Genomic DNA, 104977 nt, shown 5'->3' on the forward strand with positions numbered 1-104977 from the left:
AAATTAAATTTCATATTTCAATATAATAAAATATGACAAATAATAACTTCTTGTTTTTATGACTAATATTTTAGAACTTTTAGACAAAGTTCATGTAAATAATTAGATGCTTTGTTAGTTAGTTTTCATACTCTTGCATTGGGTTCTCAACGTGTAAGAACTATCTATATTGTGCCTATTCGTCTTGAGAGTCACAAACATATCATAAATCATAGAAATGATGTGTTCTTCTATAGAAATGCTACGCACCTAAACCTGGTAAGATAAAAATGGTTTTATTTTGTTAAGATAATCAATTGTGTAGGTTGTGATAGCACTTGACGCAACCAATTTCATGCCGGAGAAACCACATTTATTAATGTTTTGGTACAATCACTTTTTATAACATTGGACAATCTAAAACTACCTTCTCTTTATAAAAAAGAATATCTTTCTTTACTACCAAGAAAGACCTTGGATGAGAGTTTATTAAAATGTAACACTCTCTTGAACCATACTTAACCTAGCCTTATATTTTACAAGTTCTTAAATTTTATTAAAAACACTAGTCAGAGTTTTGATAATATCTTAATCCACAAAGTCCTGATCAAATAAAATAAATTTGTTTGTTTTAATAATATAATTTGATCATCCTTTTCTTTGTGACGATTACTCACTATTGTATTTTCACTACACAATTATATTTGAATAATATTCAATTCACAAATTAATCTGAATATAACTTTGTCAAGGCTATACATATTAATCTGAATATTAGATTATTCATAAACCATTCTAGAATACCAGTAAGGTGTACTTTAAACGCCTACAAATATTTAAAAATGCAATTTTTTGAAGTTTAAATTTTCATATTATTTCAATGTTTTTTTTCATCCTTGTAAAAAAGTAACAGGATGTTTGTACAGAAGGATCTCCCTAACCAATGAACCGATTTGGTTCTCCTTAACAGGGAAGCTTTTCATAGGTCCTGGTAAGTTTTATACCTATTTTGGGGGAGGGTAACACCCCTCCCCCTAAAAAATCACATTAAAATTTTTTTATATTTTTTTCTTTTTAAATCTAAAATAAAAATGGGTTATCGAATTCAACTCCCCGCTCCTCAAATGCCCCTACCACCATTTTCCATTAAAAAATGTGATAAATTATTTTGTTTCTAGGGGTGATTTCTCTTTAAGGGATGTTGGTACTCTTCCCCAAAATAATTATGAACCTTCCCAGGACATATGAGAAGCAATCATAATGTACATAACGAATACCTTTTAATTCTAAAATTAAACAAAATGCTTATTCCATGTACAATACATTAAATTTATAATTATTTGATTGGATTCAATTCATTTCAATACAAAGATGACAACGTTTAAAATAATTTAGGACAGTTTGAATCATTTTCAAAAATTTGTCATTCATGATATTACACATTACAAATACAACTTATATGGCTCATCAAAACTGAAATTATTACAATGATATAAATTGATTTTCTAAATATTATAACTTATCCAAAATTTTGGTCGAATAAAATACCTTCTCGTATTCATTCGAATCTGGTGGATAGGAACCGGTTCCCATCCATACGAAAAAAAACTATGTCTAGCATCGTATTATATCCAGCTTTCCGCGGATATAGAATGTATAATTATAAGATTAAAACCAGTTTTTTTAGCCCCGAGGTGCCAAAGGCGAAATAGCTTTTATCCATAGTAAGATTTTAAAATTAGATTAGTCACCTGTTAAATTTTTTACAATCCGTCGCCGGCAGTGTTTAAAATATACACAATTTTAGTGACAGATAAAAGCGGCTGAAAGTATGCAGCCGTCAATATATTTTCTTCAGTCGCAGTCTCGGTAGGTCAAAAAGTCCCTCTAATAAATCAGACACGCCCCTCTAAAATTTTATATCAACAATGAGCAGTCAACTCGCCCTTTTTACAAATGCAAAGCAATGCTTTTCTTCTTTCTTTTGTTTATCTATATAAGCGAAAGGTCATCTTTAAACACTGTTAGAGTGAGTAAAGGTAACCCAAGCTAAGAACACGTCCGTTTAAGACGTGTCTCTCTAGTGGAAGCTTAACCTTGAAAGTTAATCTTAGGGCTATGCTTGAACTGGTCTACGCCGTACTCATATATCCGCAGCATATCTCAAAGGTTAAGAATCTCTGACCAATAGAATAATTTAGGTAAGAGGAGTCGGCAAAATGGGTCTGTAACCCTGGGAGAAAGAATGGCTCTGAGGGCTAAGGTAGACGGGTCCAGCTTAGAAGTACCTTTAGATTAAAAGGACTGATCGAGAAAGTATCTTTGTATGCAATACTTGTATATAAGTGATCAGCCAAAAACTGACACATTCTTCATTGTTTCATGCAAGTTATTTTTTCCCCTTACACTATATTTATCACTCTAGATGGGATGTTAGACACAATAATCCGTCTAACTTCAAACAGAATTTCTAGCAGGCGAATATATTTTATTATGTTTAGAAACATATGGTATAGCTCACTAATTTATGTGGATTGTTGATGAAATGAAAAAAAAAGATAATTGTATATTTTACCGAAATGTGTACAAGTTTTAACCAATAATATAGCCAGATTGTTTATTTACTGTGTTCTTAATTTACTGATTAAGTATCTACATCTATATATTTATGTCCAAATATATCTACATAAATATATTTAATTGACAGTATGAAGAGTAGAGTGATAATTAGTTTGAAAGTAACCTTACTTTACAAGATGGGCGTAGCAATGCATCCAACAGAGATGTATTCACAGAAAAGAGATTAAACAGAGTAGTAATGTTGTAGTTATTTTAAACATTGTATCTTTATCTATGGACTAAAAAATAAAATCTGCTGTAAACATCTTTACTCTATCAAAACTAAATAAAAATGAAAAGAGGCAGTCAAACTATCTGTGCAACAGAGAAAGAAAGTGAAAGGTATATTTGTTATATTAAAACTATTTATTTAAATATGTTTTACCCACAAAATGATAACATATTACGGTGTTAAGTAGCTAAACTTTTTGTAAAACTATGAAAGTGAAATTAAACAAAAATTAATTAAAATTTTTGTTACTCTAAGGTAAATTTCCTTTAGTTTGGATGCATTAATGATTAAGACTACATTCATCAAAGGTTACTTCAATCCAATATCAAACTATGAATAGGAGAGCAATTAGTGATCAATTAGAAATAAATTAATCAAATACAACTTTACTTTAGAATATAGAAGTTTACAAATTTCTGAAATATCTTAAATTGACAATGATGTTAACATCCATAAATTGAAGCTCTAGAATTAAAAGAATGAATAAATTAACAAAACATCTTGAAGAGTTTTGGAACTTATTAAGCAGAACACTTATTTGTACGTCGAAACAAAATCTTATATAAATGTGATAAAAAATTAATTAATTACTGCATGTTGGACATCTTTAAGGACTTGATTTTTGAGATTTGATATGAAATAAGGAGATTTCAAAACTGCTATTTATTCATTCAAAAATTAAAATGCATAGGAGAATGGTTTGGAGGTGTTCTGCATATTTTTTAAAAGCAAAGCTTTTCTATAATTATGGTCGGTCCGTCCGTACGTCTGTCTGTCCGTCACGGATAGCTTTTTTCGTTAATTTAGACATGTTAGAATTGTCCTATCAATTCCTTTAGTAGTTAGATACGATTTAGAAAGCATAGCAACTCTATAATCATTACCAAAATGTCCGTACGTCCATTTTAAACATGTTGATTTTTTTTACTTTTTTAAATAGCTTTTTTCGTTAATTTAGGCATGTTAGAATTGTCCTATCGATTTCAAATTTTGCATGGTAATTCCTGTAATAGTTAGGTACGAGTTAGAAAGCGTAGCAACTCTATAATCATTACCAGAATGTCCGTACGTCCATTTTAAACATGTTGATTTTTTTTACATTTTTAACAACAAATTTGTATGTGACCTAATTATCCGATTGGTCTGATTTTTGGTATACTGATTCCTGGGACAACAAAGTACAATATTATAAGCGAAGCAACTCTATAATCAAGTCCTAAAAATGTAAGTATGTCCATAATCATTATCCTGTATCAAGCAGTTTTTCAACAAATTTACTTACAATTTTGCTTTGACTCTTATACATTCGCATTCTGATTGTTCAGTTCTGACATTATAAAAGTGTTAATGTCCGTTTGTCCTACCGTTTCAGAGCTTCGCTTTTATGGATGTTGTCATCCTTATTAAATTGAAAATTGCTATTAAGATTGTTGTATCAAAAGTATGCTGTACTATCTTTGAACCGAGACTAACACTGGTGTTTCCTTCTTTTCACGTTTTTCAGCGATTTTAGAAAACCGACTTGCGCTGGTTGTAGGAACACTTTGAAAAAAAGATTTTTTGGATATAATATCTGTAGCCTTATTTGTATGTTTACTTTGAGATATGCAGAAGAGCTAAAAACCTACACACACACATTGCTGAGAAATCGTTAAAACCACCGTGCTACCGTTATCTGTTGATTTTTTTGGCGCTAGTTAGCCAGTAGAGATAGAGAGACAAAATGTTGTACATGTACTATTTCTAGGCCCAAAAAGTAGCTTTTTAGATTAGCAGAAGAATCAAATTCAAAAAAAGTTTATTTTAAGTATCACGACTACTGCACACTTTATAACCATTAAACAGTATTAAAAAGAGTTATGGATGGGAGTGTAATTATATTGCCTAACACAAGGATAGGTCATATACAAGATGAATTTATTTATTTCACAACTTAATTTCATTTTAAAATTGACTTGAAATAATTCTTGATAACGCTCATAGACATGTTTAGAGACATAGTTTCTTATTAAGATATTGAGAAAATTATATCCAACTGAAGGTCATCCCTTAATCTGAAATTCTGGTGCCAGATAAATGTCTAGGATGTTGTAAATCACCTCCTCTTTTTCTCTGGCACCATCTCAATTCCAATCTTTCCTTCTCTTTTACTTCTATCTACCTCTCTATCTTCTCATGACTCTTTCTCTCATTTTTATTCGCCTCAATTAGTTTTCTATTAGTCAAATATATTAATATTATTCTTGAGGCCTCACAATTAAATAAAAATATCTTTTGGGTACTATTAGTAAGGATTGATTTGACAATTATTTGGTAGGTGGTCGCCAAAGATAGTTTGAGTGGTTAACCCCTGGTATTATACAGAGACAACAGGTCAAGAATTAATATGTCTTTTATTTGGTACGTGGTTGCTAGGGATAGGCTGGGTGGTTAATCAATATTTCTATTTTGAGACAGCTCAAGAATTAATTTGACTAATATTTTGTTAAGTTATTTGTGACTTTAGACTTAATATTCTTTGTTTAAATCATACTTTCAATAAGTAATGTATAAATTATAAATTTTATTTTTATTTCCATATAATCATCTCTATATAAAATATCATAATGCACACAAAAAAAAAACCAATAAGGGGGGGGGGGGGTTAATGCAACCATCTCGTAATCAATGTATAAATGGCACTTAAAATTCGAATTTTGATCTGAAATTTTGCATTAGTGATCCTTGGTAGGTCTATTTTCCCTAAATCGAACAAAAAGTTGGAAAAGTAGCGGCTAACGGCTGGCGGCTCATCCGTTTAGCCATTTGTTGGGTATTTTCAAGCGAAATCCATCACGAAACCTCTCTCCACATAATGCTCTTTTCCGATCCAAAACGTTTTCAAACGGTTCTAGCCGGTAGTTGCTGGTACTAGAAATCTAAAAAATGTTTTTTTTGTATCATTTCACATGATTTAAAGCAAAAATATGTTTCAAAAAGTTGATTTCTACGTGATTTATGACAGATTTGCCCTAAAAATAGCCAAAAACCGGCTAAACGGCTGATCTGTTAGCCGTTACTTTTTCAACTTTTTTTTCGATTTAGGGAAAATAGACCTACCAAGGATTACTCATGCAAAATTTCAGATCAAAATTCGAATTTTAAGTGCCATTTATACATTATACATTGATTACGAGATGGTTGCATTAACCCCCCCCCCCTTTTTATACATCTTATTTTTCATATAATTGGAAATTTTAAAAATCATTCAATTTTGTAAATCGAATCTAAATTTAAAAGTTTTTAAAAATGAAATATCATTGGAAAATTATTCAGATAGTCAATTGAACGTCTTTTTCTTGGGTTAAAGTAGGACTTGAACTTGTTACTGTGACACAATTTGGAACATTGTTTCCTTCAGTAGAATGAAAATTGGCTGTGCTTTGTAGTTTTTCAGCTTTAGACAAATAATCAGAAGTATATTTATCAAGGTTTAGGTCTATTGGTCGATTTGGGACCGTTGAATGTAGAATTGTTGGTATGGATGAAGGAATAGATGAATGTAAAGGTACCGCTGCAGGTTTGTGTCCAGAAACCACCAGTTCATCCATACCTAAAAAATTAATCATTGCCACCAATAAAAAAGTTTGTAAAAACAGACCATGATATTGTATACTAAAAAGTATAAAAACATTACATTTTATTATAATGATTATTATTTATTATAACAAAAAAGAGTGATTCTTTTGAATCCAGAGAAATTAAATCCAGTTTACAATTCAATTCTTGGTTTAGACCTCGGCTAGCTAAAGATGTTAAAAATAGTATGTGTAAACAAGACATAATAGCTTAAACAAATATGTGGAAAAAATGCCTTGGCCATCAGGCCTTAGTGTACAAAAATTTGTTATCTTAAAACTTTGAGGCGAGGGTGTAAAATTAAATAATTACCTGAGAAGTCAATATTATCACAACGAAGTATTCCCTTCCTTCCAGGGACACAGGACTCTAGCTGGTTCAAATCCTTGTCCCTGTGGCTATTCTGATTTCAGTGATAAGAATCAATAATATAATTAACATGGGTTTTTACAATTAAACATAACATATAAACACAATGTCTATATAAACTTACAAGCAGCTGCGACCATAGCACATAGAAGCTCTGTATTGGAATGCGTGGGGAAAAATAGAAAAATAGCTTAAAACCATACCAAAAATGAAATTTACCATTAAATAGCCTAAAACCAACCCTAGACTTATGGGAAGCTTCCCTAAAATGTAGAACTCTACGGAAATCTTCGGCAAAAAATACATTGATATATATTATATGTATAATAGGATTGTAAAAATCTTAATCCTTATTCCTGAGTGGTATTGCAATAAAATTGTTGTGAAGTTGACCCACAGCTGTTGTTATATTGGTGTTGCGCACTTTGTTCAAGATTAATTGTATGTGGTAAATAGTTAGACATAGTGGAGGGTTGTATATCTGTATGGTAGTCTTGGCACCAGGTTATTGATGTGTTATCTGTCCGGTCTGAACCTTGGTAAATAAAGTTTTAAATATAATATTCTATGAACTATTAGCTTTTATGGAATCTAAGTGTCATGATAAGCTTCGAATAAATATTACGATAGTACGGTTGTTAAAGAAGTTTAAGCTTAGTTTTACTGCCTCCCTAAAAAAATGTCCTCCCCCCCCCCCCCAAAAAAAAAACATACAAAAATGTGGGATTTACCACCTATTGGTGCGAAGACACTCGTACATGAATACAAAGTTGGTAAACTAAGTTGATATTTAATGATTACTTAGTGCTACTCCTTTATCTGCTTTTTATTCACTTGAGTCATTTATATGCATATAAAAAGTTGTAGTAATTATTTTTACCTTCAAATTTTGCAATATTTGTATTTTTATTTTCATTAAAATTGCTGGAAATTTTTATAAAGTTTGAGCTTTCTATCAAAGGTTTATTTTCTTTGGGGTTTAACAATTCTTCTTCGTGAATTTGCGCGATTTGAATTTCGTCACTGGTGATATTGGTCATATTATTTTGGGTTTGAATATTATTTGATAATTTTACCGGTTGGCTGGTGATAATTGGCGATTGATCCTTGATTTAAAAAGACAATTTTATTTTTATAAATCTTAAAGTAAATATAAATAAAATTAATTTTGTGATAATTTGAATAACAGAAGAATAGTATACATAGCCTTTCGTGTACAGTACAAATTTCTAAATGTACCTGTAAAGTAAGGGAGGGGAGGGGGGCTAATAAAACACTTGATGGTAGACCTTAAAATTTGGGTTCTTAGGGTGCTATTAAATTGATTTATCATTTAAGGCAACATAATCTTTAAAAAATCTTTCAAATAAGAAAGGGTAAAACTAAAATAGGAAAAGACAGAAGGATGAACAGCCGTAAGTATAAGAGTAGATGCGCTATTTAATCATAAGTATGCAAACAATAAATCCACATGGTATGATTTATAATAAGTTTCTGGCTCCACAAATATTTCCATTCATTAACAATCATACAAATAATAAAAGGGATAAGAAATGGTTTGTTCAGAGACTTAGAGGAAATCAATTTCTTTAAATATATAGATTGAGTTAAAAAATTTTATTGTTTACTTTTAGGGAAGATTTTTTTGCTGTCCTTCTAAAGATTCTGATAGTGTCTACATGATCTCAAAAACGGTAAGAATCCCATTTTTAGCCTGAGAAAGCTTAGTATAATTAAATGTGAGAGTCTTATGAACATAATTAAGTCCGAGAAAGAATTATATATGATTTGTTTAAAAGAAATATTATGGTATTATCAATTGATAGACTATGTCGATAATTATATTGTTATCTTTTATTGATACCATTTAACTATCTCTTGATCCGAACCAGGGCACTCAGTAGCTATTTATCATATAAATGGTTGCTTGCTGTTCAAAAACCAACTTTCTTATGTTAAATGTTTTGCTAAGTTTAAGCTGTATCTAAATATAATAGATATAACTATTTTCTTTTTTTTTAGCATAGATACTCTAGATTTATTTTGTAATATTCAGTCATAACATCTTTTTTTCTGTTTTTCCTTTATCCTTGTATAAAAGTAATCGGGAATAGTCCCTTTCGATTAGTTTCTCCTTTATCATAGGTCAAGTAAAAGTTTATAGATATTTTGGGTGTAGGGTACCAGACATCCAACCTCTCAATTGTACTTAAATGGTAGCCGCATGAAATAACAGCAGTAGGAATCAATTAAACATGTCCCTTAGAATGCAATTAGAACCAACTTCCGATACTGTACCATTCCTTAAAATACTAATCGGATACTAAATGTTTTACGCTAAAATCATACAGTGAGGCGGGGCTAAACCGGTAATTTTTTCTGTTTTTTCCAAAAAAAAAAAAGGGGGTAAATATTAATATTTTCAAATGAAACCAAGACCATTAGAAAGCTTACGGAAAAGACTATCAGGTCATAAAAGGACGTTATCCTAGGACTTTTAGAAGTTTGTCATAATTGTACTTAAAGAAATTACCGACCTTTACCCCACGGTGGGGCTAATCCGGTAACGTCTTTTCAACCTAAAAAAAATCGATGAAAAACGGCCAAACGGCCAGTCAAACATAAATAATCATAATTAGTATAGTTATTGGGAATATCCACAAAAATTTTCATATAGATCGGACTATTCCTTCTATGTAAAAAATAAATTTTTTTAAAAGACGAGAAATTTCGATTTTTTTCCTTACAAGAAAAATAAAATCTTAAAAAAAACTTGTTCTATTCACTTTTTGGCCTAATTCTTAAAAAGACCATATTGAATTTTAAATTTTACCAAAGAAAACCTGAAAATTGATCTTAAAAATCGAATTTGAATTTTTTTGACGTCACCGAAAATAGCCCCGCGCGAACTTTGGTCATTTTTGAAAAAAATATTAACTCTACATTTAAGCTCTAAACAGATTTGGAAAGAGCGGGCAATTCTTAGTCCAAAAGGTTTTTACGGATCAGTTTTAGGTCTTACTAATTTTTGTGTAGGTCGATCTTTACACAGCACCTAGGTGAAAAAATGTTTGGAAAAATTTTTTTTTGTCCGACTTTGAGACCCAAAAAGTACTCTTAAAATTCATCTCGCAAAATTTCATACTTTTTTGTAGGCAATTTAATAAGAAACAAATTTGTTTTTATGTTTTTTTCTGTCATTTAAAAGATACATGGAGATAAAGGTCATTTTATGAAGGTGGGTAAAAAATTACCGGTTTAGCCCCCTACCGGTCTATGCCCCGCTTGACCCTATCATCCTTGCTTTACAAAAAAAAAGTTTCTTTTCTGAGAATTTTATGTAATTTATGTCTGTTTTAGTTTAATTCTTTTAGACAATGGTAATTCTACTTTAAAACTGTTTCCATAAATTTAGTTTTGCGCAGTTTCTAGTAAAGAATAAAAATAAAAGTTAGGAATTTAAACTTTTTAATTATAATTAGGATGAAAACATCCATTGTAACAAAGCACCAAAAATATAGTGCACAAACTGATAACGTGAGTAAAAGAACTTATATGTTTATTGGTAATAAACTACAGTATGACCCTCGAAAAAGTATTTTTTAGGGTATACAGCCCTTATTTCTTAATGTATCATAAAAATAGCATATGTCCTTGTTCTCTGTACATTTCCACACAAACATATATAAAAATTTTAATTTTACCTCCATTAAAACCGGAGATTCTTAGAGCTAAAGGTTTGAAAAAGTGACTGAAATTAATTTTTTTATATATGCTTGTGTGGAAATGTACAGAGAACACGGATATATACTATTTTTGATGATACATTAAGAAATAAGGGCTTTATACCCTAAAAGATACTTTTTCGAGGGTCATACTGTATAAAAATATAGAAAAAAGTCACATAACCTTTATAAACAGAAACAGTTATGTCTTTTGTAGCATGAATAATAGATTAACGGACAATGTATATCATAAACTCATGCTTATTTTAAAGGACGGATATTTCTAATCATAGAGTAACTTTGCAATATAAATAATTCTTAATACTATTTATTAACGATATTTAAGAATTGTAATGCGTAAATGTCTCTTTTAGCATTGAAATATGATAACCAGACATTTTTTATATATTTATAGAGTATCTGCGCTATAAAGATTGTCTTTATTTTCCTGGGTGGCATCAATATTTTCCTGCTTTACTTCATTATTCATTAATCTACCTGTGGACCTATTCAGTGGAAACTTGAGCCCCATTTCATGTCGAATATCATCAACACATTTATTCTCAACAAAAGCTGTAACTTTTCCTCTTCTCATGGAGGAAAAAAATCTTCTGTCTTTCTGATAATGATTTCTTAAGGATCTTTGGTGCTTTGTATCATTATAGAATTCATAATCTTTGGGTTTTTCTCTGAATGGTTTGTGTAGGGTTAGAGAAAGGTTTGTAGAAGGTAGCTGGTCGTTTGAGTTGGATGTAACTGTAAAGTTCTTACTGCTAATACCTTTTATAAATGATAATTATTAAAGAAATTTATTAATTTTTGTTTTGCTATGTATTTTTCTCTCTCTTTCTTTTATAAGATTAGTGTTTTATACATTATTTTTCTTATTTCGTGCATTCTTTTCAAATTTTCTCTCTCACTATTTCTTTTCCCTCTATATTCCCCTTTCTTGCCTATTTCATCCTCAAATTTCATTCTCTCTATCAGGCTTTATTTTCTATCTTAGATATTGTATTTTCTTTTAAATAATCAACATTGCCTTTAGAATTTTCTGTATTTTTCTGAAAAAGACGGCCATCTAATAATCTTTCTTGTTCTTCCTCAAATATGCCTGTTCTTCCTTCCTGCTGTAGTAGGTTTCCCAGGCCTCTATACCTGAAAAACAGTATTCACAGTATTAAGCTGAAGTATTTTTGAATTTGATGACCAGCATAGAACAAATATAGAAACATTAAATTTCATAAAATTTTGTTAAAATAGTGAAGAATATAGGTAGAAAAATCTTCTTTCTGCTGGAATAAATGTGCCATTTTAGTAAGATAAACTTTTTTAGTTTTAAACACAATTTATGTTTTTATTCTATCCGTAACGCTATGGGGGAAATGTGATTTTCTCGGCTGCTATATAAGATAGACTTCTTAGATTTTGTTAGTCTGTCGCCCATGGTTACAAAGACAAAGATAATTATTCTTTTTAAAAAGGTTTCGTGATTTTATACATAGTTTATCGCATATTCTCTCACTTTCTTTTACGGCTTCTTATGGTTGTTTTCATCCTTGTTTTATTTTCGAAGTCTATAAGGAATGACATACTACAAAGCCAAAACAATATATCGCTGTGTGTTTTACTAAAAGTTTACTCACCTAGAGGCTTGTCTTTGTTGCAGAGCCATATTATACTGATGAATAATTCCAGAATTATAATCATTTGCTGATACTGTCAACAATTTCTCTAACTTCTTCTCTTTTTCCTTGAAATTCAAATAAAATCAACGGAAGCTAAGCAGCTTTTAAAGAAGAAATGAAATTTTCTCAAGCAAAGCTTTTATCTGATTAAGCTCTGTGTGTATGTCCGTATCAGTTAGCTCTTATCGTATTTTTAGGCATGTTAAAATTATATTTACGATTTAAAACTTGACTTTATGCTTCTTACAACAGTTAGGTTATATTTAGAAATCGTGTCAACTATACATACTTATAATCGATACCAGAATGTCATTAAGTCTATTTAAAACATGTTAAAATAAGATTAGTACATATTCTTATGTGATCTAACTATCCCAATCATCTCATTTTCTTATGTATTATAGAAGAAAGATGGACTTCATTTTTCTTAAGATATACACAAACAAACAGTATACCACTTTTATACTAGGATCCAAAGAAAATAATAGTTAAGGGTGAATGGATTGTGGTTAATATACGTATCTAATATTATTGCCAAATCCACCAGAAAATTGCTTTTAAAAGTAAAGGTAAGAAAGGTTACACTTTTATTAAGTTTTTAAACTTGTTGTATCAGTCCGTACGTCCATAATAGATAGATATGAATCGTCTTATAGATTTCAAACTTATCTTATTAATTTCTGTAACAGTAAAGCATAATCTAGAAATTAAGCAACGCAACTTTAAAAACTACTAAAACATCTTTGTCCTTTGTTTATTTCGAGTATGTTTGAACCAATTGTAAATAATGTAATCCTTATCTCTTAACAGTCGGGCCGCTTGCCTCACAATTATATGTTGGGGGGGGGGGGGGGGGGGGACCTCCCATATTATCTCAGCTCCTATTAGAGCTAGAGAGCTTAAAATTTTTGTTCAAGTCATCTGTTTGATAACGAATTTTCAACAATAAGTAAGTCATTTTTCCATTCCTTCGGCCTTTTATTTTACAACCTTTGATTTTAGGTCCTTTTTTACTTAAAAATTTCAAACGGCTGTAATTTTCTTAATTTTGAAGCTAGAACAGTAATTTTTTCAGAAAATGTTTCTCTTTATGAAAATTTTATATTAGAAATCTCGAAACATAAAATTTGGCAGCCGTTACTGTCCTTGTAAGCTGCCAGTCGCCGCAGTCGGCGGTCAGCGTCAAAACAATCCTTATGAAATTTTATTATGTTATGTAGACATAATAAGAAAAGCTTAAAATTTGAAGTATCTAAGTCAAAAATTGCAGTTACAGGAGGCTTTCAAAGATTTCTGGAGACCTGGAGGATCATACCAGGAACCTAAAACTGCCTTGAACACCTATATTTTATATAAGGGTTTACTACTAGAGGATATTTTAGTATTTTGGAAAGTAATAACGCCTTGTTTAAGTAAAAAAATATATTTCCCACCCTCATCCCCCGACCGTTAAGAGTTATATAAGAGTAACAGGATATCTGTGTGTGTGTACCAAAGGATCTTGCTATCTGTTGAACCGATATAGTTCTCCTTTACATTGCATTCTTTCATAAGTTTTGGAAAGGTTTAAAACTATTTTGGAGGAGGGTTCCACCAACCTCCAGGAGAAATAACCCCAAGAAAAAAATACCCCTCCACTCCAATATTTTTTTTACTTTGTTCTACTAAAATTGAAAAAAGGGAGAGGAGGTTGAAAGAAACGATTAAAACAAAAAGGATAATGTTGTCTTATTATTCTTGATTCAAAATAACTTGAGACATTTATTATAATATTAGGATAATATTGTCAGACTTTCATAAACTTTCTAATATTATACTACGCATTTCAAATGCAAAATAGCTTGGTCTTAAGAAAACAGACAAAAAAACAATATAGGTACAATAGACATTTTAATAAATCTTTATTGTACAATGAGGAAAAAATATGTAATTTTTATTTATAAATCTATTTTAATTGTTTATACAAAATACATACATCCGTAAAAGTAATCTTATCAAAGTGTTCGTAAAAGCAAAGCTGAATTAGGTTTGGTCCGTCTGTAACAGATGGTTCTTATCGTCAAATTAGCCATTATAGAATGGTCCTATCGATTTAAATCTTGTCATGATAAAACTTGACCCATTTGGAGGCAATTGTAGCAGATTGTTCTTCCTATTTATTTGGGTTTGTTAGAATTGAATTTCAAACTTTACATGAAGATTATCAAAACAATTTCTTATGTTATGTGTTTGAACAAACTTTGTACGATGATTCCTGTAGAAGTTAGGTACGATTTAGAAAGCGTAGCAACACTATAATCATTACCAGAGTGTCCGTATGTCCATTTTAAACATGTAGATTTTTCTACTTTTTTAACAACAAATATTTATGTTATCTAATTATTCTTTTGATCTGATAATTGGTATATTGATTCCTAAGACAACAAAAACAACATTATAAGCGAAGCAACTCTATAATCAAGTCCTAAAAATGTAAGTATGTCCATAAACATTATCCTGTATCAAGCAGTTTTTCAACAAATTTACTTACAATTTTGCTTCGACTCTTATGCTTTTATATTCTGATTATTCAGTTTAGACACTATACAAGTGTCCGTTTGTCCTACCGTTTTAGTGCTTCGCTTTTATGGATGTTGTCATCCTTGTTTTTTATTGCGGTGCCTATGACGATTAGGATCCATATAATATTTAAAGAAGCATCTATATAACCAAGACAAAAACGTCAGTATGGAGTTAATCCACTACTTAAGTAAAACAGCGACATATTTCCAAACAAATTCTCAGATTTTAAAATGTTTTTCTGTATCTTTAATAGTAAATGAAAATTCACTCATTATTTGCAAATGTTCGTTTTTAAGTCTGATTATTTGCTGAGCTTTGTTTCTATAGATGCTGTCATACTTGTTATCCTACATCTCTTAGGTATAAATTAAAAAGTAGACATACAGATGAAATATTGAAGAAGACTTGATTCATATAATTACATGTAATATGTACACTATCCCTGTACCCCTGCAACAAACTGTAGAATATGTACACTATCCCTGTACCCCTGCAACAAACTGTAGAATATGTACACTATCCCTGTACCCCTGCAACAAACTGTATAATATGTACACTATCCCTGTACCCCTGCAACAAACTGTAGAATATGTACACTTTCCCTGTACCCCTGCAACAAACTGTAGAATATGTACACTATCCCTGTACCCCTGCAACAAACTGTAGAATATGTACACTATCCCTGTACCCTTGCAACAAACTGTAGAATATGTACACTATCCCTGTACCCCTGCAACAAACTGTAGAATATGTACACTATCCCTGTACCCCTGCAACAAACTGTAGAATATGTACACTATCCCTGTACCCCTGCAACAAACTGTAGAATATGTACACTATCCCTGTACCCCTGCAACAAACTGTAGAATATGTACACTATCCCTGTACCCCTGCAACAAACTGTAGAATATGTACACTATCCCTGTACCCTTGCAACAAACTGTAGAATATGTACACTATCCCTGTACCCCAGCAACAAACTGTAGAATATTGTGCACAACAAAAGAAAAGTGGCACTCCACCCCTAAATATGATTAAGACATTAAAAATGTCACCATGAATGACCAACTAGGTATTGAACTAGACATTTTTACAAATATTTTTCTGTAGTTCATTAGTGTGCTTCTAAGTTCATATAAATATCAGGAAAAAAAGATGATCTTAGTAAAACAAATTTCTTAATTTTTTTGGATATAAAAAAAACTCCCAAATAGGATTTTTTCTAATTCGCCCATCACTAATAAAAGCATAAATTTATAAAAATCAATATGATTAAAATTTTATTCAAAAGCTATAGATTGTAATATCTGTAAAAGACACCTCTATATAATTTAAAGATTCAGTTTAGGGTTTTGAAGTTAAATGTTAAAATGTGTCGAAATCACTAAGGACCGCTGTGGGTAAATTTTGCGTAACAATGGAATCTGTGAAAAACTATTTACTCAACTCAATTCTTCTTTGTCGAGTAACACAATTATTTCGAATCAGGAATAAATGGATGTGTGTTTACTTTAGAACAAGCTTCAAAGCATACCAATTCTCCTTTATGTAATTTAGTCATTCTATGACCATAAGTTTATTCTTATTTCTTTTATGGACATTTTTGAAAAACTTTCTGTTTCTGCCAATTACTCGTCTAATTGAACCAAATCTTAAAGAAGCTTCTATTTATTAATCTATTTTGTGGGAGGATAGCTCTACCACCCAAAAGAAATATAATTCAAATTAACCAAATTAGAGATATTTTTTTCGTGCCTTTTTTCTCATTCTTTTTTTTCTATCATTCATATTATAGAAATGATAAATTTCTGTAAGAGTTTAATAATAATGTAATAAAACAATCTCAAAAGAAGATAAATAGTTGTCTATTACTTTTGTTAATATTACTAGTTATTTTATCTTAAGAGGGAGGAATTTATCCCCCCCCCCCACCTTTAAACAATTTTTCTTCCTAAAACAAAAAAAATTCTTAGCGGCTTTTCTTTTTTTCTGTGGCGGCTAAACTAATTACTCGCAAAATGGCCAAAAACATTTGCCTAATCAATGCAAAGCTGATGATTGTAGATGCTAAAGCCATTTACGCGATTTAACTAGACACAAAACATCCAAAAACCTACTTTAAAATAAAAAAGTAAAAAAAGTTTGAAAGATTTTCTTATGATTTGAACCGGTAGAATTGATGAATTGAATCTGTCTGTGTTTGCTGTCTATTGCTGACACAGCAATCATAATTTCTTGCTTCACAAAACTCAGTGTATTTCTTGTAAAACTAGTAGACTATCCCCCTCTCCCTCCTACTCCTTTAATTTCAATAATTTTATATAGTTTAAAACGTAGGAGCTCTGGAAAAAGGTGCAATTTGATTTTCATGGAAACTAAACTTCATATTTGATATATATATTACTGCAATTGAATTTCAACATTTACATAGAACAGTAGAGTTATGTAATTTATTTAAAGATAGGTTATTATTACTATAAAGGCGAATGTTTAGATATTTTTGAATTTAAATGACTAATATTAACCCTTCACAGTCGGGCCCCTTGCCGCACCTTAATTGGTCGGGGGGTTCCTATTAGAGCTAGAGGGCTACATTTGTTGTGCAAGTCCCCTGTTTTATAATGAATTTCCGACCTTTTATAAAACTAAGTCAATTTTCGCTATCTTCACCCTTTTATTTAACAACCTTTGTTTTTAGGTCTTGTTTTACTTAAAAATTTCAAACGGCTGTAATTTTCTTATTTTTGAAGCTAGAAGAAAAATTTTTTTCTAGAAAATGTTTATCTTTATGTAAATTTTACATTAAAAATATCAAAATATAAATTTCAGCGGCCGCAGCTTACTTGGCAGCTGCCAGCCGCCTCAGTCGGCGGTCGGCGGGAAAACGGTGGCGGATCTTTATGAAATTTTAATACGTTATGTAGACATGTAAGACAAGCTTAAGTTTAATATTTGAAGTCTCTAAGTCAAAAAATTGCGGCCACAGGAGCCTTTTAAATATTTCTGGAGACCTGGAGGATCAGGACCTGCAGGATTATACCTGGAACCTGAAAGTGAATTGAACACCTGTATTTCATATAAGGATGTACTACTAGAGGATATTTTAGTATTTTGGTATGATAAAATGCTTTGTTTTAGTCAAAAAAATATTTTTGCTCTTTACCTGGATGACCCTGCCACGTTTGCTGGCATCCTGTGCCCGCCAGAATGAAGATATTCAAAAAATTTCAACTCTCAGTTATGTGTCATACCCAAACTTAAAAAGTCACGCAGTTTGGGCTCTTTATCTTTCATACACAGAAAATGAGATAGAAAAAACCGGATGAGGGGGGGGGGTCGTTCAACGCCCCCCCCCCCCCCGACCGTTAAGGGTTAATACACTAGAGTTGGCTCGATATAACTATCTCACTATTGGCTAGTTTTCTATGAGTACATATCTATTTATCTATTTCTCAATAAATCAATTTTCCTTCCCCGCCATTACTATCTAAAAGAAAGAAGTAGATATTTAATAATTTAAATAATTTTAAAAAGATTTTTTTCAATTATATTTTTTTTTCTTCACATTACCATCACCAAAGGGTTATTATGATTTAAATTTTAGTTTTGATATTTGAACACACAAAAGGAAGTGTCGCCACAATCAAATTCTTTTAAAACAGAGTTTTCTTAAATTAATATATTTAAATTTTAAATTTTCTTTTTTATGATTAGAAATTAAATACTTCAATATAATGTAAAAAGCAACATGAAATGAAAAAAATGAATTTATTTCTAATAAAGTAAAATAATGGGCCTCATAGTTCTGGCCAATGAGAGTTTATTATGGATTATTGGAGCACTATGAGTTTTAAACATTTATTCCTTGGAAAACTTGAGCTCATTTATAGACATTTATTTCCTATATAGATCTGACATGGATCTTGAAGCAATAAAGAAGGCTGTTTTGTAAATGTTAAAAATTGGAAGAATCTATTAAATAAAAGTTGTCGCAAATATACTTAGTAAATAATAAGCTTTCTTTCTTCCCTACTATCATATTGTTAAAGGAATGCGATTTAAAGTCTATTTGGGATACTTTATCTCAAAATTTTATTGTTTTGCGTTAAACTTTGCCATCATTTTTCTTTGGTATTAAAATGACGACATATTTCAGTACAATAATTCATCTTTTAAATGGCAAAAAGAAAGTGGAAGGGATATAAATTTCGAGATAATACCTGTATGCTAGCTGCCTCCAGAGCCTTTTCACGTTCAATACTTTTCAAATGATCCTCACAGGTAAAATCTCCAGGTTGCCAGAAATATATGGCAGCCTCCGGGCATCCTGCAGCGTATAAATTTGTACTGGCATCACTGTCTAGGTCATTACAAGCCAGGTTATGGCTGGTGTCGCTGTCCTTTATGTGTCCAGGTAAAAACAATTTAAAATGACTATTTAGTTTTTTGACGTTAAAGGTTTTTTTTTTTTTTGGGGGGGGGGGGGGTGTTGCAAAGTCTAAAAGGTCTAAAATTTGTTTAGTGGGATGATTACCAGCCTACCCTCCCCTTGGACGTCCCCGGGGGAATTGTAAAGTATTGATGGATCTGGGGATGAGTTCAACACCCTCTACTTCTTTCTTCCAAAGAAATTATATCTTTTAATAATATTCCTTTCCTAATTAAAACTTAAACATGGATTTACCAATTTTTTAAAGATTATTTTATCCCTGTCCCTGTTCGTTGCTGGCCTGTAGGTCAACATTCGGTCCAGAGGAATAATTTAAAACTATGGAGGCACTGTCTAACACACAACTGCTAGAATCTAGAAAGAACAAAATTACATAACAAGATAAGATAACTTTAAGTCATAAATTAATCCATCTCTTTTTTAACTTTTGCAATAAATAAAAATATTAAAAATGTCTTAAACTTTTAGTAAGGATTAATATAGGCCTTAAATTAAGGATTTTTATACTATTTTCAAAATTAATTGTGCATCAACCTGATCTTGTTTAAGATAATGTTAAATTAAGATGTTTAATAATAGGTATAGTTGTTTTAGATAAGGTGTTTAATAAGGCGAAGGGCTAATTTGTGCAAAAATATATACATAGTTAGATTAGGTAAGAATAATAAGATATACCTTCACTGGAACCAGACTTTACAAGGACTTTATTTGGAACCATCTTGTGTTTTTCAGAACAATTGTCACCAAAATCATCTATTATTTTACAATCAGCTGTTTGTCTGTTCTCCGTGGAACCGGTTTTTAAATCAGATGATTTCTCAAATTCTGGCGCGTTTAGTGAAAGACTTTTATTCTGAGCAAGCGTTCTCTGGTATTCCAATTTTGGAGATTTTCTAATACCGCTGTTTGGTGAAGTATTTAGTTGTGATGTTGGTCTCGGTATGTTGTGATAGCGGATAAAGTCTTGACGTTTTTCCTAAAATATTGAACATTCTTATAAAAAAAATCATATTCAGTTTAGCATAGCTGAGAAATGGATATTAAGTTTTAGTTTAGGCTAATAATGACTTGATTTGTTAATACTTATGATTTATATATGAAATAGAAGGGCTGTCTGTCTGTACCGATAGATTTCACAAACCACTGCACTAGTAAGTTTCTACTACTTAACAGTAGCCCATTATAGTCAGAGGAAGGTTGTTATTCAGGTATCTTAAGTTATAACACAATGAACTTTAGATTTATAACCAGAATTTACCATTCTGTAGATTAAAATTATTGGTTGAAAAGTTTAAACATTCAAAGTACTCAAAGTTTTTGAGCCAACAAATAACATAACTTGATTCGAAACTTTGGGTACCTAATTAGGGGAGTGTAGCTCAAGCATCCCAAAATAAATCCCCCTTCGAAAATCCTAAAATTTGTTTAGGGGCTCCAATAAATTGAAAATTACCTATATCAAGAAAGTCAAAACTGTCAACGAGATATAATAGACTTATACAATTTCATTAGTTTTAATCAGTCTTTGACGAGTTAGTCTTTTGTATTGCATGTAATAACCTAAGACATGAAAACTAAAAGTTTGAAAACCAAAAGTGTTTTGTTGTCTGCTTGTTCTTTGTTTCTTTTTAAGGAAAAGCAACAACTCTACAATTTTCTTTTTTGTCGGTATCATCGAATGGCACCATATTAACATAATATTTGAAGTTCATTATTTGATCATAAAGCCAGTGGTGGTAAGAGAATCAACCAACACGATAAAGCTGAGTTTGGCTCGTTACCTTATTTTAATCTATAATACAAAGTAGAATGATGTCTGTCCGTCCGTCTGTCCATCCGTCCGTCTGAAGCTTAAGATCTCGGTATCCACTGAACCGATCAGATTCTACTCTTCAGGGAAAATACCTACTGGTCCTGTGGTGGTTTTCGGCTATTTTCTTTGGGGGCGGGACACCCCCAACCCCCCAAAAAACAAAAAAATCCCTCCCCCTTTTTTTTTTTTGGTAGGAGATATCCTTGGTCCTTTTTTTGTAGAAGATTTTCTTGGTCCTTTTTATTTATTGTTTTTTTTACGAATTTCACCTTAACTTTTTTTATCATCTCGGGGCGAAGCCACTAGTAATACAAAATAGAAAAATGTTTGTCTGTCTGAAGCTTAAGATCTCAGTAACCACTGAACCGATTGGGCTCTACTTTTCAGGAATTTTCCCTGCTAGTCCTGTCATGGTTTTAAGCTATTTTTTGGGGTGGTGGGACACCACCATCTCCCCCCAAAAAGAAAAATCCCTCCCCCCCCCAAAAAAAAAATTTTATATTTCCTTTAAAGCCAAAACTTAAAGTTGACGACTAACTCACCCCCCCCCCTGAAATTTTTTTTATTTATTTTTTAAATCTAAAATACAAAAAAAATGGGTTTTGACAACAACCACTCCTCAAGTACCTCTAGGGGCGTAGCCGTTTATTATCCTTTAAAGCAAAAAATGATATTGATATTGAGAGTGATATTAATTGAAACGATTTATTTATCACTAGCGGATACGCCCCTAGATACACTTGAGGGAATGAAGGTGGAAAGGTAGGGGGTGGGAGAAGTCGACTCCAATCCCATTTTCGGTTCTAGATTTAAAAAGAAAAAGTAAAAGAAATTTTTGTATGTGCTATTTCTCTTGAAAGGGTGTTCTCCACTAATATGTAAAAGCGAACCTTGATGGTCCAACGGTTATCGAGATCCTTCGGTACAGACAGACATCCTGCAACTTTTATATAATGATTTCTTTGTATAGCTATGTGTAGTTTAAATAATGGATGTTGTTATACTTGTTTTTGGAAAGTTTTCCCTAAAAACAAGTTGTTTTAATTCAATTCATGATCATACAATTATACAATTACAAAAAAAAAATCATTACAGTTATAGCACACAAAATGTTTTACAAAATAATAAGCTGCCATTGTTTTAACAAAGTTTCCATTAAACTTCAGGTTTTAACAGGGCATTATTTTTCAAAGCTAATTTAATTTTCAGCAATCGGAGTGTATATCTATAATACAAAGTAGAACGATGTCTGTCTGTCCGTCTGTCCGTCTGTCTGTCCGTCTGAAGCTTAAGATCTCAGTAACCGCTGAACCGATTGGGCTCTACTTTTCAGGGATTATATTTACTGGTCCTGTGATGGTTTTAAGCTATTTTCTTGGGGGGTGGGACACCCCCAACCCCCCCAAAAATGAAAAACAACCCCCCACAGTGGGTTTTTTGGCTGTTTTGGGGATTTTTTAACTTTATGAGTCACAAATGCCAACAAAAGCTTATTTTATCTAAAATAAAGTTAAAACCTTTCATATACAGGTTATAGCTTATAAAATATAACATAATAAATACATATCATTGTGATTTTAGATAAGAAAAATGTCCCTAGAACTACTCTACTATTATGGTTAAATGTTCGAAATTTCTGATATTGTTCATATTATAAAGAATAATTTTTTAACATCGATTTAGACCTCAATTAAAACTTTTGGAGAGTTTTTAAGATGTATATGATTTATATACATAATATATTATTCTAAGTTATCAATAAATAGTATACAGGGCTCGGCAGCTGCGTATCAGCTGTGACTAGGCCATAAATTTAAACCCATTTTGATGCTTTAAAAGATTATAGGGATTGTCATACTTTGGTCAGGTTCAAATTTTCAGTTGATATTTAAAATTGTAAAAGGTTTCCCTGAGGTATACAGGCTGCCGAGCCCTGCAAACATACACCATGATAAAACGGAAAAAATGTGATGTTCTTCAAGATTTTATTAGCATTCTCAATTCGATAAACTGATTTGAAGTAATGATGTTTATAGTAAGAATATTCTTCTTTTCTTCTGGAGTCCATAGGCTTTTTATTCAAAGGGACAGCGAAGGGCTAGAAAAATAGCCTAAACCCATCCCAAGTCTTAAATTTGAGAATAAATTAGCATAAAACCAACAAAGGATTAATTTAGAGAACCCAATAGGTTTAGTATTCACTGAGATCTTAATCTTTAGACAAAAAAAATCTTACTACTTTATATTAAATTATTATTATTATTATTATTATATTAAAGGATATCTAAGAGTTTTTTTTTAATGTATCGTGGTATTACTTATACAAAAGTTTTTGACATTATCTTGTCCGTTTATCTGTCATTTTATTATCTCTCTTTGTTTGTTGAACATCTTCTCTATAGCTCAATTTGCCTGTTTGTTTATTCCAAGTTTTTTTTGTGCTTTATTACTTATGGATGTTTTCATCCTTATTATATTGTAAAATCTTTTTAAAAGCGAAACTTTTCTATAATTAGGGTCCGTCAGAACGTCTGTCCATCTGTTCGGAATGGATAACATTTTTTTGTTAATTTAGGCATGTTAGAATCGTCCTTTTAAAGTTATCAAACTTTGCATGGTGATTCCTGTATATAGTAGTTACGTACAATTTAGAATGCGTAGCAACTCTATAATCATAACCAGAATGTCCACTTTAAACATGGCAATTTTTAACTGTTTGTAACAACAAGTTTCTATATGATATAATTATCAGATTGATCTAATTTTTGGAATACTGATTTCTAGGACAACAAAGTACAATGCAATAATCAAGTCTTAAAAATGTAAGTATGTCCTTAAAAATTATCCTGTACCTAATTATTCAGTTTTTCAACAAATTTACTTACAATTCTGTTCAACTTTTATACATTTATGCTCTGATTATTTAGTTATGACAATCTATAAGTGTTAATGTTCGTTTGTCCAACCATTTCAGAGCTTCGCTTTAATGGATGTTGCCATCCTTATTATTTTCAAATTTTAATAGTTGGATGGAAAATTTAAGTAATACAGTAAATGAAAGTGAATTCAGGGACTACTATTAAGTTTAGAAACCAAGGGCATTGAAAGAATAGAAACAATATATGTAAGTTGAAGGACAGACAGAAAAAATAGTGGCTTAGAAATCAAATTTAATTCAAATGTTTCAGAAATACAGAAAGGAAGACGTACACACATTTATAAAAATTGAGCAGCTTTGTTCCTAAAACTATTTCATAAAAATCATTGTATATATGTTTTCAGTATATCCTATAATATAAAGTACTAAGCTTTTTTGTGTGTAGCGAAGGATCTCACTCACCAATGAACCGATATGGTTCTTCTTTAGAGGGAAGCTTCTTATAGGATGGTTTTAGGCTATTTCATTTTTATAAATAAGCCTGGGTATTGTTTTAAGCTATTTTTCTGCCCTTCTATATCTAGGGGCGCAGACGTTAGTTTTATATAGAGTAGATTACCATCAATGAGGTAAATCTTTACCTCCCTCCCCCCCCCCCCAAAAAAAAGCTGTCTATCTAAAATTACAGCGAAGCTTTTCTATAATTAGGGTCAGTCCGTACGTCCCTGCGTCCGTAACGTTAGCTTTTTTGTTAACTTAGGCATGTTAGAATTGTTCTATTGACTCCTTTATTAGTTCTGTACGATTTGGAAAGCGTATCAACCCTATAATCATTACCAGAATGTCCATACGTTTATGTTGATTTTTAACTTACATTATAAGTACACTGTTATAAGCGAAGCATCTCTATAATCAATTCCTAACAATGTCCGTATACCCTTAAACAGTATTTTATATTTAAGAACTTTTGCAACAAATTTAGGCAAAATTTTGACAAGACTTATTTATATATATTTTACTTATTCATGCTCTACAAGATTTAATGTTCGTCTGTCACCCCGTTTCAGAGCTTTGCTTTTATGAATGTTGTCATCCTTGTTCAACTTAAATCAACTGGTTGCCAGACCATTACCAATAGACTGAAAGACTTAGTAGATTAAAATCTGGATGCTTCTTAGTATGGTAATAAAGTCCTTTAAATAGCAGCCGAGAAATTCACATTTTCCCTAATACTGTTTCTAACAAACAGATGTACCGACAGACGGACGTATCATTTACAGAATAGCTTTGCTATTAAAAACGGAAAGGTAACCTTTAAAGATTAAATATGTGTGTTATTAAATTATATCAATTTTTAGTAGTTTGACTTCATAATGGTATTTAATTTATATTAATACAACTTCACAGTATCTATTTTCTAAGCTGGATTTCTCATTTGGGGCTACGAGTTGCCAAGAGTTATGAACTAATCTTGAATTATGAATACTTGAATTTAATCAGGGCCTAAATAACTTTTGGCAACTCGTAGCCCCAAGTGAGAAAAACCTATAAACGTAAAAAATACATGTTATTTTAAGATGCAATATTAGGTGTTGTTGGATTTTAAATTACAGATTTATGACAACTTTTCTTATTTTTCTTTGCATTTTAAAGTAGAAACATCTGTATATATCAATGAAATATTGCTACATATCATTTAATCGGATTTTTACACCAATTTACTCTAGGAAAAAGTAGGAAAAGCAATGTATGATGATTTTAATGAAAAAATTCACTTTTTAAAAATATTCCTTTGACCACGTTCAGCAAAACGGCTGTATTTTGCCTAATTTTGTAGTATATAAAAAAATCTGTTGCATGGCAACTTTTGAATGGTAATACTAGCCCCTGGGACATTTAACTCAAAATTGAGGAAATTTTAAAAATGACCAAAAATCCCACTGTGCCCCCCCCCCAAAAAAAAATTTTTCTTTTCAAAACTAAAATTTAAATAGTGTGGTCGACTACCCCCCCCCCAAAAAAAAAAAATTAAAAATTCCCCCCCCAAAAAAAAATTTTTTTTTAAACTTTTCTTTTAAATCTAAAATACGAAAAATTGGTTTGATTAAATCTCTTGGGGCAAAGCCCCTAGAGGCTAGGGGCGAAGCCGCTAGTTCTTTAAAAACCAATAAATAAGCAATAAACGTGTAACATTTTTATTATATTTTAGTCATATGTTAACGAACTGTTTAAGTAAGAAAAAAGAAAGAAGAGATAGATTATTTAAAACTGAGTTGTAATGATATGTATGAATAAATCTCAGTTCCTGAATTCAACTCACAAGAAAACAAAAGTGTGGCTTAGAAAAATCTAAAGAAAATTTTAAAAAAGTTAGAACAGCAACTCAACAAATATGCATACAATGTATAATACATAAGTCTGTTAACAATCTGTCAGGAAGTCGAAGATAATATTCAGTTCTCAATATAAATACTAAGAATATAGTTTTCAATATCAGGTCATATTTTAGCCACACTATAGTATATTTTGTAGCAAGGTTCAGGTCAGACCAATTTCATTAATTATTCAGAGAAAAGGGTAAACAGCCAATTACAGCAGGGGTCATGTTGTACATAATTCCCCTCGATTAAAATTAAAGAATTAAATTATAAGTTGACTAAGACTTTATGTTAAAATAATAATGTTAAGATGTAATTGAGAGAGAACAATTTATCATATACATTATATCAAAAAAATGTGTAAACAAAAGTTATCAGTTTACTATAATTTGGTTAGAAACGTGAAACAAACCTTAATATCTGTTAATTTCTTCAAATCCTACTTACACATATTCCTATTATTGGGTCCCTTACAAACAACCCAAAAACATTTAATCAGTTTCTAACATGGAGACTCTTTCTAAAGGTGATCTCATTGATCACATACAGCAGCTACAATGGTTCCTTAATGAGTACAAAACCCGTATTAAAAGGGCCGAACTTTTGCATAGTATCAGATATGATCTACCAAGAAATGAAATTATCAATCTTCATAGCCCAGTTTTAACACCCGAGTTAAAAGTTATTGCCACATCAATGTATATTCCTAACATAACTAGCATCGCTCACATTAATAGGAAAACTTGGGCTATCCAAAATTCAAACTCTCATAATATTGCCTGTAACCTAGGGGGATGGGGAGCAGTAGAATCTGTAATTCAGCTACCAGCTAAATCTAAGCGACTTGATGCTACAGTCATATTCAACAGTGTAGGTGCCAGAAAATCCGCACTCTACAATATCAACAAAAATATTGGCCCCAAAGCTTCCAAACCTCAATATTCTCTCAATAATTTTCCAAAGCTTAAATTTCAAGTGCGATGCTTAAATAACATCTTTAAGGAACTACTGGAAGAAAACATCATAACAAGCTACAACCTAAACAACTTTGCTGCTTGCAATCACAATGAGTTTGTTTTTCCTTTATACAGCTTTAGAGTAGAGGGTGAAACTAAAAACACCAAATTCCTTGAGTCCAGATGCATACACATGTACAAGGAAAATGGTTTTCTTGTACCTTTGGATGATGTCGATTTTAAGTCTAATGAATATCTCAAACTCAAATCCACCATTCAAGATCACGTATTTGAGCATATCAAAATGCAACGCTGAACCATCAAATCCCACACTTCTCGACCATCTAAAGAACATATGTCCAAATGCATCCTTTACAGCTTCTGCGAGTTTGCCAGGGACCCCACAGCCAACACCAACTCCCTTTCTAACTTCCCCCCTCTCGGAGCCAACAATATATTCAGCTTCTACCAATACACCAGTGCTATCAGCTGACGAAATTTGTTGGCCCAAAATTGGTCAAAACTTTGTCAATAATCCTTTAATTTCAGGTTCTAATGAACAGTTTGCAAACCAAACAAATATTTGTAATGAAAATATCACTATTGATCTAGAAAAATCTAACAGCAATCATAAAGTGAAAACATATATTGCATATCCAAGTGACAATGATAATCATTCTCCTATCGACCTTAACAGATTATTACCTTTAATGTCACCTATGGCAGGACCACAAATCATAATCCCATGCACGCCTAGTAAGTTGCCAAATAATAGTGAACCGCTTACAAACTTACTACCATTAAGAATTGAATTTTTCTGATTAAATATTTTCTTTTGAAATTTGTCCATTTTCTACTATTTTTTTCTACTGAACTAGTGTGTTTTTTTGACCTTGTTTCTATAGAATGAAAGGGGGAGAAAATACATTGCTGAATTGCCTTTTAAAAGGGGAACAGTCTAAAATCTAGCCTATACTATATTTCCAGCAAATCTTATATACAATTTACTCTCAATTAGTTCAGAAAAAATTTAGAGATGGACATTTTTCTCTACTATTTTCTTTTCAAAAATATATTAATATGTAACATATTAACTATCATATTGAAAATTATATGAACTCCATGATATTATGTTCTAACTTAGGGTTTTAAGTACATCAAAGGACAAACTCTTGCTAACCCCTAAGGCGAATACTTATGTAATAATTAGGGAAAGAAGCCACACAAAGCTTTGAAAAATACTTCCATATTTTTTACAATTTGTGATATTTTATTTTATTAAATCTAATGTCCTTTCAAGTAATATCTGTTAATGTGATGGGGCTCGGGGGCAAAACTAAATCAAAACTTAACAATAAAACAAAAAGGGTATCTCATAAAATCAAAGAAATAATTTCATCCTCTCGTTTTATACCTACCTTTTATGTCCTCTGTGAAACCAAAAGAAAATGCAACTTTGACAGTTTAAACTTACCAAATCATATAGAATATATAGGTGAGACCAGTTCTGGCACCAGACCAAGTGCTGGCCTCTACCTATTTTCTGACAATATTTTAACTATTGAAAATAAAAAAACTGATGTTTATGTAATCAGTTCTTGTCATGCAATGTATACTAAATTAAAAGTTTTAGACATTTTTTATGAATTTATTTGTGTATATCTGCCTAGCGATACTAATCACTGTTTACAAATTCTCAATGACATTGACAAATTTATTAGTAAAAAGAAACTATCAAAATTTACTCTAATTGGAGGTACAAATATTTCTTTTTCAAATCCTTCTCATAAAATTAAAGCAAATGCTTTTCTAAATATAACAGAAAAATGTAATTTATATGATTTAGCTGCTCATTTAAAGCAAGATATTATTTACTCTTGGCGTGGACGTGGTAATAGAATTAATAGTATGTCTCTAATTGATCACTGTTATACTAATGTACCTAATTTTATCAAAATTGATTACAAATTTAATTCCTTTTCAGATCACAAATCTCTATTCATTGGGACAAAAACCAAATTCAAATATTGTGCACCTTCCTGGAAAAAATTTTTATTTATTAATTCTGAATTTCAGAATCTTATGAAAAAAGAGTCTATTTCTTTCCTTTTTGACAATGCTGATTTGATTTCAAAAAGTAAAGGTGTTGAATTTTATTTAAATAACCCAAATTTAATCGAATTTGATCTATCATTTTTAAACACTGTATATGAAGAAACTTCTGTTCTGTTTGTTTTGTTGAAACATTTAAAATTACATCATGACAAATTTTATTCCAATTTTTGTCTTAAAAGTTATCTTAAAACCAAAAAATTTGATGAATCTATCTCCCAAATCTTAGAAAAATTAAAAGCTTCAACAATCAACAATACAGACAAAATCGATATTTTATATAAACAGCAAAAAGAATATTTTCTAAATCTCACACATTCTCGCTCTGAAACTATTTTTATGAGAAACTTGCTACTAGATGGAAAATCAAATCCTTATACTTTTAGCCATTGTCGACGTAAATTTAATCAAAAACATTGCATAATGATTAATGACTAATTAAACAATGACCCCCAAGAAATAGCTAATCATTTGAGTAAATTGCATGCAAAAACAGTTTCACCCAATTCTATACTTAACTATGATTTAGATAGTTACTTACAGAAATTTCACCTGTCAATTGATCAAATTTATCCTCAGATCTATAATCTAACTTCCCCTATTTGTACTGTCAATGAATATAAGGATGTTATCAAATCTATGAGTAATAATAGTTTTCCTGGGTTGTCCTCTGAACCAAAAATTTTATTTCAATACTTGTTTGATTTATTGCCTAATTTCATGACACGAGCTTTAAATCAACTTCATCTAGTTAAAAACATTGATAATTCTCCTTTTGCATGGATTAAGGATAGGAATATTGTTTTCATAGATAAAAAAGGAACTGATCCCTCACTAGGACAAAATAAACGACCTATTTCGTCTATGGAAACACTATATAAAATACAATCTAAATCTTTAAACAAAAAGGTGATTCCATATTTGAGCAAAATAATTTCAAATGATCAATTTGGCTTTACCTCTAAACGTCATATGCACTCTGCAAGTGTTTCTACTATTGCAACAATGAATTACATTCAATCCCATAATTTAGACAGCCAACTTATCAGCTTTGACATTCAGCGTGCATTTGATCGCATTATACCCGAAGTGTTACATAAAATAATTAAACATATATTTCCTAATGGAAATTTTGCTCAGACATGGATAAACCTTACTTCTAAAGGCCGTTTTAGAGCTAAAGTAGAAAATTGCTATTCTGAATTTATTAACATTATCCTTGGAACACCACAAGGAGGTCCAAGCGCTGCTACTCTATTTAATATTTTACATCATATATTTCCTTCTGTACTTGATTCTATAGTTTTTCATCATATCTCTTTGAAATAAGTAAAAAAATTTTTAAATCTTTAGCATTTGCTGACGATACTTGGAGGTTTTATTGTATTTGATTCTCGAGGGATATTGAAAAACTATATTGCATGCTAAATGAATTAGAAAATAGTACTGGTTTAAAAATAAACTTCTCTAAAACTAAAATTCTCGTCCATGGTACAATCCCACCAAATCTTAGCAAAATAGGAACTATTCAATCTAGCCTTAAACATTTGGGTATCCATTTATCATTTGATATGAAAAATGCTGCCCAAATCACTTATGATGAATTATTGAATAATTTGAACAAAAAAGCAAAGATTCTTCCCCTTAGAAATAGTTACAATATCTTCAAACGACGTAATCTTTGCATGTCTTTACTTAATTCAATGTGTTTCCATATTTTTCGTGTTTACTGTCCAAATATTGAACAAATAAAAAAACTATGGAATATCATTTCTAAATTCTTGTGGTCTAATAAATCTATGGATGGTATATCACATCGTTTCAAAGTCTCAGAAAAAAGAATTGAACTTGATTTTGTCAATGGAGGATTAAAATTTTTAAAACCAGAAAATCAAAGTTTATCTATTTTCATTCCCAGTTTACTTAACACTCTACATCATGCTTTTATTTATCCAAATTCAATTCTAGGAATTATTTTTCGTCACAAACATGTAGATTTAAATAACCTTTTAAGTAACTTTGGTTACTCTACTTTTCTTCAAAATAAGAACTCCATTAAATCGATATACCCTAACTGTAATGATAGATATTTTAATCAAATTATATCATTTTTAAAAGATTTGGAAACTAATAAAAACACTTGTTTAAAAATTTCATTAACCTCTACTTCTATGGTTAAACACAAATTATCATCAAATGAAATTTCCCTTCTTAAACAAAATAATATCATTACAGTTGCAAATATTTTTGACCACAGAATAATTGGAGATAGAATTATCATACTTCCTACTCTACATACTAAAATAACCAATAACCCTGCATGTACTACTCTAGTTAATAAATTAAATGTTTTGAAATCTATTGCATCCCACTTTCCAGTAGTCACCAAAAAAGAGTTTATGAATTTAGGAAAACCCCTCATTAACCTAAACAATTTTAATCCACAAATATTTTCTCTACACTTCAAAATCATGTTAAGAAATAAATTCAAAAAACAACATCCTGCAATAAAAACTCGTTTGAGAGATGGTCTATTTTTCCCTGACACTGAGTCTTTTGAATTGAGTTTCAATAAATTATTCTCTCTTCCTCTACCCCTATATTTTAAAAGTTTCTTTTTTGAACAAATATGCCGCACTCTTGTATCAAAACGAAAACTAGGTCTTTTTGGTCATAGTGACTCTACCAAATGTAATCTATGTAATGTAGAAAGTAGTATAGAACATTCATTATTTTTTTGCCTTTACCCAAAATTCTTTATACATACACTTGCTTTATATTTAGACTATTATTTTAATAATGACACCCCTGAATTCATTTATCTCAAAGAAAATTTTTATCTTTTTAATGTTTGGTACCCTATATTTGCTAAAAATGAAATATTTTTTCAACTATCATTGCTAATTCTAATTGCCAAAGATCGCTCATTAAAAATTAGTAAAGATGAATGTTTATCAAGATGGACCATTTTAAACTGTTTCTCTCAATCATTGTTTGTTGTAAAATCTGCTTTATCAATTTAAAATAATATGGGTCTAAATTCTGATTTTCTTAATGATTTTCTTGAGTTTCTATTAAAACAAAAAAATAATATCTCATACTTCAAATGTACATGATTTATATTCCGTAATTCGTAATTTATCTATTATAAACATTTAAAAATACATAAATTCATAGTTTGTTTCATGTTTAACTCGAAATAAATTATATAAAAACAATCATTCAACACAAGAGTAGCATTTGAGAAATCTTGAATTATTTTTTAAGAGAGTAGAAACATTTTCATCCTCCTGACTGATACAGTACGAATCTACTCAGAAATCAGATGTACTGAATTTTAGTTTCCGAAAGTGTACCTAGCATCCGCGTCTTATCTCAATATTTACTACTAGCTAAAAAACCTTCAAACTTCCAAAAAAAAATCAAAATTTTGAAAAATTAAAATTTTGAATGTATAATGTATAAATAGTTTATACATTATATAGCTTTTCCTTTTGACTGAGTAGCTGAAAATAGCATTTGCAATAATTGGGTATCTGCTGTACACATTTGGAAATTATTAAAGAAATAGGCAATCCATTTTCAGCACATCAGAAATCAGGAAAATAACAAAAATATTATAATCCATTATAATCAACAAATTATAAAAGAAACATTCAGAACGACTGACAAATAAAGAATAAACAGCTGAGTTACAAAATAGATTTTTATAACAGAAGTTATAAGCTTTGGTGGAAGGACAGGCGGATATTTGAAATTATAGAATAGCTTTGTAACTCAAAAGGAAAAGGTAAAAGTTTATTAGGCCTTGGTCAGCTTTTTGCCTCAGGCTAAAAATTGCATTTCTATAAAATGATTGGTCAGAAAGACTTTGACTTCAGGAATCAGCAAAGCTAAAAAGTAAATAATTCATTGTTTTCTTTCTTTACTTAATCGCAAAAATTAAAATCATAGAAAACAATGATAATAATTTTGTATCTGGTATTCATAACTAAAAAAGTTTATTTTCGAATGCAATCTTCCAACAGAGAAGAAATATATATTTCCAAAATATTAATTAAAGGGAGTGTGAAGCTAAAACTTTCTGTTAATATACGGAAAGAAGGGTGTTTTTAAAACAACATTAACTAAAAAAAATATCTGCAAGTTCCTTGTGAAAAAAAATATTGACTTTTTAAACCCGAAAAAACCTTGTTGGGGAAGGGAAGAAAAAATTTTTAAGCTGCTTTGACTACATTTTTACTGTTTAAATCTATTTCCAATGACAATTTGGTTATAAAATATAGCTTAAAAGTTTTCCTAACAGTGTCTAATAAGTTATGTTATATCGAATTTTTATTTTACTGTTTTGTTACTGTGTAATTGTCGATAATTGAAGCATTTTAAAATGGAAATTATCTGGATAATGTCTATATTAGGCTAGTACTTCCACAAACATCCTTATACCAATTTATAGAATTGATAGAATTTGACAAATTTCTCCTGAGTATTTTTTCCGTTTTCATTTTAGTTACTTATCATAGTATAAAAGAAAAAAAAGTTTGTTTTTCATAGTCTTATACTGTTGTAATTATATTTATCGCAAAATAGTTTGATAAAAATGAATAATTACTTATGTTTTTTACAAATAATCATTTGGGTATGGGTTAAAAATTTTGACTGATATTTTGTCCATCTACCTCTCTCCACAGATCAATTTGTAGCAGCTGATTTTTGTTATTGTTTTACTTATGTATCAATCGACAATCATATCTAAGATTTGAAAGTTCTATGTTTTATATATATATCCGAGTTTGTTTCATATGATAAAATGATTTTTTAGAGTAAATTGAGCTTTTAAAAAATATTAACAACAAAATTAGTAAATGCAGAATACCTTGTTCAAAACTATAAGTCGTACAAACTAAAATTGGAAAATGTAGGAGGGCTTTCCTTATATATTTTCGAAGAATCAGGATTATTAGTTTATATTCGTATATATGTTTAGGTACAATAAACAAAGCGTATCCAATCCATTCTAATGTGACCATTTCCAGAAAAAAAAGTTAATTAAGGCCAATCAAGTTAATTATAATGATTTTCTTTTACGTTTTTTTGATGCGATTATGTTGTACTCTTATACCATATTAATTGCCTTGATACTCTATATTTTTTGGATTAAAAAATAGTAGGTATAGCTAGACGACAATATCTTTTTTTCGCAACATTTGTCATGTTTAATTCATCATTAATTATACAAGAAATGTGGTTTCGCCAATTTATCAAGTCAATTAAGTCAAGCTACGCCCCTTACTCTTGCCTATTAATAAGACTAGAATATGTTTGATTTTACATTTTAAAATTTCAGAAATAAAGAATATGAATATAACCTCTAAGTTGAACCACCTCCGTATTTCTTTAATTTGTGAAAGGTAAATATTTGATACAGTTTGAGCTGAAAGCCAAAACACGTCCGCTAGTGGCTTGTAATAAATATGGGTTTATTTTTTATTGATCAAAATTGTTTGAACATGAATATGTAGAATGTTTACTTATTTAATGTTTTTTTTGGGGGGGAGGTAATTTTTTTTAACAGGCGATTTCTCTTGGGAGTGTGGTGGTACCCTCCCCCAAAATACTTATAAACCTTCCTGGAACCTATCAAAAGCTACCCTGTTAAGGAGAACCCAATCGGTTCAGTGGTTAGCGAGATCCTTCAGTGCAGACAAACAACAAACATCCTGTTACTTTATTAGAAGGATTTAAGTCAATCATGTTTAAAATGAATTAACATCACATTTAATTAGTGGCGTGCATGGAGTTTTGCGAGGGGTTTGTGAAGCGCAATTGAAAATTTGCTTCCTCCTTATACAAAAATCGATAAAGCTGTATAACAGACAACAAATAGGTGTATTTTTGGTGTCAGGGGGTTGCCTACGCCCCCCTATATGTCCATCCACCCACTCAAAATCAAGTGTCCTTGAATTGAAAAATTAATGTGCGGATTGCGCAATTTTTTTTACATTTCATGGGGTGTATCCAGTCCACCCCCACTTAATTTTGACTGGGGTTGGAAACAACCCCTTTCTGCACGCCTGTGATTTTATTGAAAAAAACGAATAATTAAGGAGTAGATAAACTTCTGAATAAAATACATGTTGGCCTTCAAAATTAAATCAGCCCAAACTTGACATTTACATTGTCTTCAAACTACCTAATAAAACTATATTTTTTGTTTAGACGACGTGGACAGTGATATCTAGACAAACTGAAGCTGATGATACAAAACCTAGAAGCGTAGTCAATAAGAAAGATGTTCAATGGTTCAATTATGACAATCTCAATTTTATATTAGTACTTTTTTCTGTTCAATGATGACAACTCGAGGGGGAAGGTATTTGTGTTACTTCTGAAACATAAACTTATTCAGCTTACATTTCTTGGTGTCAAATGCGATTGCACGCCTCTGCTATTGGAAATTTTTTTTCTGTTGACATTAAATCCACATGTATGACTGAAAGTGGACTACAAAAGCCAGTAATTTTAAGGCTTGCTTCTTTTAAATATAGTTAAATTTACGAAAAAAGCATGACAACAACCATAAAAGCTAATGGACCTATGAAGCTTCTGGTGATTATTGTAGAGTTGCTACGCATTTTAAAATTTATATCTAACGGTAACAGATATTTGATTATTACTAACCCGCCACCGTGGCGCAAAACACATGCACTCGTCGTCGGTGAAATAATAGGTTCTATTCTCAGCATAACACCCTATCATAGTTAAAGACGTTAAAATGGCTCCTAACGCTGCTATGACAGGTGCACAACATAAATAGTTAGAGTAGGGGGAATGCCTTAGCCCAAAACAGGCGCAACTCATTACCATGCACAGTTAGGATTTACTAGATTGGACCCTTCACAACTCAATTAAGACGCATGGTTTTAAAGGTGCATGGAGAGGTCTAGAAACTGAAACGACACCAAGCCCCCTCGAGGTCTTCCACAGATATTATTATGACAATTTTATGACTATTCTAACATGCCTAAATAAACAATAGTGGTATCCACAGACTGACCCTTATTGTAGAAGAGTTTCTTTTTTTTAAATAATTTGGCACTATAGTCACTATACAAGCCTAACTTGTGATTTTTTTTGTTATATATGTATTCATATTTATTGATATTATTTTCATAAAACATTAGTCCAGTCCATATTTTTTCATTCATTTAACTAACAACACTTTCTTTGCTTCTTGCAATGTATTTGTACATGTATATAAGTGCAGTCTACTTTCTAGTAGATATTGAAATAATAAAATTTTTTTAATGTCCAGAAACAATAGAAATATTTATATTCTGATTTTTTGTTAAATACACTTTATGAAAAGATCTAATTTTGTAAAGGGATAGTTGTATGAAGTGCATTTCAGAAAAAAATATTTCAAGCAAAACTTACAAATATACCATCAAACATTTTTAATTTTGTATTACACTAAATAACAAGCAATTAGACATCACTAAATTAGTAGTCATGCTGTTTTGTGAAAATAAGCTAGCTATATAAATTGCATGTATCTCAAAAATACTATTTTTAATTATAATATTTTAAAAACTACGTGGTAAAAATTGAAATTCTTTCAAATATATGCCATATAGATGTAGTTTCAACCATTGACCAGAAAAAAATATGCAATTCACTAAATTAAGTTCAAATGCATTTCGTGCAACTACCCCTTTATCTTTCTTTTAATTTTACCTATAATATCATGGAATTACTCATTTAAATTTTGTAAAAGAAAGTGTGATTATGGACCATGTTTGCATTTTCATATTATGTTAAAACTGTGATATATATTAATTTATTTATGTCTATTAATAAAATAAATTTTTTAAAAAAATTCTTGATCTATACATTCTATACCTAAATCAATCAAGCCCAACTTGTAAGATTTAACATATCCAACTTCGAAATTATTAGATATAGAAAAAAAGTATAACACCATCCATAAGTAGCAAAGCCAAAAAAATCAAGGAATGTACTAACATCTTCACTGAAGATGTCACCAGTTTACCTCCAGTAGCAGCTGAGATGATCACAAATACCCAGTAGCATTATGGACTGACTGACAGATAGACAAAAGGGAATTCTAGAATATCTTTCAAAATAAAATCAAATACTTAAAATAACCCGACACTTAACCTCCAAATGACTTGAAAAGGTAAAAAAACAGTAACTAAAATAAATACCTAGTTTTTATGAAAACCGATGCCTGTTTGAAATGAAACAAGAATGACAACATCCATAAAAGCCAAGGTCTTAATCGGTAGGATTAACATTATACCTTATTGTTAAAGTAATCAGTATTAAAATATCAGATAAATAGGATAAATTAATAAAACCAAATTTGTTGTCAAAAAAGGTTAAAATCAACATGTTTAAATGGACGTATGGACATTCCAGTGACGAATATAGAGTTGCTACGCTTTCAAAATCATACCTTACTATTTTAGGAGTCTTAATTTGAAATTGATAGGGTAATTCTAACATGTCAAAATTAACGAAATAAGGTAACCATTAAAGACGTAGGTATAGCTCAAAGTTATAGAAAAGCTTTGCTTTTAAAAAGATTGCTGTCTTTCGTGTAACATATAGAAATTATATTCTAAAACTTTATATCTAAACAAGTTTAATATCAAAAAAAGCAACCTTGCACTCTAAAATTACCTCAAAGTTATTATATAAAAAGGATGATAAAATCTATAAGGCGAAGCTCCGAAATGGAGAACATTATCACTTGTAAAGTGTCAGAACTGAATAAGCATAATATTCATGTAGAAGTCTAACAAAATTGTAAGTAATTGTTATGATTCGCATATTATAACTAGGATATATCTTGTTGTTATAGGAATCAGTATTCCAAAAACCAGATTATTATCCCTTAAAAAGGCGGGGGGGGGGGGTAATGCAACCATCTCGTAATCAATGCGTAAATGGTACGTAGAATCCGAATTTCTCGATGAAATTTGGAATTAATAATCCTATGTAGAACTTTTTTCCCTAAATCGAATAAAAAGTTGTAAAGTAACGGCTGGCGGCTCAGCCTATAAGTCGGTTTTTGGCTAATTTCAGGGCAAATCCATCAGTAATTACGTAGGATTAACTTTTTGAATGATTGAAATGATACTCTTGGCATTTAATAGCTTCTACCAGTCGTTTTCAGTCGGTTCTAGCTGTAACAGCTGGTACTAGAAATTTTTTAAAAGTTTATTTGTATTATTATCAATAATTTTCCCCTTAAAACGGCTGAGCAGTCGTTACTTTTCCAACTTTTTATTTGATTTAGGGAAAATAGACCTACCAAGGATTAATCATGCCAAGTTTCAAAACGAAATTCGGATCCTTGCATTGATAACAAGATGGTTGCATTAACACCCCCCCCCCCTTCCCTTTGTTGCCAGAAAAGTAAAAAATCAGCATGTTTTCAATGGATCTACGGACTTTCTGGTAATGATTAGAGTTGATGTGCTTTCTAAGCCGTACCTTACAGTTTTAAGAATCATCATGCAAAGTTTGAAATCGATAGGACGATTCTAACCTGTTTAAATTATTCCAGACGGATAGGCGGACCGACCCTAATTATAAAAAGCTTCGCTTTTCACAACTAACCAAAACACGTTTGTAACTGTCCCTGACGTCTATCTTTAATAGAAGCAGAGAAAAAAATTCTAACTAAATTTTAGTCTCCATTTTCAGTTTTCCTCTAAACATACCTAGCTGAATGAGAGATGTTTCTTATCATAGTAGGTATAGAGTAGCATTGCTACTAAAAAGCTAAACCTTGTAATACTAAATATTTTAAAAACAAAAATGACAACATTCATAAAAGCTTTGAAACAGTAGGACTAATGAACTGTGTCAGAACTGAATAAGTCAGAACAAAATTGTTGAAAAACAGCTTAACTACTGGATAATGTTTATGGACATACTGAAAATTTTAAGACATGATTATAGAGATGCTTAGCTTATAACATTTTACTTTTTGTCCTAGAAATCAGTATTCCAAAAATCAGATCAATCGGATTATTATATCACATAAAAATTTGTTGATAAAAAGTTAAAATCTACATGTTTAAAATGGACATAATGACATACTGGTAATGATTAGAGTTGCTACGCTTTTAAATCTACAGGTATCACCATGCAAAGTTTGGAATTAATCAAAGTTATGACAATTCTAACATGCCTTAATTAGCGAAAAAAGATATAAGGACCAACCCTAATTATAGAAAAGCTTTAATTTTAAATACAAGTCAATTTGTTGCGAATGTTTTATATTTTAAATTCAACTAAAACAATAGGTAAAAGACATTCACATTTTAAAAAATACAAACAGTATCTAGAAATTTTTGTTTAATTGTTAATCAGGTTTTCTTGCATTCTCGACGAAAGGTAGGAAGGTAACTTCTTTGACACCTGAAAAATAAAAAAATAAATAATAAAGAACATTATATCTGTTTGTTTAAAAAGGTCTCGCTAACTGATTAATAACTAATTAGGATTTCCTTTATCTTGAAGCTTATAAGAAGTCTGTGGAAGGTTCATAAGTTGATTTATGTTAAAAATGAAAAATCTGTGGACTTTTTTTGCTTTTTAAGCATGACCTACATACAGACGGACAAAAAATCAATATAAATATTTGAAATCTAGACTAAAAATTTTAGCTGTCTATCTTAAATAGCAGTTTAGTAAATAACATTTTTCCTTCAATAAGGTTTTTGTCATTTCAAGAATGACCAACAGACAGACAGACAAAATAATGTATAGATGCACATATATAATATGAATCTTCACTAAAAATTTCAGCTATCTATCTTCAATAGCAGCCAAGAAACACACAACGCATGTTTTAGATGGACATACTGACTTTCTGTTAACGATTATAGAGTTGCTACGTTCTGTAAATTGTACCTAACTGTCATAAGAATCATCATGCAAAGTTTGAAATCGAAAGGATAATTCTAATATCATATGTTTTATCATTGTTTTATAATTATATTGGCGGCTATGCCCCTAGAGGCCTCCAGTGGTACTTTAAATGTTTGCTTTATATTAAAAACTAGCGGCTACGCCCCTAGATGCCTCTAGTGGCACTTTGCATGTTTTTTTTAACCTTATACTAAAGTAACAGGATGTCTGTGTGTCTGTGTGTTTGTACCGAAGGATCTCGCTAACCGCTGAACCGATTGGGTTCTCCTTAACAGGGTAGATTGTCACATGTCCCAGGAAGGTTTTTAACTATTTTGGGGGAGGGTACCACCACCCTCCCAAGAGAAATCACAATATATCGAAAAAAATTGAAATATTTCCGCCACATAGTGTCGCTAGCATAGTCTCGCTAGCTTAGTCGCGCTGCGTAGACTCATGAATTTAACAATTGATAACATAGACAAGTTATCTCTCAAATTAGATATTTAAAATAAAAAAAACATTTAAAGGCCACTAGAGGCCTCTAGAGGCGTAGCCGCTAGTTTAAAATATCTAAATACAGAAATAATTGGTTTATGTTTCGTTGGAGTCTCTTTTTCGGGAGGGGTAATTTTTTTCTAGGGGCGATTTCTCCTGATAGTGTGGTGGTACCCTCCCCCAAAATAGGTATAAACCTTCCCGAGACTTATGAGAAGCTACTCTGTTAAGGAGAATCCGAACGGTTCAGCGGTTAGCGAGATCCTTCGGTACAAACACACAGACACACAGATATAGACACACAGACATCCTGTTACTTTAGTATAAGGATATGTTGGGACATATAAGAATATACCCTGTTAAGGAGAACCCGATCAGTTCAGCTGTTAGCAAGATCCTTCGGTACAGACACACAGACAAACATCCTGTTGCTTTAGTATAAGGATATATTATTGAATGGATTGCCGTGTAACAAACACACAGACAAACATTTTGGGTACCGATATTTTTGGGCCATTTAAATGACGAGGGAGCATTAAAACATTTAATTATCTAGAAGTAAGAATCAAAATACATTTTGTTCCCAAAATCTTGTTAGCGGTTTATATGCAACTAGCGGCTACGCCCCCTAGAGGCCTCTAAGGGCACTTGAGGAGGGGGGAGTCGAATTTGATAACCCAATTTTTCGTATTCATTCGAATCCGGTGGATAGGAACCGGTTCTCATCCATACGAAAAAACTATGTCTAGCATCGTATTATATCCAGTTTTCTACGAAAATAGAAATGTACAGTTTTTTTAGCCCGTGCCTTCGGCATCTCGGGGCTAAAAAACTGGTTTAAATCTTATAATTGTACATTCTATATCCGCGGAAAGCCGTTTATAATACGATGAAAGAAATAACTATTCTTATCTTAGATTTTAAAAGAAAAATTTTAAAAAACATTTTGGGGGGTTGAATCTTTTTTTTTGGGGGGGGTGGGGGAAGGGGTGCCCCTCCCCCCCATTATTTTTAATTTTAGTTAAAAAGACGTAATTTTTTTTTTTGGGGGGGTGTCCCATCCCCCACGAAAATAGTTATAAACCTTCCCAGAACTTATGAGAATCTACCCTGTTAAGGAGAACCCGATCAGTTCAGCGGTTAGCGAAATCCTTCGGTACAGACACACAGACAGACAAACTAACATCCTGTTACTTTAGTATAAGAATATGAGGGCAACCCGCAACTGCCTTTACTTTTGTTTTATTTTTCGAAATCTATAATATTAATAGGATGGAGTACATGTGTGCGTCCGAAACTATTTTGGGCTAGGGTTACACAACTCTCTATTATTCCTCCCCCCCCCCTTTTTTTACTTTTAATTTAGTACAACTAAAAATGAAAATGTCAAGAGGTTGGACTACCCCTTCCCCCCCTAAAAAAAATAACTGCTGATAGTTTTGATTCACAGAAGATATTTTTTGTGATGCTTATGTAAATTCCAGGCTGCATGTCTGTGTCTGTGCATTGTAGAAGGAAGGTGGGCGTTTTACTACAACCATCCTAAGAGAATTCGCCAAGGCCAAGGCATTCCCCCTACTCTAACTATTAATGTCGCGCAACTGATATAGTAGCAGTAGGAACCATTTTTAACGTCTTTAGTTACGAAGCGGTGTCGGGCCGAGATTCGAACCTATCACCTTCCCTGCGACGAGCGGATGCGCTACGTGTTGAGCCAAGGTCGTAGGTTCTTATTTCTCTAGCGAAAGTTTAGAACTCAATATAACACTGGTATATAAGGAATAATATGATCAGTTTTTGTAAATGCTAAAACATTGGGGGGGGGGGGGGATAAATTCTGACACTTTTGCGTAAACAGTGATTATAGACTATAGACTTTGTCTTTTGGGTCAGAGGATAGATTATTTCACAAGTTTCCTTTTAGTTTGTTTTTTTAAAAGAAAAAAAATTGTTTTTGGCCTCCAGGTTCAGGTACTGCAGGTCTCCTGGTTGATTCTAGACAGTTTTAAAAAATTTCAAGATAGAAAAAAACTTAATTAACAGAAGTTGCTACTTTATGGATGGTATAAACTAATTTGAAGAAAATTTTGAAATCAGGCTTCAGGTTCAGATTCTACACGCCTCCATGTGGATCCTGGACAGGTAAAATTTGAAAATTTTTACTTTTAAAGTTATAACAAAACTTATTTAACAAAAGTGACTTCTTTATGGATGGTATGAACTAAATTGAAGAAAAATTTTAAAACCAGATCCAGGTTCAGGTACTGCAGGCCTTCATGTGGATCCTGGACAGGTGAAATTTGAATATTTTTACTTTTAAAGTTATAACAAAACTTATCTAACAAAAGTGGCTTCTTTATGGATGGTATGAACTGAATTGAAGAAAATTTTTAGTTTTAGGTACTGCAGGCATTTAGGTTGATTCTGGACAGGTAAAAATAAAATATAGTTCTAACTTTAAAGGAAAATATTTTAATTTTTTTACTTGTCCAGAATCAACCTGGAGGCCTGCATTACCTGAACTTGGAGCATGATTTCATTGTTTTCTTCAAATTAGGTAACACCATCCATAAAGTAGCAACTTTTGATAAATAAGTTTTGTTCTAACTAGACATTTTATTTTTACCTGTCCAGAATCAACCTGGAGGCCTGCAGTATTAAACCTTGAGCCAGATTTCAAAACTTTCTTCAAATTAGTGTACACCATCCATAAAATATCAACTTTTGTTTTCTTCTAACTTTAGTAATAAAAAATTTCAGTTTTCAGATGTCCAGGATCCACCTGGAGGCCTGCAGTACCTGAACCTAGAGCCTGATTACAAATTTTTTTTACTTAGTTCATATCAGCCATAATGAAGCCATACAAGTTTTTTTTCTAAATTTAAAAGTAAAAATTAAAATTTTCTTAGAAGGGGGGGGTCAGATGTGCCACTTTTTAAAAACCAATAGCAAAATGAGCATGATCTGGGCACATAAAAGAGTTACAACTCTAAAATTAGGCACAGCAGAGGCTTTTGTGGAGAAAAATAAGGAACTGTGAACAAACGGCATCGAAACTGCCACTCCTGCCAAAAACCGCCGTTTCCCACCAAATTCTTGAATTGCTTTTTTTGACAATTTTCAATCATCTGAGGTAAACTTTTCTTCCAAAAAATTTCCCTTATATTTTTACTTGACACTTTTAATTTGAAATGTTTGAAATATTACAAGTGTTACAAGCAGCATTGTGGAGCCATTTGATTTTGATGTGGCTCCGGTTCCGGCTCCACGGAGCCGTCCGTGATGATGGGGGCTCCGGCTCCAACTTAAAATCAAGAAAAACTTACAATATTTTAAAAGTTCAATTTTTGATAAAAATGGACTTGAAAAACTTAATAGGGGCATTTGCACATGACAAAACAGAGTTACCAAATCATAATTTATAAAAAAAATCTCTTTATTTATCTAGTCCAGAGCCGTTTTTAACGAAAATTATGGCTCCAGCTCCGGCAAAATAGGGCGGCTCCCGGCTCCGGAACACTGGTTACAAGTGTTGAAAAAAAAATTTTTCTCTGATGATTGAGAACTGTCTAATTTGGCAAATAAAGGTAAACAAAGTTTGGTGGGAAACAGCAGCTTTTGGCAGGAGTGGTGGTTATGTCGCCATTTCTTCACAGTTCCATATTGTTCTCCACAAAAGCAACTGCTGTGCCGAATGTTAGAGCTGTAACTCTTTTAAGGGCTGAGATCATGGGCATTTTACTTTTGGTTTCAATAAGTGGCACATCCCCCCGCCTTAATTCATACCATCCATAAAGTAGCAACTTTTATTAAATAAGTTTTGTTTTAACTTGATATTTTTTTATCTTTCCAGAATCCACCTGGAGGCCTGCAATACCTGAACCTGGAGGCCAAATCCAAATCTTTTTAAAAATAGGAAAACTTCCTACAAAAAGGAATTTTTTGTAAAATAACCTATCCTCTCACTCCAAAGACAAAACTTATAATCACTGTTTACGCAAAGTGTTAAACCTTACCCCCCCCCCCTTATTTGATAAAGATAAAGGGTAGTTTCAAGAATTGCATTTAAACAAAAAAAATTATTGATTTGAATAATTTTTCTTTGTCATCTAGAGGCCTCTAAGTGCATTTGAAAAAAATATAGATAGGTTTCCGCTGATATTAAAAAGAAAAATTATAAGATTAAAACCAGTTATTCAGTTTTGTTGAGTTAATAAAACAGATATGTTAATCTTTTGATTTTATTTTAATACTAGTGGAAAATTGTCTATAATACGTTGGTATACATAATTTTTCATCGTATTATAGATAGGTTTCCGATGATACCTATTAAAAAGAAAAATTGTAAGATTAAAACCAGTTAGGTAGTCAGTTTTGTTAATAGTTACTGGTAAGCAGGGTTTCGGAGCCGGAGCTGGGAGCAGCAACATTTTGGTGGAGCCGGAGCAGTATTTTTTGTTAAAAACGGTTCCGGCTCCAGATCAGCTAAAAATGATTTTTTAAAGTAATATTATAATTTGGCAACGGTCTATTTCTATATAATAAACGGAAAAACTATTGTTACTTAACAAATAGACACACATTCTTCTACTTTTATATAGCTTTAACCAAATAAAAGCAAAATATTTTATATTATTTTTTTCATTTTATCAAATTCAATAATGAACAAAAATGATATATTAATTATACGGTAGGAGCCGGAGCCGTATTTCCAAATACGGCTCCGCGGAGCCAGAGCTGGAGCTGCATAAAAATTATACGGCTCCGACACCCTGCTGGTAGGTTAATCTTATGATTTTTATTTTGACATTCGTGGAAAATTATCTATAATACGTTGGTATACATAATTTTTGAGTATCGTTTCTAATCTAGCGGAGATTATTTGGTTTTGAAGCCATACTTTTTTTCCTAAAAAATATTTAAGCTTGGGAGAAGTCGTTTATTTTAAGGGGCGATTTCTGCTGTAAGGGTGGAAGTGTCCTTTCTCAAAATAGTTATGTACCTTCCATGTAACTTTGATACAAAAGCTCCACTGAAAGAAGAACAATATTGGTTCACCGTTTAGCGAGATCCTTTGCTAAACACACAGACAAAAAGTATAATAGCTAGTTTTTTTTAGCTTCTCATTTTGCTAACCACAGAACTGATCGAGCTACACAATTTTCCGAGCCAAACTGATAGTTAGATAATGTCACTTAAAACAGTACATAAACTAAATAATTTTCAATTTTCTTAACAGCTGATAAAAAATGTTACTCGAATATTCTCTCTATTAAAAAAAGTACCTGTAGGAGTCACGAAGCTGCTAGGAGGCAAATTTCAGGGGGAAAATCATCATTCTTGATCTTGTAGTTACAATTCTAAATATTTAGACAATGTAATTGATGGTATAATGACGCATTTCATTACTCACCTCCCCCCCCCCCCCCCCACCCCTAGAGTATTTTTAAGTAAATATTTCTTAAATTTATCTATCGCGTGAGTGAGGGATGGTGAGGGGGGGGGGGGAGAACCCCCTCACCAAAGAAGATTCTTAAATAGGGGAGGGTATGGACTCGGAGGGTATCCCCCCCACCAAAAAAATCTATGTATTGAGAACTCGTAGAATATTTTAGTGATATTAATTAAGAGCAATTAAAGAAATTATATTAATACCTTAATTAAAGCTTAACTAGGGAAGAAGCTAAAATAGTCAACATCCGAGTGATGTGATTTCTGAACTGCATTTTGTCTGAAAATTAAATACTTTGTAAAGAATTTCTGACAGAAAAACACTAAATGAAAATCAACCAAACTCCCCCACAAATATCAATTACGTACTTGTGGTGGGATGGGGAAGTCGACCCCTCCTCCCATCCCACCCTCTTAGTAAATTTTGGTTTAAATTAAAAAACAATTTGAGAGGGAGTATTTTTTTCTATGGACAATTTATCTTGGGAGGTTGGAGATACCATCCTCCAAAATAGTTATAAACCTTCCCTTGACACATAATAATATTCACTGTTAAGGAAAATCATGATGAGGGCTTCACAATATTCTTCACTACAGAAAAAAAACTTACTACATTATATAATAGGATGTAATTAATGCATTAACTATTAATTCTTTTTCAGCCGAGAGACATAACCACTTAATCCATTATCGGCGCCGGCAAAATTAAAATAATATGAAAATCAATTTCAATTGAAATTAATCTAAATAAAAATCAGTTGGACATACAAGAAATTGTACTCTACATGATATATTTTAATGCCCAAATAACAGTAATTCAGGGTCACCTTAATAAATATACTCCTTCCCATCCTGTGTGCCCATTATAACCTCGGGAATGGCAAAAACGTAAAAAAACACAGGACAATTAATATAATAACTATGTACGACGTACGTTGAACGTTCTACTATATTACTAATTTTGCTTAAATAGAAAAACTTTCAGAAACAATTACAAATGTGTTGTTTATTTTATATAATTTTCCAGTCAGCTGTTATATTGTCTGCTTCAAATTAATGGAGGGGAAGTAATGAAAAAAGGGAAGAGTGGAAATACTAGACTAACCTATTCCGAACCTAGAAAAGAGTTAATATATGTGTCACAGTAGAATTGTGGTGTCAATTTTGTTATGTAATTTTAATGGCTGATTTGAATTTCCAAAAAGAACATGACTTATTTCATCAATTTCTCTGTGCCTGGTTCATATTTTAATGAATAATTTACATCTACAGATAGCTTAACGGTTAGGAAAAGTCAAGAACTATGCGAAAAAGTTTAATTTTAGCTATAATGAGAGAAAAAAGCAATTTCATGCACATTTTATAGAATACGGAAAATTTCTTCCTTTCCCCGTACCTTATAAAAATCGGCGGAAAAAGCCGTTTTTTAAGCAAACAAAAGCGCGTTTTGCTCTATCTGTGAGATATTATGAATGAGATAATGTTAAGATTTGATATTAAGATGAAAAAAATTCTCGTTCACAGTCCCTTTAATTTAGTTTATATTTGTGCTCCGACGAGAAAACGGCAAAATTACTCTAAACAAAAGTGGAGCAATCTACCCCCTCCCCTTATAATTTTACAATTTGACATATCCGACTCAATAAGTAAGTTTCTCTCCCCCCCCCCCCCAAAAAAAAAACAAAAAAACAGGAGGAGTAATTACAACCCTCTATGGGTAAAAATATGGTGTGGGTAAAACATTTCGTCCCCAATCCTAATTTTCCCTCTCTCCCTATAGAAATTTCTCCCTCGCCTGAAAAGTTTGGACGCCATTGAAAGCTATACTCCTTTTATGGAAGACGTAAAAAATAGAGGGGCGGGTAATGTTTGGTAAACTTTTTAATAATAGGAGATTTACCAAGAAAATATTGATGGGTTATATTTGTGGCCTAGGGTATTATATCTTTGTCAATTATCCAGGTAACATTATTGTAATTACATTTTACTTTTAAGGGATTTGATTCCTTGTATGTATACTGTATATATAAAGATTTATTTTGACTCTTCCAATCTAAAGTTAGGCCTTTAGGGATAGATTATGCATGTTAAGTCGTTTGAAACTATGAAAACATGCAAATGTAAATTTATAATTATCACAAAAATGTAATTTAAAACTCAAATTTTATCACATTATGGGGATAGTCTATATAAGGAACGTGATACACAACAGCTTCATATTAGCTCTGCATCTAATCTAGCTTAACTAAGTGTAAGATTATATGGTCAAAACGCCCTTCAGACAACCTTTGATTGTACTTTTCTTCTCCAAAAGTCCTAACTTTAAAAAATCAATCTTACCTTTCTTAAGTCAAGGCTTTTACTGGAATCGAAGCTATTCTTTTTGTTTGAATGAACTCCTGTATTCATGTAGTTAGCTTGTATCCCCTGTGATGAGTGTATACCATTCTTGTTATACACTTCAATTCCCTGTAGAAAGAGGGGAGTTCCAGTCTTATAATTAGAAATAAAATAAAATAATTTAATAATAAACTAAATAAAAGAAAAGTGCTTCTATACTTGCCTTTCCGACACAAATTCTCGGATGTAAAAATTTTTCTAATCTAATTTTGCTGATTCCTTTGGCAATTGAGCACAATATTGAAATTGTAGAATCTCAATTGAAAATTTTAATTATTTTATATCAAGAATTCTGGGTTTTAAGCAGTCTTGTGACAGATTTGCATCATATTTATGTTTTAAAATTAAAAATCAAAGGCTTCGCTGTAAAAATCTTAGTTTTAAATTGGACATGATGTTGATATTAAAATCAGGCAAATTAATTTTCCACGAATGTGAGTGGAGAAAGTCGCTCAAAAAAATTCTGACGTCATAAATATGAGTAATAAGGAGAGAAGGAATGGGAAAGAAAACCCCTAAAAATGAGATGGATAATCCCTCATTTTTATATGACGTCACATGCTAATTTTTTGAGCGAATTTCTCCCCTCACTCCACGAATACTTATATAACAATCATAATTTTAATTCAAATTCTGTTCGCCCGGGCTTACGGCCCCAAATAGCAAACAAAACGATCTTTAATCTTATAATTTCTCATTTCTACACCATCGAAAAGCTGTCTGCATAAATAACTATTATTTGACTGCCCTGTATTCCCTGACAAGATTGAGTATCGTCCTCGTTCTCCTCCTCTTGAATGGAAGATTGCTGAATCCGACTTCCTGAAAATATCAAATATTTTAGATTTCAAATTTATGTTAGTATTCTTTATGTATTAATATATCACATTATCTTTATTTTAATGGTATTGCTATTTGAAAGAAAATGAAAATCAGTTGCATGCAACTTCTTGTTAATACCTGAAAGTTCGTGGCTTAACTCTCTTGGGCTTCTACTTCTACCAGAAAATAGACTTGTCTGGCTTCCTGTGGCCGCCAGGCTGACCTTACTGCCTGTAGCCGCCAGGCTGACCCTGCTACCTGTCACCTTAGTACCTGGGCCGCCGGCAGCGGCTGTGCAGTAGTAGGCAGAGTCACTGCACTGCACTGAATAACTTTGTCGGGGAAGACCCATCTTGGTTTGTTTGTAGTTGAGTCGGGTTTCGCGCACATCTTTCAGACTTTTGGACCGAGGTTTACCATCTCTGATATTTGTAATAAAATCACATTAGCTTAGATAAACTGGGACATGGACAAAGTGTCTCAAAAAATCAGCCGTGTGACGTCATAAAAATTAAGGATTATCTATCTCTTTTTTAGGGGTTTCCTTTCCCACGTCTCCTCCTCTCATCCCTCATTTTAATGACGTCACTCGGAATTTTTGAGACAGTTTGTCCATGTCCGATGAAACCGTTGTTAACCAAAATTTTAAATAATAACTTTCTGTATAACAGAAACGATTCTACTATTTATTTTTCTGCATAATGTGTAATTTATTCCTGTAGTGATTAGGAATAATAGAGCTGTCTGATCTTAGTCTACCAAATCTTCTTAGCTCGTTTTCCTCTAAAACAATAACTTTAGTTAAATAAAAACAAACCAAATTAAAAAGAATGAATATTTTATGATGCCATGTCTCTTTTTTTTGTGGCCAAATGTCAAATCACTGACTAAAACTAATAAAAAGTACAATATGCCAGTTAGATGTATTGATAGCTGACCTAATTATAACTTTCATTGAAAATACATGCCTAACTAGATAACTTTTGAAAACTTTCCACAAAAGAAAAAATATTTATTTTCAATCAATCGACCTAGCCCTTTACATATTCAAAAGTATAATTCTAAGTTATTTTTAAATGATCATATAAAGAAAAAAATATGAGCTTATTGTAAATAAACTTTTCATGGAAATTTGAATTCTAAAAGTCTTATATTTCTTAACTCTTAATTTTTTCGTATCCAAAATTATGTAGTAGGTCAAAAGAAAGCCTTTTAAAAACTATACTTTACCAGTAATTTTAGATATTTATTATCACTCTAATCGACACAAAATCTGGTACAATCCTATCTCTTTATCTTTTAATAAAATCCTTTAATAATTTTGTGAGTGTTATATAACTTCTGCACAAAAACTAATTAGAACCGTGAATGTTAGAGTGAATATCAGAGAATAGATATGTAAATGCATTATAAAAATAAACTAAATATAAAAGTAAAATGCTGAAATTCAATAGTGATAATGAATTTGATAGTAAATCAGCCAAAATAAGATAAACCAACAATTACATAGTTATAAAATATATTGTACTCAAAGTTTATAAACACGTTCTCATATTCGTTGCCTGGAAACTTTGGGTACTTATATCATCTTCATTGGTTGGTTTAAACTATTATAGTGTCCTAACCTTTCAACTAATTTTTAGAACAGGTAACCTTTTATATTTTCAATAGGGACATACATCAATTTATGGTCTACTCTCTTTTTTTATGATTCTTTGATAATAAGACAAATTGGCGGCAGTACTAGTAAAATAATTATTGGAATCCTCTAGTCTAGTCTATAGGAAAAAATATGCTTTATAGATAAATGGTTGAAATGATAGCACACTTATTTATTGAATATAATATTGAACATGTCATTGTCACACTTTTAATTATAACACACAGTTTTTAAACATAATTCTTAATAATATAGGCACATTATTTACGAAAAAAACATTTTTCTGCATGAGGTCTCAAATTTTGATAAAAACTTCCAGTCCCCTTCATTTGGTCATAAAACTAAGGGCTGGGTGATTTTTAACCTTTTTAATCCATTTAAAGTCCGATTTTTCGCGCATTTCTCACTGTGGTGTTTTCACAATGAAAAAAAGGCATTTTTTCATGATTTTCAAGTTTAAAATTTTTACATTAATTTTCAACTTACAGACATGTTTTATATATCAAATTAATCACCCAGATTGGTACAATATAGAATTTGTCTTTAAAATCACAAAAATCATGAATTACAGGGTGCCCCAAGAAAATGTCAAAACAGGTTTTTTAAACTTTTGACACTGTCAGGAAACAAAGTTTGCCCATTTCTTGCCTTGAGAGTGAATATCATCAATTTTACAACACATATGAAGTAAATTTGGCGTGGTAACTCCAAATTTGGACACCTGAGAAATTTTTGAAACACCCTGTAAAAGTGATTTTTGCGTCTGTAGAGCTAAAAATTGGTCCAAATTGATTATTTTTTTCAAAGTAGCATACAAAGTATCTAAGTATGTTAGGCCATAGTGTTTTCTGACCAGATTACAATTTTTATATTTTTTGGACACCCTGTATTTTCAAAAAAAGAGAATTTTTTTTTGTTTTTTTCAATTTTTTTTTCTTTTTTTAAGTTACCTAAAACTGTCATATAGATACAGATTTTGACTAATAACAATAATATTTGCCTATTTTACAAATTTACACACTTTTGGGACACCCTGTGCATGTTTTTAAAAAATGGTGGTTTTTGCCCCTTTTTGGGGGGAAGGAGTCGTTTTAGGGCCAGAGACTATTTCTTCATTTTTGTATAACTTTTCAAGGCACATAATTTGTTATTTATACATCAACCGTCTCCGGCGAACCGTTTTGCCGTTATTCACCGCCAAAGGCGGAATTTTGACCTTTTTTACCCTTCTCGAGGTATATCCAACCCATTTTTGTCAAAAGGAATTTTAAATGGACGTGATTTATGATTCTTTTATTACTAATGTTATATCAATTATTAATATTATATTCACTTCATTCACTTGTTTTAACAATTGAAATCCATCTTGACGAAAAACGGTTAGATGCACAAAAATTTTTACTTCACATGAAATTTAGTAAATAAAATAGCCTAAATAAAAGTATTTCAGAGTGATTTTGATAAATCAACGCCTTCTTACCAAAAATGCCCGTTAAAACCTCGCGAACGGTAAAAAAGGTCAAAATTCCGTCTTTGGCGGTGAATAACGGCATAACAGTCCGCCGGAGGCGGTTGATGTATAAATAACAAATTATGTGCCTTGAAAAGTTATACAAAAATGAAGAAATAGTCTCTAGCCCTAAAACGACTCCTTCCCCCCAAAAAGGGGCAAAAACCACCATTTTTTAAAAACATGCACAGGGTGTCCCAAAAGTGTGTAAATTTGTAAAATAGGCAAATATTATTGTTATTAGTCAAAATCTGTATCTATATGACAGTTTTAGGTAACTTAAAAAAAGAAAAAAAAATTGAAAAAAACAAAAAAAAATTTCTCATTTCTTTGAAAATACAGGGTGTCCAAAAAATATAAAAATTGTAATCTGGTCAGAAAACACTATGGCCTAACATACTTAGATACTTTGTATGCTACTTTGAAAAAAATAATCAATTTGGACCAATTTTTAGCTCTACAGATGCAAAAATCACTTTTACAGGGTGTTTCAAAAATTTCTCAGGTGTCCAAATTTGGAGTTACCACGCCAAATTTACTTCATATGTGTTGTAAAATGGATGATATACACTCTCAAGGCAAGAAATGGGCAAACTTTGTTTCCTGACAGTGTTAAAAGTTTAAAAAACCTGTTTTGACATTTTTCTTGGGACACCCTGTAATTCATAATTTTTTTGATTTTAAAGACAAATTCTATATTGTACCCATCTGGGTGATTAATTTGATATATAAAACATGTCTGTAAGTTGAAAATTTATGTAAAAATTTTAAACTTGAAAATCATGAAAAAATGCCTTTTTTTCATTGTGAAAACACCACAGTGAGAAAATGCGCGAAAAATCGGACTTTAAATGGATTAAAAGGTTAAAAATCACCCAGCCCTTAGTTTTATGACTAAATGAAGGGGACTGGAAGTTTTTATCAAAATCTGAGACCTCATGCAGAAAAATGTTTTTTTCGTAAATAATGTGCCTATAATAATACAAATGTGTGAGTATCTTTTTATGGCGCTTTTTCATTTGCTGAAAATTCATAACTGTGAACTATATAAACATATACGTAGTTAATAGTAGATAACTTAACAGATTATGACTAATTCTCATTTAAAATCAATACAAGACTTCAGAAATTTCCCTATAATATTGGTTTTAACTATTTTGTCTGGTAACATCAGGAATAAAGAGGACCATAGTGATTAAATAAATTTAAAACTCTTTCTTTTCCGTAATAATTATAACCAACAAATTACACAATTTCACAAATGAAAATTAAAAGAAGATAATCTTTAGTATAATGTCTTATCCTTGTGTATTGTTCTTTGGGACATTTAACCCATTTTATCTTTTGATTGTAACAGAAAACATAGAAAAATAAAATCAGTACCTAGTGAATACTTTTTTTACCAAGTATTGCAACATAGTTAGAAATATATAAAAAAAAATTTATTTTATTTGATGTAGTGCGATAAAGTAAACTTTATTATAAGACAAAAGTTGGATAGAATATTCTTGCTTAGCACTTGGTCGTTATTCAAATCTTATTATAAAGCTACTGTAAAAATAATAGCTAATAGAAAAGCATAAAATGGTTCATTAGACTCCTTTTTTAAAAGGGCCATTTCTTCTGGTAAGGGTGTTGTATACTCCTTCTAAAAAACTAAAAAATATTCTGTTTGTAATTACCTATTGGTAAACTTACTTGAATTGTAATTACCTATTGGTAAACTTACTTGAATCAATCAGACCAGCTCACAAAATCTTAGAGTACATAGTATACATAAATAGATGAACATTTGTTATTTTAATATACCGGAAAATTTGTAAAATTTTTGTTCATTTATGGAAACTATAAAGAATGTCATTAAAAACTGGCTCAAATGTTTAGTCATTGTTGTTGAAAACTTTTAAAAAGTTGCTAATATTCCAAAAATGTGTATAAAACTATATAAACAAATTAATAGTTTTTTTTACAATTGTTTTATAATGCTGGGGTAAAGGATATTTAAATGTATTAAACTATGTTTGTGTCCTATTAAATCTTGAAATGTGAGCAAATGAGAAAATATGAAAAAAATACTGTTTTGTATGAGTTTATGGCTGACTTTGACGCAAACACTTTGTTTTGATGATAATTTTGCAATATTTCCTATTATCCAACAACAAACTTGTATAAATTATCCAAATACCATCAATATAAAAACTGGATTTTGACTTCCCATTTTAAAAGTATAAAAACTAATACTAGTATTGAAACTCTTATATTTTTTTAAAAATCAATTGGTCTGTTTTAAGTGTGTTTTTCTATTTTACTTTTGTTTTTCATATCTACCTTATTTTTGTCTTCACTTTCTTTCATTCTATCTAGTTTATCATGATATTGCATCAACACTCATTGAACAAAATATAATTTAAGATTTTTTACTCCAAGACCCTGTCATAAACATTTAATATTAGCAGCAAATTTATTAGAATAATTATATTGTATATTACACTTTGCCTTGATTCTAGATAAATATGAAGTTGAAGCAATCAAATAGGTTTGCAAAGCTTAAAGATTTATTACTTCTCAGTCCTACTAATTAAATATTTGTCAGAAAATTATGGTAGAAATTTTTATTTAATTTAACTTTCTTTTACTTTAGTATTTTTAATCTAACTAACTATATCATTATTACCTTTAAACTAGTTGGTACGAATGAATTATCTATTAAACTTATATTTTAAATAAGGAAACACTTTGGTACCTAATAATAATAATAATAGATTAAAGCCTAGTTCAAAAAGGACATAGGTTGACCTACAGAAATTTAAGGTTGACGTATAAGAATTTTAGGCTGACTGTTTCTGTAAAGAGATTAGTTAGGGGTTCCTTGTTAGGTTTGAATAAAGAAAAAATCAGTCGACCTAAAAAAGTATTTTAGGGGTTCTAGAAATTGTTGATTTAATTTGACTTTGAACCTATCCAATTTTACAATTACCGAACTAGGGTAACATCCACTTCTTTGGATTAAGTATTCCCATTTGCCCGGCCCCATACCCTTGTAATTTGTATGTAGCTACTAAATTACAATTTTTAACATAATTATTTTGTAAAATTTATAGCATAACATAAATCCATCCTCACCACCTTTGGATCAATCCAACATTTTATTACCTACTCTGTAACTAGTAACCTAACCCCTGGAATATTAATTCTAGGTGCCTAGCTAACCACAAATCAATTATTCGTGTGCATTGCTTTGGAGTGGTTCAACTATATTTCCTTTCATATTTAAAATAAGTTGGATGTCCTTGCATATCTGTAAATAATTTTTTTGTTGGCTAATGAAGCTTTGTACGGATTTTAATTCCCTCACTCAGTCTGTTAGTCTATTTGTAAATGTGTATGTCATATGTATGTTACGAATGTAAAAATTAAAATATATTTTTATGGCATTCTATCATAAAGGCCTATAAGTTTGGTTGGAATGCATAGTTAGAATTTCATTGAATGCACCAATTCAAGTTTGTCTTTAAATCCTCACTCAGCTTCTATTTAGGAATATACAAAACTTTGAGGTGTACATATCATAGCTTTAATTATTTGTACTTTTATATATGTATCTAATTTGTTACAATAAGTTGAGAAATTAGTCAATTTGGACACATTTTGCTAATATAAATATAGAACTGATTTTTATGCCCATGTAATTGGTTACTATAAACCCTCTCCCCCTACCTGGCCCTCAATCTAAATTCTCCTAGTTGTCTTGTATGTAAAATTTTATAAAAAGTAAATACCTCGTGGGTTAATCTGTGAAAGAATTGAATGTATCCCATTAACATAAGTTAAACAAGATCATAATACAATAACTTGGAAATCGAAAATGTATTAATTACAGTTTCCCAAAAGCTCCTTCCACTCTTTTTTTTTCATTTATCTTCACCTATTTCCCAACATTTTTATAAAAAAAATAAATCTGCCTTCAAAACCCAACTAATGCCAAATTTTTCAGAACTCTTCTCTTCGAACATCCTATTGATAAGTTTCAACATTATTTGTGACAATTTAATCAAATAAAGAAAAATACTTATGATTATATTTAATGTTATCTACGGGCTCATATTATTAATAAAAAATGTATAGAGAAAAGGAAAAACTAACACTATATTCCTTTGGCTATTTTTTAGATATTTTCCTTGGAGTTGAAGATAGTAGATAGATTATAAAGAAAGCATAACAGACAAACTAAAGCTACTTCTGCCTACGGCACCCCCAAATTCATTTGGAGGGGGGTAATCACCCCTTTACCCCCCCCCCCCTTGGACGTCTATGTTCTTGAGTAAATTCTTTACTTGGAATATCTGCATTAATCTCTGAAAAGATACAATATATATAAAGTAATAAAGAAAAATCCTTTTTTCGCCAACATACAACCCCTTTCACAGCTTTATTAAAAGTTTGTTAGAATCCCCTCCAGGGTTCAATACGCCTGCTGGGAGTTAAAAACCTTAAGAAACCTAACTCCTTTCAATTTTTAAGGGGGTTGAGGGAGGTATAAGAGTTAATTGGCGAAAAAAAGAATTTAGTCAAAATACCTTGAAGCTTTTTCTTCGCCTTCTTTCTCTCACTTTTCCGTCTTTTCATGGCATAATTAATTTTCCTACAAATATTACAAATATATTAATTCTTTTTATTTCCTTTTTTTTTATCAAAAACCAGCTTGTCTGTAACCACAGTTTGTCCTTCAATACAGTTTAGTGACGGATATAAAAAATGGTAACCTTTATTGACAGTTAACATTTAATGTTTTCTTTCATTTACTTTTTGTATGAATAAGTATAACAAAAGAATAAATTTCTACCATCTATAAGGTTTAGCAGAAAATCATTTGCATTAGAATATATGTTAGGAATACCTCACCATTTTGGGGATAAGGGATAATGGCTTTATTTTATTTATCTGTATCAATACTTTGTATATTATATACAATATAAAAATCAAATAATTTGTTCAATAGCAGTTAATGAGTTTCAGGGGATTACAAAAATGCAACAGTGTTCAACTAAAACAACTAGAACCAAATTTTAAAACTATATTTGATTTTTATATTTTGGTTATATTAAGAAGGCATTTAGTAACAATTATTGTCATAGAGACCTATTTTCAATTTTAAGAATAAATTCAAAAACTTGTTAGGATATTAAACTAATGTGTTCAATGGTGTAATAAAAACTAAATTATGTAGTATTCTACAATCACTAAGGCTTTTATTTTACCCCAAACAAATTAATTGGTAATCATTAGTTTTATTTGTTTTCCTATTCAGATGTTTAGAAATGTATTTTTAGAACATTAATATGTAATACATTTCTATAAAGTAACAATCATTTTTAACTATAACAAAATCACAATTTATAACATACACTCACACAACTTTTTTTTTCAAATGGCACAAATATGCAACTTTTCTTAAAATTTATCAATCCTTGCGGCCACAGAAGATCTATCTAGATATTGTCTAGATTCTTTAAAATAACTATAACACTTTCTTAAATTATGTCTTTGATTCTTAGTTTGTGCTGTTCTAAAAATAGACTTTTTTTAATAACAACATTTAAATGTGCTTGCTTTTATTTTAGTAAAACAAAGAAAAGAGCAAAAAAGCAATCAAGAAAATAAATAGTTGTAAAACAAATAAACCTTTTCAACTGCTTGCTTTTATTGTTACAATAATTTGTATTAAAAATATATGGACAATCAAAAAATATAAAATTTCCAAAACGAGTAAAAATTGGAGGGGGTAGGGTGTCTTAACCTCTTTTCGAGGAAGCTTTGTGTTTATCAAGTTCAAAATTAATTCCTTATCATTATCCTAGAATTAAGCGCAAATGTCGTCTTTTTTGACTTTCCTTTCATAAAGTGACGCGGTATGGATTGTTTATATGCGCCCACGTTTCTTACTTTTGAATGAGACATGAGTGTGTGAAGATTTCGGAGAACAAAATTGGGCCTATCATTGGTCTCATAGTGCGTGAACGACCCTAGTATACCAGGGATTTGAAACAATAAGAACTTCAGGTAGAATTTGTTAATTTTATTAAGAAGAATGGTGTATAGGACGATTATATGTAGTTTTAAAAAGGCTTTAGCCAGCTAAACATGAAACTTAATAATGATTAATATATGTTTTAGTTTTTTTTATGTGCCTTTATTTTGCATTTAACAATGATTTATTAAACCAAATAATTTTCCTTTAAAGCCAAAGTTTCCAAAGATTCTTAACCGTAGAGAAAAATGATTTTAAAAAGCAATTAAGATTACGTGGTTATAAATAACTGGAATTATGAACTAATTGATTTTGTAATTTCAGGACTTTGAAATAATTTCATCAATAAATCTATAATCAAACCTGCTGTTGAAACTTGATGGTTCCTGGTATTGGGGGTTTGTATGTTCGCCAACAGATCTCGAGAACTTCCCGCTAATTCGGAAGTCATACTCAACCAAAGTGTCATGGTTGAGACAATTTCAAATGAATGGAGTTTGAAGGAGCTGCACAAGCGAATTTCAAATAACCTGATGGTTGAAGGAGCTGCACAAGCAATTTCAAATGGTTCTGAAGAATAGGCATTAGCATTCTTCAAAGAATCTGAAGAATAGGCGTTAGCATTCTTCAATAGATCAATAGCATATAGTGTATTGATGCAAAAAACATTGACAATTTTTCTGTGAAATAATTACCTAGTGAATCAATATGCCACTAACCAAAAAGCAGAAAATTGAGCGAGCTATCGCTATTGGCAGTGAAAGGCTAGAAGTGTTTGACGAACAGTTAAAAGTGTTTTATGACAATCTAAAAGCCTGCCAAAGTTTTAGTTCATGTGAAAATGTGAATTTAAAATCAATTCGTGACATTTTTAGTGAGGTCAAGGACCAATCTGACCTAATAAAAAGTCTAAAACCTGCCGTGGATACTAGTGAGCTGCGCGAGTTCAAGCGTAATTTGGATGAAGCTAGTGAGCAGAAAACTGTTGCAGATAAAGTTTATGCGTCGTTGGAGCAGTGTACAAAAATTCTGTACTGGCTTGACAATGATTCAGACGACGCGAGGTCAAGCACTGTCGCCAGGAACCTCGACGTCATTGAGAAGGTGAAGATGGACATGGGAGTGCTTAAAATTTCCATGGAGTTGCGCCAAGAAGTACGTGATATGTACCGAAGGCTTAGAGAGATGGAACGTCGTTCATCTAACTTGGATGAGAGTGGGACACCTGCCATTCTCTCCAGAAGTATGTCTGCCGTGGACATTCGGAGTTCCAACCCGCAGTATGGGCGCTGGGACAACAGTTTGCTGCCGTCCTTCGACGGTACTGACACGGATTACCCAAACTTTAAACAGGTCTTTAAGGATCTATGCTCTGGTTACGGATTTGCTGACCAGAGGTTAAGTCTGATGTTGTGTATGGAGAAGGTGATAACCAACCCGGAACTACGCAAGCAAGTGTCAGCGATTAGAGATCATAATGAACAATGGTCGTTTCTCGATCAGATGTTTTTATCAAACACTCGCCGGTTCATGAGGATTTTAACTAAGCTGAACAAGATGAAACCTGTGGATAAACCTGTGGACGTGGTTAGTGCAATTGCTACCTTCAAGAGCATGATGCAGGAAGTAGAAGCCATCGTTGGTTCTGCAGCTAAGGATTACAACCACCTAACTCTTATTCATATTTTTAAAGACAAGTGCCCTGAAAATTTGAGAGAGAAAATTATGATGGAGCTAGGTAGCATGAACCAACCAAACATCCAGAAGATTGTAGAACTGCTGGAGAGGACCAGGGGAGCAATGTTGGCCGGTGATATGTCCTATGACACTAGCAACGGCAAGAAAAATCGTGACAGAGCTGCCGCCGCGCAAGTGTCTGGCCGCAGTGACAATGAGAATGGATGGGCTGGAAAGGACAAAACTTCCAAGTGGAATAGTGCATGTCCTATTGAAAATTGCGAGGATAAACATCCTATTTTCCGTTGTCCCACATTTAAGAAGATGGATGTTGTTGACCGAAAAAAAGTTGTCCAGCAGAATAAGTTGTGTGAACTCTGCCTGTGTGATGGTCATGCTGCTGACAATTGTAATAAATCGGATAAGCTTGGTGTCTGTGGCACCAATAATTGCGACGGTTATCATAGTCGTATGTTGCATGAGGCTAGTGCTAGTGTGAATACAGTCTACAAATCAAGTTCTGCGCCTAGCACATGTACCTTCCTGCTGCAAATAGTTCCAGTTGTAGCACCTGGCGGCGGCGCCTGCCATGCCGCCGTCATGTTTGATTCTGGTGCGAATCTACCACTTATATCTGAGAAGATGTCCCACAAGTTGAAGCTGAAATCTACCGGCAGATATACAAACATTTCTGTTGCTGACGGTAGTGAATCATCCTGCCGCAATGTGGTGTTCTATCTGAAGGACAGGGATGGTAAATTGAGAGAATTTGAGGCAGCTGTTATGCCTAACCTCGGAGGTGGCAACGAGATGCGCTCGGTCCATCCGGAAACCGCCGCCGAAATATTTAAGATGCCGCCAGAAAGATTTACATATATTAGTGGAGGCTTAGATATCATCATTGGAAATACACATCCTGACGTGTTTCCATCAACCTACCAGAAAGTGGGCCAGTCTATGTTGTGGCGAACCATTTTTGGTAGTGGTTTTATCTGTACAAGTGCTGACTATGGAGCTGGTCAGCAGAAATCTGCGGTTGGTACTGCCGTAGCTGTTGATAATGAGCCGGTTGGTACTGCCGTAGCTGTTGATAATGAACCGGTTGGAACTGCCGTAGCTGTTGATAATGAGCCGGTTGGTACTGCCGTATCTGTTGATAATGAACCGGTTGGTACTGCCGTAGCTGTTGATAACGAGCCGGTTGGTACTGCCGTAGCTGTTGATAATGAGCCGGTTGGTACTGCTGTAGCTGTTGATAATGAACCGGTTGGTACTGCCGTAGCTGTTGATAATGAGCCGGTTGGTACTGCCGTATCTGTTGATAATGAACCGGTTGGTACTGCCGTAGCTGTTGATAACGAGCCGGTTGGTACTGCCGTAGCTGTTGATAATGAGCCGGTTGGTACTGCTGTAGCTGTTGATAATGAGCCGGTTGGTACTGCCGTACCTGTTGATAATGAGCCGGTTGGTACTGCCGTAGCTGTTGATAATGAACCGGATGGTACTGCCGTAGCTGTTGATAATGAACCGGTTGGGTCTGCCGTAGCTGTTAATGATGAACCTGTTGGTTCTGCTTGTGATGCTGTTATTGAGAAACCTGATATTTCTGCAGTTGACGCTGTTGGTTGTGTTGCAGCCGGTTCTGATAATGAGGTTGGTGTTGTTGTGAATCAAGAATCGACCTGGCTGCTGCCAAGCTGGCCGCCCGACACAGGGTAAAGGGCCTGCAATATGGCGGGTGTTGCCGCCAGAAAGTTATTGAAAGTCTACCAACCCCACAAATCTAATTTACAACATTAACTATTTATGTGTGAAAATGATCTTTTAAAGAAAAAATAATACAAGTTATATATTAAGCTTGTGAAGGGAACCTAAAAGGGTTCTGTAAAGAATAAGTATTCATTATTCAACTAATTTTATTGTTCATATTTAAGCACAAAAATTCTACAAAATTGTTTAGACTTTTAAAGCAGATTTTAAAAGATTTTGTTTCTTTAAGTATGACTTCGAAAAGCAAAAGTTGTGTGTATTAACTACCAAATGATTTTTGCAGATTTTTTTTAGATTGAGAAAAATAGATTTTTTAAAATTATTTTTCGAGGTATTTTTCATGGTTCACGTTTGCTTAAAAAAATGTTATTTCTCAGATTCTCATATGAGATAATGCATTAAAGTAAAGAACACAACATGTAAAATTATCATGATAATGTTTAAAATATTTCTGATTATTATTTTAAAAAGATTATCGCAAAAAATCAAGATATTTGTTTTATTTTGTAAGCAAATAAAGGTTTTTCGTTCACTCCGGAGGCAAGGATTCCTAATAATCCACGCGTAAAGATTTTTCTTCATTCCGAGAGCAGAGATTCGTAGTAATATATGTACCTAGCGATTTCGGACAGGGCAATTTTAAACCTTGAGAAGTATTTTATAGCAATTATTTTCCTAGGTACATATATTTTCGTTCATGTTTAAAAATGTAAACTCTATTTTCTATGAGATAAGCATTTATAATAATGAACACGATGTATGATATTATTAAAATATTGATTATTATTTATATGAATATCACAGAATTAATTTAAGATAAACTATGCATATTTTAAATTAACCTTTCCTTCATTTTTATCGCAGATATTAAAATAAAAGCGGTTATCAAAAATTATGATTAATAATTGATTCTTATTTTATGGAAATTGAGATTTTTTTTAGTAAAAAAGCCACATTTGTCATATGCCTATTTTTATGCCTAAAATAAGAATCAAATGAAATGCGATTAATTTTTATTCTATTTCATATGCTCAAATTTAATTTTATTGAGTTTAATTTCTTTTCAAAAGTACAATTCATTATAAAACTTACCTGAAAAGTTTACCAAAAAGGAATAAATGTGTCGAGGTTGCGTGATTGGATATTATTCTAAGAAAAAATCAAGTATTTTTTAGCAGATTTTTTTAAATTGCATATGAATTTCAATCAAGTAAAACATTTTATTCAGATCAAGGAATGATTGAAAATTCATATTTAAAGTCTCATATTCTTTACAAAGAAAAATTGGTATTTTTTTTCATAATTTTGATGAAAATTCTAACAAAAATATTATTATTATTTTGCTATTATTTAAGTATTGAAAAGTTTTATTGTTGATTAAGATAGTACAGTTCTTATTCATTAAGTTTGAAAAACTTTCTGCCCAAGGATTTTGAAATATTTTTTCTTACTACTCTTTTTGATGCTTAACAAATTTAATTTTAAGTACCTATAAATCTTAATTTTCTTGTCTAAGATTTATTTCGTTTTATTTTACCATTATTGTTTACATTTCAACCTGATTTCGTAGGTACTTATTGATTTATTAATAATGATTTATTACCTATTGATTATGAAATGATTATTATTTAGTATAAGTTGTTATATTTACAACATCATGATTAATAGGATTATCCATTTTAGGATTTGTGTATGTGATCTTGTGAGTGTCATGTGCATGGAATGTTGTATGGTACAAACCAATCCCCATCCTTCTATCCTAAATGTGAGGTATTATGAGTCCTAGTGAGGAGTATAATATTGTGTATGCATTTCACGGGGTTTCATTTAGTTAGGAGCAAAAATTGTCACAGTTTTCGGGATGTGGCCATTCTCATGTGATTATGGTGAGTTGAGTTTAGTGAGAAATGTTGCTAGTGCTCAGCGCAAAAAAACCTTGAATCTCGTTAAGGAAGTTAATTTGACTTTCAAACGGGGGGTGTGTCTTAACCTCTTTTCGAGGAAGCTTTGTGTTTATCAAGTTCAAAATTAATTCCTTATCATTATCCTAGAATTAAGCGCAAATGTCGTCTTTTTTGACTTTCCTTTCATAAAGTGACGCGGTATGGATTGTTTATATGCGCCCACGTTTCTTACTTTTGAATGAGACATGAGTGTGTGAAGATTTCGGAGAACAAAATTGGGCCTATCATTGGTCTCATAGTGCGTGAACGACCCTAGTATACCAGGGATTTGAAACCATAAGAACTTCAGGTAGAATTTGTTAATTTTATTAAGAAGAATGGTGTATAGGACGATTATATGTAGTTTTAAAAAGGCTTTAGCCAGCTAAACATGAAACTTAATAATGATTAATATATGTTTTAGTTTTTTTTTATGTGCCTTTATTTTGCATTTAACAATGATTTATTAAACCAAATAATTTTCCTTTAAAGCCAAAGTTTCCAAAGATTCTTAACCGTAGAGAAAAATGATTTTAAAAAGCAATTAAGATTACGTGGTTATAAATAACTGGAATTATGAACTAATTGATTTTGTAATTTCAGGACTTTGAAATAATTTCATCAATAAATCTATAATCAAACCTGCTGTTGAAACTTGATGGTTCCTGGTATTGGGGGTTTGTATGTTCGCCAACAGATCTCGAGAACTTCCCGCTAATTCGGAAGTCATACTCAACCAAAGTGTCATGGTTGAGACAATTTCAAATGAATGGAGTTTGAAGGAGCTGCACAAGCGAATTTCAAATAACCTGATGGTTGAAGGAGCTGCACAAGCAATTTCAAATGGTTCTGAAGAATAGGCATTAGCATTCTTCAAAGAATCTGAAGAATAGGCGTTAGCATTCTTCAATAGATCAATAGCATATAGTGTATTGATGCAAAAAACATTGACAATTTTTCTGTGAAATAATTACCTAGTGAATCAATATGCCACTAACCAAAAAGCAGAAAATTGAGCGAGCTATTGCTATTGGCAGTGAAAGGCTAGAAGTGTTTGACGAACAGTTAAAAGTGTTTTATGACAATCTAAAAGCCTGCCAAAGTTTTAGTTCATGTGAAAATGTGAATTTAAAATCAATTCGTGACATTTTTAGTGAGGTCAAGGACCAATCTGACCTAATAAAAAGTCTAAAACCTGCCGTGGATACTAGTGAGCTGCGCAAGTTCAAGCGTGATTTGGATGAAGCTAGTGAGCAGAAAACTGTTGCAGATAAAGTTTATGCGTCATTGGAGCAGTGTACAAAAATTCTGTACTGGCTTGACAATGATTCAGACGACGCGAGGTCAAGCACTGTCGCCAGGAACCTCGACGTCATTGAGAAGGTGAAGATGGACATGGGAGTGCTTAAAATTTCCATGGAGTTGCGCCAAGAAGTACGTGATATGTACCGAAGGCTTAGAGAGATGGAACGTCGTTCATCTAACTTGGATGAGAGTGGGACACCTGCCATTCTCTCCAGAAGTATGTCTGCCGTGGACATTCGGAGTTCCAACCCGCAGTATGGGCGCTGGGACAACAGTTTGCTGCCGTCCTTCGACGGTACTGACACGGATTACCCAAACTTTAAACAGGTCTTTAGGGATCTATGCTCTGGTTACGGATTTGCTGACCAGAGGTTAAGTCTGATGTTGTGTATGGAGAAGGTGATAACCAACCCGGAACTACGCAAGCAAGTGTCAGCGATTAGAGATCATAATGAACAATGGTCGTTTCTCGATCAGATGTTTTTATCAAACACTCGCCGGTTCATGAGGATTTTAACTAAGCTGAACAAGATGAAACCTGTGGATAAACCTGTGGACGTGGTTAGTGCAATTGCTACCTTCAAGAGCATGATGCAGGAAGTAGAAGCCATTGTATGAACTAATTGATTTTGTAATTTCAGGACTTTGAAATAATTTCATCAATAAATCTATAATCAAACCTGCTGTTGAAACTTGATGGTTCCTGGTATTGGGGGTTTGTATGTTCGCCAACAGATCTCGAGAACTTCCCGCTAATTCGGAAGTCATACTCAACCAAAGTGTCATGGTTGAGACATAGGGTATATAATTATTTTAATTATATCAATTATGCAAATAGTTTGAGTAAGTACTGATACTCCCACCCCCTTCCCTTTTTAAAAGCAAAGCTTTTCTATAATTAGGGTCGGTCCGTCCGTCCGTACGTCCGTCCGTCCGTCCGTCCGTACGTCCGTCCGAGATAGATAGCTTTTATTCGTTAATTTAGGCATGTTAGAATTGTCCTATCGATTTCAAACTTTGTATTGTGATTCCTGTAGTAGTTAGGTACAATTTAGAAAGTGTAGCAACTCTATAATCGTTACCAGAATGTCCGTACGTCCATTTTAAACATATTGATTTTTTTTACTTTTTAATGACAATTTATTATGTGATAAAATCATCCGATTGATCTGATTTTTTGATTACTGATTCCTCTTACAATAAGGTACAATATTATGAGCGAAGCATCTCGATAATCAAGTATTAAAAATGTCATAATGTCCTTAAACAGAATTCTGTATTTAAGAAGTTTTGCAACAAATTTACGTATAATTTTTTCAAACCTTATATTTTCATATTTTGTATATTCAGTTATGACACTCAACAAAAGTTAATGTTCGTCTGTCATATCGTTTCAGTGCTTCGCTTTTATGGATGTTGTCATCCTTGTTATTTAAAAAAATGAATATAATGAGGGTTCGGGAGTAGTTTTCATTTGTTAGGTCAGGTTTGTCCCCGCAGGGTTAGAGCCCAATCCTGCAGTAAAAAACAACACTTCCCATTTATTTAAAATTTTTCTTTAAAACATTCAATTGTAAGCTTTTCCTAAAATAGATAAATTTTTACTTTTTCCTTTAATTATAACATTTTGCCCCCATCATTGTCCGCCATGAAACATGCAATATACGTTAATTACATGGCATTGCTAATTGATTAGATTTTACTAACAGTACAAGAAAGATATCCTTCTTTTAAATATATGCACCTTTACTAATGCACTTGGATTTACCCGGATTTTAAACGCATTCTGCATGGATGGATAGAAAATCCTCAAAAGTTAAATTTATATGTTATTTAGAAATTATTATTTCGCAATTTTTATGTACAGTGAATTGATAATTTTACAGCAGCCTCGCTAAAAATAAGTAATATTTACCTAAAAATATTTAGACCATAATGTGGGTCTCCCTGATCTGATAGGATCTTGTACCAAGCTCTAAAAATATTTAAAAAATATTATTTTAAAATATGACTCCGGATCCGATTCATTACTGCTGGGATAAATCTGGTTCTTGGCCATACTGAAAAAATTATGTATCCTTTTGTATTTTGGAGAATTATCCACGAAGAATAAATAAAATATCTTTACTTATAGTAATCTTTAGGGTAATTATCAATTATTCAAAGGCAGAATGAAACTCTTTAAGACATAGCAATTAAAACCTTATATGCAACGTAGTCATTAATTTCTTAATATGGAAGTTCCTGGCAAAAGTATAAATATAATGTTTTTTTGTGTTTTTATGTTTCTTTTTGAATAATTACAAACAATGTATTACTAAATTAGAGTGCTTACAAAATTATGAAAATTTGTAATAATTTTGATATTTATGTTACAACAAAAAAAAACTTATAAAAATAGTTAACAAGGTTTAAAGTGCAGTAATTGACTTTATTTTGTTTTATGTTTAAATTTATATTTTTCTGATTTGAATGAATTTAAAGGCCTTTTTTTAGTTATTATTTATACAAACATTTTTTAATGCTTGAATTTATGTTAGATTTGATTTTTTTATGTAACTTTACAATAAGTCTAAAAAATCAGCTATGTGACGTCATAAAAATGGGGGATTATTCATATCTTTTTTGTTTTTTTCTTTCCTACTTCTCTTCTCATCCCCCTCATTTTTATGACGTCACATGGATAATTTTTGAGACACTTGGTCCAGTTACTTGTTTTATCAAGAGAAATTGATCAAAATAGGTCAAGTTTAAAATTATTTTATGTAGCGATGCTACTCTATAGGTAATTGTTATTTGTATTTCTAGAGTCTTGTCATTTTCTATAATTTTGAAACTATCTAGTAATTATGTTATGCTTTTTATAATTTATAAGCTTTTCTATAATTAGAGTCGGGCTTTCCGTCTGTCCGTAATGGATAGCTTTTAAAATTAATTTAGACATGTTAGAATTGCCCTATCGATTTAAAACTTTGCATGGGGATTCATGTAGTAGTTAGGTCCAATTTAGAAAGCGTAGCAACTATATAATCATGACTAGAATGTCCGTACGTCCATTTTTCACAATTTAAAAAAATATGTAAGAACCTATTTTTATGTGATCTTATTATCGGATTGATCTGATTTTTAGTATACTAATTCCTGGAATGGAGATGCGATCCCCAAATTTCAAAATTCTTTGAACGTACGAATAAGACTTTCACAGAAATGCTTCGCATCTAGTCCACTTACCTATGTTTACTATAAATTTTACACCATATAAAAGTTGAATCTGAATATTTGATTGACATGCCATGGTAATTATCGAGCGCAACTCAGGCACGAGACACAATTACTCTAGCTAGCCCTAAGGCACTTTTTATATGTTTTTAAGTATTTATTAGCCTATCTTTACCAATATAATACCTTATATGGGTAACGCTAGCCTAATCATGGTAAACTGTATGTGATTGATTATTGTTATATGCTTATTAAAACATTATGTTTATTGTTAAATTAACCATGTAACCATTTTGTGCTAGTATGTAAGCCTACAACCATAGTTTGATTTACGTCACAAATTTAACATACAAACACTATATTAAACAGACAAGGGCTTAGATCCTTATTAATAGTTGTTGTTATAACTTGCACTTCTTAAAATATCTCAGTTATTTATTGACTCTCAAACCATCAAGTTCTTCTGGCTTTAAAGGTAATGACTTAGTTGTTTGGCATACATTGTAGTTTAAATTTAGGACCCTCAGTACTTAGCATGAATTCAGCTTGGGTCTTATGTTAGAGATCCAACACTTAGCACAATTCAATGCTTTGGACTTGGGGCATTTTTCTGTCCTACACTACTTATGATTATTATCACTTATCCTGTAAATATTTTCATACTTAACTTATTCACTTGTAATGTAAATACACTTTATAAAACCATCTTCCTTCTTGAGTGCTTAATATACTTATATGATATAGATCGAATACCATAACCAGCCATTTATTCTTAGTTTAAAGCAATATAATACCTTGTGTGGGTCTTTGTTGAGCTACCACGGGCTCAACCAAATTCGTATTATACTTGTGGGAATAGAGGGAAAAGCATTCTAAATTGACGAACCGACGATGAGAATGTCTATGTGTATTGCAGTAAAAGTAGGATTTTTAGTAGTACTCATAGAAGAGCGATCTCCATACCATAATATTGGACAAGCGCCCCATTCGCACTACCAGGAATAACAAAGTACTATATTACAAGCGAAGCAACTCTATAATCAAGTCCTAAAAATGTAAGTATGTCCATAAATATTATCCTGCATCAAGCAGTCTTTCAACAAATTTACTTACAATTTTGCTTCGACTCTTATACATTTATATATTTTGATTATTCAAATCTGACAACACTTCAATTGATATTGTCCGTTTGTCCTACCGTTTCATAGCTTCGCTTTTATCATCCTTGTTTCATTAATAATTACATATAAAACTAGCAAAACATGGGATTAAGATTAAGTAAAGGAATGAAAGAAAACTATTGGAAATTTAAACATATAAACATTTGCAAAAAAAAAAAAAAATTACAATGAAAACATGATAAATTATTATTATGCTTTGCATGTCAGAAATAAGTACGCTTAGAATTTGCCCACCAAAATAAATAAAAAATCATATTGTTTCTAACTATGTATTGTAGAAAATAATTTTCTTTTTTACAATGTTTTTATATATGAAAACTTTCAAAAAGTTTTATTTACTAATCGCTACATCCATGGTTATTGGTAATGCAATATTTAAGTGATATTAATTACCGACCTATTAAAGTTGTAAATGTATATAAACATAATTTACATGTAAAAGAACTATATACCAATGCTTTTAGTATTCGATAATAAAGATAATTTATAATATGCATATATATACGTATGCCTTTTGTAATAAATGAAAAACAATTATATTTATAAGTAGCATAGTTATTACATTTAAGTTATTTTCTAGAAACCTTAAAAGAACCCACAATTATATTTAATTGTGGATGGCTTTTGGAAGGTACTTTCTAGATCCTTAAGATCCTTGCATTTCAATGAACATCTGATCATGACAGAAAAAAAACTAATGGAACAATTAAAAAGCTTGACACTATAACATAACAACAGGTTGTAGGGAAGACAGACTAGCATAGTCACTAATAGAGATGCGTCACTTATAAAAATCCATGTGGTATAGAATATTCATTAATACATAATGCCAATAAATATCAAATGCATAATGATATATGTATTAACAACAAGGGTATATTGTCCAAAAAAGACTGGGATAAAAAAATAAAATTGTTAGTTATTTATTTATACTAAAATACTATTATTAATGGAAATATTATGATAATTTATAAACGGAGAAAGAGTAAGAGTCCTTTAACTTTAAAAAACATAAATTTTGGATTTTTTTTCATTAGATAATCGGGACACACTGACAAAGTGAGATCACCTAAGCATTTTAAAAGAACTGTTGCACATTCATGATGATAATAACCTTAGATGAATGCATAGAAATGTATGAAATAAGGAAACTAAATCAGTAAAGAACATTTAGGACTAAACTAAATACTTATAGAGTAATGTGGCCAAAATTGTAAGGTCACACATTGTATGTAAATTAAAATAATATGAGCTTTTGATAAGTAAATATACATGATCATAAATTTATAGTAATGGCATAATGAATAACAATATGCTTATTATAAACACAAATGAGCTTTTATATTAGATGAAAATAAAAAGAGGCAGATCAATATTCAATGAATATAATTATTGACTCTTAATTTTTGGATAAAGGCAAACTAAAACTTAAACAAAAACTTCGCATCTGTATCTTATTATGATAATCTTGTTCTAGCTTAACAACAGGGGTGTCATCATTTCCTTTTATTTTTGCCCAGACTTTGTGGTTATAATTGTTTTTTCTTGTCCCTCCCATCCCCACCCCCTGCCAATACTGTAGGGCATTGGCTAATATACTTTGTTATTAAGAATACTACTCTAATATGTTTATCTATTGCCCAGACCAACTAAACACTATTTATTCTTTTTCTTTTCAGAAATATGGAAGAACAAATAACTAATATATTAAGATTAATGCATTGCTTTATTACATTAAAAACAAGGACAATCAACGATAAAACAAGTGCAGCTAAATTATAGCATCACTATACAATGATTATGTTAAAAATAGAAAATACATGTTTTGTAGTAGGAGAAAGTCACTCAAAAGACGTCATAAAAATGAGGGAGATGAGAGGAGAAGTGGAAAAGAAAACCCCTAAAAAAAAGATGGATAATCCCTAATTTTTATGACGTCAAGTGGTTGATTTTTCTCCCCATACCATGTTTTGATCTAAAAATACAGACAGACCTAAATATCCTATTACTTTGTATCATAATATATATTGTGTAATGATGTTTCCCACTAATATACACAATGTCAGCTAAAACACTTCTTATGTTTTTATATTATGATTTATGTTATGGATACTCTATAATTAGAATACGTCGTATGTCCCTCAATAATAAAGTTAAATTACGGTAATTACGCGACCTTATCTCTAGATTATTCGGTTCCCATACAGTTTAAACTATAATTGAATATATTTACTTATATTTTAGGCAATTATATAAATATATTTTTACGTCTTGAAAAATTAACATAAATAGCCCTAGTTGTCTAACTGTGTAAGTTGTTGAGCTTCCCTTTTATAAATTTTGTGTTCCTTGTTTGGTGTATGATTTATGTTACAGATACATTCCTCAGACTCTTATATGTTTAATATACACTTTTTCTGCATTCACAAAAGTAACAGCTTTTTAGATTAAATCTTTATGTCATATATCTTTTAGTTCTATCATCAATATTATCCTTCCAAAACCGGTTTTATATCGGTACATATTTTAATCTTTTCAATGTCCTTTGTTGTTTGTTGTTATTTTTAAATTATGATATAATTATACTCTATAAACCCGTAATGACTTAAAAATTATGTATTTACATAATTCTTCAACATATTCTAATATGGTTATCGTGTACAGACTAAAATAGACATTTAATGAGCCTTTTTAGTAGTCCAATCACTACACAAGATATGTCCGTAAGACCGTCCAATTGTCTAAAAGAGACCGCATTCAAGAGGCCTGTAACTTAACTGTATATTTATTCCAGTTGCGTCAAGAAGGAGGGTGTATCTACCTCCCACCCCCCTGGCAAAATCAAGGGGTTTGGAGCCTTTCAAAACAAAAATTGTTAAAATTGAAAAATAAAATGTCTTCCTTTATTTTACTATTTCTATTGTACATAAAAAATGTAGTTTCTTGAAATAAATGAAGTTTGTAAAGAAACCAAATAAATAAATAGTGCAGCATTCTTTTTAATAAGGAAAATTGTGTTTGTTTGACACACTTTGGTAGGGCATATAAATGACATCTACAGGGTCAATACATGAAAGAGTACAATTTTCAAGTTCATTCTTATTTGGTATTATAAAGATTTTCTCAATTCTTATCAAATAGCGCTTTCTTGATATTTAGAAAAAAAAATTCTCGGCCTAAAAGACAGTTTGACTTTACCAAAACATTAGATTACATTGTTATTCTTTATTAACATTTTTGACCCATAAAACATGACTTTTTCGACTATTATGATTTTTATCTAATCTTTTTACATATATGACAAACAGGATTCAGTATAGGCAGACATTTACCTTCCCTACATAGATAAAAGGAATACATATTTATGAAGATGAGTTAAAAGGATTAACTGGACTTCTGTTCAAATGTCTTAAATTATTTTTTTTATACTTGCTTTTTACATTTTCTTTAGTAATGGGTATCACATCATTTTTTATCATAATATTTATTCCCTGTGATTCCTGGCGGCAAATGATAAAGTGTCATTGTCTGTACTCTTATGCTTAATTGAGCAAGAAGTTTGGTCTCTTATCACAACAATAAACCAATAACAATCCATATTATTTAATAATTCTCAACTGTTAAACATGGATAAAAAATCAATAAACTTTATTGCCTTTTAATTATATTGAGATATTTGCAAAAATTTGGTAGAAATGGTTAATTGACCTGAGCCTAACTTTACTTTTTGGCCATCAAAATAATTTAAAATCTGATATGGTATACTGACCCTGACTTCTCCATGAGAGAGGATTTGATATACTTGCAAATAATAGTTGACTAGTGTACACAACTTTTGGTTGGCACCCAGTACAGACAAATATTTTGGAGGCATTCATTTTCATGTAATAGGTAATTACTGTGATCACCCCCATGAGAGAATATTTGATATAATACCTGGGAAACTAGGCAGACAGAAAAGAAATTGAAGATGGCATGGTTATACTAGAGTTGGCTCAATATAACTATATCGCTATTGGCTAGTTTTCTTATAAGTACATATCTATTTATCTATTTCTGAATAAATCAATTTTCCTCCCCCGCCATTACTATTTAAAAGAAAGAAGTAAATATTTATTAATTCAAATGATTTTAAAAAGATTTTTTCAATTATATTTTTTTCACATTACCATCACCAAAGGGTTAATATGATTAAAATTTTAGTTTTAATATTTTAACACAAAGGAAGTGTCGCCACAAACGAATTCTTTAAAAATACAGTTTTCTTAGATTTACTCTATTATGAACGTATATTTTTTATTTATGAAATAAGTATTAAATACTTCAATGTAATTCAAATATCTACATGAAGTGAAAAACTTAATTCATTCCATAAACAAATAGGATAAAGGTCTTATCGCTTTGGTCAATGAGAATTTAATAAGGATTATTGGAGCACTATGAGTTTTAAACACTTTACCATTGGAAGACTCGAGCTCATTTATAGACGTTTATTTCCTATATAGATCTGTCATGGATCTCGATGCAAATAAGCAGGCTGTTTTGTAAATGTTAAAAATTGGAAGATTTCATTAAATAAAAGTAATCGCAAATATACTTAGTAAATAAGTTTTTTAAGGAGCTAATCTAGAAGTATTTTGTAGAATATTTGGTAATATAATCTTTCTTTTACTGTTGTAGATTTTTTTGTTTGGTAATAATCAGTTTCGACTTTATGATTAACAACTAAGCTATTGAACTTATTCCTGTGAGATTTTGGTCCTTCAACAAAAACACAATGTCCAACCAAAATTAAAACATGTACAATACATATATATGAAACATAACCTAGCTGATTAAATCCAGCCATTTTGACATAGTCTTTAATTTTTGCCTGAAGCTTTGTCTTTATATAATATATTTTAGACTTTTTATCCCAGTAGCTAGTACGCATGGTTGTGTGGATAAAAAGTTTACAGACGCTCAACTATTCCCAATAGATCAATAAACCAGGTAAATCAAAGTCAACAATTTTCCAACATTCTGAAAGCTTTCTTTGGAAAGACTTGGAATATATATTTTGAAATAGAGTTATATTGATCCATCTCTACCCAAGACTACTTTATCTAACATCTTTGTATATGCCATATATCTTTTAAAACTAAAATTTTTTATTCTCAATCGTCCTGTAAATTAAAAACACAAATCAGTAAATAATACATATTTTTGAAAAATCTGAATTGGATATTAAATGTTTCTTTTTTTCTTTGATTTAATTCATTGTAGAGATGCATCGCATCTTTTTCTTTTTTACTAATGGGAAGGTAAAGGCTTGTGGAAAATTATAATTTCTATAGAAAAATTATTCCTAGCCCTGATTTCTTAAAAAGTGTTCTATACATAGTTATTCTATACTTTGCCCATACCTTATTTTGCCATGAATACATATATTGTTTTCTTTAAAATATGTATAAAAACAAAACTTTAAATTAGGCTGGAGCCCCAAAGCCTAGAAACCGTATACATAAGAGAATTGGCTTTAATTTACAATATTTAAATTGCAGTTCCCCTCTAACCTGTGAATGGACCACAGAAAAAAACCCTCCTTATATATTATGAGCTATCAAGGTTTGACGCGGGTATATAATCATTTTTTAAAACTTATATGCGGTAAAATAAGGGGTTTTAAAGTTTGATGGGGATAAACACCACTTTACCCCAACTCTTGGACGTCTATGACTGCTTTGCTAACATATTCCTGACAAATATTTAAAAAATTGTTCATAGTGGCTTTGCTACTATAATATGTCACTTACTTGTATGTGATAAGTATAGAATAAGCCCAGAGAGAAAACATGAATATTATTATTGCTATATCTGTTGACGCTATATCCGGTTGGGGCACTCCGAAACCTAAACAATATAATATTTATGCTACTATGTAAATAAAAAACATCAAAAAAATTTAAAATTGTTCTATTGTATTTTTTCTGCACTGATTGCTATGAAACATGCCTTGTTCTATATGTTTGTCTTTATTATACTATGATATTTGTAGCACTACTTATTTTTACAGTAACACAGTTACAAATACACAAATAGGCAAACTCTAGCAGAATGTACATATTTATTTTATGATGTAAAAGGACTATATAAAATCATAAAAATACATATTATAAAATGGCTCACCTACAATAAACTTTGGATCAGTTTCGTTACTGTTTGCATCTGTTAATTCTTGTTCTAAATCTGCCAAATTTTCTGTGTTATTTTCACTTAAATGCATCTTAATCCTTATATACACTATTTACCACATTTTACATCAAAATAATTACAAGATTTTCTGAAAATATAAACGAATAAATAAAATGAAAAAAAGAACATAACATAGCATGTTCTTCGTTTTCATCTTTTTCTTCTACCGCAAATGAAAATCATTTTTAAATTTATTTTACTGAAGCTTTTTATAGTGCCTATAAAAAATGACATCATACTGTCCTGCCATTTGTAATTTAGTCTGTGTATTGGTCTATCATTGGTCATTTGTATTGTATGACGTTATTTGTATATGCACTATAAAGAGCAAATTTTCTTTCCAGGATGTGTCCATGGGCGGAAACTAGAGGCGTACAGAGGAAGAAGGTGTAGGTGGGTATATCCATCCATATCTGGCAAAATTAAGGGATATACCATTATAGGTGTCCACCCATCTACACCTTACGGGGCAAGGGTCAACACCCCCCCCCCCCCCCCCTCCCGATACAACCCCCGAAAACAACAAAGGGGAGTGTTAAGGTAAAAAAGTAACATAACTCTTAAATTTAAGGGGTTGTGAAAAAAGCAAACTTTTTGGACTTTTAAATATTGTGATTAAAAAGGGAATGGACACCTTCGTAGTATGAACAATGCAAAAAGGATATTTTAAGCATTTAAGAAATTTAAGTATTTTAAAGAAAATACCCTGAGAAATCAATCCAACAAGAATCGATATGAAGATATTTACTATGTTTTGAAATAAGAAAAAAATATTCATCCACATATAAGTTAAATCTACTATAATATGAAAATAATAAAGGATTTTGTTTATTAAGGCTTTATCTTTTAGTACACTGCACAATCACATTATATACTTAATTCTTTGTTAGTATCGAAGCAACTTTATAACTTACTTTGTCTGATTATTAGTACTAAGGAAAATGAAATTCAGATAGCCAGCAAGGATGTCCGTCGGGGGGGGGGGGGGTAAAGTGTTGTTCAACCCAATCCCCCCCTTCCCCAAAACCTCAATGGTTTAATGATCAGAAAAACTTTTCATAATATAAGTGTTTTTAACCCTCCCCTTTAATGTAAATTTTTAGATAGGGGAGAGGGGATTTTTGCGCGCCATTATATCCCCCCCCCCTCCAAAAAAATTACCCCCAAAGATTAAAGCTCGGATGTATTTGATATATATTATTTCTATAATTAGTGTAGGTCCGTACGTCCGTACGTAACGAATAGATCTTTTCGTTAATTTAGGCATGTTAGAATTGTCGTATCGATTTCAAATTTTGCATGACGATTCCTATAGGAGTTAGGTACGAGTTAGAAAGCAAAGCAACTTAATAATTGTTACCAGAAAGTCCGTACGTCCATTTAAACATGTTACTTTTTAACTTTTTTAACATCAAATTTTTATGTGATAAAATTATCCGATTGGTCTGATTTTTGGAATTCTGATTCCTAGGACAATAAAGTACATTGTTATAACTGAAGCATCTTTAATATCAAGTCCTAAAAAACAATACTCTGAATTTAAGCAGATTTTCAGTAGATTTACTTACAATTTTGTTTCGTTCGACTTTTATACATTTATATTCTGATTATTCAGTTCTGACACTGTACAAGTGTTAATGTTCGTCTGTCCTACCGTTTCAGAGCTTCGCTTTTATTGATGTTGTTATCTTTGTTATATCTCCTTTTCTCCTTCTCTATCACATTTCCCTAAATTTTCTTTCTTTTATACTATACTACTTTTCTCATAATTTGAAATTTAAAGTTATTGATATAGTTTGAATATGTTTCCTTCGCTACTTTTTTATGATATAATCTATTTTCATTTTTCAATTCTGGGGGAAAGGGATACGTAACTGTGTTGACGACAATTTTTCAATGTTTTTTTCCAATTCAAATCTTTGAGTTATTTATGAGCAGGTTTTACACTTGCTTTCCTTCATTGGGATTACTGATCATAGCCCTATCCTAGACTGAGTTAAGTATGGCAGGTGTTCTGAGTTGATATTCAAACCTACAGAAGGGCGCTTGAAGCTTTAGTATTTTTAGTATTGTATTATAGTTGAAATGGATTGGTGTTTTTATTTAAAAGACTAAATGAGGATTGTCCTGAAGAAAAAGTGAAATTATCATTTACCCTTTTGCATAAAAATATACTCCTCTATTTCAATCGGCCATTTTTAGTAGCGAAGCTACTCTATAATTCACAATGTCCGTCCGTCTGTCCGTCTGTCCGTCCGTCCGTCTGTCCGTCCGTCCGTCTGTCCGTCTGTCCGTCCGTAATTAATGAATTGGGGGAAACGTGATTTTCTCGGCTCCTATAAAAGATAGAGAGCTGAAATTTTTTGACAACATTCCTATCATCAAGGAGCACAATTAACTATAAAACATCAATGGCGGTCGGACCGCTTTTTAGCAGGTTTTAGGCTATTTTTATATTTTTTCAAATTATCCTCATAACTTGGGTGTTTGTGGTCCGATTTTCAAAAATTTTTCAGTTAAAGATATCAAAATTAAATTTCCCGTCATTTGAAGAAAACAACAATGACGGTCAGACTTCCTTTTTGCAGGTTTTTGGCTATTTTATATTTTTTACATTTTTCCCCATATCTTTGGTGTTTATGGTCCAATTTTCGAAATTTTTTCACTTATAGATATCAAAATTAAATTTCCTGTCATTTGAAGAAAACAACAATGACGGTCAGACTTCCTTTTTGCAGGTTTTTGGCTATTTTTATAATTTTCACATTTTCCCCCATATCTTTGGTGTTTATGGTCTAATTTTCAAAAATTTTTCAGTTAAAGATATTAAAATTAAATTTCTGGCATTTTAAGTAAAGAAACAATGGCGGCCAAACTGCCTTTTAGCAGGTTTTTGGCTATTTTTATATGTTTGACACATTTCCCCATATCTTTGGTATTTTTGGTTCAATTTTAAAACTTTTTTGCATTAACAGTTTCAAAGTATTTTTTCCCATTGTTATGTGCATCTAGTATGTAATTTACCTTAACCGTTTTCATCATGCAAAATAAAACAAGGTTTCGTGTTTATTTTCTCCAATAAATCTATTCTTGATTTTAATAAATACACTTTAAATCTACCTGTACGTATTCCCATCCACAATTTTTTGTGCTTCGCTACTTATGGATGTTGTCATCCTTGTTCTTTTCTGCTTTATTTGCTTTTTTACGCCTTTTTACTTTTTTTTTGAAAAAAAAGCTACATATCATTAGATAACTTTTGTAAATAGTCTTTTTTATATTAATACATTCCAAATTTGAAAATTTTACAAGAAATGTTTATTCCTAACAACTATTCCTGAAATTCATGTGTATTAGCAGCCATATATTTTCATCAAACCTATTTATAAGTTCATAAAGGCAAAGACATGAATACTCAAATCTAATAACAACAAGACTAGTTATTTATTTTAGTCATAAAAAACTTATAAAATTTCACATGAAAAATTAGTTTATAAATGCAATCATTGAATTCACCTCTAAATTCTGGTTAATTAGAATTTAAAAGGGTTAAGGTAGCAGGAAAAAAAACATCTTTGAGCTATCCTCTTTTATTAATGAGATATTGGATCTTGGTGCTTTTGTGGTATCCGCCTAGGATAAATGGCAGACACCAGAGTTCAAAATGACTACGGCAGTGTGAACAGACGTGGACACCTTTACTATAGAGAAGCTACGCTTCTCCAACAATCACTAAATAACAAACAGCATCTATTCAGTTGTTCCTTTATTGAAGGTCTAAGGATTACTAAAGTTATATACAACAAACAATAGCTACACAGATAGGAATAAATAATCATAAATAAAAGCAATATAATACATATACAATAGTCAGTTTGGGCAATAATGATCCCCCATCCCTGGGAAGGGTGGGGGGAATTAACAATGCAGCTTAACCATAATAAAGCTTGTCAGATTCAATCATTAATTTTAGGCATAGGGAGGGGGTCGGCAGACCCCTTCCCCAGGACTCGGGGGAGGGCCTTTGGCCCTTCCCTGAACCCCGGTCAGGGGTGCCATAGGCACGGCTCACGGTTGCCGAATACCACACTTTGATAAATAACCCAACAAAACAAGGGTAATCGAACCTTCCTATAAATATCGTTTTAAAGAGAGATTGTTCATATCCATAAGTTAACCCATATTTACTAATATTTCCCGATGCAAAGCTTAGACTTAAGGATACTCTCTAATTTACTTTAAAGATTTAAATTCACTCACAATTTTAACAATTTAGGCGAACATTAGGATTTTAAAATAAAATTGGTAACCATGAACATATTTTAACAATTCAGGCCATCACTAAAATTCTATAACGAAAGTGATAATCGTGAATATATCATCAAACTGCTGTTAAAAAAATCTAATTTGACTATTTTTTAATCTAATATTACTCATCTTTCTTGTTTTTAAAAAGTACAAAATATGAGCCAAACTGAAGGAAACTGATTACTTCATATTACATGTTCCTATTTCTCAATCCCTGACAAAAGATCTGACATACAAAACACCAAAAAAAAGTTAACCCTCTTTAAGGTGCTCCTAAAGGTATCATTAACAAACGAATTCTAACTATTTTGTTTATTAAATTGAATCTGCTATTTGATTTCACTGTATCTCTACTTAAAAAATGATAATTTATATAATTTTTGTATTTCCGCCTCTGTATTTGAAGTTCAATGATTTATCTAAATTTTAATATTTTTCATTTTAAGATTGTTTCATGTTTTTACTTAAAATTTTCAATTTATATTGGATTTGATGAATTTGTGCATTTTTAAACTTAGCAAAATGTTTGACTATTAATTACAATGATTTTTTTGCTCAATGGTCACCTTCAATAAAAAATATTAAATTAGCTACATTCGAGTGTGTTCAATAAAATTATGTAAAATGTCAACTTTTTTTTAGAGAAGCTAGGTATAGGTCCTAGGAAGACTTGGGTAGCATGGAAAAGGACAACCTTCCTCTTTTTTTGCCTGTGTACATTTTGCTACATGAACGGTTTGCATTACCTAACCGAAATGTAAAAAAATCTCATTTAAAAACTATTCTAGTTTATTTCTTTTAATTTGATAAAAAAAAAATAATAAAATGTAAAAAATAGATCTAATGTTTACGAAAATATTTCAAAATTCTCCACTTTTTACAATGTTTTTCCTCTTTTCCGATATAGATTTTATTATTATGAAACAAAGGTATTATGTATATTTTACCTTCTTTATATGTTTTTACTTAATAACTAAAGAAATATCATTTTATAACGCTTTTCGTAATAATTTTGATGTTAGGTAAAATAAAAGTAGCTTTTATTAAGTGCATATATACTTGTGGCTTGCTTCCTCACTTTATTCATAGAAGAATAGTTAAAAATCAAGGATGATAACATTCAAAACGCGACGCTTAAGAAATTAACAAATCAGAAAGTCAGACATACGAACATTAACAAATATAATGAAAAATATTCCTAAAACAAAGCTTTATTTTTTTGATTATTAAAAGAGAATCTTTTCTATAATTAGGGTAGGTCCGTCAGTTAGTACGTCCATATCTCCGTCCGTCCATAAGAAATAGATGTTATCGTTATATTAGGCAGGTTAGAATTGTCCTTAGTATGTTGTGAATCCTGCAGTAGATAAGTACAATTTAGAAATCGTAGTATCTATAATCGATACCAGATTGCTTATTCAGTTCGTACACTCTACAAGTGTTAATGTTCGTTTGTGCTACCGTTTTAGAGCTCCACTTTATGAATGTGGTTACCCTTGTTTGTTTAAAAATTTAGTTAATTTTTAAATGATAATTATCCTTTCTTTTGTCTTTTTTGCTCATCATTTAAATATGGAAAGTTTTGAAAACAGAATTAGCATAAACCCTGTTTTTCTCTTCTCAATAATCTCAGATCTCAATACTTAAAACCATAACAGAAGTAACTTTAATTAAGATTTGACTGACGGAACCCGATAGTTAATCAATTTTAATTGCACGACCTTAGTCTTTAAGTTCTAAGTATGCATTGTAATGAGTTTTGTCAGTATTTGCCAAGGCATTTCCCCAACTCTAGCCTTTTATGTCGAGTACCTACATAGAAGAGGTAGGAACCATTTTTAACGTCTTCAGTTTTGACGCAATGTTGGGTTGAGATTTGAAGCTATCCCCTTCCCGAAAACTAGCGGATGCGCTGCGTGATACGCAACAGTCGCGGGTATATGAGTTTCCCTGTAAACTTACTATTGATGTCACGTACCTGCAATAGTAGCAGTAAGTACAATTTTTAATGTCTTTAGGATGGCACGGTGTAGTCCAAACGCATACAAGACACTTACTCGATAGTACTCGTTGGCAATTATGCTAATACCTCAGGTTTTAAAGGGGGGGGGGGGGATACTTCTAAAATCAATTTAGCTTTTAGTTTGTAAACTTTGGTATAATTGTCATATTGATTTTAAACTATACATAAAGCTTTCTGTAATTCTTTAGGAGTAAATCTATGAAAATTGTGGTGTCTCGGTATGATCTAATAGTTAAGAATTGAGCTTCGGAATATTTTGTAATGTTGTGACTCTGTGAGGAATCCTTTAGTTCACAGAATATCATTCAACAAAAATAGACAGGGAAGAAGAAATAAGTTGATATTTGAGTATCTCTAAAAGTGATAGGATGTGTAGTTGTGTGTCGTGGACAGATTATATTCTATTTTGTATGCCAAAACTCTCACTCAAGGGAGTGGCCCAAGATAATATTTTCCTTTATGTCTTCGAAAATATCCTGTTCTTAGCCAAACATTATCATATTACAGTCAATTTTATACGATTATAGGGATAGCAAGTCTGGTTTCAATCTTTTAATTTTAAATTAGAACATCCGCGGAAAGCTGTCTATAACTCAATGCGATAATTAATCTAAAACGAACACTAAATTTTTAAGGAAGGGGACCCTAATCCACTCTAAAGTGAAGCAAACAAGATTTCATGTATTTTAGAAATTAATGAATAATCAAGAATGACATTTTTTGCATTATTTAGCAGCGAAGCTGCTCTTTAAGTGTGTCTGACTGTCTATAAGACTACGGTCTATTACTAACCCTCAGCATTTACCCTTGGTGAGGGTATTTTAAACGGGATATGAAAAGCCAAAGACGACGGTTAGAATATAGAGACAGTTGGGTATAAATTTTTGTTAATGATGTGCCTTGATAATTATTTCTTTATCCCTGTTTAGAGCAGACATTATGTTTTTGATACATTTTACATTTACGAATATGAAATTAATTTTACTTTACTCACTCAGGCACACATTTTCCTTCTACATTTGGTAGATTTAAATTTGTCTATTTATCATATACCTGTTTAAATTAAACTTGTCGGTGCATTTCTTTTTCCTGGATATATCATTAATAGAAAGGTGAACGAACCTATTCCTCAAAGAGTATAAAAAATATGTATGTTAAACAATTTTAGCAATTCCTTTAAATAAAGGGATTAAAAATGCTTGATTTTAGAATAAGGTAGATTTTTAATGAAAAAAATATTACTTGCTGTTATCGCATAAAAAAAAAATAAAAATGTTTTTTAAAAGATCCTTTTATATTTAGATAAAAAAAAATTTAAAAACATATCAGGGAAAGAGAGAGAGAGAGAGTTAATTAAGCATTTCCCTTAAAAAAATAACCATATCTTTTATTTTATTAAACTATTAACAATATAATAATAATGAAAAAATCAGGTAAAAAAAGATTGTTTTACAATATTATTTGTTAAAAGGACTTTTCTGTATTTATCCCTTTTAATTTGTTTTAGACTTGTTATTTCTCTGCTATTTACAGACATTTAACCCTTGTTTAAGATATTGTATTTTTTTGTAGCTGAAATTTTTGTGGCATATTTTTTCTTCTATAAGAATATCTAACTGTTTCCTTCAAATATTGCATGATGAATGTTAATTAATTTCTTTTAGTCGTGTTCATTTGTTTCTTTCAATCTTAATATATTTTATATATGAGCTTTCCGGTAACACTTTTTTGCAAGCATCTATTTTTTAGTGACTTGTTTGGACATCAGCTTTAATATCAAAAAGAATTAGTAGTTTTGTCCCAAGAGGGATTGGGGGAGATATATCACCAACGATTTGCATTTGGTTTTAGGAAATCGGAGGAGTATTTTTCTAAAACTGCCAAATTAAACTTCCTTGAAAATTGTGGAACGATTGTATAAACGTTATTAGATTTTATAAAACATACATCACTACTTTATAAAAATAAACTAAGACTCTGAATTTGAAGGGATCAAAAAAAGCCCTAAAAAACCCGAAGGCTTAAATCTAGAAAAAAATAGCCTTCACCATACTAAGACCTATGTGAAGCTTCCCTAGAACGGAAAACTCAATCAGTTTAGTAGTTATTGAAATCTTAACCTTCAAACAAAAAAGGCCTTACTACTTTATATTATAGGATACACTCTTGTGTCTTTTTTAACTAACTTTTATAAATGGTTTTCTGTTTTATCGAATATTGGCTAAACCTTCAAATAAAAGAGAGTTTTAGAAAACTTTTAAATTGAAATGCACTAGAAAAGAACAAGAAAAACTTATAGAGATATTATGTTTTCTAAATATTTTACTAAAATTTGATAGCTCTTGGTTTATGGGCAAATGGACGCTTCACACCGCAATCCCTCAACCATAAAGAAAGCCACATTGTTACAGAAATACTGACAAATTGTCAGCGGACTATGCTCCCCCTGTGGAGTGAAAAGGGCTTCTTACTGTTTTATTGGTTTAAAAGTTAAATAACTCGTTCAAGCCTGGGTCCATTACGTTGAAAAAAAGTCTAATGGTTTGTATTTATTATATCATTTCAATTAAAAATAACGGGGTCTGTCTTTCTAAATTATGAGGTATACTCCTAAAAGGAGCTGAAATTACAAACTATATATGTATATTTTTACTTATGCTTTTGGATTTTACCCAATCCTGCGTTAAGGGGCTATATTTCTTAAATACTATGTACAATCAATATTAAGTCTCAAACTAATCTTTTGTTTATCACATGTCATAGTAAAATAATGTTCTTACAAGGACGACAACATCCATAACAGCGAAGCTCTGAAACAGCAGGACAAACAAATATTAACACTTGCAGATTGTCAGAACTGAATAATCAGGATATAAATTTATTAAAGTCGAATCAAAATTTTGAGAAAATTTGTTGAAAAACTGCTGTTAAAAAGGTTAAAAATCAACATGTAAAATATGGACTGATTACGATTATAGAGTTGCTACGTTTTTCAAATCCTACCTAAATACTACAGGAAACACCATGCAAAGTTTGAAATCGATAGGACAATTATAAAATGATTAAATTAACGAAAAGAGCTAACTGTTACGGACGGACAGACCGACCCTAATTATAGAAAAGCTTCGCCTTTAATAATGACTTTAGGATTGTAGTCTTAACAGCATAGAAGTGTATAATAAATAAGTTTATACACGATGAGTTTTTAAAAACTCTTAATTGTTTTGGCAAAAAAATTCACTGTTACTTTCAGAGAGGTATATTACTAACTAAAATCAGAGTTTGGTATAAAAAAGTAAATGTCTGTCGGACGATTAATACCTCTCCCAAATACTCCAACTTAAATCGAGAGACATTTCCGAGAGGTATTATACAGAGAAAGAGAAAGTGAGGGAAGGGTAGAAAGAGAGAGAGAGAGGGGGGGGAGAAAGAGAGAGTAGGTATGATACATACATAGATAGATGGATAGTAGCAGAGAAATATAAAAGTGTAAGGATGAAAGGCCGGAAGGTGAAAAGTTCCAATATATTGGACTATTTACATTTAGACAGTCATAGGGTAGCGTTCCTATTCTATAAATCCTTATAATAAAGTAACAGGATGTTTGTGTGTATGTTTGTACCGAAGGATCACGCTAACCGCTGAACTAGTCGGGTTCTCCTTAACAGGGTAGCTTCTCATAGGTCCCGGGAAGGTTTATAACTATTTTCTTGAGGGGTGGGACATCCCCCCCCCCAAAAAAAAATGAAAAATATCCCCCCCCACACAAAAAAAATTGTCCACCCACCAAAATGTTTTTTACTTTAAAAAAAATATAAAATAAGAAATTGGGCTATCAAATTCGACTTCCCCCTCCTCAAGTGCCCCTAGTGGCTTCTAGGGGCGTAGTCGCTAGTATAATATATTGCACTAGAAATGACAATCATTAGGTAGTTAAACTTCTAATGAATATTATTAAAAGGTTGTGAAATCTAAGGGTATATTTTTTACTATTAAATTGGTTAAGAAAGGCAACACAAACTTAACCACCCCTCTGACTTTATATCTATCTATAGCTAACAAAGCATAGTTTAACACTTTTAATTTTTTTATCAAAGTAGCAGAACGTATGCGGGTATGTCTAGGGAAGGAATGAACAGATAACAGTTTCTTTTACATTAAAGTTTATCACAGGTCCAGGGAAGATGAATTTGCACATTTTGTAGAAAAACCCTATTCTTTGGGGGCGTAGCCGCTACATCTGTCAGTCGACTATTCGACATTCAAAATTCCTGATATTTTGTTGTTAAAATTTTCAATCATTTTCATAGATGGTTGTTGGACTGAAAAATATAGTTTGCATCAAAAGTTAAAAAAATTGCCCTTCGTTAGTGTACAAAATTAGCTTTTTCTACAAATCTCCACTAATAAATTTAATCAACGAAATGCATCCAACCCACGAATGTTGCATCCGCTCCATGTCGGAAAGGTTAAAGGTTCGAATGTCAGCTTAGCACTAATATGTCAGTTTTACAACATAAATAGTAAGCCTATGGATATGATTTGGCCTAAAACAGTTTACTTTAATATGAAGAAATAACGATTTGACAAAGTGACAGGCAGACTTACGGACATACTCTTATTATATATAAATAGGGGGTGCTGCCACTTTTACCACTAGCAAAACTATAGTTACTGTGTTCTTGACAAAAAGTGGTGTATAGCAGCCATGAAAAAAAATTCGCGTTACGGACTGATGTACATGCTAACAAAGTAAATGATAGAAGAGCTTCGCTAGAGATAAGGAAAATATAAGATGATATGAAGTTATTGAGAGGTACACAGCATATCATTGAATATATACAAAGAAAGAATATAAGCATAATTCAATAAATAAGCAGCAGGGCCGTACAGCCGTAGCCTCGTTTAGCACCACTTTTTTTGGAAATTCTCAGCGGCCACCACAGCAGCTTATTTGATTTAATCCATTCCTCAAATACCCTTTAACTCAACAATTTAAAACGTTAGAGTAGCGTAACTAAAAAAATGCATTGCAGTTACTAAAAGGTCAACAATCCGCAGGCACAATATCCAAAAGGTTGCTTCCTCGGCTAAAGAGCCCTGATAAACATATCCACAAGAAATTTGATTTTCTTCTCTATTTTTTATTAATACTGTTATGTAGCATATAGCTTGGGAAATTTTGTAAGCATTACTATTCAATAATAAGTTTTTGGTTTTCTAAAGGAAAATATTTATTGAGAAATTGTATTTTTAAATACCTATGAAAAAAGAATATAACTTTGTTATGCAGAACATTTTGAAACAAAGTAATTATTTTTAAGATTCAAAATCTTTTCCTTATCAAAATGAAAAAAATTAAATTTAATAAATTAACACAGCTTATAAAATTATAAAAAAATTTAATTTTGTCCAAATTTGATAAAATATAATTTTGAAAGCGTAGTTACAAATATGTTAGGTTGTAAAATATGATTTTAGATTAAGATAAAAAGTAATGGATTTGCAAAACGCGAGAGGCTATGCAGTATGCATCATGTTATGGTCATTATGTACATTGTATAACTAACAATAGAGTATTTTAAATAAGGATTTCATTTACCAAATTGCCATAAAATACAATCAAAAGTATTGTTTATTGGAATTGATTAGAATTCAATTAGTTTTATTTCTATGTTTTTCTTCTTTTTACTTTTTTCTATGCTAATCATGCGGAACACATTTCTTAATGGCAGCTTTTATGGTTTTCACTCATCTGCAGAAGGGAAAATGGGAGAGAGGGGAAAATGGATTCTTAATTACACGGGTTACTAGGGTTTCATAAATACTTATTCTTTGGCTTAAAAACTTTGGGTACTTCTATTGAATTGTGATTGACTAGTTTCCAACTATAAATATGCAAACACAAAAATTACAGATGAGGTGATTTTGTTGATTATCATAAATTTATTGTCAATTGTCTTATCCCTTAAGATCCCTGGTCATATGCTCAAAAATAGACATTGAATTTTTTTTCCAATTTCCTTATATTTGATCAAAAAGAATACATTTAATAAAAATACATTTCCTTTATCTAATTTCTAAAAGTACAAAGTCTCTAATTTAAATTCCATATATCCAGCATATCATTGTGTTTGTTTATTTCAAAACTTCTTGACAATTTTCAATCTCAATTCAATTTATTCTTTGAATCTTAGTTTATTTGTTGAGATAAATATCTTAACTTATACTTTAAAATCACAATCTATTTGTAATTGTATTTGATATTGTTTCTTTGACTTTATCTCCGCATTTGATAAAAGTTTTATTTCTATAACTCTCAACCTCTATTTAATTAAACTAGTGGCTTCGCCCCTAGCCTCTGGAGGCTTTGCCCCAAGAGGTAATTAAAAAAAATAAGTACCCCCACTAAGGTACCCCTACTACTTTCTGTTAAAAAAAAAAAATTAAGTACCCCCACTAAGGTGCCCCCACTACTTTCTAATTTTAAAAAAAATGGGGGGGGGGGTTGTTTTTGGGGGGGATGGGGGTGTCCCACACCACCAAGAAAATAGCCTAACACCACCACAGGACCAGTAGGTATATACCCTGAAGAGTAGAATCCGATCGGTTCAGTGCTTACTGAGATCTTAAGGGACAGACAGACGGACAGACATCAAGCTACTTTGTATTATAGATAATTATAATCAACAGAAGGGCGTGCTATTTATTATTTTCTAATTTATCTATTATATAAATACTCATCTATAATTACATGAATCTTGTATCTATCAACCTATCACATCTGTCTGTATCTATCCATCTACCTATCTGTAAAAATATCCCCCATCTGATGTGAAGTCCAAGTATCTTATATCTTGGTTTTCTGACTGCTGCTACAAATGTTTTCACAAAGAACCCAAAAATAATATACATGGAGCAAAAGGTTTTCTTAATTTTATAGCTTCTCTAAGAAGGTCCTATATTTTGAAGTTGAAACTACTAAAGCTAGTTACCGGTTATTTTATTTGGGTTGAAAAGTCCATTGATTTTAAAGGTTGAAATGAAAAATGCTTGCGTTTTCCTATTTGATTACTTTTATTTGTTGTTTTAGTAAAACTTAACGGAATGCATAAATAAATAATGCAACCAAAAAATGAGCAAAAGTTTTCCTATAATATATAACCATGATTGTTGCACAGAAATAAAGGAAGATTTATTGACTATATCTACAATAAACGCAATTTAAGATAACCCTTAACACTAGGACCGCTTTCAGGACCTTTATTAGCCTGGAAGGGAGGGGGGCGGGCATTGAAGTCCACTTCCACTTCAACGCATAGTTCCCCTTTTTGACAAATAGTTTTTTACTAAATGTCAGTCAAAGTCATATTTTGCTTCCGTCCCTTATCTATTTGATAACCTTTACTTTGTTGTCCTCTTTTACTTATACACCTAAAAATACTGTTTTTTTTTAAGCTGAAAGAAAGAAGCTGTATAGAATATAGTTTTGTATTAAATTAGGAGGGTTTAAGGGAAAGAAATGATAGATTATGGGGAGGGTGGTAAGGGAAAGTTAACAAAATTAAAGAGATTTAAATTATCTTCACTTCTAAAAAACTCGGCCCGTCCATCCTTGCATCACAGAAGGACAGAAGTATATAGAACACCTTTTATACAAAAAATATACAATTAGATGAAAATGCTTTGAGACAGAAAAAAAGTATAATTTACAAGAATAAATTTTGTAGACCTGAAACTTTTTGGCAGCTGTAAGGAAATTACAAGTTTAATTGGTCTTCCTTCTTTTGTCTACAACTTACATTTGCAATTATTTTAGATTTTCTCACGTTATAACTGTACTTCGTCTTTGTTTTTGTTGATAATTTAAATTAAAATTTTTGGAGCTTAATAAATAACCATGAAAAGGTTAAAATTTCAAAGAAAGTGTGTACCTTGAAATGGATAACGAACTTTTTTGGTTGTATTTTATTTTTAAGTAGATTTGCTACTTTCCTACATTTAAACGCGTTTCACATGTACTAATGTATTAAAAAGTGATGAACTGACAAAGAGAGCTGTTACAAAAAAAAGGTTCGCTGTAATATTGTCCTAGTAAAATAAATGGGTCTATATTACAAGAAGTCTTTTCACTTAATGCCATGTGCCAAAATTTTGCAATATTTTCAAATTTTCACATCAACTGAATGGACCAAAGATATTTTGTCAAATTCAGACGTAAAAACTTATTTTCTTATTATTTATTATTAAAATGTCTAAAAAAGTCCATGTTCTTCATTATTGGTTTTAAATTCAGTTAACTTTTGATATTCTAATATAAAAAGTAGTAAGAGTTTTTTGTCTGTAGCTCAAGATCTCAATAACTACTTAACTGATAGGGTTCTATATTTAAGGTAAGCTTTAAATAGGTTCTGTGATGGTTTAGACTATTCAGATTTAAATCCTGGAAAGTTTTATGCTATTTTTCTAGCCCCTCAAATAATGAGCCCCTAAACACTAAGGGCGAAACCACTAGTAAACTATAAAGTGCCTTCGACCATTGTGGAGGTCTAAGTTTAGATTATGTGCCGTAACAAGCATTTTTGGGACTAGTTTTAATTGTTGTTACATCTTCTTCTAGCGGTTACGCCCCTTGTAATTTTTTTCGGGGGGTAGGAAGGGGGTAATCTCCTCCCCACCCACAACCCCACTTTTTAAAATAATTTTTTTTTTGGGGGGGGGATTAAATTTTCTAAGGGCGATTTCTCTAGGGAGGTTGGTGGTACCCTCCCCTAAAATAGTTAAAAACCTACCCGGGATCTATGAGAACCTACCCTGTTAAAAGGACTCTCCACAGAAAAATCAACTTTGGATTTTTGAAAATCTAACCTAAAACTATTATTCTCTGTTCAATTTTAGGCATTTTTTGTTTTTGTGGCATCGCGATCGAAGCCCTTTGAAAATTTTGTCCGCCGCCTATTTGTACTGCCGCTATAACAATATATACTACACTTTTCTCCACTCAATATATGTTTGCCGCTAAAGAACATTTGCTCCATTGCAACCGGCCGCTCTACGATTTATCCTCTTCCTTGACTGGACAATCCTGCCGCCTCCAGTTTGTGTTCGCCTCCGCCAAATATAACCATCTTTTGCCGCAGTTGCCGCATTCATCGCCCTTCTCCGCCGCTACTCCGCTATACATTGCGTACGTTGCTATACACAACACCCCCAGCCTCCATTTAATTTCTGAACAAGGGAGAGGGGAGCATGTATTGAACCGCGACATACAGCAATGAATAGCGGAGTAGCGGCGGAGAAGGGCGAAGAATGCGGCAACATAGAAGCTAAAAATCACTAAAGCAGCACAAATTGAATGGCGGGAGGATTCACTTAAAGGAGGTAAAAAATTTCAAAGGGCTTCGATCGCGATGCCACAAAAACAAAAAATGCTTAAAATTGAACAGAGAATAATAATTTCAGGTTAGGTTTTCAAAAATTCAAAGTTGATTTTTCTGTGGAGAGTCCTTTTAAGGTGAACACTCGGTTCAGCGGTTACAAACAGACATCCTGTTACTTTATTATAAGGATTTAAAAGATAGGGAGATTACTGTAGCCCTTATAAATGAGATCTAATCATAAAATATTGGATTTTCTAGGATCATGTAATTAAAGGGTTATTTTTTCTCGGTGTAAGATTGCTGTCTTGCTTTTACCAAAACACCCTCTAACCTTAATCCGAAAAGTTTATTTTGATGGGGAAAGGCAATCACATTGTTTTAGTCAAATACAAAATCAGAATTGTTTACTTTTAATATTGAGGAGAAATTTATCAAATTTCCAGGAACAAAAGTGAAATCAGGAACAACTACATTCGATAGTAGCGAAGCTGTTATAAATCATGTGCTAAATATACAGTCCAATATTGATAGAGTTTGCGAAAAAGAAAAAGACTAAAATCTATATAGGAATATATGTACAATTATAGAAAACGAATATCATGAAACTTGTTTATTACGTCATATTGGTCCACATAACCGTGCAGGAAGAATGGGATGGTTCACTTCATGGAAAACTGTTTAAATATCTAAACAGCAAATTCTAACAGTTTCTTAATATTTTACCTTATTTCCCTTATCACCTAATAATTATAACATGCTCTTGTAAGATGATATACATACAAAATTGATATCCTTTAATGAAAATTTTACTTGCCAAAAATTTGCAAAATGTTACACACACTGATAAATAATGCTGATCCCTAGATCCGTGTACTGCATCAATTCTTTTTTTAGGGGGGGGGGGGGGCGGGGGGTGGTAAATATTATTATAAAATTAAAAATCTAAATTTTTTTTTGAAAACTATATTTTAACAAAGTCCATTAGAATATTTTTAGGGGAATAGCAAAAGACAATAATAGTTTAGCTTTAAACCTCCAATTCTGTGTATAAAGGACAGATATTAGGACATACAGACAGATACAAACACTTTTTTAGAGTAGCCTTGCTATTATAAAAAAATAAAGATGATTTAAATGTTAAAATGTGAAATATTCATATATTTCAAACTCTAACGTAAACATGGTTATTGAAATTTTGACCATATATTTAAATCCATGTTATATTACGTTTTTAAAGATTTTTGGAGAAAGCCCAATCTGTCCCGATTTTGTATCACTTTTGAAAAGTGTGATTCCTGTGACGTCATATAAAAAGGGAAGGGGGGAAGGAAATCTCTTCCCTTTTCTCCCATCTCTGTTGAAGAGATTTTCTTCCCCCCTTCCCTTTTTCTTTCCCGAAACGTATATGACGTAACTGGAATCGCACTTTAAAAAGTGATACAAAATCGGGACAGATTAGGCTTTCTCAGATTTTTGCCTTAATTTAAATAAGGAATACAAACTCCAGAAAATTAAATACATTTTTTTTTAGATTTATTACACATTTAAAAATATATAATCAAAGATGAATTAACGCACAATAAATCTTCTTTTTATTAGCTGTATTTCCAAAATTTGTAATCTATAATACAAAGTAGCTTGATGTCTGTCCGTCTGTCCGTCTGTCCATCTGTCCGTCTGTCTGTCTGTCTGTCCCTTAAGATCTCGGTAACCGCTGAACCGATTGGATTCTACTCTTCAGGGTATATACCTATTGGTCCTGTGGTGGTTTTAAGCTATTTTCTTGGGGGGTGGGACACCCCCAACCCCCCCAAAAACAAAAAGAATTCCCCCCATTTTTTTTTTTTATTTTTTTTTTTTGTAGAAGAATTCTTTTGTAGAAATATTCTTTTGTAGAAGAATTCTTTTGTAGAAGATTTCTTTTGTAGAAAATTTCTTTTGTAGAAGATTTCTTTAATTCTTCTTATTTTTTTTTTTGAATTTTTTGTTGTTGTCATCTCTTGGGGCAAAGCCCCTAGAGGCTAGGGGCAAAGCCGCTAGTCCTATTATATAAAGTAGTAAGCGTTTTTTGTCTGTCCCGAAGGATCTCGCTAACCGCTGAACCGATATTGTTCTCCTTTACAACGAAGCTTCTTATAGGTCCTGGGAAGGTTTTAAACTATTTTTGGGGAGTGTGTCTTCACCCCCCTTCCCGCCCCACCCCCCCCCCCAAAAAAAAAATATTTTTTTTTACTCTTTTTAAACCCAAATTTAAAATGAGATGAGGTCGAGCATTGAGTGCCCCTAGAGGCTTCTAGAGGCGTAGCCGCTAGTTAAATATAAAGTATTGAACGAGTAGCTCAGCTTTTTAAAATTTATATCTAAAATGTTTGAGGATAGCGGTAGATATGGTAGCCCTTATAAATGAGATCTAATCATAAAATATTGGATTTTCTAGGATCATGTAATTAAAGGGTTATTTTTTCTCGGTGTAAGATTGCTGTCTTGCTTTTACCAAAACACCCTCTAACCTTAATCCGACAAGTTTATTTTGATGGGGAAAGGCAATCACATTGTTTTAGTCAAATACAAAATCAGAATTGTTTACTTTTAATATTGAGGAGAAATTTATCAAATTTCCAGGAACAAAAGTGAAATCAGGAACAACTACATTCGATAGTAGCGAAGCTGTTATAAATCATGTGCTAAATATACAGTCCAATATTGATAGAGTTTGCGAAAAAGAAAAAGACTAAAATCTATATAGGAATATATGTACAATTATAGAAAACGAATATCATGAAACTTGTTTATTACGTCATATTGGTCCACATAACCGTGCAGGAAGAATGGGATGGTTCACTTCATGGAAAACTGTTTAAATATCTAAACAGCAAATTCTAACAGTTTCTTAATATTTTACCTTATTTCCCTTATCACCTAATAATTATAACATGCTCTTGTAAGATGATATACATACAAAATTGATATCCTTTAATGAAAATTTTACTTGCCAAAAATTTGCAAAATGTTACACACACTGATAAATAATGCTGATCCCTAGATCCGTGTACTGCATCAATTCTTTTTTTAGGGGGGGGGGGGCCGGGGGGTGGTAAATATTATTATAAAATTAAAAATCTAATTTTTTTTTTGAAAACTATATTTTAACAAAGTCCATTAGAATATTTTTAGGGGAATAGCAAAAGACAATAATAGTTTAGCTTTAAACCTCCAATTCTGTGTATAAAGGACAGATATTAGGACATACAGACAGATACAAACACTTTTTTAGAGTAGCCTTGCTATTATAAAAAAATAAAGATGATTTAAATGTTAAAATGTGAAATATTCATATATTTCAAACTCTAACGTAAACATGGTTATTGAAATTTTGACCATATATTTAAATCCATGTTATATTACGTTTTTAAAGATTTTTGGAGAAAGCCCAATCTGTCCCGATTTTGTATCACTTTTGAAAAGTGTGATTCCTGTGACGTCATATAAAAAGGGAAGGGGGGAAGGAAATCTCTTCCCTTTTCTCCCATCTCTGTTGAAGAGATTTTCTTCCCCCCTTCCCTTTTTCTTTCCCGAAACGTATATGACGTAACTGGAATCGCACTTTAAAAAGTGATACAAAATCGGGACAGATTAGGCTTTCTCAGATTTTTGCCTTAATTTAAATAAGGAATACAAACTCCAGAAAATTAAATACATTTTTTTTTAGATTTATTACACATTTAAAAATATATAATCAAAGATGAATTAACGCACAATAAATCTTCTTTTTATTAGCTGTATTTCCAAAATTTGTAATCTATAATACAAAGTAGCTTGATGTCTGTCCGTCTGTCCGTCTGTCCATCTGTCCGTCTGTCTGTCTGTCTGTCCCTTAAGATCTCGGTAACCGCTGAACCGATTGGATTCTACTCTTCAGGGTATATACCTATTGGTCCTGTGGTGGTTTTAAGCTATTTTCTTGGGGGGTGGGACACCCCCAACCCCCCCAAAAACAAAAAGAATTCCCCCCATTTTTTTTTTTTATTTTTTTTTTTTGTAGAAGAATTCTTTTGTAGAAATATTCTTTTGTAGAAGAATTCTTTTGTAGAAGATTTCTTTTGTAGAAAATTTCTTTTGTAGAAGATTTCTTTAATTCTTCTTATTTTTTTTTTTGAATTTTTTGTTGTTGTCATCTCTTGGGGCAAAGCCCCTAGAGGCTAGGGGCAAAGCCGCTAGTCCTATTATATAAAGTAGTAAGCGTTTTTTGTCTGTCCCGAAGGATCTCGCTAACCGCTGAACCGATATTGTTCTCCTTTACAACGAAGCTTCTTATAGGTCCTGGGAAGGTTTTAAACTATTTTTGGGGAGTGTGTCTTCACCCCCCTTCCCGCCCCACCCCCCCCCCCCAAAAAAAAAAATATTTTTTTTTACTCTTTTTAAACCCAAATTTAAAATGAGATGAGGTCGAGCATTGAGTGCCCCTAGAGGCTTCTAGAGGCGTAGCCGCTAGTTAAATATAAAGTATTGAACGAGTAGCTCAGCTTTTTAAAATTTATATCTAAAATGTTTGAGGATAGCGGTAGATATGGTAGGGAGAAATAAATTGAGAGTGAAAAAAAATATAAAAATGGGGGGAAGTAACATAAATCTTAGATTCACTTTAAAGGTTGGTCAGGATTAGGAACATTTAATATTTTATTTAAGTTTTTTTTGAATAATATTGTAAGAATAACTATTTAATTTTTAAATCGTAATTAATTAAAATAGGAAAATAAAATACACCCTCCCCCCCCCCCCCCTCCATTTTAACACTACAGACAATTTTCTTTTAAGCCACTTGTGTATATTACCACTCTTGCTTATTGAATTGAGGATAAAAAATAAACTTTGATTTTGCAAATCCGACTTAACCGACTCTCTGGTAATGGCATTATTCCGTACGGAACGGACCTTACTTATATTACAAAAAAAAATAACATTATACTTCCCTAACACTGTGATGTAAAAAACCGACCGTTTGATACAAATTTTATTTTCTTTGAGTTTAAACAAATGTATACATCCATTTTGTTTTGCTTTCACGCCTTATTATTTATTTGTTCCATTATGCTGGCATCATCATACACATGATATATGAATACATTAAATTATTTTTACAACATAAATATACTTCAAGTAGAAGAAAAGAAAATTTTCAGATTTTCATAGGTAAAGGCATACTCATTGGGTCAAAAGTATTCTAATTTATCCAATGCTGTTTTAAAGTGGTCATTTAAACTTATTGCTAAAATTTAAAATATTTTGACATAAAACAAATAGGAAATTGAAATCTATCAAATACTAAATAGTGGTGGATTCATATAATTTATTCTTATTTAGCATATTTTTTGGCACTGGTCCTGGCACTGATTAGCATGATTGGATGGCTGTGGATGGTCCCAAAATTGCGCTAGAACTTTTAACCCATACTTATATAGTTCAGCCACACTTATATATACATTTTTCCATGGCAACTCTAGACAAAACCTTTTAGTAAAAATATTATCCTTTGGTGCACATTTTACGGGATTTACCACATTTATTTGTTATTTTCTTGAAGGTAAAAATAAAAAAAAATCTAAATTATATCTTAGGAAAGTTTACCTTTAAAAGTAGAATATAGGAAGATTAGCTATTGCAAGCTGTTACGCTAATAGATATTGCTAGGGTCAATAGGATCAGTGGGGAGGGTTAACCCTCAACTTTAAATTTTAATAGAAATCGAATTTTTTGTTTCGTTTTAGAGATTTAAGGAGTGGGCCGTGGGGCGTTGCTACAAAAGACCAATGCCTACAAAAGACCAACGCCTACAAAAGACCAACTAGTCGGTTCTACAAAAGACCAACGCCTACAAAAAATCGTAGAGCTGGAAGGTCTATAGCTGCAAATGGTGTACCTGACCTGCCTAGCTGCGGGCGCTCGGCCCTCTAGCCTATAACCTAACCTAACCTAACCTATGTTAACCCCAGGACATTTATTTAAGAAAAATATCCTCAACTGTTAATACATAGGTGGTTTAGAATTTCGTGGATTTTACAAAAAGTGGTTGGTAGATTTTTACAATTTTTATTATTGTTTTTACAATCTTTATGTTAGGTTAGGTTAGGTTATAGGCTAGGGGGCCGAGCGCCCGCGGCTAGGCAGGCCAGGGGGCCGAGCGCTGCGGCCATGACCTTTATTTGATGTTTATATAACAATATATATTTGTTGGTCTTTTGTAGGCGTTGGTCTTTTGTAGTGTTGGTCTTTTGTAGGCGTTGGTCTTTTGTAGAGTTGGTCTTTTGTAGGCGTTGGTCTTTTGTACCAACGCCGGGCCGTGGGGTATTTATTCCAGGTTTCTCTAAGGATCGAGGATTGAGCATCACGAAATAATTATAGATAATCTTTGGGCCTGTAGGAGATTCACTTTATAGGAGAATCATATCGGTTCAATGTTTAGGGAAATCCTTTAAAACAAACATACGATGCACACGTAAGCAGATATCCTAATTCTTACATATGTAAGGATACGTAAGAGGTAACTTATTTGTTTCTGGGTAGCAAAACTTTCCTGCAAATTTGATTTTCATTTATTTTGATTAATGAAAATCAATCTGATAATATTGTTTTGACAAATTTTCTTTGAGAAGTTTATAAATCATTTTTACACAAGTACAATTTTTCCATAAGGTATCACAACAACGATAAAATAATAATATTTGATAACAAATTTTAGGCATTTTTAGAGTTTTTTTTTTATCCCGGACCTTAGATCCGTACATCAGTTACGGACATATCTTATCTTAAATTTAGGCATGTTAGAATTCTTCTAGTTTTTTTTTCAGAGTGGTTCCTTTAACAACGTAACATCTCTATAATCATTAATGGAAAGTCCCTACATCCGTTTAAAATTTTCGATTTTTTATATCTTTTTAGACAATGAACAATCATTACAAATAAGGAAGTTAGGTTTATTAGCAAAATATATGTAAAATATAAATATTGACATATGTACCTAACCCAGTTAGAACAAAGCTACGCTGCTAGTAAGATTTATAATAATATAATTTCCTCTGGCACAAAAAGCTTAAAGGATAAATTCTATAAAAAAAAACTCTACGGAATTTTGCATTTTTAAATTGATTTTATTCAAAAGTTTGTTTACTTTGGGGTTGAAAATTTGCTTTAGTCCTATTGTGTAAAGTTGTATAACATATTCAAAAATGTTTTATTTTTTTGCTAGATTGTTTTTTTCGTTAAAATATAATTTTTTATTACGAACATTTATGATCATACGCTGGATCAATAAGCCATAGAGGCTTTAATTGGTATAGCCAACAAGCTAAATAAAGTTTAAACAAAATTTGGGGCTAGTAAAGGTCGTCATTTTTACTAAGCGTTACCTCCCAAAATCATAAAAAAATGTATGTAATTAATAAAGTTCTAGTTTACAGCTGCAGGCATATACATTATACATATATAATATTCTTCCGTTCCTACTTTTTGTAAAACATTCGTTTGTCCTTTAGAGGTTATAAATTTAAATTTTGGATGGATTTATCAAAACTTTGATTTCTCAGAACTGGACTCGGCTTTTAATGGATTAAGAACAGAGAATATATATTTAGATTTTATTTCAGGTATTTCAAATAATTCATTGGAAAGATTTGATATTGTTATTTTCAATGTTTCTTGTTGCGAGGCTATTCTGTTTTGTTGTATATGACTAAAACATCTGTTGCTTATTACCATCAAAAATATGAAAGTTTGCAAATATATAACTCTACACAAATGAGACACCCCTTGGGCCTTCTTTGGGCACTTGAGGGAAGGGATGATCGAACCCTCCACTTCAAATTTTGGTCTTTAAAAGAACAAGTAAAAAAACTTTTGAGAGGTGGTATTTTTTTCCAGGTGTGATTTCTTTTGGAGGGTGGAGTACAACAAACACACAGACATCCTGTTACTCCTGAGGGATAATTCATATTTTATTAAAGTTTTCAAACTTCTAAAGCTATCATAAAGAATATATTATTCATGGAAAATTTCAATATAGTACAACTATTTCTCAATCAATTATTCTTCTATATTTCATATTCTAAGAAAATTTTCAATTATTTAGAAATACTTCTCAAACAAATACATTCATTGGGAATAGAAATTAGAATTCCAACAAGTTTATAAACAACAAAGTTATTTTCATAGACTCGTCATATTGACTAATAGTTATTTATCGAATCGTATTATATACAGCATTTCGCGGATAGTAAAACGATAAATAATAAGATTAATTCCGTAGACCTGAGGGCTGGTATTAATGTTATATTTTTTTATTCTATTATTCGTAGAACAAGTCTATAATACTATATGAAAAGATACATAATTGTTCTGTATGGCTGAAAACCGGTTCTAATCCAGCGGTTATTAATAGGTTTTGAAGACATAGGGGAAAAAACTTTTAGTTTCATAGCTCTTAACTTTCTTGAAACAAGGATGACAAAATCTATGAAAGCGAAGCTCTGAAACGGTAAGACAAACGAACACTAAGTGTCAAAACTGAATAATCACAATATAAATGTATAACTATGTATAACAAAATTGTAAGAAAAGTTGTTGCTAAACTGTTTAAGTAAGGGATAATTTTTAAGTTATACTCACACTTTTTGGACCTTGATTATAAAGATGCTTAGCTCATAACATTGTACTTTGTTGTCCTAGGATTCAGTATGCCAAAAATCAGATCCTTCGGATAATTATATCACATTAAAGTTTGTTGTTAAAAAAGTAAAAAATCTACATGTTTTAAAGAACGTACTAACCGTTACAGAGTTGCTATCCTTTCTAATTTGTTCCTAACCACTACAGGAATCACCATGCAAAGTTTGAAATCTATGGGACAATTCTAACATGCCTAAATTAACGAAAAAAGCTATCCGTTAAAAACGGACGTACGCACCGACCCTAATTACAGAGAGGCTTCGCTTGCTTTTAACAATGACATTTGTACCAAAGATCAGAAGCGCATATATGTAAGTATGAGTAATAGGTGTACTGTCCAGACAGAATCTATTTTTACATTAGCTCCAAGCATTTAGGTGTGCAATATCTCTATAAGTAGCCGCTTTCCTCACTGCCTTACTGACTCATTTCTGCTAACAGAAAAGATGTATACCGTTATTAGACTATATGCTATTAGAGTATAAGTTAGATAACACCCCTTTTATTTTTTTGGTTTTGCAATTTTTCAATAAATACAATATTCCCCTTTTTAGTGGAAAGAATCAATTTACTATTTTGTACTTTTACATATTCAAATTTTCACATTTTGTATTTCTTAAATTTCTCATGAGAGAGAGAAAACAACGAAAATTAAATCAATATCTCTCTGTTCTTCACTCATTCTCTTTATTAATATGCTATGTGTTAAATCATGTAAATGTATCTCCGCATCTCCGACTATTTTCGGTCTTGTTATTTTCATTTATTATGAAAAAGGTTAACCGTCTATTGTATTCATAATTTCCATATGAAAAGGCACAAACATTTATATTCCTTGATCATGAATATAGGGACAAAGTCGCAAACACGATGGAAACTTATACCTTGTATTGCTACAACTGACCGTGATAACAAAGGCTCCATCCAGCCTAATTTTAAAGTTAAAATATGAACATTTTACTGAGGCTTACACTTGGGAAACCGCCTAATCTTTTATTTCATTTTAATTTTTCTTGGTTATTTGATATTTTTAGTCGGCTGAGATTTACCAGTTTAAACCAGAGGTCGGCAGTCGCAACCACCATCAGCCGCGCGGCTTAGAGACGCCTAAAAAATCAGCCGCACGGCTTTCTCAGGACCCAGCCTTAGTTGCAGCCACGCAGCTTAAGCCACTCGAAGCCTCAGTCAGAATGTGACTGTGGCTACTTTTTCTGTAATCTGTGCGGCTGATTGCGGCTGTTGCTGAGGGTGGCTGTTGCGGCTTTTTTGGCTTCTCTAAGCCGCGTGGCTTATGGTGGCTGTGGCTGCCGACCCCTGGTTTAAATAAACTAACAATTAGGGTAGCGAGGTTAGCCGAATTGCCATTAGTAGTCTATGCAATAGAAAGAATACCTGACTTTTATATCCGACTTGATTCCAATATTGACTAAAGAGATCCTTAATCCCTATAGATATTCTATATAGGGTTGTTAAGTAAAACGTCATTCATAATTAAGTTATACAAAATTTTATAGCAAAATTTTTAGTGTATAACAAGTACGTCAAAATTTAAATAATTTAGACCCTTTTAAAAAAAAGTTTGATGCTATAAGTTTTTATCGTTTAAAACAAGGCAGTTGCAACATGTAGAAACAGAAAGGGTATTAAAATTCTAAATTAAAAGTAACGGGATCTCGCCTGGGCCGATATGGTTCTCCTTTACAAGGAAGTTTCTCTTTTATCTTGTTTTCTTAACATTGCTAAGATTAAATCTTAGTATCAAAAATAAAGAGATAATGGAAATTATGTAAAAACGAATTTGCAAAATGGTATCAGCATAATGAATAAATATATAGGCTAATCTCTTTTTTTTTCCTCTGGGAATGTTGACTTATTCTCTAATTACCCTGAATATTAAGGGATTAGACAATGAAGGATAAATTTATATACACCCCAAATTATGATAGTTAAAATTACACTTTCTGTAGTTTAAAATTATTGGATGTTAAAATTATACATCGCTCAGTTGTTCTTTTATTTTTTGGGCCATTATCACTTACATTCCAATGTCTCCTCTCTCCATGCATTCTACATTTGACCTTAATTATCCTTTTTTACCTAATGTATAAACAGATTATAACTGTTGTTGTAGTAATTATTCTTATGCACACGATTTTGCTGGTTATATTAACCTCCTACACCTCCCCAAAAATTTTGAGGTTGGTTTTGGTTGCGGCTGAATTCAAATTGTTCGTCTGCGGCCATGGGTGGCTGAGTGTGGCTGAGGCGTAAATTGTCTGAATCTTTTTCCAAGCTACATGGCGTCCTCGGAGCTTCGCGGTTTGTTTCAGCTGTGGTTTTAATGACAACGGCTAAGCTCTTGTTGAAGCTTTATCATACAGAAAAAGTTCAAAGCGAAGATCATTAAAATACAAAAAAATGCCCATGCTAACAAAATCGTTATTGATTTTAAAATTCTTATTCTAATATTCATCGAAAATTGTCTTTGATACGGTGCTATATATGAATTTTCAGTATGGCTGAGAACCGGTTATTAATCGGTTTTGAAGCCCATTTGATTTAATATGTTAGGCTAACCAAGACGGAAATAAAATATGCCACCTTTATTTACTATGTCTTTAGAAGTCTCATTATGTCTGAATAAGAGTCCTATGGGTATAATTATTTTTAATCAATGTTGTTCTCGACATTATTCTATCAACATTATTACATATGTGTATTTATCTTTTTGTAGCAGAGATACAATATAATAACTGTAAGACTATGTGTTTGAAAGATAACTTATTTTCATTAAAACTGCATTTAATGTTTAACTTGTTATTTCAAAAAAAATATCCTCTTAATATATAATACTAGAGTTGGCTCGATATAATTATCTCCCTATTGGCTAGTTTTCTATATGCATATCTATTTCTCAATAAATCTATTTTCCTCACCCGGCATTACTATCTAAAAGAAAGTAAATATTTAATAATCTAAATGATTTAAAATTTTAAATTATATTTCTTTTTTTTACATTACCATCACCAAAGGGTTAATGATGATGATTACAATTTTAGTTTAATATTTGAACACACAAAGTGTCGCCACAATCGAATTCTTTTAAAACAGAGTTTTCTTAAATTTATTATATTATAAATTTAAATTTTCTTTTTTATGATTAGAAATTAAATACATTGATATAAGGTAAATAGCAACATGAAATTAAAAAAAGGAATTTATTTTTAATAAAGTAAAATAATGGGTCTTATCGTTCTGAGCAATGAGAGTTTATTATGGATTATTAGAACACTATGAGTTTTAAACAAATATTCCTTGGAAAACTTGAGCTCGTTTATAGACATTTATTTCCTATATAGATCTGACATGGATCTTGAAGCAATTAAGCAGGCCGTTTTGTACATGTTAAAAATTGGAAGATTTCATTAAATAAAAGTTATCGCAAATATACTTAGTAAATAAATTACAAATTCCGTAAAATTACTTTGTGTAAAAAGTTAAGATTTAAGAGTTAAGTTTTTATCTAATTTATTTTCATTTCGTGTAACAAAATAATTTATTTTATTAGTTTTAATTACTTTTCAACTATTCTCATGTATGTAATTAATTAATTTTCAGTGTTAATCTTGTACTTTAAATTCTTTTAGTCTCTGCACCCCTATCCAATGAATTTATTATTTCTTGGGGATCTTACACTGGATTATCATGTACTCTAATAAAGTGATTTGTAGCTGGCTAGAATAACGATCCAAACAATCTGCAAAATTGTTTTTGCTGATATAGATATTTCCATACACACGCCATGTCCCTGTAGATTTATATGTAAAAAGTAGATAATCTGCTATAAAAATTTATTAATAATTTAAAAATGTTTATCAATGGGCAAAATAATCATGACATATCCTTTATCCATGTAAGTACGTATACTAAGAAAGGTAAAGTTAGCTCTATTCTTGGCCATTACTGCCAATTAAAACTTTTATATAACAATTTCGAGGGGCACACGTGAAAGTCCAATGGAGAATTCATTTTGTCCCTCTAAAATTTAGCAATAATATGTTTTGATGAATTCCGATGTTACCAGTATGATGTAGGTGGAAGGTGAACCTAAATAAAAATCGAGCAAAATTAAATGGAAAAAATGTCTTACACAATTGATATTAATTAATGTTCAAAGTACTCAAAGCTCTTAAAATTACACATTAAAAACAATTTATTATGAAAAGCTGTCATAGAAACACAAAAACGAACGCATAATTAAGAAAAGAGCAAATATAACCTAAATACCAAATATTCAATGCAATCATTAATTATGTTTCGTGTTATTTCTTTTTTGTAGCGAAGCAACTCTTACAATATAGTTTGTATGTATTGTATGTCCGTCCGAATCTGTACAAAATATACATAACAGTATTTTACAATTCACGAAGCTTTGGGCTTTTTAATCATTTCCAATAATTTTAAAGCTTTTTTATTTATTCTAGTACATTTCATCTTTTTTCTCCGATTCCTAGTCCTTTGATAATG

At 31.5% G+C, this 104977-nt stretch overlaps 2 protein-coding genes and 3 long non-coding RNA genes across 5 annotated transcripts; 1 reads left to right on the plus strand and 4 right to left on the minus strand.

Moving 5' to 3' along the window:
* Window positions 1-6036: 6036 nt before the first annotated feature.
* LOC145332872 (uncharacterized) lies at window positions 6037-7919 on the minus strand. Its single transcript, XR_013884364.1, has 3 exons — window positions 7698-7919; window positions 6761-7352; window positions 6037-6422 (listed from the first exon to the last, which is right to left on the minus strand). It is a non-coding gene; the product is annotated as an uncharacterized LOC145332872 (long non-coding RNA).
* A 3032-nt stretch (window positions 7920-10951) lies between these two features.
* On the minus strand, window positions 10952-49057 carry LOC145327174 (uncharacterized). Its single transcript, XM_080170747.1, has 7 exons — window positions 48613-49057; window positions 19915-20215; window positions 19504-19593; window positions 19010-19188; window positions 12186-12292; window positions 11582-11697; window positions 10952-11322 (listed from the first exon to the last, which is right to left on the minus strand). The coding sequence occupies exons 1-7, from the start codon at window positions 48679-48681 to the stop codon at window positions 10952-10954; spliced, it is 1233 nt and encodes a 410-aa protein (XP_080026873.1). The 5' UTR covers window positions 48682-49057.
* Window positions 33957-36092, plus strand: LOC145317421 (uncharacterized). The gene is made up of 2 exons (XR_013878991.1): window positions 33957-34787; window positions 35596-36092. It is a non-coding gene; the product is annotated as an uncharacterized LOC145317421 (long non-coding RNA).
* On the minus strand, window positions 39673-46883 carry LOC145317426 (uncharacterized). Its single transcript, XR_013878996.1, has 3 exons — window positions 46477-46883; window positions 46107-46181; window positions 39673-39831 (listed from the first exon to the last, which is right to left on the minus strand). It is a non-coding gene; the product is annotated as an uncharacterized LOC145317426 (long non-coding RNA).
* Window positions 49058-49098: 41 nt separating the features above from the next.
* On the minus strand, window positions 49099-76111 carry LOC145332877 (uncharacterized). Its single transcript, XM_080177973.1, has 7 exons — window positions 75956-76111; window positions 75583-75679; window positions 67303-67362; window positions 57242-57306; window positions 50211-50277; window positions 49633-49916; window positions 49099-49494 (listed from the first exon to the last, which is right to left on the minus strand). The coding sequence occupies exons 1-7, from the start codon at window positions 76050-76052 to the stop codon at window positions 49373-49375; spliced, it is 792 nt and encodes a 263-aa protein (XP_080034099.1). The 5' UTR covers window positions 76053-76111; the 3' UTR covers window positions 49099-49372.
* Window positions 76112-104977: the final 28866 nt, after the last annotated feature.

This window comes from Acartia tonsa, chromosome 1 (assembly GCF_053477335.1).
Source record: "Acartia tonsa isolate MP-2025a chromosome 1, ASM5347733v1, whole genome shotgun sequence".
NCBI lineage: Eukaryota > Metazoa > Arthropoda > Copepoda > Calanoida > Acartiidae > Acartia > Acartia tonsa.

Coding starts and splice junctions, on each gene's coding strand:
- LOC145332877 (XM_080177973.1), bottom strand. CDS start 76,052: ATGCATTTAAGTGAAAATAACACAGAAAATTTGGCAGATTTAGAACAA. Junction 67,363..75,582: donor TCTATACTTATCACATACAA/GTAAGTGACATA, acceptor AAATATTTTTAG/AGCTTGGTACAAGATCCTAT. Junction 49,495..49,632: donor GTTAAGCCACGAACTTTCAG/GTATTAACAAGA, acceptor TGATATTTTCAG/GAAGTCGGATTCAGCAATCT.
- LOC145327174 (XM_080170747.1), bottom strand. CDS start 48,681: ATGAATACAGGAGTTCATTCAAACAAAAAGAATAGCTTCGATTCCAGT. Junction 19,189..19,503: donor ACAGGCCAGCAACGAACAGG/GACAGGGATAAA, acceptor GACACATAAAGG/ACAGCGACACCAGCCATAAC. Junction 11,698..12,185: donor CAACAAAGACAAGCCTCTAG/GTGAGTAAACTT, acceptor ACTGTTTTTCAG/GTATAGAGGCCTGGGAAACC.